The sequence below is a fragment of the Ornithorhynchus anatinus genome, chromosome 19 (genome assembly GCF_004115215.2).
Source record: "Ornithorhynchus anatinus isolate Pmale09 chromosome 19, mOrnAna1.pri.v4, whole genome shotgun sequence".
Taxonomy (NCBI): domain Eukaryota; kingdom Metazoa; phylum Chordata; class Mammalia; order Monotremata; family Ornithorhynchidae; genus Ornithorhynchus; species Ornithorhynchus anatinus.
In genome coordinates, this window is record NC_041746.1 from 737,983 (window position 1) to 849,356 (window position 111,374).

Sequence of the window (111,374 nt, forward strand, 5' to 3'; positions counted from 1 at the left end):
GGTCTCTCCCGTTCTGTGAGCCCGCCGCGGGGCGGGGACGGTCTCCGTGGCCCAACCGCCCGTCCCGAGCGCCTCGTCCAGTGCTCTGCACACAGTTAGGCGCTCGCTACTACTGAATGAGTGCATTTACCCTGATGATGCTGTCTTGCTTCGCTCTGCTGCCTGTCTCTCCCGTTCTGTGAGCCTGTTGCATGGCGGGGACGGTCTCCGTGGCCCAACCGCCCGTCCCGAGCGCCTCGTCCAGTGCTCTGCACCCAGCAGGCGCTCCCTGCTACCGAACGAGCGCCTTCATCTCGACGGTGCCGTCTCGCTTCGCTCTGCCGTCTCCCTCGTTCTGACCGTGTGCCCGCCGCGGGGCGGGGACGGTCTCCGTCACCCGGCGGCCCGTCCCGAGCGCCTCGTCCAGTGCTCTGCACCCAGCAGGCGCTCCCTACTACCGAACGAGCGCCTTCATCTCGACGGTGCCGTCTCGCTTGGCTCCGCCGTCTCCCCCGTTCCGTAAGTCCGTCGCGGGGCGGGGACGGTCTCCGTCGCCCGACCGCCCGTCCCGCGCAATTGGTGCAGTGCTCTGCACCCGGTCGGCGCTCAACGCTCCCCCTGAACGAAGCGCCTTCATCTCGCCGCCGCCGCCGCCGCCTCGCCGGGCGCGACTCACTTTGGTCCGTCCGTTGATCTTGTAGCTCCCCAGCCGGCCGTTGCAGTGTCGGATGAGGTCGTCCATGCTGCTCATGAGGCGTCCGATGGCGCGGCAGCCGGGCTCCTTGCCCTCGATCCAGGTGATCTGGTCCCCGCGGATGTCCTTGGACGAGTCGCTCTTCTGGCTGACCAGCTGCCCGTCGGTGAACCTGCCGGTGTCGTGGAGGGCGCGGACCTCGTCGCCGATGCGCTGCCCGGTCTCCCGGCCCAGGAAGTCGTCGACCACGCAGATGCCGTGCTTGTTGAGGCAGGGCACGATGTACTCCAGCGCCAGCCTCCCGGCCGGCAGCGGCTTGGTCTGGCCGTTGGGCCGCGGCCCCCCCGGGCTCCCTCTTGGCCTCCCCGCCGGCGTCGCCGTGGCAGACGAGCTTGTGTTTCTTCCAGTCCTGGCGCTGGTGCTCCTTGCTGCAGTAGAAGGAGCTGCGGCAGCGGGCGCAGCGCAGGAGGTTCTCCATCTTCCCGCACAGCTCGCAGTACTGGCGGTCCCGCTCGCCGGGGCTGAGGCGGCCGGGCCCGCCGCTGTCGTCGGCCATGGCGGCGGGGAGGCCGAGGCGCCCGCCGCCGCCGCCTCACCGCCGCCGCCGCCGCATCGTCGCCGCCCCGGACGCGGGACCGCGCCCGTCTCGCGCCGGCGACGCCTCGCCGCGCCTCGCCGCGGACCGGGGACCGGGGACCGGGGACCGGGGACCGGACCCTGCCGCTCCTTCCCCCGCCTCGTCGTCGCCTCTCTCCTCCTCCCCGTCTCCTCCTCTCACACACACACACACACACGCCCGCGAGGCCGCGCACGCACGCACGTCCTCCCCGCCGCCGCGCACGCACGCCCGCCCCCCGGCCGCGCACTGACCACGCCTCCCCCCGCGGGCGCGCACGCACGTCCCCCCCCTCCACGCGGCCGCGCACGTCCCCCCTCCGCGGCCGCGCACGTCCCACACCCCCCGTGGGCGCGCACGCACGTCCCCCCCCCCGCGGCCGCGCGCACGCCCGCCCCCCTCCTCCCGACGCGGGCCTCCCCCTCCAGTCCTCAGTAATACGTCAATCACACTAGTCACGGTGGCGTTCGTTGAGCGCGGAGCACTGTTAATAATAATAATGTTGGTATTTGTTAAGCGCTTACTATGTGCCGAGCACTGTCGTAAGCGCTGGGGGAGACCCAGGGGAATCAGGTTGTCCCACGTGGGGCTCACAGTCTTCATCCCCATTTTACAGAGGAGGGAACTGAGGCACAGAGAAGTGAAGTGACTCGCCCACAGTCACACAGCTGACAAGGGGCAGAGCTGGGATTCGAACTCATGAGCCCTGACTCCAAAGCCCGTGCTCTTTCCACTGCGCCACACTGCTTCCAGGGAAGTGAAGTGACCTGCCCACAGTCACCCAGCTGGCAAGGGGCAGAGCTGGTATAATAATAATAATAATGTTGGTATTTGTTAAGCGCTTACTATGTGCCGAGCACCGTTCTAAGCCCTGGGGGAGACCCAGGGGAATCAAGTTGTCCCACATGGGGCTCACAGTCTTCATCCCCATTTTACAGAGGAGGGAACTGAGGCCCAGGGAAGTGAAGTGACCTGCCCACAGTCACCCAGCTGGCAAGGGGCAGAGCTGGGATAATAATAATAATAATGTTAGTATTTGTTAAGCGCTTACTATGTGCCGAGCACTGTTCTAAGCCCTGGGGGAGACCCAGGGGAATCAGGTTGTCCCACGTGGGGCTCACAGTCTTCATCCCCATTTTACAGAGGAGGGAACTGAGGCCCAGGGAAGTGAAGTGACCTGCCCACAGTCACCCAGCTGGCAAGGGGCAGAGCTGGGATTCAAACCCATGACCTCTGACTTTCAAACCTGTGCTCTTTCCACCGAGCCATGCTGCTAATAATGTTGGTATTTGTTAAGCGCTTACTATGTGCCGAGCACTGTTCTAAGCGCTGGGGTAGACACGGGAATCAGATTGTCCCATGTGGGGCTCCCAGTCTTCATCCCCATTTTACAGATGAGGGAACTGAGGCACAGAGAAGTGAAGTGACTTGCCCACAGTCGCACTGCTGACAAGGGGCAGAGCTGATTTCTAAGCGCTGGGGGAGATACAGGGGAATCAGGGGGTCCCACATGAGGCTCACAGTCTTCACCCCCGTTTTAATAATAATAATAATAATGTTGGTATCTGTTAAGCGCTTACTACTACTACTCATAATGTTGGTATCTGTTAAGCGCTTACTACTACTACTCATAATGTTGGTATCTGTTAAGCACTTACTACTACTACTACTAATAATAATGTTGGTATCTGTTAAGCGCTTACTACTACTACTCATAATGTTGGCATCCGTTAAGCGCTTACTACTACTCATAATGTTGGTATCCGTTAAGCGCTTACTACTACTCATAATGTTGGTATCCGTTAAGCGCTCACTACTACTCATAATGTTGGTATCTGTTAAGCGCCTACTACTACTACTACTAATAATGTTGGTATCTGTTAAGCGCTTACTACTACTACTAATAATAATAATAATGTTGATCTTTGTTAAGCACTTACTCTGGGCAGAGCACTGTTCTAAACGCTGGGGGAGATACAGGGGAATCAGGGGGTCCCACATGAGGCTCGCAATCTTCACCCCCGTTTTAATAATAATAATAATAATAATAATGTTGGTATCTGTTAAGCGCTTACTACTACTCATAATGTTGGTATCTGTTAAGCGCCTACTACTACTACTACTATAATGTTGGTATCTGTTAAGCGCTTACTACTACTAATAATAATAATGTTGGTATCTGTTAAGCGCTTACTACTACTACTAATAATAATGTTGGTATCTGTTAAGCGCTTACTACTAGTAGTAATAATAATGTTGGTATCTGTGAATAATAATAATGTTGGTATTTGTTAAGCGCTTACTATATGCAGAGCACTGTTCTAAGCGCTGGGGGAGATACAGAGTGATCAGGTTGTCCCACGTGGGACTCACCGTTTTAATCCCCATTTTACAGATGAGGGAACTGAGGCCCAGAGAAGTGAAGTGACTCGCCCACAGTCACACAGCTGACAAGGGGCAGAGCCGGGAGTCGAACCCATGACCTACGACTCCCAAGCCCGGGCTCTTTCCACTGAACGCTGGGGTGGATTCGAGCAAATCGGGTTGGACGCAGCCTCTCGGGGGGTGGGGGCTCACGCTCTTATCCCCATTTGACAGATGAGGGAAGTGAGGGCCAGAGAAGTGAGGTGACTTGCCCAAGGTCACGCTGCAGACAGGTACAGTGCGACAGCGTGGATAATGGGGATCATAATTGTGTTAGTCATTAAGCATTTACTCTGTGCCAAGGGCCGGGGTGGATGGAAGATAATCTGGGTGGACACAGTTCCCGTCCCGCGTGGGGCTCACAGTCTTAATCCCCATTTTACAGATGAGAGAACGGAGGCCCAGAGAAGTGAAGTGACTTGCCCAAGGTCACACAAGACGAGTGGCGGCAGAGCCGGGATTAGGAGCCAGGTCCTTCTGACTCCCGGGCCCGCGCTCTATCCACTAGGCCGTACTGCTTCTCGTGGTAGGCTCAGCTCCCTGCCCACCTGGAGCTTACAGTCTAGAGGGGAAGATGGACATTAAAATACATTATCCATATAAGAAGCGGCAGAGCCCAAGCGCTTGTACAGTGCTTTGCCCACAGTAAGCGCTCAATAAGTACAAATTGAATAATAGGTGCAGTGCAGCAGTGGCTTCGATCAGCAGTTTGGATGGTGAGGAAAGGGCGGATTCTAGAGATGGGAAGGTTGAACCGACAGCGTTGGGCGACAGATTGAATGCGTGGATCGAACGAGATGACTCGAGGACCACGCCGAGGTTACGGGGTCTTGAGACGGGGAGGGTGGTGGTGTTGCCTACAGTGTTAGGGAGAGGTCAGGGTGGGGAGGATGACTCGTGCTTTGAAGGCGGGAAGTTTGACTTGTCGTCCGGACATCCAAGGAGGGAAGTCCTGAAGGCAGGAGAAAATGTGAGATTGCAGAGGAGAGAGGTCAGGGCTGGAGAGGTAGATTTATTGAGTACTAACTGTGTGCCTGAGTACTGAGTATTTGGGAGAATACTATGCAGGTAAAACAGGGTTCCTGCCCTCGGGGCATTTACAGTCTAATCTTTCCCTTTTGCCCCTTTCTTGCTCTCCTTTTCCTCTGTTTTCTCCTCTCCTGCTCCCCCTCCTGCCCCCAGTCCCTCTGAACCCCTCCCTGGGGATGGGGACGGTGACCCGGAAAAGCCCCGCCCCTTTTCACTCCCCTATCCCGAATGAAAAGTTGGCATCTGTAAGTCATTACACACCCACACTTACGGCCGACGGTATTTCTTAGGCCCTTACTGTGTGCCGAGCACTGCGGTAATTACAAGATGTCCTCAAGTTCGGGAAAAAACCTCTGTCCCACATGGATCTCACCGTCAAAGAGGGACGGGATGTCCCCATTTTACAGTGGAGAATATCGAGGCCCAGAGCGGTGAAGTGACTTCCCCAAGGTCACCCAGCAGGTCAGGAGCAGAACTGGGACTAGGACCTTGGTCTTCTGCCTCTGGCTCTCTCCGCTAGACCACCCCGCCTCCGCTTGGCAGGACTGCATTAAAATACGCGGCGTTAACATTCACAAGCGGGGAAGGTTTCTCAGCCATCATCAATTCCAGACTCACCCTTCCCCTTAAAACCTCCCAAAGTCCTGGAAATTCCTCACCCCGCAGTTTAACGAGAGGCTATAAAGAACAAAGGGAGTCTGTTTTGACCGGTGGGTTTTTTTTTAAGGGCCAATTTTAGAAGTGCGTGTACAACTGTGTTTTTAACGGAGGTGATGTCGACACTTGAGTTCAGCAAGAACATCGCTTATTTCTCTGCGGGGGGAGCACGACCCTTTGGGAAAGCCCCGTGGACACCTGAGGGAGCGCTCACCTCAGAGAGTCCGTGGACAGCGATGAACTCCCTGATCCTGGGTTTCCAACTGTAGGAACGTAGCTCGGACTTCCATTCATTCATTCAATAGTATTTATTGAGCGCCTACTATGTGCAGAGCACTGAGCTAAGCGCTTGGAATGTACAGTTCGGCAACAGATTTGCCTCTTTCACCCCAGCTCTGCTTCTGAGAACAGCTGAAAAGTGATCCAAGCTTCCGGGTGGGGATGGAAGACCCGAAAGTTGGCCCCCATGAATATTGGCTGAGCACCACGACCCATCCCACGACCTGGACTCCATTTTGTCTGGCCAAGCCTCCTTCTTGAGCTCGAAACAGGCATGGCATGTACACCACGAGTCTTCCCCAAGGCCACTCCGACTGTAGCTGCCGACCCTGAGGGGCCAGATAAGAGAGTGGCATTTGTCCACTCCCCTGAGCTTCTGGGAAAAACAAGGCAGGGCCAAGCAGCTATCCTAAGTGGAAAATTACTGAATTCAGCCAGGTTCCCCTATAGAAATTGGCATTGAGGAGCAGCCCTCGGTAGCAGGGCGAGACCCGTTAGTCGGTCTAACGCCGTCCTCTGCGATGGCACCGTCAGGAAGTCGGGGAGTCTGGTCAGCTGTCTTTTTGCGAGCGGACCTGATCCTACCGGAAGCTTCGTCAGTTAACTCTGTGAGAGAAGGATTCGCCGGTATACTTGAGGACCTAGGTGAGGCTGGTTGCTTGGCCCTGTTTTGGGGAGTATTTTTTATTCTTCTTTCCATTTCTACTGACCCTTCTGGTGTGTGTTTGAGAGGGACCAGATGAAGAAATCAAGGTTTTCATTTTAAACGTGTCTCGGCTCCTTCCATCTAGCTCCCCGCTCAAAACGGCGGGTGAAAGTGGGATTCCGAAACCCAGGTCTGATGGACCGGTGACGGACGCCCACCCTCATGATGCAGAGTGGACCATCCAACCTTCCCACTCACCTCAGAGACCCAGCATGGACCATTCAACACCCCAAACTCTCCCCTCTCTATCCTCTGACTCTTCCCCTCAGTGACTCAGGATTGGCCATCCAAAACCCCAGACTCTCCCCTCTCCATCCTGGATGGAGGATATCAAAACACAGAGCGCAAGGTCCTTGCCCACGGGGCTCCTGTCTCCTACCTCTGTGGGATTCGCCCAAGCTCTCAGTACAGTGCTTTGCACACAATAGACTGTAAGCCCCTCGCAGGCAGGAATTGGGTCTATTAACTCTCCTTGTCCACTCCCAAGTGTTTAGTTAAAGTGTTCTGCACACAGTAGATTGTAAAGTCCTGGTATTAATCAATCAATCGATATTTACCGAGTGTTAATTGTGTGTGAGCAGGACAGATGCCTACTAACTCTTCTGTACTGTCCCAAGTGCTCAGTACAGGGCTTTGCACAAAGAAGGCCCTCAGTGAATACTACCGATCGGCTACTTGAGAGAGCGAAGACTTGCTCTTGTTACTGGCTCCATAAAATCCTTTTCCACGACGGGGGTGGCAAGTATCGTCTTAAACCCGGGCTCAGCCTGCTACAGTGCTGCTCAGAGAAGACAAGTTAAGGGTGCCTACGTGCTCTGCACATAATAATAATAGTCACTGTGGCATTTGTTAAGGGCTTACTATGTGCCAGGCACTGTACTAAACTCTGGGGTAATAATAATAATAATGGTGGTACTTGCTAAGCACTTACTATGTGCAAAGCACCGTTCTAAGCGCTGGGGGGATACAAGGCGAGCAGGTTGTGCCACGTGGGGCTCACAGCCTTAATCCCCGTTTTACAGATGAGGTCACTGAGGCCCAGGGAAGTGAAGTGATTTGCCCAAAGTCGCACAGCTGACAAGCAGTGGAGCTGAGACTTGAACCCATGACCTCGGACTCCCCAGCCCCGACTCTTTCCACGCTGCTTCTCAAGAAACAAGATGATCGGGTAGGACACAGTCCCTGTCCCACATTAAGATTCACGGTTTTAATCTCCAAGGGGAAATTGAGGAACAGAGAAGTGAAGTGACTCGCTCCAGATCACACAGCAGACAAGCGGAGGAGCCTGGATTAGAACCCAGGTCCTCCGACTGACATGCCCGTGTTTCTTCTACAAGGCCACGCTGCTGCCATGAGCCCACTTAGGGGCTCTGCATGCCTACGTGCCCTGCACGCCTAGCGTGCTCTGCACACTCAGGTACTCTGCATGCCTACGTGTTCCACACACCCAAGGGCTCTGCACAGGCTCCAGCAAGTAGACAAGGGAGAAGAAAGAGGAAAGGTCTGAAAGACTCATCTTCGCCCCAGGCACCTTTCCTATCTGCTCGTCCCTTCGCAGGGGATCAGGGACAGACAAGTCCTGCCAAAATGATAAATGTCTTTTCCGGGCAACAGTTTTGGCTTTGCATCCCCCAAGCTCTTAACCCTGCTAGTTCCCAGCTGGAGGCTTGGCTAATTAGGGTGCTGAGGTGCTTTAAGATTTTAAGATAGGAGGGTCCGGTTGGAAGAGGGGAAAGCAATTTTAAAGCAATTACCGCCTGATTTGTCCGACTGCCCAGACGGAGGCCAAGCATCCAGGTCAGGGAGGAGAGGTCAGGCAGGACCAAGGACAGCAAGAACCCCAAACTCAGCCTGGGGAACGGGAGCTTTTCTGGGTGCAGTTCCAGCACCTCTCTACCCATCTGCCCCAACGACGAGAGAGAGAAAGAAACTTGGGGGAGCAGGCAGCACCCCAGGAGAAACACTTTCAGGAAGCTGCATGATCTCACTTTCACGGCAATCAACTGTGGTGCTAACTTTGTGTCAAGCGCTGGGCTCAATGAAACAGTCGAATGCAAGCAGTTCCGTCACAGTCCCTGGCCCTCCTGGGTCCCCACTTTAAGGAACAGGAAGGACAGGTGCCTCATCCCCCTTTCCCAGACGAGGGAACTGAGGCCCAGAGAAGTGAAGGGACGTGAGCAAGACCACCCAGCGGGCAAACGGCGGAGCCGGGCGTAGAACTCAGGTCTTCTGACTCCCAGGCCTGAGCTCTTCCCACCAGGTACTTTCCCAAGCGCTCAGCACAGTGCTCTGCACATGGTAAGCACTCAATAAACACCATTGATTGATTGACAGAGCTCTGATAGAGCACGATGGTTATTATAACAATAATGATTGTGGTGTTGGTTAAATGATTACTGGGTGCCAGGCGCTGTCACGGTGGATACAAGCAAATCAGGTCGGACACGATTCCAGTCCCACGTGGAGCTCACAGTCTCACTCCCCATTTTACAGGTGAGGGAACTGAGAGAAGTAACGATAATAATAATAATGATGGTATTTGTTAAGCGCTTACTCTGTGCCAGGCCCTGTACTAAGCGCTGGGGTGGATACAAGCAAACGGGGTTGTACACGGTCCCTGTCCCACGTGGGGCTCACGGTCTCCATCCCCGTTTTACAGATGAGGGAACTGAGGCCCAGAGAAGTGAGGTGACTTGCCCAAGGTCACACAGCGGACAAGGGGCGGAGAACCCGCGACCTTCTGACTCCCAGGCCCGTGCTCCCTCCTCTACGCCGTGCTGCTCCTCCAGGGTGTTATCGATGTTCTTTCTGAGGCGTCGCTTCGTGCCAGGTGTCGAACTCTGAGCCGGTCAGGGCGGACGGCCCGTGCGTTGCGGCACGTAGGGCCCGGCGCCGGGGGTGGGGTGGGCGGCGGGCGGTGGCCGATGGCCGGTTGGGGCCGATGCGGGCGTCTCCTCCACGGGCGGGGCCGCGGGTAGTCCCGGCGTTGGAGCCAGACAAGTCGGAGGAATTCGTTGGGCCCGAGCGGGATGAGTCAGTTTGCGAGTTCCACCCGTCGGCTCGAGGGAAACGAGGGGGATGGATCGTGGGCAGAGACAGGCAGAGGCCGACAGCGACAGAGAACAGGGCTGTTGCGCAGGAGACACCTGACAGGTGCATGCACGCACACACTCTCTACCACCAGTGACACCTGCCCAACACACACACGACAGAGAAGTCACTTAACTTCTCTGTGCCTCATCTGTCAAATGGGGATGAAGACTGTGAGCCCCACCTGGGACAACCTGATTACCTTGAATCTCCCCCAGCGCTTAGAACAGTACTTGGCGCATAGTAAGTGCTTAACAAATACCCTATTGTAGACACCCTCACGCATGCCGACCAACACGCCCACCCGCAAAACACCCCACAACATAAACGCCGCCCAAACCCATCCGTACCCATGCAAAAACACGCAAACGCACCCCAACACATTAACCCGAGCCCCCCGCCCCCGACCTACAAGCATCCCCACCGAAACCGCCACACAGACAGACCCTGCCCAGCTGCTCCCACCCACCCAGACACCCCGAACCCTCTCTCTGGCTCAGGCCACCCCGAGGCTCGGAGGCTTCTAGCCCAGCTCACCGTGGCTAAGGGTCGGGCCGGGCCCCCTCCCAGGAGATGGCCCAGAACCCAGGGCACAAAGTTGCCACGTCGGGGGCTCGGAGCTCGGTGGCGTTCGCCGTCGCAGAAGTGCTTTCTGTCCAGCAGCCCCAGCCCCGTCCTTCAAAACCGGCCGGCCGCGTCCACCATCGCCACGGCCTAGATTTCTGGTCTCGGGCTGGCCTTCCGGACGCCGATACCTTTCGGGTGTTTTAATCCCAAACGGAGCGGGGGTGGAGCGGACGGGGGCAGGAGTTACTCCGGCTCCTCTCACCTCCCTCTGGGCCCGCCTAGCGGATAGAGCACGGGCCCGGGAGTGGGAAGGACCTGGGTTCTAATCCCAGCTCCACCATCTGTCTGCTGTGTGCGCCTGGGCCGGTCATTTAATTTCTCTGTGCCTCAGTTACCTTATCTGCAAAATGGGGATTAATGGGGGAGCTCCAGGTGGGACGGGGAGTGGGTCCAACCTGATTAGCTCGTATCTACCCCGACACTTAGAACGGTGCTTGGCGCATCACAAATACCGTCATCAGTAGGGAAGGAAGGATGGGGCTGGGGGGGGTGGTGGGTGGGTGGCAGACTGTGAGAGCCAAGGGGTCAAACGGCCCTAATATGGGGGCTCTTTAGCCTCATTCGGACACGGTCAGATCTGGTGTGAGCCCCGGGGACAGCGAGGCCCAGCCCAGACAGCTGTAAGGGAACTGTGGCTCCACCCCCACAGCTGGAACCCGGGGACACGGTCCCAGAGCGCCAGCCCCCCGCCCACACCCGGATGCCCACTCCGCCTGTCGCTCGGGCCTAGCGAACTTCTCCGCACTTGGAACCGTTGGGTGGAGAAAGGTTGTGGGCCCCTCTATGCAAATAAGTTCTGGGAAACGATGTGGGGAATTCACCCCGCAGTGGACTTGTTGGATAAGTGTCATCGCAGCCACCGCCGCTTGCGAAACGGAGGACGGCCTCAGAGTGGCACTTCTGGGAAGGGGTGGGGCTGGGAGAGGGGACTAGGGGAGGGAGGGAAGAGGGAAAAGGGGGCTTGGAGAGGGATGGGAGAGGCGGAGAGGATGGGAGGGCAGGGGGAGAAGGGAGGGGAGGAGGTGGGATGCCTGGGTGGAAGACGGAAGCAGAACTCAGAGCTGGGAGCCGTGCTCATTCATTCACTCTCATTCGATCGTATCGATCCTTGCCGAAGGTCATGGGTTCTCATCCCGGGTCCGCCGCTTGTCTGCTGTGTGACCTTGGGCAAATGGCTTAACTTCTCTGTGCCTCAGTTACCTCATCTGTAGAATGAGGATTAAGACTGCGAACCTCACGTGGGACAACCTGCCTACCTTGGCAGTGCTCGATATATAGTAAGCGCTTAACGAATACCAAAAGTATTATTATTATTGTTACTTTCCCAAGGACTTAATACACTGTTCTGCACACGGTAACTGCTCACTAACTACAATGGATTTGTCGGCCAGTGAGTCTGTCGTATTTATCAGCGTATTTATTGCTCAGAGAAGCAGCGTGGCTCAGTGGAAAGAGCCCGGGCTTGGAAGTCAAAGGTCATGGGTTCGAATCCCAACTCTGCCCCTTGTCAGCTGTGTGACTGTGGGCAAGTCACTGCATTTCTCTGGGCTTCAGTTGCCTCATCTGTAAAATGGGGATGAAGTCTGTGAGCCTCACGTGGGACCTCATTCCCCTGTATCTACCCCAGCGCTTAGAACAGTGCTGTGCACGTAGTAAGCGCTTAACCAATACCAACATTATTATTATCCAGCACAGAGGAGTGTACTAAATGCTTTCGTATTTATTGAGCGCAGTTTGCAGAGGAGTGTACTTAATGCTTAGGAGAGTACAAAATAAGACACATTCCCTTCCCACAACGAACTTATAGGCCCGAGGGGGAGACGGATATGAATATTAATGAATAAAATCACACAGAGGTTGATGAAGGGGTGGCCGACACAAGGTACTTGATGGGCAAGGCCACTGCGCATGGGCAGTGGGGTTCGACTGCTCGAGCCCCCCCCCCGAGAACTACACTACCCACAAGCCACCGCGAGAGGGCCGGGGAACCTGACCCAGGGGACCTGACCGCAGGAAGTATAGGTGGCCCGGGAGAAAGCCTGCTGGAAAATATAATTCCTTTAAAACTCCTTTCACCCGCTGTACATTCGCCTGCTTCACTCGCACTTCCTTAAAAAGATCGGGAGAGGGACCGACCCGAGGACCCGTCGGAGGGCAAGGGGGCCGCGCAAGAGGCAGACGCGCGCATGCGCTGTCGCGGACGGGGCCGTCGTCCCCCTCCCTGAGTGCGCACGCGCCCCGGCGGCCGACCCCCCCCCCCGTGCGCGCGCGCGCGCGCGCGGCGCGAGACCTCGTGAGGCCCGGGGCGCGCGCTGGAGCGCGCGCGAGGCCCGAGCGGAGGCGCCATGAGCAGCAAAGAAGGTGGAGGGAGCTGGGAACCGACCCCTGCAACGCCCCCTCCTCATCCCTTCTCCCTCCTTTGCAGCTGGAAGAGCAGAGGGCATTGGGCGGGAAAGGCGTGCCCACCTGCCATGGCACCCTCAGCCCAGGCCTTCGAGGCCTTGCCTTTTGCTGAGCCCAATGGAGGCCGGGGCGCCCAGGAGGACACCATCCTCCCTCAAGGGGTCCCTTGGGACAGAGGCGCGATGAGGTGGCCTCCCCAGCCTTGGGGGACCCATGGCTCCTGGCTGGGATGTGCCCCATTCTGCATTCCCAGCTGTTGGGGGGATGCATTTCCAGTGGCAAAGCCATCGTCACTGGGTCCTCCAACCCCGCGCCACTCCAGGCCTCCAATTAACGGAGCCGAAAAGACCCCCGAATCGAGGCTCCTTCGCCTTCAGGGGGTCTGAATCCCCCCAATCCACTTGGTCCCTGGTGCCCAGAGGACACCCCCCCCCCCCATCAACCCCTCCACTCCTCCCCAGCTGGAGTTTCTGCTTCTCTGGTCGCTTCTCAACTGGACCTAGCAAGAGGCGTCGGGCAAAGCTGGGGCTTATAGGATGGAGGTGGGGAGGGAGAGAGGCGAGACCTTCTTCCCCGGGACAGGAGGGAGCCCAGCCTCTGGGGTAGCGAGCAAATCCCAGCCTAAATCTTGTCTTCTCCCCCTAGGGCCGGGCGGATTCCGCAAAAGGAAACACGACAATTTCCCACATGGGCCGAGAAGAGAGGGGAAAGACGACGAGGGTTCGTCCTCGCCGGTGCTGGTCTCGTTTAAGCGTAAGTGTCCTTTCTCTTGGGGTCCAGGGACGGATCCGCACTCGGGGCCGGATTCGAACAAGTGGCGGAGGCCTCCGGGGGAGCGCGATCCGAAGAGCTGTCGAGTCAGGAAGCCTCCTGCTTGAGTCCTTTCACCGTCGGAAGCGCCCGGGTTCCGTCGAGGGCCGGGGTGAGCTGGAGAGGCGGCATTTTAGAAGTCCAGCCGGCACCACCGGGTTGGCACCCGTGGGGCTCTTGGTGGAGAGAAATGAGCGGTTTTAGAAACGAGGACGAGTGGTGTGCGGACTCGACCGAGCCTGGCTTCCCCGGGGGCCCCGGGGCGGCTACCGGACCGTGCCCGCGGCCCCGTGGAAATTAGGTTATTGATCCCTGGATGTTTATCTTTCCTCCGTAAAGTCGAAGGCGTTCCGTTTGGCGAGGGCGACCGCATTTTGAGGCGTTGCTTTTGTTTCTTGTCGAACCGTTCCAGACTCGTCAGGCCCGTCTCCAAACAGGTCGGGTACGTGGGTTTCGTGACAGGGAAGAGGAGTCGTGGAGCAGTCAGGCCTCCTCCCAGCTCAGCCGGTGCCATTTGGCCTGAAGACACCCACGTAGAAAATATTTTCGGCGGCTGGCTTTTGAAGTCAGGATTCTGTTTGCGACAGAGTCAGGTTCCACGGCCTGGGTGGTTGAGAAAGTGGCAGTGGCGAGTGCGTGAGGGAACCGGACCGAGGCGAGGACCGGAAAACTCGGAGCGGGGCTAGGGCTGGGTGACGGCAGTGGGCACCGTCTCCACGCTGGGCGCCAGAAGGAGAACTCTACCCAGTTCGATGCACGGTCTTCCACGGGCCACAGTGTGCCTAGGTTCCAGGAGCTGAACGATAGTTGTAGCGTCTCACCCACTGAGGAAGGCCGCCAGCCGAGGCCCTACTTCACTGTCCCTTCTCCTCCTCTCCTCTTCCTCCTCTTCTCCTCTCCTTGTCTCCTCATCTCCTCCTCTTCCACTCCCTCCTCCTTTCAGGACCGAATCCAGGGTCGGAACTAGCCGAAGGACACACTCTCTTTCTTCTTCTAAGTAGCAAGATTGGGCACAATGGACCATTCTGTTTTCATGGCAGATTGTACTTAGTGTTTTCTTCAATTCGTTCCTTCCTCCTCTCCCCACCTCGTGTGCTCATTTCAGGCTGTGCAGAGTTTGGAGCCTTTGCATTGTAGAGGGGAATTTCTTTCATCTCCGAAATAGGCTCCAGGAGAGGGAAGGACAGACTCCGATCGAGACTATAGAATTTAGGGAGGTAGGCTGTAGTAGTTGATTCAAGTGAAACTTGGTTCAAAATACTGTCGTTTACCCCCCCGCCCCTCCCAAACTCCCGTGCGTCCCCTGAGCACTGGTGATCTCCTAGCCCTCTGTGGCTGTTCTGCTCAACACCATACTAAACTCCAGGAAAGAGTTCACCCCAGAGACACGGTCCCTGGCCGACAATCTGCTAAAAGGCTCCTCCGTCCTCCAAGGCCAACTTCAGAAAAGCTAAGCCGGACCCCCCAGAAGGCTGCCACGGCTGAAGCACTCGGTTGAGCCCATTCCTCAACCAACCCCCCAGCCCGCGTTTTGATGAGTTCTTTTTTAAGTGTTTCAACAGGAACTTGATACCAGGCACGACAAATACGAGAGGCTCGTGAAACTTAGTCGAGATATAACAGTCGAAAGCAAAAGGACCATCTTCCTTCTCCATCGGATTACCAGGTAAGGTTTCCTTCACCTGTTCTCCCCGCACCTCTTCGCTCTTTCCCTCTCTCCCCCTCTCTCAGCATAGGTAACGTCAACAGTGGGCATCACATGTCTGTCGTGGGCAGGGCACAGTCTTAGACGCTGGGGAGCAAAACCAAAAAGACAGGGTCCTTGCCCCGGAGGAACTTACAGTCTAATGGGGAAGGCAAGCAGACGCACATTGATGAAGTCAAAGTTAAAGGAGTGAGAGGGTAGATACAAAACTCCACACCTTGTCTGTACGTGTCTCTGTTCCATCAAACACTTAGCATCCTCTCATCCACCCTTTCTACATTCAGTTGGTCAATCCTGCTGTATTACTTGGTATAGAAATATAAGCTTATAGGGTGCAGCAGTTGGGTTTGAAGGCCCTGGTGGTGATAGATTTTCCCATTGGCATTTTAAGCTTTCAGTGCAAAAATGTGACTTTTTACGAGTACCAGAGAACAATTCCTGGGTCTCATTTCCCCGTTGCGTTTCGGAGCTTCAGTTTTGTCCCGAAATAGCAGGGACTCTAGAACCCTATGTGGAACCCGACTCTGTCACAGACAGAATCCTGCGCCCTTTTCAGCCACAGAAACATTTCCTACGTACTCTGTGTGCTCTAGAACCCCTTCCCCAAGTCTGCAGTGTGCTTGCGGTAGGAACCGGAGCCTAGAAAACCCCACGGTGGGAAGACCGAACGTCAGGAGCCTTGTCCCTTTGTCCCTGCAGCGCTCCAGACGCCGAGGAGATACTGACCGAGTCGGAGAGTAAGCTGGAGGCCGTCAGGCAGAAAATGAAGCAGGTGGCCCAGGAGCTGCTGGGAGAAGACCTGCACCAGTTTCACCGGGCCATCACTCCAGGTCAGGCTCCACCAGGGCACCCACCCAGGGCTTGAGCAGGAGAATCGTCCCGCTGGCCTAGCTTGCCGTGTCTGAACGTGGGTAGAATCAGAGCGCCTGAGTCAAGCAGTCCTGGGTGACTTCAGAATGGGCGGTAGGATTCACTTTTTAACAGTTGTCCTGCAAAGAGAAGCAGTTCAGGCAATATAGATGCTATTTCCTGGGAGTTGCGATTAAAATCGCGGTCCAGTGGGTTCTGGCTTCCCTCCCCGGTCCTCGATGGCAATCTCCTGGTCCCTGAGGGCTCTGGAGCAGTGGTGGTCTGGGTGTGTTCCCCCCCCCCCCCGCCCCCGTGGAACTGGGAGCACGGGTGTCCCCGCTCTCCTGGGGACCCCGTGGGTCGCCACGGCAACCCCAAGGCAGGACTTGTAAGGCCAGGTGCCGGCCAGAAGGACACAAACGATGGAGCCCACGGAGGGGGAGCGGGGTCGGGGGTGAGTCTGGGAGAGAGAGGGAAGCCCGGCCGTCGCACGCAACAGGAACAGCTGGAGAATCGGCAGTGCGACCCTTGGCTTACCTTCCACTTAGGGGCAGCTGGGGGACAGTAGGAGCACTGGCCGATGGCCTAAATGGGGTCCCACCTTCCATAAGCAGGGGTAGAAATGGGGAGAGAGAGCACCAGGAAGGACAACGGACTGGAAGACAGGTCCTTCTCAGGGGAAAGCTTTAAGGCCGAGGTCTCGCCTCGGGAGAGACGTCTAAAAGGTGACGTGAGAATGATTTTCAAGCATCGGAAGTGGTTTTCAGGGATGTCTGGTGACTGTTTTTCTCCATGTAGATGATAAGCTGCTAGAGGGCTGGGTTTGCTTTAGTTGCAGTAGCCGGGCCAGGGCTCTCTGATCATCCTGTTGCCCGAAACAGAGAAAATGGGGCTTTAAATTGGCGGCAGGGGAGGGTCGCGATGGGGCCCTGGGTGGTCACAGCGTGGACAGGGCCCCGCGGGCAGCTCCGGTCCCCAGTCCGGCCGCCCCAGGGGCACAGCGTGCGTGTACGTGTGCCAGCCTACCTGCCTGGGACGATTCCAGTCCAGTTGTGAACCAGACCCACTTGGACTCTGGGGGAGAATGTTGGGGTTTCTTCCTCTGAAGGCTTAGGTCTCCCCTAGGTGAACAGTTAAATACCCCTGAAGGTAGTGGGATCCTCTACCGAGAGCAGATGTTCCCCGTTACTTCGATTAAAAAAAGAAAATGAGCCCTCTCTTTTTCTGACGGCGAGGCTTTTGCTTCCCGGGAAGAGTTAGTTTCCCTCTCCAAGAGAAACCATCTTTTCGAGGAGGGGGCCCTTAGGGCCGGAGAGGCGGCCACCCTTCCAACGGGCTCGGAATGGGCTAGAAAGGTTTGGGTCTGACGGCAGCGGACGGCACAGAGTGGGAGGAAAGGAGGGAGGGAGAGAGGGAGGGCCGCTAAGGAACACTTCCTGCGAATTGGGGATGTTTCTCCGAAGGGAAGGAAGGGCTGTCCCCTTGAGGACTAGGAAGTGAACCGAATCAAGGCTCCCACCTTCCTTCCCTAAGAAAAGCCTCTCTCGGGACTCGTCGGGGAAGCGCCCACGCCTATTTCTCTCCTCCTCCTGCTCAGCCCTCTGCCGCCTCACACGCCTTCAGCCCTCAAAGCCAACCTAGGTCTCTCTTTGCAGTCTCTCAGGCTGGGGAGTTGTCCTCCTCAAGGTTGACAGGAACCCGGGGGTCCTCTCCCGTCAACCTGCAGAGAACGAAAGCTCGCGGTATCCGATCCAGACTCGCCGGGCCCCCCCCCCCCCGCCCGGCTGCCGACAGACGTTCCGCTGGACGTCATCGTTGGGCCAGAATCGGAACCGTCCCGTGATGGCGGGACTCTGGGGGGGCGGGGGGGATCGTTTGCGGCTTGGAATCGTTCCTCCCTTAGAAAGATGAAACAGTTCTTTCGGGGGCCCAGCGGGGCTCGTGCTGTTACTTGTTAAGGGGGGGGCCGGGGGCAGGCGGAGCCTTGCCCCCCCACCCCTCCTAATGGAGCCCCAACGGAAGGCCAGGCCCTGTGTCCTTTACATCCTTATCAGGGCGTCCGGCAGGCGGATTGGCCGGGGGCGGGGGTGTTAGTTAAGCAAACAAGCTAATAATTGGACTCGGGAAGTGGATCTCTGTTTTTGACACTTTCGTGTGCTCCGTCCCAGATCTTCCTCTCTGTTAATATGCCAGAAGCCAAGAACGTCTGGCAAATCCCGCTTCTCTCAGGACCCTCTTGCCTTCCTCCGCCCTAGGAAAGGAAAACGGAACGTGTTGTTGACGGGAAGGCCCACGGGGCAGGAACTCGAGCTTCTCGAGGCTGGGATGCAGCTAGACGAGCTGCGGAAGCACCGGTTTTCGTCTCGGTGGGGCTTTTCCGCTGCCCGTGGGCTCTCTCCGGATGGTTTTGGCGCTTCCCTTGGGGTCGGGAGGGAGCGGGGAGGGACGAGACATTCTTCCCATTTTCCAGATGCAGAAACAGAGGCCCAGAGGAACTCGGTGCCGGTGGTGGTTCCCCCCCCGTGCCGTTGGTGGGCGGGGGTGCCCGGCCAGGCCGGCAGCTGGATCTGACCGGCGAGAGGTGGGAGGGCAGGGGCTGACGTGCCCGGCCCTGTTGTTGGTGTCGAGGTGACTGCGGGGTGCCCGTTGGTTCGGAAACCCCTCTCTACTCTGGCACCCTGGATGGAGGGAAGCGGGGCAGGGGGGCATCTCTTCCCCCCCCCCCCCCCCCCCCGGGAACAGCAGCGCCCTGCCTCTTTCCTGCTGAGTGACCGCAGCCTCGGCACCTACCCTCTCTGGGTCTCGGGATCCTCGTCTGGAAAATGGGGATGAAACGCCTATTCTCCTTCCCACTTGGGCTTTGAACATATGTGGGTTAGGGATTGCGTCGGGTTTGACGATCCTGGATCGACCCCAGTGCTAAGCACAGTACTCGGCTTGTAGTAAACGCTTAATGTACATTGTTATTAGGGCAGGGCAAAGATTGGCTCTAGACTTTTAAAAACACCGCAAACCAGCCCTTGATGGCTTTTCCGCTTTTGCATTTTCTTGGGCAATAGCATGGCCTAGTGGAATGAGCACAGACTTGTGTTCTAATCCCAGCTCTGCCACTTACCTGCAGTGGGACCTCGGGCAACTCACTTCTCTGGGCCTCAGTTTTCCTCTGTAAAATGGGGGTAAGATACCCCTTTTCCTTCCTGCTTAGGCTAGGAGCCCCATGCAGGACAGGGACTGTGGACTGTGTCCAACCAGATTATCTTTTGTATCCGCACCAGAACCTAGGATGGTCCTCAGCACAGAGTGAGCGCTTAACAAATGCAAGTATTAATGTTCGTAGCATTCCGGGACTTTCTCACCTCTTTGTTTGATCATGTTCTTTTCCCGGTGGGCTGCACGTGCCAGAACGCACATCTCCGTCATCCTTCTTAGTTTTTCCTCCAAGGAAAACCTCCTTCAATCTCGGGAATTGAGCGTGCTGTTCAGAAATAATAATGGCGATGAGGATGACGAAGAGGAAGAAACGTTAAGGGACTGAGAGGGAGATTGATGTGGACCACTCAGGAAGTTATAAAACTCAGATTAGCGCAGGAGGGTGAAGAAGAAGATTCATTCATTCATTCAATAGTATTTATTGAGCGCTTACTGTGTGCAGAGCACTGTACTAAACGCTTGGGATGAACAAGTCGGCAACAGATAGAGACAGTCCCTGCCGTTTGACGGGCTTACAGTCTAATCGATGGAGTCACAGGTTCAGCAGAATAGGCTCGATTCCGGTTCAGGGGCCTCTGCGCAGTACTGGGATTTGTTAAGCGGCTCTGTGTGTGGAGAACACTGTGCTGAGCACTGGAGAAGAATAACCAGGTGGGAAATAGACATGCCCCCCTCCCACTCCCTCCTGGGTCTCCTGATCAAAGAAGAAAGTGGCGAGAGCGGACTGGGGATGGACACCAAGACAGAGGGGACCAAAACAATGCTAAAAAAAAAATGGAGGGGAGGCAGCGTGGCCTAGTGGCTAGAGCGCGGGCCTGGGAGTCCACGGACTTGGGTTCTGTTCCCAGCTCCGCACTGGTCTGCCGTGTGACCTTGGGCAAGTCACTTTGCTTCTCTGAGCCTCAGTTTCCTCAACTGTAAGATGGGGGTGCAGTGCCCGCTCTCCCACCGACTTAAATTACGAGCCCCCTGTGAGATGGGGACTGTGTCCAACCTGATTGATTTGTAGGTATCCCGGTGCGTAGAACAGTGCTCATCACAGAGTAAGCGCTTAACAAATACCATAAACCCTCCCCCCAAACTAAAGCAGTGGGGTACCAAAGCTAGAGGAGCAGGGCAGTGGGGGTCCCGTTTCCGGCAGTCTGCCCCCCCCGTGGATCCCCCGGCTTAGCCAAACGTCGGGAACGGTGACCCCGAGACCCTGTTCCGAGAGGGTCAGGCCAGAGGCATCTGGGGGCCACTCTCCCTCCCCAACTCTTTGCCGCGGGGCCAGTCAGCCAGTCGTATTTACTGAGCGCTTACTGTGTGCAGAGCACTGTAGTAAGCGCTCCAGAGAGTACAACAGAACACAACAACAGACACATTCCCTGCCCACAAGGAAGACGGGGGCAGACCCCGGAGCTCCCGCGAACGTTCGGTCGTGAACGCGCCCAACTACGTGACCAAAATAGCCCGGCCGGAGGAAGTTTATTCCGGTAACCCCTTCCTGCCTGCAGGGGCCGGTTCCCGCCGGAGGCTCCGCTTCCCGGAACTCCTTGGGGATTCGGGGTCTTCTGGGAGGAAGCGGGTTCTGACTAACAGGAGACCTGGAGGTTAGCCAAGCAGGGCATGCTGCAGCGCTGGCCCACGCAGCCCCCACTCCTCCCCTCTCCCCGGGCCCCCCCGGGACTCCCCCTCACGCACCCACCTGCTTTTTACATCACGCGTCCGTCTTGAAACGATGAGCCCCCGCCCAGTGCCCCAGCACGCCCACGCGAGCACTCGCACCGGTGAGCTCATCTGTGGGGCAACGAGACCGGGCCTTTCGGCTCGTTGGACGGTTGGGCCGGGTTCGATTTTCTTGCCCCGAGCTGTTCTTGGCGTGAGCCCGAGTCAACAGAAACTTTGGAATTTTGGACGGAGAAAAGATTTGGATGTTTTGGAGAAATCCAACAGAGCGAGACAGTAGCAAGATTTCAGCGTCTTGATCAAAAGACACTTGAAACCTCAGGGTGATGGAAGACGCTTTTTTTTAAAGTTATTTGCTAAGCGCTCAACTATGTACAGCGTGGAGGCACTGTACACCCCAAAACCCAACCCGGCCTGCCCCCCGAGAACTCCCGCCTCCGCACACGCACTCCACGCAGGAGAAATCGGGTTTTCTTCATCATGGCTTTTTGTCTTGCTAAAGAGGAAGATGGCAGCGTTTTCCCAGTGAGACGTTAATGGCTTTTCTTGCGGTGAGAAGCGCCTGCCACGTGTCCTTCCATGCGGTAATCAAACACCATAATGGTGCCGTTTGAGTACCTACTACGTGCTCACCCCTGTACTCGGCACTAAAGTAGAGAACGCTGATAGTGGAGAGTTCAGGGGAAAGGTGACAGACTCAAAGGATGTCGAGGGAAGGTTCCGGCGGGGCAGTTCTTCCATCCCGGATCGTGTACCTAATTGAGTGATTGGGACGGTGGCACGGAAAGATTTTTCTCTCACTCTGCCGCTGTTCTCGCCCATTCCGTCATTGGACTTCTTTCCTTAGTGGGTCCCAGCAAGTGGCCGGAGCCGGTGGGGATTGACCCCTCCGCGAGGGATTGTCCCCGGGTCGAGGGAGCGCAAGAAACCTGTCCGATCTTAGGCGAGCCCGGGATCCGAGGGAGGGAGCGGCCAAGGAAGCCAAGGAAGGCCGGTTCGGCTGAAGGCGCTGGGGTTGGAGCTGAGAGCTGAAAGAGAGGAGGACTGGGTAAGGGGACGGGGGAGGGATCCAGCGGCGGGTGGGGGCGGCGGAGGGAACGAGCAAGCGGGGCCCGCCTTGATCGGCCTCCCAGACCGAGGGATCGCCCATTTGGTATCTCTCCTCTGAGAAATGTCTGTTTTGGCGGGTTCCGTGAGCCCCCCGGCCCCGTGCTGCTGGGTGGGAGCGAGAGGTTGGCAGGGACGGTCTCACCGGCTCGCTGCTGCTTCTTCCCCTGACTGACCCGTTGCGTCGGGCCCACCCGGCAGGTCTCCAGGAATACGTCGAGGCGGTGTCTTTCCAACACTTCATCAAAACGCGATCGCTCATCAGCGTGGAGGAGATCAATCGTCAGCTGGTGTTCGCGATCGAAGACCCCGGGGAGGAGGAGCGGTCGGTAAGCATTTTGGATCCCGGGGTTCGAGCCTCCCAAAGATGGGATGTTTGGGGTTGCCGGGGCAGCGGGATGAGGTACGGCCAGCGCTCTGAGGAGCGGAGGGCATCCTGGCGGAGGCGGGGTTCCAGGCTTCCGCCCAAGCCGCGGGGGCCGCTGTCCTGCCGGCGAGTCCCGGGGAGTCGGGGGGACTGAGACCCTGGCTCGTCATCTCCCGATGCGCGGCGGCCTGCCGAGGGAACCGGTCTCCTTGGTTTACTGAGTCCGGCCAGGTCTCTTCCTCGGTTTTCTCTCTGGGGAAGCGTCAAGAGAGTTAGGGCAAGCATTAGGTTTTTGGGGAATGGGGGCTTTCTGAACCCTGAGGCCGGGGACCGTCCCATCGGGGTGATGGGGGCCGGGCCCCTGCAGCTTGGAAGGCTGGACTCCCGGCCCCCTGCGTTCCCATCTCTCCGTGACACAGACAGAGAAGGTCCCATCAGCCCCTGGGCGGCCCACCTGGTGGCCTTCTGGCCCGTTGGCTCTTTCATTCCGTCCTTGTCCCCCGACCCGTGTGCTCCGTGGGTGGAACTGGGCCTGGGACGCTCGGCGCGCACGGAGGGAGCGCTGCAGGCGTCCTTTCCGGTCGAGGCGGATGACTCATTTTTCCCGCATCTTGAGTCGTTCCCGGGACAAAATCCAGTGATGCGTGAGGACTGTTTCTCCCGTTCCCTCTTGGGGGTGGTGGGGGTCAGGCTCCCCAGGCTGGACGGTCCCCCCAGACGATCCTCCTGGGATTGGTGAGAGCGGGTAAGACGGGAAAGGGGAGGCAGGCGATGGGGATCTGACCCCTGCAAGTGGAACTCGGGTTCCAAAAGCAGTTTTCTCACCGCCCCCTTCCCCGTGAGCCGGTTCAGAAGGAACCGGGTGGGTCGAGGGGGAGAGGAGCGATGGGGAGGGGGGTGACTCTCGTCCCGGCCTCCCGCCCCGCCCCGTCTCACGCTGCCGTGCCGGGCGCTCTCCTCGGCAGCTCCCTCCTGCGACCCAGAGCGGGCCGCCCGGCCCCTGCAGCCTGCAGGTGACCCCAGTGGACTACCTCCTGGGGGTGGCCGACCTGACCGGGGAGCTGATGAGGCTGTGCATCAGCAGCGTGGGCAACGGGGACATGGACACCCCCTTCGAGGTGAGCCGCTTCCTGCGGCAGGTGTACGACGGCTTCTCTTTCATCGGCAACACCGGCCCCTACGAGGTGTCCAAGAAGCTGTACGTGCTGAAGCAGAGCCTGGGCAAAGTGGAGAACGCCTGCTACGCCCTGAAGGTGCGGGGCTCCGAGATCCCCAAGCACATGCTGGCGGATGTGTTTGCCGCCAAAGCCGACCCCATCGACCGGGAGGAGGGCATCGCGTAGCGGTCGTCGCCTCCTGCCTCGGGGCGGGGAGGGGGCCGGCCGCCGCGGGGACGACCCATCTCTTGCCCCGCGCGTTGTCGTACTGAACTTTCCGTGTTTCCGAGCGAAGGGCCTCTCGCGCTCCCATCAGTAGACGGCCCCGTGCGGCTTGCGGGTGTCCGAGCGGCCCGCCGGCCCGCTGCGGTGACGTCGGATCCCCCGGCCCCCGGCCCCTTCCCCTTCCACCCCCACTGCGGCAGCTCCTGGGCTCTGGTGTGTGGCTTGCAGAAGGCTCCGGTGCATCCTTGACTCTCTCACCTGATCAGAGCCGCCCGTCGGGCCCCACGCTCCGAAACAGTGGCCTACCTGGTCCGGCCTCCCGCCTCCCGCCCCGTCAGCCGGCGTTCCTGTTTCCGACCGGATGCCAAGCCGAGGTGCCACGGAGAGAGGTGGGGCCCGAGCTGGCCGGTTGGCAGGTGGGCCGGGGGAGGCGGTTCCCCAAACTAGGGACCCCTCAGGTGAGTGATTTCCGGGAGAACGGTCTGAATGGCAAACTCCGGATGCCGTTAGCTGTCCTTTTCTCGGCTTGGGTCTCTGTCGACTGTGGCCCCCCCCACACCCCCCGGCCCTCCCGGTCGTCCGGCGGCAGTCAGAGCTCGGAGCCGACCGGACTACCCCCCGTTGCGAGCAAATGAACGCCAAGTAGGATCCGTACGTGGGAAATCTCACCCTTGCTGGTGTCCCCTTTTCGGTGTTAGGGCCCTCTCCCTGGGCTTCTTGCTTCTTTGGCATTTCTCTGTAGAAGGTGGGAGGGAAAACTTCCAAGTGAGCCAGCTGACCCTAAAACTGCCCACCCGGTGATTTCTGCTACCCGAGGGCGCTCAGGAAACGGGATCCGAGCAGTTGGCCCTTCCCGACTCCATGGTCCAGCCGACCGACGGCACGGTTTCGGGAACCCCCTCCACCCCAGGCCCACCTCAGCAACCAGGGGCAGCTTGCCACGGTGGCACCTGTACTCACCCGCGCGGGCCACGGTGGCTCCCGAGCCCTCGGGGCCAGGCAGCCAGGAGGTCTACGCTGTGGGGACCAAGGCTCGGATGTGGCGGGAGTTTGAACAACTCCTCCCCTCTGTGCCTTTTCGAAGCGGATTTCTGGGTCACACTCACGTTCCCCGCCCGGCGCTCGCCATCATCCGGCCCCGGTGGCGTTTCCTACCGTTGACGCGGTTGTCCTGGCCACCGTTCTGCCGTTCGGCCTCGGTTCGTCAGACTTAAGGCACCTGTTTTCCCCAAAACGTTTTGAATAAATCTGTTTTAAAACTACCAGTCTCAGGGAGGCGCTGCCGGTGTATTCATTTGATCGCCAGTGGAGCGGGGAAGGCCACAGAGACCCAGGGGAGGACATTCGCGTTTGGGAAAGGGAACCGTGACAAAATGGAGAACTGACACCGGGAAACCAAAAGCCATGAGGGCAGAGGAAGCGTTTTAAGGACACGGTGAGACGAAGCCACAGACGGTGCTGCGTCCGGTTGGAAACTGGAAAACGGTTGCTTTGGAAGGAGCTGCGTGTCCCACCCCCAGCAAGAAGGGAGGGGCTCTCTCTGAGGAGAAGCTTCGTGAGGGACGAGAGACTACGGAGGCAAAAGGAAACAGCAACAAACATCCAACGCGGCCACGTGATCGGGGACAACCATTTTGTGGGGACACTGCGGCGGGGCCGTGGATCCCACGTTGGCCTTTCCGGCCCTTTCTTAGGGAGACCTCACCGTCTCGACTGTCGTCTTTGAGTTCGGAGGACAGCTGTAGACACGGCGCTCTGCGCAAAGGAAGTGCCTAATGGATGCCGTTACTATTGCAACAGATGGTGTTCGTTAAGCACTCATTAGGTGCTGCGTGCTGTACTCGTCACGGGGGTAGTTTCCGGGTAATCCGGTCGGATGCGGTCCCCGTCCCACCCGGGGCTTGCAGTCTAAGAGGGAAAGCGAGCCCCGTTCGGGGAGACTCAGGCTCAGAGAGGTGAAGTCATTTGCCCGAGGCCCCCCCACAGCCACCCCTCTCCCGGGGAGACCTTTTAGGAATGACCGTAATTGGCGAGGGGAGCCAGGGGCCTTTAATTCTCCTACGGCTCCGTCCGAGTGGCCCGTGCGGCCCGGCGAAATCAACGCGCCGCCCGGACCGGTTGGGGAATCCAAGGAAACTTTCTAGGCCTGGTTCGCCCCTGGCCAAAAATTCAAGACTGCAAAGAATCTGGAGCTGGAGGAAAGCACGTAGGACCCTTAAAGCGCTCGAGCAGATGGCAAGTCGGCGGGGAATGACCTGAAAACTGTTTTGCTCAAGGAAACGGCTCTCCCCTGGCCTTCCCCCAAGACAGTCGCCCTTGACTGGTCAAAAAGCAAAGGATCCGGCCAAACCGGTTTCTCCGCGAGGCGCTGCTGGGTGTCCGTCCCGTCGCCCCGTCCCCGTCCCCCCGCGCCCTCCCCGTCCTCCTCGTCCTCCTCCGTCCCCTCCCCTCCTCCTCCGTTTCTCCCGTTGTCCCCGCGGGAGCCGTGGGGCTGCCTGGGGCGCGGCCAGCTGGGGTGAGGTCATAGCAGATGTGTTCTGGGAGGCTGCAGAGTGGGCTAAAACCGTCTGCCTTTTGTCTCAACCAAGACTCGGTCTTTCTTTTCTGGGCCGGTTGGAGCTCGGAACCTTATAAGGAAATAGTCCCTCCGAGCTCCGAGGTCCCGAGCCCCAGACCCGGGGCGCCCCCCTCCGCCGCAAGCGCGGCGCTTAGCAAATACCACTATGAGAGCGCGTGCCGCCGGTGCCGTCCCAAAACCTGGGGGGGCGGCCGGCGGCCCGAGGGAGCCGGCCGTCACCGGGAGGCCCACCGGCTTCGCCGCTGACCGAGGGGGGCGGCCGGCTCCCTCCCCGGGGACCCGGGAAGCCGTCTCGGGGAGCTGGGTGCCCGCCAGGTTGGAGGCGGGGGACTGGGCTGAATGACCTCGAGGAGGGCCTTGTACTTGGGCTAGAGTTGGGGAGCCCAGCTGGCTCAGTCGGGGCTCAGCCAGCATCGAAACCTCGGGTCTTAAAGGAGGATAAGTGACTGATAATTGTGGTATTTAAGCACTTGCTGCGTGCCAGACACTGTGTTAAGCGCTGGGGTAGATATGCAAGGTAGGTTGGACACAGTCCCCGGCGAGGACAGGTATTGAATCCCCATTTTGCAGTCAAGGAAGCGGAGGCACGGGGAAGTGAAGTGACCTGCCCAGGGTCACAGCCGGCGGTCGGTGGAGCTGAGATTGGAACCCAGGTCTCCAGGTCTCCAGACTCCCAGGCCCGTGGGTCTTTGCACGAGGCCCCGCTGGCCTGGCGGGATGTGCCCGTGTGGGAGGGCCAGCGTGTAAAAGGCGGCACCGGCCCTTCCGTGACTTCCGCGGGGGAGGTCGAGGTGGCGAGGCAGCGGCGGGCTCGTCTCGGCGGATCTCCAGTTCCGCCGGTCAATCCACAAGTAGTCAACCGGTGGTATTTCCCGAGTGCCTACTACCCAGTGCGCTGGATCGAGCGCTCGGAAGAGAGCCCCTCAGCTGGAGCCAGACACACGTTCCCTTTTGCCTTCGAAGAGCTGGTGCTGTAGTGGACACCGAACAGAGGTGATCCTTTGCACATTCGGGGAGCCAGTGAGGAAGACATTCACTGTTCCAAGAGGGAGGAGCAGAAGAAATGAAAAAGCAGCGTGGCCTAGTGGATAGAGCGCAGGCCGGGCAGTCAGAAGGACTCCGCCCCTTGTCTGCTGGGTGACCTTGGGCCCGTCACTTCACTTCTCTGAGCCTCAGTTACCTTATCTGTAGAGTAGGGAATAAGACCGTGAGCCCCACGCGGGACCCGGACCGTGTCCATCCCGATTAGCTTGTATCCATCCCAACGCTTAGTAGGGTACTTGGCACAGAGTAAGCGCTTAGCAAACACCGTAAAAAAAATCCAAAGAAACCCGCTGACTCCGGTTTCGCTCTGGAGAGCGGGCGAACCTTCAGGCCTCCGGGCTCCTCTCCGCCCTTCGCTGGTTCTCACGCTTCGGTTTTAAGTTCCAGAAAGAACAGAAGTCTCCCCGCCGACGTTATTCCGGGCTCGGCCCCTCGGCCCGCCGGTCCAGAACTCTGCCTCCGACAACGGCGCGGGGAAGGCTCGTACGTGCCGGTCGCCCTCCTGGACACCCGCCCTCTGTATTTTATTTTTGTGGTATTGGTGCTTACCGTTTGCCTTGTACCGTACCAAGTGCCGGGCTAGATACAAGGTAATCAGTAATAATAAGAACGATGGTGGTATTTATTAAGTGCTTACTATGTCCCAGGCACTGTATTAAGTACGGGGGTGGAGACTGTAAGCTCGTGGTGGGCAGGGAATGTGCCTGTTGATTGTTATAGCCGTAGTCCCCCGAGCGCCAAGTACAGGGCTCTGCACACAGTGAGCGCTCAATAAATACAGTTGGATGAATGAATGCAAGCAAATCGGGCTGGTTACGGTCCCTGTCCCACACGGGGCTCACGGTCTCAACCCCAATCTTACGGATGAGGTAACCTAGGCACAGAGAGATTAAGCGACTCGCCCGAGGTCACACAGCAGACAAGTGGCAGAGCCGGGATAATGACCCAGGTCCTTCCGGCTCCCAGACCCGGGCCGTGTTCACTAGGCCACGCTGCTTCTCTGGCCTGTCCAGACCAAGGCATTCTGACTTCTTTTAATGGTATTTTTTTAAGCGCTTACTGTGCGCCAGGCACCGTTCTAAATCCTGGGGTAGATACAAGTTGATGAGGTTGGACACGGTCCCTGTCCCACTTAGGGCCCATTTTACAGATGAGGCAACTGAGGCCTAGAGTAGTTAAGCGACTGGCCCGAGGTCACAGAGCAGACGAGCGTCAAAGCCCGGACTTTCCGCCGTCCCTCCCCGTGTGGAACCCGCTTCGTCCTCCCGATTCTCCCGGTTGTCCTCGTCGGTGGTGGCGGCCTTCCCTTCCCCTTCCCTCCCGAAATGTGAGCGTAGCTAGGACGGGGCGGGTCTCGGGGGGAAGACTGTACTGAGCTGCCTTCGTGGGCGTGTGTACCTTTACCCTCCCGTCCTCCGTGGACCAGGGCTTGGGTAAATCAGCCCAACGCCGACGCCTCGGGGTGAGAAGACTCCTCCCGCGTGGCGCGCGCCCAGTATGCGCCAAGCACTGTGTCGAGCCGGTCGGGAAGAAAGCGGAAAACTGTGACGGGGCCAGCCAGAGTCCACTCACTGGGTCACAGCTGTGGCACGATGTCTCGGCAGTGGCCCCGGGGCCCTGTCAGACCGCCCCCCGCCCGGCGCCCAGCCCCCGGCCCGGACAGGACGACACGCGCTCTCACACGCACGCACCGTCACCCGGTAGGCGCCGACATCTGGTTTTCACTTTAAATGGTTCCCTTTGTCTTGTCACCATGGAAGAAAAAAACAGAAAAGCCACCCGGAAAAGCCTTGGAAGCTAATCAGCTCCAAATGAACTTTTGGACAGAAGGGCCCGAAACTCGGGATGAAAAGTTTTTCCTCTGTGGCTGCTGCCAAGCCCGTCTCTGACCCAGAGCTCAGCGAGGGTTAGCCGTCGGTCTCTGGGCGAGTCCTCGGCCTTGACCACGCAAACCCCGCTCTCGGACGAGAGCCCCGGCGACCGACCGACAAAGGGAAAGGCCACCTCAGCCCAGCCCCGCGGCCGGAGAGCCGGGACGTTAGCGTCGACCGCTCGTTCTCTAGAGAGAAGGGATTTCCGTATCGACCCCTTGTAGGAGTCAAGTCCCCCAGCTTCTGCACGATTCTGGGAAGGGCCGCCCGGTCCGACTGGGGATGGGACAAAGGACACCCCGGAGCCAAGGCGGGGGCAGAAAGACTCCTCGTCCCCCCACCCCTGCCCGTCCCCTCTTCCCCGACCCTCTGCCGCAGCCCAGGTGAGACGAAGGAGGGAGATTTGCCGGAATCCCTTTCCGAGAAGGGAAAGAGAAGAGGGAAAAAGTCGAGGGGGAAGAGAAGGGAGGAAAGGGGAGGCGAAAAGACAGAAGATTGGTCTTGGGAGCCACTGGGCGTGACCCGTGCCAACCGCAGAAAAGTAGCAAGACCCCGGCCCCGAGGTTGCCCCCATCCAGGGCAGACCATCGGCTCATCTCTGGAGCCCCTCAAGGAGAAGGGTCACGCCTACCGGCGTCGACGCAGGACTCTCTCAGGGAAAGCGTTCCCACATGGAAAGGGCAGAGGATTCGGCGCCGTTTATGTCGTCCTAACCGTATTTCCTTGAAGAAGAGATTCCCGCCTACTCTCATCCGAGGGTGGAGGACTCACTGCCCTCCACTTCTTCAGAAGAGGAATTTTCATGGAGAACGGGGAACTGAGAGAAGCAGCACGGCTCATGGAAAGAGCCCGGGCCCGGGAGCCAGAGGACCTGGGTTCTAATCCCAGCTCCGCCCCTCGTCTGCTCGGTGACCTTGGGCAAGTCACTTAACTTCTCTGGGCCTCGGCTCCCCTCCAGACCGTAAGCTCGTCGTGGGCAGGGGATGCCTCTGGTGGTGTGTCGTACTCTCCCAGGCGCTTAGTAAAGCATTCTGCACACAGTAGGAGCTCAATAAATACGATCGAATGAATGAATATTGTACTCTCCTAAGAGTTTAGTACAGAGCTGTGTACATAGTAAGTGCTCAATATGATTGACTGACCTCAGTTACCCCGTGTATAAAATGGGGATCGAGATTGGGAGCACCCTGCGGGACGTGGACTTCTTCCAACCTGATCGCCATCTATCCCAGCGTACAGTGCAGTGCTTGGGACACCGGAGGCGCTTAACAAGTACCGTTAAAAAAACCCCAAGCAAACAACTAGGGGGAGGAGTCAGGGAAGCATTTCAGTATTTGGATTCTTCTCGGCTATGAGAGACACAGGATTCTGCGGCGAGGGTGTGCGTCTACTTGATGGCGCGGGGATGATGCCCCCTGGCATGTGGGACCAGTGGCTGGCTCTAATAAAGGGGGGGTCTGCCAATCAATCAGTCATACTTACTGAGCGCCTGCCGCGGGCAGAGCACTGTACTAAGTGTTTAGACTGTCATAAGCCGCGAGCTGGGGCGGGGGCCCCTTGATAACGGTCACCTAGCGAGCCGGGCCTTGTTACTCGGGCCGGAGGGTCGTGGGAATGGGATGGGGCGGAAGGTAGGGGAAGAGGGAGGGAAATGAGGAGAAGCCCCCGGAAAGGATTTTCTCCTCATCTCTATCACTCGTGAATCGTATTTCTCGTCTGTCCGTCTCCCCCGATCAGACCGTAAGCCCGTCAAACGGCAGGGACCGTCTCTCTCTGTTGCCGACTTCTTCGTTCCAAGCGCTTAGTACAGTGTTCTGCACATAGTAAGCGCTCAATAAAGACTATTGAATGAATGAATAGGTGGGCGGCACAGCGCTCTGCGCACAGCAGGTGCCCGGCACGGCCCTGCACACACCCTAAAGACCCAGCATAGGTGTCTGAATTCAGAAGGCGTTCAGAAAGTACTACCGCGAGACCGGCTGCGGCGGACACGCAGGGCCGCGGGCCGGCAGAGGATAAGGGGAAGGGAGCCCGAGGGACTGACCGGGAGGACGGCGCGGAGGAGCTGCTGCTCCCTCGTGATTTTCCCCCCAAATCCCGGAGGACGGCGCGGAGGAGGTGCTGCCCCCTCGTGGTGGCCCCGCCCTCCGGGCGCCCAGCGAAGGGCGGTGCTGCCCCCTCGTGGTCGCCGCCACCTACCGCCCCGGGGGCCATCGGAGAGCGGTGCTGCCCCCTCGTGGTCGCTTCCCTAGCTGCGCGGCGAGGGCTGTGGGTCGGCTGGAAATAATAATAATAATTAATAATAATAATAATAATAATAATAATAATAATAATGTTTTAAGCACTAACTAGGTGCCAAGCACTGTTCTAAGCGCCGGGATAGAGGCAAGGTCACCAGAGTGGACCCAATCCCTGTCCCACATGGGGCTCCAAGCAGCGTGGCTCAGTGGCAGGAGCCCCGGTTTAGGAGTCAGAGGTCACGGGTTCTAATCCCGACTCTGCCACTTGTCTGCTGTGTGACCTTGGGCAAGTCACTTCACTTCTCTGTGCCTCGGTTACCTCATCTGTAAAAGGGGGATTCAAAAACCTGAGCCCCACGGGGGACGATCTGGTTACTCTGTATCTCCCCCGGCGCTTAGAATAGTGCTCTGCACATAGTAAGCGCTTAACAAACAAATACCGTAATTATTATTTTCCAGATGAGGGGGCTGAAGCCCAGAGAAGTGACTTACCCAAGATCCCACAGCAGACACGTGACGGAGGCGGGATTAGAACCCACGACCGCCGACTCCCAAGCCCTTGCTCTCGCCACTAGGCCATGCCGGGCATCGGTCACCGGGCCCCGGGGTCCGGCCGGCCGTCTGCGAGAGGGGAGGGGGTCTCAGCCCCACTGACCACTGGGGTGCGAAGAGGGAGGGACGAGTGGGGGTCAGCGAGACCACCCCGCCCGAGCCTGGAAGCCAGAAACGGAGAGGCCTCCGGGTCCCTGACCTGAAGGCCGAGGGGATTCCCCCCCCCCCACCCCTCCACCTTTCACATAAAAAATAAATAAATGATGGTCTTTGTTAATAATAATAATGTTGGTATTTGTTAAGCGCTTACTATGTGCAGAGCACTGTTCTAAGCGCAGGGGGGAGATACAGAAGCAGCGTGGCTCAGTGGAAGGAGCCCGGGCTTGGGAGTCAGAGGTCATGAGTTCGAATCCCGACTCCGCCCCTTGTCAGCTGGGTGACTGTGGGCAAGTCACTTGACTTCTCTGTGCCTCAGTGACCTCATCTGTAAAATGGGGATTAACTGTGAGCCTCACGTGAGACAACCTGATGACCCTGTATCTACCCCAGCGCTTAGAACAGTGCTCTGCACATAGTAAGCGCTTAACAAATACCAACATTTTTATTATTATTACAGGGTAATCAGGTTGTCCCACGTGAGGCTCACAGTCTTCATCCCCATTTTACAGATGAGGTCACTGAGGCACCGAGAAGTGAAGTGACTTGCCCACCGTCACACAGCTGACAAGTGGCAGAGCCGGGATCGTTAATAATAATGTTGGTATTTGTTAAGCGCTTACTATGTGCAGAGCACCGTTCTAAGCGCTGGGGTAAACACAGGGGAATCAGGCTGTCCCACGTGGGGCTCACAGTCTTAATCTCCATTTTACAGATGAGGGAACTGAGGCACAGAGAAGTTAAATGACTCGCCCACAGTCACACAGCTGACAAGTGGCAGAGCTAGGATTCGAACTCGTGAGCCCTGACTCCAAAGCCCGTGCTGTTTCCACTGAGCCACGCTGCTTCTCTAAGCGCTGAACTCTGTGCCAGGCTCCGTACTGAGCGCCGAGGTGAATACAAGCAGATCGGGTCGCACCCAATCCCCGTCCCTGGTGGGGTTCACAGTTTCAACCCCCATTTTCCAGATGAGGGAACTGAGGCCCAGAGAAGCGAAGCGACTCACCCAAGGTCTTCGCCGGGGTCCCAGGTGAGTCCCCGAGTCTCCTTCCCCTTTCTGTGGAAGCGAAGGTCTCTCTGGTGGCAAGAGGCCGGGTTTGGGAGTCGGAGGCTGTGGGTTCTAATCTCGACTCCGCCCCTTGCCTGCCGCGTGGCCTTGGGCGGGCCCCTTCACTTCCTTGGGCCTCAATCACCTCATCTGGAAAATGGGGATGGAGACTGAGGCGCCCAGGCGGGCCGGGGATTACGTCCAACCCGATTAGCTCGGATCTCCACGAGCGCTTAGTACAGTGCCTGGTAATATAGTAGGTGCTTAAGTGATGCCGTCGTCGTTATTATTATGCCCGCTTCCCCCCCCCCCCCCCAACCCAGCGTGGGTCACTGGAAAGAGCACGGGCTTTGGAGTCAGAGGTCATGGGTTCGAACCCCAGCTCTGCCACTTGCCAGCTGTGTGACTTTGGGCAAGTCACTTCACTTCTCGGTGCCTCAGTTCCCTCATCTGTAAAATGGGGATTAAGACTGTGAGCCCCACGTGGGACAACCTGATTCCCCTGTGTCTACCCCAGCGCTTAGAACGGTGCTCGGCACATAGTAAGCGCTTAACAAATACCAACATTATTATTATTATTATTATTACCCCGGTCTCTCCTTCTCCCTTCTCCATCGCGAGGCCGAAGCCGGGGGGGGGGGGGGGAGAGACAGAGAGTGAGAGAAAAAAACAAGAAAGCAGCACGGCCTAATGGCAAGAGCCCGGGCTGGGGAGTCAGAGGACCTGGGTTCTAATTCCGCCTCCGCCACTTGTCAGCTGTGTGACGCCGGGCCGATCGCTTCACTCCTCCGGGGCCTCAGCGGCCTCATCTGCCAAATGGGGATGAAGAGCGTCAGCCCCACGTGGGGCACCCCGATCACCTCGCCTCTACCCCCCAGCGCTTAGAACAGCGCCGGGCGCTTAGCAGAGGCTTCGCACGCACCATGGGCGTTATCATTAGGAGGGGGATGGGAGAGGAAGGGGAGGGGAGGGGGGGAAGAAATCCGCTCGGAAATCTGGGGCCGCCGCGGAGGGCGAAAGAAGGAAGTCCAGGCTCCCCTTCCCCCCAGCGGGGAGGGGGCGGGGGGCGGAGCAGGAACAGGAATAGGAGGAGGAGGAGGAGGAGGAGGAGGAGGAGCGGAGCCCCTGGCTCCCCGACCCCCTCCCCGACCCCCTCCCCCTGGGCCGGAGTCGGCGGCGGAGCCGGGCGCGGGGGCGATGGTGGGCGGGGGGCGCAGCAGCGAGCTCACGCCAGGTAAGATGGGCGGGAGAGGGCCGCGGGGGGAAACTGAGGCACGGGGGAGCCGGGAGGGGGGACTCGTGAACCCGGCCGTCCGGCGGGCCGGTCCCCCCCCAGTCCTCCCCGGCCCCTCCGGCCCCCGGAGCGGGGTCCGAGGCGGGACCAGGGCCCCGGACACCACCCGGGGAGTGAGAGTGAGACGAGCCCCCTCCCCCTGCGCCGGCCCAACCCTCCGGCCCGGTCCCGTCCCCTCGCCATCTCGGCCTCGCCCCCGTCGCCCAACAGGGACCATCCGACACCCCCGCCTCTCCCTCAGTCGCCCACCACCGACCGCCCCTCACCTCCGACTCTCTCCCGGCGACCCACCCTGGCCCATCCCACCCCCTCGCCTCTCCCCTCTCCATCTCTGACTCTCCCCCAGTGACCCACCACTGACCACCCGACAGCCCCGACTCTCCCCTCGGTGACCCACCACCGACCGTCCCTCACCTCTGACTCTCTCCCGGCGACCCAGCCTGGACCATCCCAGCCCCTCGACTCTCCCCTCGCCATCCGGCGCGGCTCAGTGGAAAGGGCCCGGGTTTAGGAGTCAGAGGTCACGGGTTCTGATCCCGGCTCCGCCACCTGTCAGCCGTGTGACTGGGGGCGAGTCACTTCACTTCTCCGACCCTCTGTCGCCTCATCCGTAAAATGGGGATGAAGACTGGGAGCCTCACGTGGGACGGCCTGATTCCCCTGTATCTCCCCCAGCGCTCGGAACGGTGCTCCGCACACAGTAGGCGCTTAACGGATACCGACGTTATTATCGTTATTATTATTATCCCCGATTCTCCCCCAGGGACCCAACATGGCCCATCCCCCCCCCCCGACTCTCTCCTCTCCATCCCTGACCGTTGTCCCTCCAGACTGCAAGCCCGTGGTGGGCAGTGAATGTGTCTATTCTAACCGTTCCGTCTGTGCTCTCCCAAGCGCTCGGTACGGTGCTCGATAAATAGGACCGAGCGATCGCGGTCTCCTCCCCGGTGTCCCGCACCCCGGTTCGTGCCGATAAAGGATCGGGGAATCCCGCCTAGAAACGGGAAGATCTGGGCCCGGTGTCGCCCCGTCCCCGTGCGCGCTGGGCCGCGTCCGGGCCGGAGGCGGCGGGGGTGGAGGCGGTTGGGACTCCCGGCCCGGCCCGGCCCGGCCCGGCCCGGCCCGGCCCGTGCGGCTCTGAGCCGCAGAGGGCACTCCAACCCTGCCGATCCGCTCCGTTGGACGCCGTCCTGCCCGGATCCTTTCCGTCGCGCTCTCCCCCTGACCACCCCCCCCCTCCTCCTGACATCCCCCCCTCCCCCGATCATCTTCTCTCCCCCGCCCATCTCCTCTCCACCCGCCCGTCTCCTCTCCCCCTGCTCATCTCCTCTCCCCCCGTCCGTCTCCTCTCCCCCTGCTCATCTCCTCTCCCCCCGTCCGTCTCCTCTCCCCCCGCTCATCTCCTCTCCCCCCGCTCATCTCCTCTCCCCCACCCTCTCCTCTCCCCCTGACCGTCTCCTCTGCCCCACCATCTCTCCCCTTGACCGTCCCCTCTCCCCCGACCATCCCCTCTCCTCCCGACCACCCCCCGACTTCCCCGATGACTCCCCTCTCCGGCCACCTCTGCTCCTCCTGACCATCCTCCCACTCCCGTTTACCCCTGTCCCCGACCGACGCCTCTCCCCTGACGACTCCCCTCCCCCCGTCCACCTCTTCTCCGTCCGACTATCCTTCCTCCCCTGACGACCCCCCCGACCATCCTCCCTCCCCGACCACCTTCGCTCCCCTCCTCCCGACGATTCCCCCTTTCCCTGCTGCCCTCTCCCACGGATCGATCCGCCCGGCCCCGCCCTCTGACCCTTTCCCGCCGAGGAACGGATGCCCGGAGCTCTGGGCGGCCTCCCTTCCTCCCCTCCCCGGGAGGGCCCTCTCACTCGCTGTCGGGGGGGTCGTCCCCAGGAGAATGCCGCCTTGTCCTGCCCGGACTCGATGGGCCATTTGTTCTGCTAGAAGATCCCTCTTGATATGCCCGGCCGCTGCCCGGAGCTAGGAGAGAATCCGGGACCGCTCTTCCTGCCACAGAACAGGAAATCTGACCCTGTGGGAATTCCCGGGGATCGGGGAATGAGGGTGTTGGGGGAGCCGGGCCGGAGATCCCTCGGGGGCCGATACGGATCCCCGCACTACTGCTCTGTCCACCGCAAGCAGAACTCCCTGCCTGTGTCATGCACTGCCTCTGCGCTCTGCAGTGCAGCATGCAGAGACACACACACACACACACACACACACACACAAATTCCGTCCACACAGTGCTCCGATTACTCTGTCCAACCCTCATTCGGTGTTCTTGGTCTCTCTGCAGTCAGTCCCCCCACCCGCCACGCTGTTGCCGAATCATTTCTGCACACCTGCTGGACTGCAAATCTCCCAAAGGCAGGGTTTGTCCGTTTGGCTTCTGTGGCACTCTCCCGGGTGCTCACTTCGGTGCTCTGTACGCTGCAGGCAGCTATGGATGTGCTCGATACGTGCTTTGATTGGGCTATTGATTGAGCAAACACTGAAGCATCGGACTCGTGGAAAGAACCGGTCTACCCGTCGGTGGTATCTGAAAGGGAGGTCGGTAAAGAAGCCCGGAGCATCCTCGGTATCATTAGTGACCGAACACCTATTTTTTGCAGAGCAGTGTGCCGGTCGCCCACTGTGTGCAGAGTGCTGTACTGGGTGCCCGCTGGGGGCTTCTCTCCCTCTTTGTCTCCCCAGATGTCCGGGGCTGGGCCCCGGCGGCCGCCCCCGCACGGCGGAGGAAGAAGCTCACCAGGAGACCCGGTTACATGAGAGCGGATTTCCAGCCCCCATCGGAGAGCCGACTTCCCGCCTCCCGGACCCCCTCCTCCTCCAGTTCCCCCGAGCGCGGCTGCCCTTTGCGGCCGGAGCCGGTGCCCCGGACTGGGCCCTGCCCCTGGGACTCGGGATCCGGGCGCCGGACCTTACCCGAGGCCGACGGCCCCGACGGCCCCCCGCCCCCTAGCCCGGGGGGCGCCCGCTGGGCGCTGCAACTGGAACCGGAAGCCCGGCCGGAGGCCGGAGGCCCTGGGGCTGTGCGGCCCGGGGAGACCTCCTCCACCGGCCCCTGGGACGCCCCTGAGCCCCCACCCGCCACGCTGGGAGCCTCGGACTCCAGCTTCAGCTTCATCCGCCAGGCGCTCCTGGCCGCGGAGGAGCGCGGGGAGGTGGAGGGCCGTGCATCCCCCGGGGCCCGTGGGCCTAGCTTGGAGCGGGCCCGGCCGGGACTCCCGGGGCCCGCCCGTGGGCCCGAGCGGGGCGGGGACCCGGCCGGCCCACCCGCGGAGCCGGGTGGCGCGGCCCCACCCCGGCCTACCGACCCTGGGACTGCGGCCCCGGCCCCGGACGGAGGTGTCCGCCCGCCCCTGGGGCCCCTCCGTCTGGACTCCACAGCTCCGGGGCCCGCCAGGCCCCCAGAGACCCCGGGCCGGGGGAGCAGCGGCGAGTTGGCCGCCGAAGGCCGGGACCCGCTGACGCAGAAGGACGAGCCGGCCCCGCAGACCTGCCAGCACAGCAAGCGCGCTGCCCTGTGGGTGAGCGCGCTGCCCTGCGGGACGGGGGGTGCCTCCCGGGCTCCATTCCCCCGGCTCTCCCAGTTCAGCCCGTGGGAGCAGGGCCTGAGACCGGCTGTCCCGCTTCTGACTGCCACGGGTGGAGACGCACCTGGGAGTGCTGCGCGGGCGGGAGATGCCCCAGTTCTCCCGGCTCAGCCCCGTGGGCGGCCTGGCCGGGCTGCCCTCCTTGGACGCTGGGTGGGACCCAGGCCTGAGACAGACCGTCCCTCCCTCTGCCACAGGTGGGGACGCTCCTGGGGGCCCTGTGGGGGCGGCTGCGGGGGCGGCTGGAGGACGGCGCCGCTGCGAAGGACGACGGCTCCGCCACAGGTAACGGTACCACCTGTGCCACCCCTCTCCTCGCGCTCCCTGGCCTCCGGCACGGCCCATTCTCCCCCTGCCCCCCGCTCGGCCTCCTTTCCCCTGACCCTCCCCCCTCTGCCTTCTGACTCCCCTAGCCTGACTCACTTCCTCCAATAGGGACCAGCGGCTTTCTTTGCCGCCTGAATTACGAGGCTCAGATTCTCTTCCCGTGCGTGTTTTGCGGAGGGTTGTAGAAGCCAGCTCTGTGGGGGGGGTGACGGGGTTGGGATCCCCTCATTCAGCTGTGGGGGACTTGGGGCTGGGGGCCCCGGGTCCAGATGAGCGACCGTGGCGACGTGGAAGGAACAGGGTGGAACCCGAGGCCCACCCATTTTGAGTCCCTGGCCTCACAGGAGAACCCCCCGCCCCTGCCCCGTCCCCCCCCAGCTAGTGGGTCTCAGCTCTTCCTGCTCTATGGCCTTAATGGCTGCCAGCACGACCGGGGAGGACGGAGGGGGCCAGGAAACCCTCTGTTCTGGAAACAAAAGGGCCTTCCCGGTCCGGCGTCCCAGAGCCCAACAAAGCGGCTCTCAGTGCCGGCAGAGCTCGGGCGGGAGGCCACGCGATGGCACGGCCCGCGTGCGACGTGCCAGCTCGCTTGGGACGGCGAGCGTGTTGCTTTGGACAACACGCCTGGAGGGGCCGGGGCCGGGGAGAGGCTCGGGTCGTGGAAGCGGGTGCCTCAGGGAGCCCGTGGCCGGGTGGGCGGGCGTTACTTCCGCAGCGCTCCCGGGGGGCAGGCGGGACGCTTGGGGAGACGCCAAGATAAGTAGATGGCGCTTATTAAGCATCTCTGCTGGGCTCTGTGCTGGGGTGGATTACAGATCGTCAGCTTCTGGAGGGCAGAGATCGTGTCTACAAGCTGGACTGCCTGTAATCAATTGATCAATGGTACCAGATGCTTGGGAGAGTATGAGACGACGGAGTTGGCAGACAAGATCCCTGCCCACAAGGAGCTTATAATCTACCCCAAAGTGCTGAATACAGTACGGTGCTCTGCACACAGTGGACGCTTAATAAACGATAATAGTAACTGTGGCATTTGTTAAGCGCTTACTATCTGCCAGGCACTGATCTCAACACTGGGGTGGAGACCAGCAAATTAAGTTGGACACGGTCCCTGTCCTACGCGGGACCCACGGTCTCCACCCCCATGATGCAGATGAGGTAACTGAGGCCCGGGGAAGTGAAGTGACTCGCTCAAGGTCATCCAGCAGACAAGCGGCGGAGCTGGGATCGGAACCCGGATCCTTCTGACTCCCAGGCCTGTGCTCTATCCGCTAGGCCACGCTGCTTCGATCGAATTGATCGGACACGTCTCTCCCTTCCCACTCTCTCTATGCTTTCCTGCTCTCTGCCCCCCTCCATCTCATCCCGTCTCTGTCTCTTTCCGCCCATCCCTCCATCTCCGTCTCTGTCTTGGGCACACGGCCGTACCGAAGAGACACTGCGACAGGAGGCAGAAGAGGAAGAGGCAGAGGCCCTGCAGCTCCAGCCGGGAGCCAGAGTCTTCCCGGAGCCGGTTGGAGGCCAGCTGCGGGGTGTGACGTCCGGGGACGCTCACCTGTAAGTGCTCACTGCCATGGAGACCCCTGCTCCAGGGGCCTCCGGGAGCACATTTCCCTCCCTAATAATTATGGTACTGTTAAAGCGCTTACTATGTGGTGAGCACTGTTCTAAGCGCTGGGGTAGATACAAGTCAGTCAGGTTGGACACAGTCCCTGTCCCGCATGGGGCTCCCAATCTTAATCCCCGTTTTAAAGATGAGGGAACTGAGGCCCAGAGAAGTGAAGTGACTTACCCAAGGTCACAGAGCAGATGTGTAACGGAGCCGTGATTAGAATCCAGGTCCTTCTGACTCCCGGGCCCAGGCTCTATCCACTAGGCCACGCGTGCTTCTCGGGCTGCCCTCCCAGGTCGGACAGGGCTCCTCCATGGGGTGGGGGCCCTGCTGGGGACCCGCCATCGTTGTAAGGAGGACGAAGCAATCAGATCCGCCCTGCCTGGGCCTCCTCTGTCACAGGGAGAAAGGCTGGGAGATTGGTTGGTGCAAAGACCGTTTCGCGATTCCTCCCTCCGCCCCGTCCCTGACGTTTCCCCCTCCCGCTGCTCTCCTCCCCTCCCCACTGTTTCCTCCTCGCCCCCCGGCCTCCCCCTCCTCCCTCTGTCCCCCCGGCCCCCAGTTGCTGACAGGCCCCTCCACCTGTGCCCCTCCAGGGTGGACGGCGGCGGGCTCCGGCCTCTGCCCGGCAAGGGCTCCGGCCCCGGGTCTCCTGCCCCGGCCCAGCTCTCGGCCGCTGGCCTCTCCCGGCTCCTCCACCAAAGGCAGCGGGTGCAGGTAACCAACGGGCCGAGCGGCACCAAGCTCCGTCGCAAGGCGGGCTTCCGGCCGTGGGAGTGGAACAGCGGGAACGGCTCGGGGCTGGGGGACGATGGGGGCTGGGGGCTCGTAACCTCGCCGCTGTCTCCTCCCCGCCTTCCCTCCTTCCCAGCAGGAGATGGTTGGTCTCCAGGCCAGGCTGCGCGTGTTGGAAGCCCAAGAGCAGCGACTGAGGCGAGCCATCGCCGACCTCGGCTGGGATCCGCAGCCGGGGCTCGGCCGGGCCGCGGGGGAGGTGCCGGTCCCGACTCGGGTGGCCCCATTCGGCCCGGAGCCCCCAGGAATCAAGGGGTACGGCCAGTCCTCGCTGTCCCGCCGGGCTGGGTCGGTCGGTCCGTCGATCGTGTGCCAATCACTCGCTGGGCGCTGAGCGCTGGACTGGGTGTCTACAGTGTGCTGACCCTGTGGGCCCAGCTCTGCCTCTGAAGTGCCGTGTGACCTCAGTGGGGCTGGGACTGGGCTGGGGTAGGGCTGACTATCCGCTGGGTATTTGTTAGGGCATTTCAGTGGAGAAGAAAAGTGATCTCTCTCCAGCATCTGCCGACCCGGAATTATCCTGAGGGTTTTGAGAGGGTTTGGGGGGCAGCATTTCAGATGTCCCCGAGGTAGTCCTGATAAGCGGGGGGTGGGACGAAGCAGGAGGGGGTGAGACGTGCTTTCGGGAGTCAGTGGGCTGGGAAGATTTTCCCTCAGGGGACCCCATCCTGTCCTGATCGGAGATGGAAGGGGATGATGTAAAGCTCCGCTCGACAATTGAGCACTGAGTGGGGAGCAAGGAGCCAGAAGCAGCGACCAGACAGCCATCCAGAGGTGGGGACTGGGGAAAGCCCAGAGCCTCCGGAAGCACCTAAACAAGAAGCGGGTTCCCCGCCACTGGAGAAGTCAAGCAGCTGATTGCTCTGTGGAAAGGCAGGCGCTGGCTCTGATCAACAGCTCTATCTTTCCAAAGTGATTTCACATCAGTTCCCTCGGCGTGTCCTCGTAACATCCCTGGGAAGCAGGGACTATCGCCCCCAATCTACAGTGGAAGAAACAGGCCCAGAGACATTGAGCGACTTGCCCGAGGTCACACAGAGGGCCTGGGATAGAGCCAGGACTAGAACCCAGGCCTCGTGATTCCCAGCCCTTGCAGGAAGCACGGTCTGGGAAGGAGAGGCGGGGAGTTGGGATGGAGACGGGGATGGCAGAGAGAGAGAGTGGGAGTCTTCCTCACTTTATTGTATAAAGGGTAAGGTTAAATGGTTGTGTCCACCGCTCCAGCCCCCGCGAAAGAGACCAGACCGTCCACAGGCCCACCAGAGGGACGACCGCCAAGGTAAGTACGGGGACTGAATCTCCTTCTAGGTCCGTGGAGATGGCCGAGGGTGAGCTTCCTTTAAGAAAGGAAGCAGATGGTCATGCGGGAAGGTCATCGTCGCCCTTGGCTCCTACTGTGTGTGTTCGTGTATGCGCACACTTGCGCTCGCTGTCAGAGGGTCCCCGCTGGATGGGAGAGGCCAGTTGAGCCAAGGGGGGCGGGGGAGGCGGTGTTTGTGTACGGAAGAGATGGGGTGCGGCAGGTAGGGCCTGGCTGGGGTGCGGGGCTGGACTGCAACCCCGCTACTGTCTGTCCTGTCCAGGTCCTCACCCACCAGGAGCTCTGCCGGGCAGCGAGGGATGGCGAGGCAGCCCACCCAGGCCTGCGGGGTTACCAGGCGGAGGCCACGGCAGGTGAGGGGGCCGGCTCAGCTTCCCCGTCTAGGAGGCCGGGTCCACCTTTTCACTTCTGCTCTGCGATGGCCGGGGTCGAATGAGTAGTGGAGTGGGGTGCGTGTGTGTGTGTGTGTGTCCATCCATCCCCGTCCGTCCTGGGATTCAGATTCTGCTCCGGCAGGGCAGCGCGGGGCAACTGGGAGAGAGTGGACGGGTGGGAGTGGAGCCCGGCAGTCCCGGGGGCCGGAGGCCGGGGCAGAGACGGGGAGACAGATGGGAGCGGGTCAAAAGCAGCAGCGGCAACGGCCGGCTGCCACAGCCGCCCACCCACCCAGCGCCCCGGCCTCTTCCGAGGTCCCGGCAGGTGCCTGGCAGCCCGCGGCCGACCGGGAGCTGGTCCTGGAAGTCATCCGGGCCATTCGCCGTGAAATATGGACAAATCCAGGAGGGGCCGGAGTAGGACGGGGCCTCTCCCGGTCCGGATGGGGCTGGGCCTCTCTCGGTCCGGGTGGCCAGCAGAGGACGGGGCCTCTCTGGTCCGGGCGGGGAGGAGGGCGTGGGGCTAGGCCTCTCCCTTCGGAAGGCTCGCCTCTGCACCGACCCCAGATAATGGTTCAATGCAGAAATTAAGACAAGTACACTCACCCACACCTGCCGCGGGCTGTGCCGTACCGTGCTGGGCGCCTATCGAGGGCAGGGCGCTGTGCTGTTCTGGACGCCTCCTGTGGACAGGACGCTGTGCTGTGACAGATGCCTCCCGCGGGCAGGGCGCCGTGCTGGGCGTCCAACAGAGCAGCGCTCGGTGGCCATCACTTGCACAGTGTAGACGACGAAAACCCTGATTAAAGCTGGACTGTGGTCTGTTTCCCAAACCAAAGCGAAGTTTGGATAGGAAGGAGCCCGCCTAATTACATTATTTTTAAATTTCATTTGACCTTGCTTTAAAAATAGCCGTGGCCGTTGGCACGTGAGGGCGGGCGGGAGGAAGGGAGGGAGGCCACTTGTGTGACCGGAGCTGAGCTGAGCTGGAAAGATGCAGATCTCTAACACTCCAGCCTCCGTGGGTGGGTGGGTGACGGTATGGTTGCTATGGAAACAGACCCGGCACGGCATAGCCGAGATCCAGCCCGAGACCCCGATCCCCGCCCCCTTCCGTCCCGTTGAGGGGGGTCACCTTGGGTCTCACCCCTGGCCCGGGGCTTCGGCACGTCCGACCCCTCTCTGCCCACCTGTGGGGTCAAAGATGGGCCGTAAGAGATGGGGAGGCCCCTTTCTGCATGGATGAGGGCAGCCGGACAGATGGACGGGGGACAACGCTGGTTGCCCGGGAGGATGGAGTCCTCACCACGCCACGGTCCGGGCCCACCCAGACCCTATCTGTCCAAGCAGTCTCAGGACAAGGTCATGGGACAGAGTTGTGTGTACTTGTTGGATACACACGCGCACACACACCCAGACCCACCTTCACCCACCCATCCCAGAACCGGGGATTGAGTTCACGCCTGAGTGGTCAGATGCTGCAGGAGCAGGACCATCCCTCAGGCCCCTGCTCCAAACAACCCAGACCGGGGGGCCTCAGCTCCCCTGAGACCCAGCTCCGTCCCCCGCTCGGGTGTCCTAACACCTCGGGGCCCAACCCCGCTCTCCATCTACCCCAGAGGAAACCGAGGTGCTAGAAGGGTGGTCCTGAGACAGAGGCAGGACTGCCCCCTCCAACTCCTCGCTTCTGGCCCCATGATTCAGATGGCACCGGTTCTCCGAGTCGCCGGTGATGAATCCATCTTGTTTTCTGTGTGTCAGAAACCGGCGGGCAGGACAATGCTGTGAAATGCATGAAGAAACCGGAGGATAGCCTACAAAGGTGAGGTGAGGCGAGCGGCCGGCTCCAGGCTTGGGGACGGGGGAGGTCCTGTCCGAGCCAGGGGGACCCTCCTGTTGCCCGAGGGATTTGTCATTGGAAGAATGCGCGGCTCCAGTGAACGCTTTCATTCAATCACTCCATCGTTGCTGTGTACTGAGCACCTCCTGGGTGTGGAGTGCTGTACTGAATGCTGGAGAGAAAGCGATAGAGTAGGTAGACGTGATCTCTTCCTTTGAGGTGCTCCCTCAGTCTCTGGGGCTGCAGTGTGGCGGTACTTCTGGCCTGAACCCCGGGGATGGCAGAGACACGGGTAGGTCTCTCTCCTCCTGGGTTTTGGGCCAGGCGGCCTGGGGCCGATTCGGTAGCCCGGGCACCGTGGTAGGAGCGATTAGACATGGAAACCGGGCTTCTGTGTCCAAAATCCACTCCGTTTTCCTCGAATCGGGGTTAGTTTGCTGCATTGGATTCCGTTGATCTCGTTTGGAGTGACCGGGCAGCAGAGCACCCATCTTGCCGGAGAGGGAAGGGACGCTAGCCCCGAGCCACATGATGGTGGTGGTCCGGGAGGGGGAAAACCCACCCGACCCTTCCTCTCCCTCCCCGAGGGGTCTTATAGATCCCCTACTATGGGGAAGGCAGCGGGGAGGCCCCCACCCCTTTCTTCCAGGAACCATCCTGCTCAAATCAAGTGGTTGGTTGGCCAGAGCAAACTGGAGGCCCCGTCAAGAAGAACAGTTGTATTATTTGGACTCTGTCCATCACGAAATGAAGTTTGTCATGGAGGGAGAGAGGGGACAGGGAGAGCTGGAGGAACAGAGAGATTGAGAGATGGGGGAGGAAGGGAGAGACAGATGAGGATTGGAGAGACTGAGAGTTGGGGGGGGGTTGGGGGGGAGGGAATGACACAGGACCACCCGAATTGACCCAATCGCTGGCCCACCCAGGACTCTGGGTAAGAGCGAGGGACGGCAGGGATCTGAGCCCCACTTCCCACATGAGAAGACTGCAGCACAGAGAGGTTTCTATCCCTTCCCAGGAGGGATAGAAAAGATGAGGTAGGCCCTCCCGCCGAGGAGCCGCCCGTCCACCTCCCCTCTTCCCCACGGGCGAGGCGTGTGGGGTGCGGCGCAGCCCGGCCCCCGATGCTCTCCCGACCCCTTCCTGCCTAGAATTCTTGTGGAGCTCTTCCCCTATCCGTTCGTGATCGAATGGGTTCCAACAAGCGTCGACTCTTGGCCGGGGCGTGGGAGGAGGTGCTGGGTACCCATCTGGGGCCGGGCTGGGCTCTGGGTGGAAGACACCTGATGCCCTGGTTGGGGGTTCCAGAAAGGGAACCTTTTCCCGGGGGTGACTTTCAACGTCCTTGGGCGAGGAAGGGCTGGGAAAAGCACGACTCGTATCCTACGAGGAATGAGGGTGCTCTCGGTCCCACGAAAGCTCTAGGGATCGATTTATGAGACAGATGTGGTTGTCTTCATCACTGGGAAGTTGGGGACTCTGATTCCGGGTGGGGGGGGTCTCTCTATTACCCTCTGCTCCCTTGTGTGGGGCGTGTGGTGCGTGTTTGTGCGTCTATCCCGTTGGCTTGGTTTCAGCCTGGGAAGGCAGGTGCTACAGACGGTGCGGGAAGCCGATCTGGAAGCCAGCCAGCTATTGATCCGGGAATTCCAGCTGGCCGAGGGTTGCGCCGGCAACGCTGGGAGAGAGGAACGGGAAGAGGAGGAGGAGCAGGTGACCGCAGCTGCTCCATTGAGGGCAGGTGGCAATCTGCCTGAGGTAAAAGTGCTTCCCGGTTAGTCCGATGCCTCGAGGTGCATGAAAATCTGGAAACGAGCTGGGATTTTCATGGGCTATTTTTAACGCTCCAGTTTTTAAACACCACCACGGGGCAGCGTTAGCTACGGAAGCTCAGCCCGGAGTCTGAATTTCAATGTCCTGCTTCCGTTAGTGTGAGAAAATGCTTCAAGGCCCTGGGAAATGTAAGATCGGTGGTGAGAAGTCCCGGGGGATGGTGTCCGCATCCATGTGTGCATGTCTTGGTGCGCGGAAAGGGGCAGGCGATAGCTGCCCGGGTGAGGTGTCCGACTGCGGGGCAGGACCCCCCGTCACGGTGGACAGGATCACCGGGCTCGGTCCGGGGGAGCGGGGGGCGGGTGGGGGATTTCGGAGGGGGGACTCGGGTGTGCTTTCCCGGGCTCTGGGCTCGGCCTGTCGGCCCCGAGCTGCTCCGTGATCTCGGGGTGACCGGCAGGACCTCCCCCTGAGCGCCGAGGAGCTGGGAGGCAGATGCGGAGCCATCCGGGAGAAGCTGGGGCTCTTGGAAGAGGAGCTCCATGAGGCCATGGGCACTGGCGACCACAGCCTCGTCCATATCCTTCAGCTGGGGGGCTTTACCTTTGGAGCCCGGGCGGCAGCTTGGGGGCCCGTGTCGGGAACGGCGTGGGCCGAAAATACCTCTGGTAGCTATTGGGTGAGGAGCACCGTCCTGGGTTCTACGCTGGGTTCTGGCTGCGGGCAGAGCACTGGATTGGGTACCTCCTATGCTCAAAGTGCTGTGCTAAGCCCTTGGGAGAGAATCACTTGGCTTCTCTATGCCTCGGTTCTCTCATCTGTAAAATGGGGATTAAGACCGTGAGCCTCATGTGGGACATCGAGTGATTAGCTGTATCTACCCCAGTGCTTAGTACAGTGCCCGGCACATAGTAAAAAATGGTATTTGTTAAGCGCTTACTATGTGCCGGGCACTGTACTAAGCACCGGGGTGGATACATGCTTATCAGGTTTGACGGAATCTATGTCCCACATATTCATTTCAGTATTATTCGGAATTAATTTCAGCTCACGGTCTTAATCCCCATAAAACAGATGCGGCAAATGAGGCACAGAGAAGTGGCAGAGCCAGGATTAGAACCCAGGTCCTCCCGACTTCAGGCCAGTGCTCTACCCAGTAGGCCACTCGATTTCCCAAATTAATTAGAAAACTTGCCCGGCAAGCACAGGCTTACGGACACGGAGACAGGCTGACAGATGGCATTGAATACCCAGAGACAGACACAGAGACAGACTGGTACAGACTCACGGATCGAGACAGACCAAGACGACCAAGGGGAGGCGGAGGGGAGGAATGGACAGAGAAGTGGGAGGCGGGGAGGTCCTCCTGGAGGCTTTGGCTGGGGGTGGGGGAAGCGCAGTCTTCGGTGGGGAGCAAGGGGGTGAGGAGTGAAGAGGGGCAGCCGGGGACGAGCCCAGGTGAGGCAAGGGGCGGTGTGAGGCGGCCATCCCCTCGAGATCGATTCCTTAACCGGGGGCACCCGTTCTGGGCAGGGAGGTCCAGGCCGTCAAAGCGACGCTGCTGGCCCTGGTGGTCTGGCTCCAGCCGGGGGCCGAGGCGGGACGAGAAGAGGCCGTTGGACACTTGTGCCGGAACGGCTGGGACTCGAGCAACGCGGGCTGGACGGGGTGAGGGGTGGGGGGCCCGCCGCGGGGGCCTGAGAGGGGTCGGACCGACCGGCCGCCCCCGAGAACTACAGCCGGCTCTGCCCTCGTTCCCCCAGGACCCTGGGGTTCCTTAATCTTGTAATTAGAAATCCTTGTTAATAAAACCATTTTACGAAGAAGCCGTGAACTCCTCGCTTTATGATTCTATCAGAACAAAGGACGAGCCCTAGGGGCTCAGGCCCACAGTCCGGCCAACCCAGGAAAGTGTATCTGATTGTCATCAGGACGCGGGGAGGTGCCGGGTGCCGGATGCCCTCCTGGCTACCCATTCTCATGCCATCCCTGCCTCTTCCCCCGCGGTGGTCCACGACTGACCATCCAACACACCTGACTCTCTCCCAGTGACCCAGTACGGGCTGTCCAACACCCATTCCTCTTCCCCGACAGTGACCCGGCCTGGACCATCTTATCCCTTAGCACGGAGGCTGTGCGGAGGAAACGGTGATGGAGCCGGGGGCTGCGTGGCATCCCAACCTGTTGTGTCCCCGCGGGGGCCTGAGTGAAGCCAGCAACTTGTGCGGGGAACTCGTGGCACAGGGCACACGGAGGTGAGCCATATGGGGCCCGTGGCGGTGGCTGGAGGTGACCCTTGGTGGCCCCGTAGCCACCTTCCACGCCTCCCACAGAGGCCAAAACTAAGGCAGGTCTGAAGCGGTTACACCTACTTCACTTAGACCTCCAGGGACAGCGCCTTCTCCCCTCTCCCCCAGGAGCAGCACGGGGGACCCGGGGTGGCCGAGGTGATTTCTCGGGTCCATACTCCACGAGACTGAGGCGTGCCGGGGGGAGCCTGGCGCCGGGCTGGCAGTCGAACCCGGCACGGGACAATTACTCTCAATCAACTGAAAGCACGTGGATGGAGCACGAGCTCGGGAGTCAGAAGGTCGTGGGTTCTGATCCCATCTGTGCCACTTGTCTGCTGTGTCATCTCGGGCAAGTCACTTCAGTGGGCCTCGGTTCCCTCATCTGTAAAATATAGATTGAGACAGGGACTGTGTCCAACCCAACTGGCTTTTATCCATTCCAGCGCTTCGTACGGTGCCTGGCACACAGTGAGCGCTTAACCAATACTCATTATTATTATTTTTTCTTCAAGAGGTCTTCCTTACGCCCCTTTTTCCTCTTCTCCCAGTCCCTTCTGCATCGCCCTGACTTGTTTCCTTTATTCAGCCCCTATCCCAGCTCCATGGCACTTATGACCGTATCTGTGATTTTATTTATTTATTCTAATGACTGTCTCCCCCTCTAGACTGTAAGCTTATTGTGGGCACAGTATGTGTCCGTTATATTGTTATAATATATAATATACATAATATAATAATAGATAATAATATAATATATTCCCCCCAAGTGCTCTGCACACAGTAAGCACTTAAATATAATTGACTGACTGACTGGACCCTCCAGTCCTTGTTTTCTCCCCTTGTCCCCCCGGGGCCCAGACCAGCCTCTCCCCATTCTCTAGCGGGAGCAGCCTGCTGGCCTCCGGGTGATGGGAAACGGATGAACCGCATGGAGGATTCATGAGCTATTAAGGACCGCGGGTTCGGTCGAGAAGAGCCATCTCGAGGGTCTGCCGAAGCTATTACGTAACCTTTCTCTGCCCACATTGACCGGATTTATTAAGGAGAAAACTCAAGCATTCCACCTTGACTCCTTTGTCTTCTTGACACTGAAATTTCCCCCAGAGGGCGGCCCCGTGATTCCTACCAAGCATCAGCCTGCCGGGCTCAGCATCCTCCCGTTTCCTTTCTGCGGGCCCCGGCCCCATCTCCTCTGGAATCCATCCTTTCCCTCTCCTCAATTCTCTCCGCTTCCCTCCTTTTCCCCTGTCTCTCTAGCCTCTCCTATATTCCTAAAATAGTGCTGATCCGCTAAGCCCCGGTCTGTGGTTCTCCAGTGAACGTGGAGGCTGGCTACGGCAGCCGCATCTCTGTGGGAGATGGGGCTGTGGGAGATATCTCTCTCTCTCTCTCTCTCTCTCTCTCTCTAAGTCTGGACCCCCGAGAGCCCCCTAGCCTGCCCCGCTCCAGCGCACTCCCCACCGGGGCTGGGTTTCACCCCTTGCCGACTGTTTTTCCTTCACCTTTTCGCTCCCCTTGCTGAGGCCGGATTTGAAGAATGGGTTTAATATCTTGGCCGTTCTGGGCTGTGGTAGATTTCACGGCTGTCCTGATTCATTAGGGGACCTGTTATCGCTCCCCAACCCGCCCCTTCCCCACTTCCACCCCCTTCCGGGGTCACCTTGGCCCTCTTTCCCTGCTGGGGCTCAGGCAAGCAATCCATCAATCGCTACTATTTACTGAGCAACCACTGTGAGCAGTGTGCTGTACTAAGTGCTTGGGAGAGTGCGACAGATGTAGGAAACACAATCCCTTTCCCCATGGACCTTCCAGTCTGGCAGGCAGGCAGATCCAGATGCTTTGTCCAGCCCTGTGCTAAGCTCTGGGGTAGATACAAGATTACGAAATCCGACGCTGTTCCTGACCCACCCAACACTCATGGACTAATAATAATAATGTTGGCATTTGTTAAGCGCTTACTATGTGCAGAGCACTGTTCTAAGCGCTGGGGTAGACACAGGGGACTCAGGTCGTCCCACGTGGGGCTCACAGTCTTCATCCCCATTTTACAGATGAGGGAACTGAGGCACAGAGAAGTTAAGTGACTTGCCCACAGTCACACAGCTGACAAGTGGCAGAACCGGAATTCGAACCCATGACCTCTGACTCCAAAGCCCATGCTCTTCTCACCGAGCCACGCTGCTTCTCTATAAGTGGGATCGTATGCCAGTTTTACAGAGGAGGGAACTGAGGCCCGGAGAGGTCCAGTGACTTACCCAAGGTCACCCGGGAGGTCCGGGGCAGAACCGGGACCAGAACCCGGGTCTCCTGACTCCCGGCTCTGGGCTCTCCCCACCAGACCGGGTCTTCCTCCAGAGTGGCCAGCCCAGGTCCCCCACCAGCCACGCTGACCCTCCCGTCGGCCGCACAGAACAAGCACCGAGGGCAGCCCCGCCGGAGACACTGACCTCTCACCTCGGCTCAGTCCCCACTGGTCTTCCTTCCTTGCGGGGTAGGAGGCTTTCCTCTCTGACTTGGAAATCCGTTTCTGGCCACGCCGAAACGCTTGAAAGGACGAGGTTGGCTCCATTTTGCTGTCGGCCTTCGGTAAAAAAACGTTGGGCAGAAAGGCCTGCCGGCGAGGGTTGGCTGGTGGGCCTGGGATCTGGATAGCCCCAGGGGGTAGAGCGTGGGAAGAGGGTAAGGGTCGAAGGGGCAGACTGGCTACCGTGGTCCGATCTGCGGCATCCTTACACCCTGAGGTCCAGAGGTCCAACGGGGCTCACTTGGAATCCACTAGATCGAAGACGGGGACCCTGCCGTTTACTTCGGTGTACTCCGCACAGCACTGGGTACCCGGCAAGGGCCCGGTACGGTGTTCGGCACACAGGAGGGGCCCAGCACGGTGTTTTGCACACACCACGCATCCTACTCTGCACACAACTGGCACCCAGTACTGCTCTCTGCATACAGTAGCTGCTCAATAAATTCTGTCCAGGGACTGATCGACTGACCTAAACCCACTCTGATGTAAATAAGGGAATCCGACAGACTCCTAGACTGCCTCTGGAGGTTAAAAATCCATCCCCTCTCCTCCCCTCTCCACTGGCCACAGCCCCTTCCCACCCTGGGAACAGCCGAGGATGAAATATTCAAGCCGCTGCAAATTGTACCGATTACACGCGTTTCCAGCTTAAGTGGGCTCTGATGGCTCGTCTGCGTTTGACCTAGAGGGTCATCTTATAGTCGATGTGCTTTCTTAATTAAAAAGTGTCCACGGGAAGGGGAGGATGGGTAATTGCAGACGGTGATGTTTTTAAAAGCGGAAAGAGGCCGAGGAGGAATTTTTCATTCTACACAACCTGGCCATCCAGGAACAGGTACCTTTTCTACATAGGTACCTTTTTCCATAATGGCATCAGAGTTCGTGGACGAAAATCTGTGCCCGTGTTGGCCCCGGTTGACTGCCTCCGAGAAAGGCCGACCACTGGCTACCCAGAAACCCCTCCGGGGTGGGTGAGTGCGCCAGAGCGGGGATGGGGTTGTTCCTTCTGTCTTCTCCCTGATCCACCTCTTAGTTCTACCCTAAGGCAAGGCACACAGTGAGCACGTAACCACCACCACCACCACCGTCGGCAGCATCGGCATCATCCCTCGCTCGGCCATCCCGGGGCTGGGATCTGAGGACCTGCGCCCATTCCAGAACCGAGCCCCGGGCCCGTTGCCGGGAACCATTCTCATTCTCTGTGGCCAGGCCGCACGGGTCCGCCACTGCCCTCCCCCAAAACACCCTGCCCTGGAAATACGCTTCCGTCCTGACCGGCTGAGCTGCCGGTGGCTGATCCCCGCTCGGGCCTCGAGGGACCTTAAGTCCAATTCCCCCCGGACGTCTCTCCCCACCTCCCCACTTTACAACCCATCCATAAATCTCCCCCAGACCCCGGCAAAAATCCCCTTTCCCTTCTTCCCGGGTCTCTAACTCATTCTCGCATCTGCCTCCCCAGCAAGACTGTCAGCCACTCGAGGGCGAGGGGCACGTCCCTGAACTCTCCTGGACTGTTGTCCCCGGGGCTCAGTGCAGCATCATCCTACAGGAGGTACTCAAGTACACATCGGCGGATGGAGGGATGGGTGGATGGATGGAGGGGTGGATCGCACTGCACTCCCGGGTCTTTCATCCCGTGGCTTGGGGCTTACCTTGCTGAAACGTGGGACTTTTTCCATGTGAATGTCTCTCTTCCACTCCCCTGCTTCTCAAGGAACCCTGCTGCTGTGTACCTCGTTCTGGTCGTCGTGTGCCTGGCGTCTTGTCACCGCCGTGGGCAGACCGGCCTAGCAGGCAGCGGGCAGGCGAGGAGCCGCTCTCCTCCCTCGGAGGCTCCGCGAGGATCGGGAGAGCTCGGACAGAGATCGGACTCGGGAGGGATTCCGTCCCCGAGGGCACGTGGGGCGGGCAGGAGCGTGGCCCGTGGCCGGCCGGCCGGCCACGCTCACTCGCGCGGACACGGTCTCCCGGTCCGGCCAGGGCCGTCACGGAGGGTGAGCTATTCTCCCTTTGCCGGGTTGGCAGCAGCCCGGCCTGGCGCCGCGAACACCACCGACACAACAAGGCTGGGTGCCACTGCTTGAGGGATTTTTAGACATTTATTAAAAAAAGCAAACGTCCGTTCCTCTCAAATAAAACGGTGAAAACTGGAAAAGTGAATCCAAACGAAGTGTGCTAGCAGCATTGACGACCGGGTGACTTCTCTCCCATTCCTCCGGATGGGAGTCGGGGGCTGGATTCGCGGCCTCCTCCTCCCCCTCTCTCCTCTTCCCTCCCTGCCTTCCCCTTCTCTCCCTCCCCACCCCCCCTTTCCCTTCCCCTTCTCTCCCTTCCCCCCCCCTTCCCCTTCTCTCCCCTCCCTCCTCCTCTCCCCTCCCCCCTCCCTTCCCCTCCTTTCTCCTTGTCTCCCCTCCCCTTTCCCCCACCGCCCCCTTCCCCCCTTCCTCCCCTCCCCCTCATAGTGCAGAAAAAATCAAACTCTATAAAATTAACAATTTCAGGTTAAATAGGCTTAAATAAAGATGTTAAATACAAGACACTTGGTCAAAGCTTCTGTGGGGGGCGGGGGGCGGGGGGAGGGGCGGGGGTTTGGCCTGGTCCCGGGGTCTGGTGGACACAGGGGAGTCTTGGCCTGGTCCCGGGGTCTAGTGGGCAGAGGGGGTTTTGACCCAGTGGTCCCGGTGTGTGTTGGGGGGGGGGGTGTCTCGGCCTGATCCCAGGGAGTGACAGCCCAGGGGGGCTCGGCCTGGCCCCGGGATCTGCTGACTCCCCACCTTGGGTCTGGGCCGCGACACAGTAGGACCGATTTGTCGGCGGCGCGGGTCCCGGCCCAGAGCCACCCCAGGGTTGGAGGGGCAGGCCCCTCGCGCGTGGCAGCGCCCCGTGCCCAACCCCCCACCCCTCCGGCTTCCTGCCTCAGACTCAAACCCTCCCACTTTTCCGGCCGGGGCGGCGCCACGGCACCGACTCCTCAGCGCTCGCTACCTGGGAGCCCGGGCCTCGGGGTGGGTCGCCTGACCGGCCACCGGGCCGCCGACTCTTATTGCTATGTCAGTGGGGCTGGGGGAGTCTACTACTGTCCGTACAAAAAAATAGAGCACCTTTCCCACTTCAGGGTCTGTCTCTGTCTGTCCGGCTGGCTTCTCTTTCACCTCATCTGACAGCACGGCGGCGGCTCCGGCTCCCTCCCGGGGCTTGCCGACGCCGCGGGCGTGAGCTGCGGGCGGCCCTCCTGCCGGGGAGCGGCCCCCGTGGGTGCCCCGACCCCCGGAGCCCCGCCGGCCCGGCCGGTGGGCCGGGGCGGACCGCCGGCCCCGGGAGGACACGGGCTCGCGGTCGGAAGGCGGGGAAGTTGGGGGCTTCGGGGCGGGCAGGGGGGCGGGCGGGGATGTCGCTCAGGGCTTCCTGTCGACGGTGTTGAAAAACCAGTCGGTGAACTTCCTCAGCTGGGCCGTGGCGGCCTGAGATTCCTCCTGCAGGCGCTGGTTGTCTCGCCGCAGGTGCTGGACCTCCGCCTGCAGCGCAGCCTTGTCCTGCTTCTCCTGGGGCCGGCGGGACGGACACGAGGGCCAGTGGAGCGGCGCGTTCCCCCCCCCATCCGTCCCCGGCCTCGCCCACCTTGCTATCACAACCCCCGGTGCGGCCCGGGTGAGAGGAGGAGGACCCTCGGGGGTCTGGGAGCAGGAGATCTAAGTTCCAGTTCCAGCTCCACCCCTCCCTGGCTGGATGACCACCCCTGCCCCATCCCCGCACCCTCCAGAGGTTTATCGTGATACCGTCCCCCGCCAAGCGCTCGGTACAGTGCTCTGCACACAGTAAGCGCTCGATAGATACGACCGACTGACTGACCTTCCGGAGATCGGTCTGGAGCTGCCGCAGAATCAGTTCCAGTTGGTTCACCTTCCCGGTCAGCGTGGACGACACAGCCTCCCTGTCCAATCAGTTCAGAGCGTCGGCCGCCGGCTGCCGGGGCCGGACCCGGAGCGGGCGGCCGGTCGCGGCCCCCGCAGGCCCCGCCGAGGGGTCGGGGCAGGGCGGGCGGTGGCCCGCTGCCGGTGCGATCGTTGTGCCCAGCGGCCGCAGGCGGGGGCGAGGGTGGTGTGACCGGGGACGGTCTGCCCTTCGTCCTCCCCTGCCGCGGCTCCAGAGGCGACAGCCTTCACACCTGCTGCCCCTGGGGACCCCGTCCGGGGGGGCGGGGGAACGGGGCCGGTGGATGGGGTGGGGGGGACGTACCCGGGGCCGTCCACGAAGTGCGCCTCGTCGGCCGGATCCTCGCCCAGCACACACTCCTGAGGCTCATCCGGGTCCTGGCCCGCCTCCAAGTCTGTCAGCGAACAGAACGACGCCGCCCGCCGGTCTGCGGAGGGAAAGCCCAGGGTCACTCCGGCGGCCGGGACGGGGGTATGGTCAAGGGGGCCCAGTCGATCCCTCTCCCGCTCCAGACGGGGGAACCGGACGCTGAGGTCCCCCCATCTCCCTCCCCACCCACCGTCTCCCCAGGCCCCACCCCCGGCCCGGGCACAGATGTGGCCATGCCCACACGCGGACGAAGGAGGCGGGCGGGACCGGGGATCGGCCCCTGACTATCACCTAGGCAGGACGTGTGCGGACAGTCCAGTCTGAGCTCCTCGTCCGAGTCGAGGCCTGGGAAGATCGACAGTTTTCCGGTCCACGGCTGCCCGGTGGTGACTGCCTGATCTCTTGGTGGCTCGGGACCCCTTCCTACCGCACTTGGATCCTTCTGCCTGCCCCTCTCCACCCACAGTTTGCCCGTGGGATGACGCGGTGCCGGGCATAAGGCAGCACTGGTGGCACGGGGTGGCAGAGCGGCCCAGACTGGGGTTCAATCTCCCTGCCCCCAGGAACGGTGGCTCTCGGCCCCCTGAAGAAAAAATCACCCCAGCCCGGGTGGCGGGTGAATCCACTAACGAAGGCCGCCCCGGGGACCGACCGGCCGGGGTGCGAACGCCGTCGGCCCGAGGTCACCGGGAACACCGGACGAGGGCAGCGGGGGAGGGGAAGAGAGGCCGTGCCCCAGGGCCTGCCTCGGCCCCGGGACCTAGGTCGACCCTCAGTTTCCCCCTTCATCCTATGAAGACGAAAATGGCCACTTTCTATCCGGCCTCGGGATGGCGGCAGGAGACTGGAGAAATGCTCCCATCCACGGACCCGAACCCGCCCCTCCGGATGGCGCGAGGCAAGGGGCGGTTGTTAACGGGGGCGGTCTGGCGAGGTCGAGCAGGGGCAGGGGGTTACCTTCAAATGCCCGGGCCGCATCCACCAGGTGTGACCAGTCCAGCCCCGAGGCAGCATCGGGCAGGGGCATCAGCCTCGGATCGGTGAATCCGGATGTGTCCGATAACCAGAATTCACCTAGGCGCGAGCCAGAGTGCGACGTGGGTTCAGTTTCTGCATCATTCAGGCATTCAATCGTATTTATTGAGCGCTCACTGTGTGCAGAGCACCGTACTAAGCGTTTACTAAATGCATCCTCCCGCCTTCCCTGCTCCCCTCCAACGATGCCAATCCCCGAATCGAGACGCCGGGATCTGTGCAGAGCCCAGGAAACCGGGGAGACATTCGAGGCCCCCGCAGGGCAGGACAGACACTCTCGGGGCCCTTCCGCGGAGACCCAGGGTGGGGCCGTTTTTGGCCCCGCGACAGAAAAATCCAGCAACCGGAGAGCCGGTCTTTAAGGAGCCATTCTCTCTCCGAGGAGAGACTTGGCGATTTAAATAAACGTCCGTTCTTTCTGCCTCCGATGTAGCCGACTCAACTCCCCGGTTGTTTTTGGTTAGAGGGGCCGCTGGGCTGGCTCACCGCGGCTAGGGGACAGAGGAAGCACGGTCAGGATGGACAGCGCTGGCCCAGCCCCAGCCCGCCGGGGGACCAGCCCGGAAAAGAGAAACACCCCCACGACGGTGTTAAAGGGCTCCATCGGCGCTCTCCGATTTATTTCATCTCACTGATCTCCCACTACCACCCAACCCGGGCTCTTCATTCTTCTCCCGCCAACCCACTCTCTGTACTCGCTCTTGTCTATCCTTGCACCGATGCCTTCCCCATGGCTCGCTACTCCCTCCCCCCTTTCAGATGTGACGGATCACCACTCTCCCCATCTTCAAAGCCCGACCCAAATCCGATCTGCTCCGGGAAGTCTTCCCGGACGAACCTCTCATCTTCCCACTCTATCGCCCTCCCTCTGTTGCCCTCCCTTCCGGTTGGTCGACACCCTTGGGACTGTGGCCCTTAAACCCTTTAATTCCCACCTCCCCCCAGGCTCCGCAGCACTTACGCATATGTCCTTCCACTCTACTATTTCCCTTCCTGTAACTGATTGATTAGCATCCACCTCCCCCCATAGACCGTAAGCTCTTCGAGGGCAGGATCACGTCTATCTACCGCACATATAAGCGCTCGATCCAGTACTCTGCCCACAGAAAACACTCAATAAATACCACCGACCGATCGATTACCGATCGAGGAGCGGCGTTTGCCGAGCAGGGGCCCCCAAAACAACGGGAGGCAAAGAGGGAGAGGCGAAGACGGTACCGGGCGCGGCGGGCAGCAAACCCACCGGCCCCACGGGGGGCGGCCGGTGCACCCTTGCGCACGGCGCGGCCGGGACCGGCCCGTCCGGCCCCGAGGGCGAGCGCCTCGCGGATGAGGAAGAACGGCCCGGTGAGCCCCGACCATCGGCTTGTTCTCTGCAGCCTCGGCCGTTCTCCGGCGGAACCACGCCGGAGCGCAGAAGCCTCCGAGACCACCCACTGGATTCTCAGGGCCCGAGCCTCGGCACGATGGGGAAGCCGGCGGCCCCGCCCGGCCCGGCCCCGCGTCCTCACTTACCGGCCAGGCCGGGCGGGGGAGGCGCGGAGCGGGGCGGCAGCGTGCTGAGGTAGGGCGGGGTCGTGCTGAACAGGATGTCGTTGGGCAGGGCCTGGTCCAGGACGGAGCTCCGCGAGTCCCTCCGGACGCTGCTCACGCTCTCGTCGGACAGGGTGCGGTACAGCGACCGCCGCGGCGACGGGCTCCCGGAGACGGAGAACTGTGCGGGGCGGGGAGGGGGAGGGGAAGGGGTGTCAGCCACAGCACCGATCGCAGGGGATGGGTTCCCGGCGACGGGGAACTGAGGGGGTGGGGAAGATCGGGGGTCGGGGAGGAGAAGGGGCTCGGGCTACGGCGACCCCCTGGAGGGCCGGAACCGGGGGGTCGGGGAGTGCTATAACGGACGCTGGGGCCGGGGGGTCACACGGGCTCACCTTCCTCCATCCTTCCTCCCGGCCGGGGCTGCCGGGGAACAGGAGCTTCAACAGGTCGTCCTTCGCCAGGCCGCGCTGACCGTCCGGGGGGCCGTGGTCCTCCTCCACCTCCGGCACGCTGGGCACGCACAGCCCGTCCATGCCGCCACACAGACTGCGGGGACGAGCCGGGGCAGCGTCACGGAGAGGGGACGACCCACCCCGGGGGGCCTAGTGACCTCAGAGAGGGGCTGTTGTCCGAGCAGGGGTTCCCGCTTCCTTCGGCGGGGCTCTCCCGTTCGGGAGGGCAGGCTTCTCCTCGCTGGGGTGCCGGGAAGATCGGGGCCCTCTCTGCCGGGGAGTCGGGGCTGGGGGAGGGGGAGGAGGCTCCTCTCACCCCTGGCACTCGACAGCTTCCACTTCTTCGGGGGTCGGGCTGCTCTCCGACCTCTTCCAGCCGATGACGTAGGCGCCGCCGGCCCCTAGCCGGTGGAACGGCCGGGCCGCGGACCCAGCCGCCTGCTGGCCGCCGCCGTGAGACACGATGTAGACTTTGGAGGTGTCCAAGGAGCCCCCGCTCTTGGGGCAGCGGGCGGCTGGACTTCCGGAGCGCTGCGATCCGCTGCGGGGACGGTGGCCCGAGAGTTGCAGGCCCGGGGCCGGAGCGCCCCCGGCACTCACCCATCGCTTCGGAATCTCCCCGGCCCCCACCCCCCCGCCGGCTCGGCCCCAGCAGACGTCCCCGCAAGTGCGGCCGGTACGAGGACCCGGACGGGGGTCCCGGACCCTCGGCCCGAGGAAGGAGGGGTCCCGTCCTCCCGCCTCAGACGCTGAGGCCCGCGAGCCCCGCCGCGTACCTGGAGAGGGAAGACGCTGGGCTGAAATCGCCGTCGCTGGCCCCGGGGCCGGGCGAGCCGGGCGTCGGCTCCCGCTCCAGCCCCGGCCCCGCCGCCGGCTCGGCCCACGGCTCCACCCGGGCGGGGAGGTGGACGGGTCCCAGGAGGGCGCTGGGCGGGCGGGGGGCCGGGTCCGCCTCCCCGCCGTCGGAGGGGGCCCCTTTGCCGTAGCTCGGCTGCCCCCGCGGGTCGGCGTCCAGCAGGTCGGCGGCGTCCAGCGCCCGGTCCTCGCTGTGGCCGGATGCGGTGCTGCCGTCGCTGCTGCTGCTGCCGGCGCAACTGGAGCAGGCTCGCTCCCCGATCTGCTGCGGGAGAGACCGGCGCGGGCCGCTGTCCACCACACCCCGGCCCCGCTCGGCGGCTGGAGGGCCGGCGAGGCCCGGGGATGGCGCGAGGACCCCCCGCCCTCCCCGCGGTGGGGTCGGCTGGGAGGCTCAGGACCGTCGGCTCTACGTCCCCGAGCGTTAAGCACAGTGCATACCCCGGGGTGTGGGGGGGATGGCCAGTGATCTGTAATTATTATTCCTTCTGCTCTGCTCCCCGGGGAATGCCCATCCCCCTCTGTAGCAGGGCCCCCGGCTCGGGGGCTCGGATCGCACTCTGCTGTGTGAGGCCTCAGACGGCTCCACAGGCTCTTGGGGCAGGGGAGGAGCCCGGCCAGAGGCAACCATCCAAACGGCTCCGCCCCAGGAGCCCCCCTCCCCCCCCGCGCTGGGTGCCGCAGGCCGGGGTGGGGCAGGCTCACGAGAGAGAGCTTGTGGGGGCAGTCGTGGACGCTGCCCTCCTTCTGCAGGGTTGGCTCGCTGTAGGAACTCAGGACCGCAGGGGGCAGCCCGGGCCACTTGATCTCTGCCACGGACGGAAAGGAAATGTCACAGGAGAAAAGTCGAGAACTAAGCCAAGAGGAGGGCACCCCTCGCCGAAAGGGCAGATCTCGGCCCCCTCCGAAGGAGCTCGCACGGAGCGGAGCCCCTAAATGCCGAACCAAAAATGTCACCTCCCCCACAGAAGAAACCGAAGAGGAATCCCCACAGAACCGACAAGGGAAAAGGGCCGGCACCCTTACAGAGCCGACACACACAGAGAAAAGGGCAAGGATCTCCCCAGCTCCCCCGGAATGACCACCGTCACCACCAAATCCGTAAATATAGAAGGTCCTCCTGTCTCCAGATGAGTGACAGACCCAGGGGTGGCTCTCGGGACCACCCACCCACTCACACCCACTGGCGCCAGGTGACCGAACGACACGGCTGTCAGGTCTCGGGGTGAATCAACTCCACCCCCCCCACCCTGAAAGGGGACCCAGGTTTCCAGCCTGGCGGTCTGGGCCATTACCGGGGTGTCGCGTTCCGTCCAAAATCTCCTCTTGCTCCCTGGCTCCTTCACACTCGGGCGGGCCTTGGAGCTCCTGAAGCAGGGGAGACTGGCACCTTCCAAGAGAGCGCATTCCGGCCCGTCTCTCACCGGCCCGAGCTTTGCTTCCCGACCCCTCCCCTTGGCGGGCAGGCCGGAAGCCCCCCTCCCCACCCAGGAGGTGTCGCAGAATTCCCTGTCGAGCAACGGGCGGCGAGGAGCTGCGGGCGAGCCTCCGGTGCCGGGGGGGGGGGGGGGGCGTTCCCGGCCTCGGGCAGAGAGGGGTCGCTCCCGGGAGGCGGCGGTCAGAACCGCCTCGACCGGTCCTCCGCTCCCCACCGTACCCGCGGAGAGGGGTCCAAGAGGACAGCCTGGCTCAGGGACGTGGGGACATTCCTGCTCTGCCTGAGCTTCCGGAGCGTGGGCCTGTCCCCGCCCTGCACTGGACTCTCGGCAGGGACCACCCCGCGCTCCCGACTCCCCGGCTCCCATCCCGACTGGGTCTCTGGCTCGGCACAGTGGACCTTCAGTCCGGGGAACACGTCCGCCTATCGGGGTGGGGGGGGCTGCCCAGACCCCAGGAGAGTCCCCGAGGGACCGCAGGAGACAGATACCCGTCGTAGCCGATCGGCTGCCTCCAGTGGCTGCTGCCGCTGGGTCCCGGGTCGCTGGACGACGACTGGTTGCTTGGTGAACTCCTGCAACGCGGGGAGCCACGGTCAGCTGGAGGGGTGGCGCTGGCCTGGCGGGCGGCTCGACCGGTAAATCGACCGGATCGTGAAGGCCAGGGAGTGGGACGCCAAAGGCCCGGGGAGGAGAGAGGGAGACGCCCGACCAGAGGCCCCAGGCCCCGCCGGACTGGGGCAAGGACAGCCGGAGGCGGCGCAGACCGCGGTCAAGGGTCCTCCCGCCGAGCCCCAGTCCGGCGGGCTCCCGAGGTCAACGCGGCCCGGGCTCTGTCGGCCGCCCTCCTCCCCATCCTGGGCTCAGCTCCCGGGCTTCCCGGGGCAGGTGTCGGGCCCGGGGCCAACGACCCCGGCTCCCCAGCGCAGATTCCTCGACTCCCCCAGTGCCTCACGGGAGCCCAAGTCCCCGGTGGGCGGCCCCGATTCGGCCGACTGCTTCGGTCTGACCGCTTGGAGGGCAGGACGGAGGAGAGGAGAGGGGATGGGGCAGGGAGGGAGGGAAGTTGGGTGCCCGCAGGGAAAGAAAGTCGACTATTTTGCTGGATCACGGTTCGGTATAATTTTCAGAGCGGCCTTGGGGGACGGGACGGAGACAGTGTGATTGCCCTCTACTTCGGTCTAACCTCCCAAGTGCCCAGCCCGGGGCTCCGACGCCCCGTCTGGGATTTCTCCCTGACCCTCCACCTCTGGGGGAAATCACCGTCGGGGAACCGCCTGGAAACAATCGGGAGCCTCGAGGGTGCTCGTGGGGGGCCGGCGGCATTAGCCCGGGGCACGGTTACCTGGCACCGTCGGGCAGCTTTCGGTCGAAAGAGGTGCTGCGTGGCAGGGCGGCCCGCGAGTGGCGCTGGAGCTGCTGGGCGGGGATCCCGTCGGGCGGCCCGAGACCCGGGGAGACGCGGGCCGGGGGCTGCCCGGCTGGGGCTGGCGTGGGCACTCGGTGCCAGGTGGTGTTCCGCCGGAACGGGGTCTTGTACTCGCACGGGGCGCCCTCGCTGTCCAGCTTGTACTCCACCAGGGGCACGCGGCACAGCTCCGAGCAGCCCCTGCGGGGCGACCCGTCCTCGTGGGGGTGAATGATGACCACCTTGACGGTGACGGAGGTGCGGAGGAGGTCGATCATCTGCTCGTGGGTCAGGGTGGAGACGGCCACCTTGCAGATCTCCACCAGCCGGCTGCCCTGCCGCAGGCCGGCCTTCCAGGCGAAGCCGAAGGGCTCCACGTCCGCCACGATGCCTTCGAAGTTCACGTGGAAGCCCAGCTGGCCCAGCCCGTTCCTCCTCAGGGTCATCTCCACCGTCTCGCACCCTCGGGTCACGATCTGCGCGGGAGGGGGCGGACCGGCCGTCGGGCCGCGGCCTCACGGGCTCGGAACCCGCTCCCCCTTCTGCCGGCCCACCCCCACCCCCGGCCGTCCTCAGCGCCTCTGCAGGCCGCCCCCGCCGCCCCCGCCCAACCACCCCATCCTCCGGGCCCTCACGTTCCCGCGGGCCTTCGCCGAGCCCTCCCTGCCTCGACCCCCCCGCACCTCCAGCCGCCGCACCACCTCCCGGACGTCGTCCCCGCGGCGATCGGCGGCCGACAGGAGGACGCACTGGCCGCGCTCGTAGAACACCTTGACGCTGGTCCAGCCCGACGTCCAGCCGATGACGTCCCGGCAGGAGCAGTTGAAGACCACGTCCTTGGACTCTCTCTCGACGAGCACGAAGAACTCGCCAGAGACGCCGAGGAGGCAGGCGATGTCGGCCGACCGGCCGTAGTCGCGCGCGACCACGCTCCACGTGACGGCCCCGGCGCTGGCCAGGTGCGCGTCCGGCCGCGGCCGCGCCTTCTCCCTCCGCTTGGCCCCGAGCGTGATGAAACTGAACTTGGCCGAGGAGGCGTCCAGCGTGGCGGCGGTGACGGAGTTCTCGGCCAGGTCCCGGAGGTACTCCAGCCGCGTCCTGGTGGCCATGGCGCGGAACTTCTCCGACTTGTGGGCGGCGTTCTCGGCGTTGATCACCTTGGCCAGGAGGAAGTCCCGGAACACGGCCGACTTGGGGAAGGTCACGCCCTTGGGGATGGGGGGCCCGAACGGCGGGACGTCTCTCGACCGGGACACGCCGATACTAGCGGGAAAAGACACGCGCGCACGCACGCAGAGAAAGGTCCGTGGCCAACGGGCTACGTGCCGGCCAGCTCCGAGAAAGTCAGGTCGGACACGGCCCCCTTCCCGCACGGGGCTCACAGGCCGAGGCAGGGACGGGGTGGGAGGGGGGAAGAAGCACAGGTATTGAATCCTCATTTTTACGGCAGAGGAAACTGACGCCCAAAAAGGTGAAGTGACTCGCCCAAAAGTCACACAGAAGGCAGGTGGCGGAAACTGGATCGGAACCCAGGTCCTCTGACGCCCGGGCCCGGGCTCTTTCCACTGGGCCCCGCCACTTCTCCGAAGCGCCTCAGGATGCCAGCTCCTCCGCGACAGAACCACCTGAGGTGGCAGGCCGGGAGGGAGAGGAAAGTCCCACGGCCGCCGAGGCACAACGGTGGGAGAGCTGGAGCCGGGAAGGCCGGGGAGGGGGCGGCAACTCTTGGGGCTGCTCCGCTAGCCCGGGGGCCCCCCGCTCCTGGCAGATATGCCGACGCGCCCAACTCCCCTTTCGTTTCAACTCCCAGGGAAGCAGTCTGGCCTGCCGGAAAGCGCCCGGGCGTCAGGGCACCTGGTTTCTAAGCGCAGCTACGCCGTCCACCTATTAGGTGACCTTGGGCAAGTCACTTCACTTTCCTGGGACTCAGTTTCCTCCTCTATAAAAATGGGATAAAACACCCATTCTCCCTTCCCCTCAGACAACGAACCCCGTGAGGTAACAATAATAATAACGTTGGTATTCGTTAAGCGCTTACTATGTGCGGAGCACCGTTCTAAGCGCTGAGGGAGATGCGGGGTAATCAGGTTGGCCCACATGAGGCTCACAGTCTTCCTCCCCATTTTCCAGATGAGGTAACTGAGGCACAGAGAAGTCAAGTGACTCGCCCACAGTCACACAGCTGACAAGTGGCAGAGCTGGGATTCGAACCCATGACCTCTGACTCCCACGCCCGGGCTCCTTCCACTGAGCTACGCCGCTTCTCCAGGTACAGGGTCTGCGTCTAACTCGGCTATCTTGTATCCACCCTTACGCTTAGCACGGTACGTGGTAGAGTATTGTAATGGTATAATATCATTATTATAGGAATTATCATCTTCCCTTACATGATCGTAGCTAACCGCCTCTTTCCCCCAAAGCTAAGGTGGCGAGCCCCCACGTTGGCCCTCCCCCTAGAGTTTGGCACAGGGCTCCGCACCGGGCAGACGCCCGGTGAGGCCGTGGATCGGTTGGTCTGCAAGTGGAGTCCACACACTCTCCACGGGCGGGCTGCCGGCCGGGCCGGGATTGGGATTGGGAAGGAAGGCGGTGGATCGGTCGATCGACCGACCCCACCCCGGGACCCCCGTGGCGGGGGACCGGGCCCCTCACCTGTAGCACACGTTCTCGGTGCAGGGATGGTGAACCCTGACGATGACAAACACGTGCTGGAAGTGGGAGCGGACGGTCTGGGGCGTGAAGGGCAGGGCCCCCGGCTCCTGGAACACGATGGTGACGATGTCGTTGCCGATGTGACGTTTCCGCAGCAGCTGCGGGCGAAGAGACGAGGGTGGCGGTGGGGTCGGGGGAGGGGCCGGGGCACGGGGAGGAGGGTTCGGCACATAGGAGGGCCTGTCAGAGGACGGCGGGGGCGTCGGGAGACAGGAAGGGGGACTCAAAGTGTGGGGGAGGAAGGTCAGAGTGCTGGAAAAAGGGGCCGGAGCACAGAAAAGAGAGGGTCAGGGCACGGTCCGGGCAATTCCGTGACGGGCGGACCCCTTCGGCCCCCGGACGGCTCGAAGGGCCGGGGCCACGTTCCCCCTGGTCTGACTTCCCACGGGCCTCGGCCACGGCGGGACCCCGCCGGCCAGTTCTGGGGGACCGAGACGGTGCGGCTGAGGAGTCCGAGAACGGTGGGGATGGGCGGCGGTACCTGCTGCCGGTTGTTGGGCATGAAGGGCAGCATGGTGCACACGTGGAACATGAGCTCGTAGTCCTTGTAGGTGGTGTACAGGGAGTGCGTCCCCGTCGAGTCGGCTGGAAGGAGAGGCCCTCCGTTACCGGGCAAAGCTGGGAAGAGGCAGCCTCCGCCGCCCGGGGGCCGCCGTCCTCTCCGGACACCGCTCGAATTGAGGCGGAGACGGGCTCTGACCACTCTACTGGACTCTCCCCGGTGCTCAGGACGGAGGGTGCTCAGCTCCCAGTTAACTGCAAGCCCCTCCAGGGAAGGGACTGTGTCTACTTTACTGGACTCTCCCAAGGGCTCAGTACGGGGCTCTGCACCTGGTAGATGCTCGATAAATACCACCGATGGATCGACTGGAATGAAGAGGGCATGCCGTCTTGCAGAAAGCTCGAGTCACAGGAGCTTGTGCGTATGGATTCCCCCGTCATAGGTGCGTACGTGCAGATGCTTGCGGGTGGTACACGGTACTCGCGGGCAGCACTGCCCAGGTCTGGCCCCGGGGCCTTGATCCCCGGCTGGCAGGCCGCCCGGGCCGCCTCACCTCTTCCTGCCTGCGTCCTCCCCGTCCACGCCTGCCCCCGCCGGCGTGTCGCTGGCCCCCTCTCCTCCCCGCCAAACCTCGCGGCCGGTCTGGGACCGGCTGGTCACCACGTTGGCCACCCGGGGAAGGACTGGGGGGTCCAAACTGCCAGGGGGTGGGGTTTGGGGAGGGTTGTGCACGTGTGTGTGTGTGTGTGTGTGCGTGTACGCGGTATCCCCCTCCTCGTGCCAACTCTCCCTCCCACCTGGCTCTGTGTGGGATGGGGGCCCGTTGGAGCAGGAGAGTCTCGTGCAGCGGCCGTGAGAAGTCAGTCCCCGGTACGCCCCGTCCGTCTCCTCGGACCCCTCCCGCACCCCCGGGCGGCTCACTCTTGGTGTCCAGCTGGGCGCGGTACTTGGTGAAGCCCCGGAGTCGCACACGCTGGCCCAGGAGGTCCAGGAACTGGTCGAAGGCCGGCCCGGCCGCCTCGTTGTTATACATCTCCTCCTCGCTGCCCTGGCCGGCCCGGCAGTACAGGATCCCCACCTTGTGCTGGAAGCTCAGCTGTAACGGGACCCGGCCCCGCCCCGCGCCCGGGTCAGGCTCCTGGGCTCACAGCCCCGGAGGCCCACCCACCCATCCGCGGGGGGGGGCAGTCCACGGGTGCCAGGATCTAGGGGGATCATGATGGGAGGAGCGGGCCGGCAGCGGGCAGGAGCGGGCCCACTTTACTGATGAGGGAACTGAGGCCCAGAGAAGTGAAGTGACTCGCCCCAGGTGACCCAGCAGACGAGCGGCGGGACGGCCATTAGGACCCAGGTCCTTCCGACTCCCGGGCCCACGGCCAGTCAGGGGTCACTGAGAGCCTTCCAGCCGTCCCGTCCCTGGGGTGGAGGAGCGGGGGCGGGGGACCGGGGACGGGGGCGAGGCCAGGGGCACTGACCCCTTGCTCGTCGAGCCTGAGCAGCTGTTCGGAGACGGAGGGGGAGCCGACGGCCAGGCGCAGGCAGTGCAGGCCCAGCTCCGGGACGAGACATTCCAGCACCTCCCGGGCCGGTAGCCCCCGCGCCGGGCCGGGCCTCCCGCTGCACGGCACCGCGTCCTCCAGGATGGCCCCCCGGAGCGTCGTCAGCTGCGGGGACCCACACCGAGACACGTTGTTGGCGGCCGGCCCCGCGCACAACACACGGACGCGCGCATACGCACACACGACCCACGGTGCACACCGCCAGGGCCCACGCAACACGCAGCTGACATCGCGCCCAATCACACCGCCGTCAGACCAACCCCGCCACACCGAGGACATCTGACACGAGTGATTATCGCACCGCTACAAAATCCCATTTTTAGGCTTTGGAAAGAGGTGGAGGATGGAAGAAGGGAGGGAGGGGGAGAAGGTGAAAGAAGGCCCGGCAGGCTTTATAAAGCTAAAACTAATTTTCAGATATTGTGTGAAATGAAAAAAATGGCAGCTAAAGCAGGGTCCAGAATTGATCGGGAATGGGTTTGGGCCAATTTGGACCTGATTCTCCACCAGCTGAATTCACAATGCAAACTCAGACCGAATCTCCCCTTCAGCCCCCTTTTCCTCCGCTCCTCCCCTCCCTCCCCATTGCCCCGACTCGCTCCCCCTGCTCTACCCCACCACCCCGCCCCGCGGCACTCGTGTATATATGTACATATTTACTATTCTACTTATTTTATTAATGATGTGTATATATCTATAATTCTATCTATTCACATTGATGCTACTGATGCCCGTTTACTCGTTTTGAAGTCTGTCTCCCCTCTTCTAGACCGTGAGCCCGTTCTCGGGCAGGGATTGTCTCTACCTGATGCTGAATCGTCTTTCCAAGAGCTTAGTACAGCGCTCTGCACACAGTCAGCGCTCAATAAATACCGTTCTGGCCAGGGTGGTTGCCGTCCGGGTCCCAACTTCCCCCTAGCAGCCCCCGGGAGGGACCGACCACTGAGGACGCCCAGCTGAGCTTCGGTGGGGTCGGCCACGGGCAAGGTTCAGCGTGAGACCCTTTACCCACCGCCCCCTCGGCCCGCCCCCCGCACAGATCCCGCCGGGCCCCACCTCGCTCGTCCGGAACACGACCCGGTAGTGAAACTGGGACCCTTCTTTGTCCTTCGCGTCGTCCACTTTCTCCCTGCGGATGCTCACGGCCACCGGCCCCAGGTTCTCGTCCGTCCCAAAGTAGTTCTGATGCTCTGAGGGGGGAGGAGGGAGGGTGGAAACGGCGTGAGGTCCTGCTGACACCAGCCCGACCCCCTGCGGCCCCGACCCGGAGACCCCGCCGGCTGGCGGCTCCTCATCGGATGACCCCACCCACCCTCCCAGACTCAACCCCGCACTGGGCGCTGCCCTCCTCAAAACACGAACACACACGTACACACAACCAGAGACAGTCTCTGAGTGCGCACGGGAGGTGTGCCCATACAGACCACTGTTCTAAGCGCTTGGGAGCGGATTGTAGAGGTGAAGAGGCCCGGCTCCTTCCCATCCCGGAGAGCTGCCAGTCTCAAGGGGGGATTGGGACAGGGACAGGGCCGGGGAGGGGGTCAGGGTCAGACCCAGCAGATAAAGTCCAGCTAGTGGGGCAGGAGGAGAGGCCAAGATCCAGTCTCCTGACACAGCAGGGGGAGGAAGGGGGCGGGAAGGAGGAAGGGGGGCCGGGGGAGGGACGGTGGCTTAAGAATGAGACCACAACCCGGGGCGTCCAGTGGTGAATGTCGGCCAACCCCAGAGGGGCAGATGGGCGGGTGGTGGCCGGCCTCACCTTCCCCGTTGCGCCGGGGGGAGCGATGGGACTTGGCGACGGGAAAGGGAAGGATGAGCGGGATCTTGGGGAGATGGGGTAGCTTCCCAACGGGATGGGCGGGAAGGGTCGGGGCTCTCCAGGGTGAAGGGACAAAGACCCAGAGAGAGGACAGGTGGGGGCTTACGGACCGGGGCGGGGCGAACTCAGAATGGCTGTTCTCCAAATCACCGCCCAACGGGACGGGGGCCCCCGGCTACAGCTGGGGTGGGCGGCAGGCCTAAAGCCAAATTTCAGGAATCGTTTCTTCCCCCAGCGGGTGTGAGCACGGGAATCCGTTCCCACGGGGAGCCGTGCAGCCGGAAACCCCGGCGCCTCCGGAGGGGTCCGGACGGATCCGTGGGCGAGCGTCCGCGCCGGGTCGCCGAGGGAAGGGGGAGGATGGCGAGGGGAGAGTGGGGGGGATGGACGGGCTGCGCTGGGACACTGGGGGAGGCGGGGACGGAGCGGGGAGGATCAGGGTCGGTGGGTGTCCGGGAGGGCAGCCGGGCCACGGTCTCCCCAAGGGTCAGGGGCCAGGCCGTCTCAGAGAGGTGACCGGAACCGTGAGACGCCCGCGGAGGCAGAAGACGAGCAACTCGCTTCTCCGGCCCCTCCCGGGCGCGGAATACACCGCTCTGCCCCGAGAAGGTGCTGGGCACACAGCACTGACGGCGGCGCCGACGGAAAACGCCGCCCGCCACCCAACCCCACCCGCCCGCCGCGCTCACCTTTCCCGTAGAAGAACTTGCGGTAGTAGTAGGCGCCCAGATCCACGTGCTCGATGATGTAGCGCTTGACCTTCTCGCGGGGCAGCAGCTGGCTCTCCCGCGGCACCTCCAGCACCGACACGCCCGCGTTGGTGCAGTGCGAGCTCAGGGACGACTCGAAGGAGCCGCCCTCCCCCGCCGCCCGGGGCGCCGCGCTGGCCCGCGACAGCCCGATGCGCCGCTCGCCCTCGCCGCCGGTCTCGTTGCGGAAGTGCGGGCAGCTGAGCAGCAGCTCGTTGCTCTTGCCGTCCCCGGGGTCGGCCTCGGGGCTCTCCCGGGAGTTCAGGTCCTCCCTGCTGCCCAGAGGCGAGCCCCCGCCCCCGCCGGTCGCCCCGGCCTGGGACGCGGCCGACGCCCCCGTGGCCAGGTTCTTGCGCTTGCCCGCGTTGGCGCGGGCGATCACGGCCTGGTCGATGTCGAACAGGATGCTCTGGACGTCGTAGTGGGCGAAGCAGCGGTGGCGGGAGCAGGGCCGGGCTACGCCGCCGCCGTCCGGGGGCTTGCCGGGCGCCTCCGGCTCGCTCCTGGCCGCCCGCAGCCGCCGGAAGAGCGAGGGCTCGGCCGGCTCGGCCCGGGGCCGGCGGGGCCCGGAGGGGCCCCGCTCCCCGGGCGCCGGAGGGGCCCCGGTGTCCGGGCGGTCCAGGCCCGCCAGGCGCGCCAGCTCGCCCCGCGAGATCCGGGCCGCCGCGTGCAGGCTCGGGGAGACCAGGGGGGCGGGGCCCCGGACGGGGCGGGGGAAGAGGTCCGGCGGGCCGCGGGGACCCTCGGCCCGCCCTCCCCGAAGCCCGGCCAGGAAGCACTCGGCGGCCGCCAGGCCCTGCCGGTCGATGGAGGACGTGCTGCCGTACTCCCGGCGCAGCGGGGCTCCCGGCCCGGGCTTGGCGGCCCGCGGGCCCAGGGCCTCGTCCGCATCCAGGTCGCTGAGGGTCACGTCGCTGTTGCTCCGCTGGCGCACGGGGTGCAGTCCCCGGGGCGGCGCGGGGCCGAAGGCGTCCCCGAGCGGGGGCCCGGCCGCCCGCGGAGCCACATCCGGCGGGGCCGCCTCCGCGCCGCCGTAGCCGGCCGCCGCCTCGCGGCTCTCCCGCGGGGCCCGGCCGCCCGGCTCCTTGGCCCCGTCCTTCCGCGGGGGCCACTCGGACACACGGGCGCGGACCCCCATTTTGGGCACGGCAGGGGTGCCGTTGGCCGGGCTCCCGCTCTCCCCCCGGGGGGCGGCCGCCAGCGGCGCGGGGGGGCCCGGCCCGCCATTCGGGGCTCGGAACTTCCGGGCGAAGTAGTCGTCGGCCGGCGCGGCCCGGGGCCCCGGGTCCTGGAAGCCGGGCGGGGCGCGGCCGGGGCGGGGCGGGTCGCTCATGGCCGCTCAGGGGCGCGGGGCCGCCGGGCCGTCCGCGGGCATGGCCTCCGCCCGAGCCGGGGGCAGGCGCGGGGTTCCGGCCCGAAGCCGGGGCTGGGGGCGGGGGCTAGGGTTCCATCTGGGGGCGGCGGAGGGGGCCCCTGCCCGCGGCCGATCTCCTCACAGGCGTCCGGAAGGCCGCATGGCCGCCGCTTCCCTCCGCTGCCGTCCGGGGCCGCCCCGGGCCCCGCGCCGTCTCCTTCCTCCTGCGAACGCGGCAGAAATCACGGTCAGTCCTCGCCCCGGCCGCGGCCGGGAACGCCACCGGCTCATCCCGGCCCTGGCCGCTGTGGGAAACACCACCCGCCCCGCCGCAGCCGCCCAACTCCAGCCGCGCGGTGCCGTGGACCTCCGTTTCCCCCCGGGGTCCCCACTCGCCGGGCCCGGGGCTGGCCGCCGGAGGCTCGGACAGGTTCCCTCCCGGTGAGGGGGCGGTCAGCGAGTGGGGCCGGGCGGGGACGGAGCGCGGGGGAAGAGAACGAGGAGGGGAGGAGGGGGCGACCGGCCAGCAGAGCCCTCTTTCAACAAGGCCCAGCTGTTTCCATCGTCACCCCGCCGGGAACACAAGCATTCCGTTGCGCCGGGGCCGCCCGCCCACCCCCCTGCCCGCCCCGGGGAGGAGCTGGAGCTGAGAACCCAGGGTCCGGGAACCGGGCCCAAAGCGTCGTGTCCCCGCGCCCGCCCGCCCGCGGCTCCCCCGGCCCCTAGCTCCGGCTAGCGGGCGGCCTGCCGGCACCGAAGCTGTTTCTGCCACCTCTGCCTTCCCCGCCCAAAGTGAGAAGATCTTTCTCCTCTCCCCCGTCGCCAAGGCCCGGCTGATACTATTCCCGACAGTCTCGCGATTCTCCGTCCGGGCCGCCGCCTGCCGCGCAAGAGAAGGACGAGGACGAGGAGATTCTTGGGGCCACCAATGAGTTTCACGTCCCCCGAGAAGACCGTACGCTCCCCTCCGGGGCAGGGACCGCCCTTGCCTTCCACCCTTCCCAGATGCTCCCGAGAGCTCAGCGCCCCGCTCCGCCCTCAGGAAGTGCTCTGCGCCTAGCAGGGGTCCGGCCCAGCCCTCCAGCCCCAGCAGGTGCACAGCCCGGTGCTCCGCACCCAGCAGGGAGCCCAGCACCGCGCTCGGCCCCGAGCAGGGAAGCGACGCGGGCGCGACGTAGGGGGCACCGGAGAGGTCCTGCGGTTCGGAGACGACGGTGTCGACGGGGAGACCGGGCCCGCCGGGTGAGGGCTGACGGCCAAGAATTCCATACGTGCGGAAGCTGACGGGTGACCGCATCCTCTGGCGAAGGTGGGGGGACGGGGGCCGCACGGCTTCCCCCGCTCAGAGGCCCAGCGGCAGACGCCCAGGAGCGACCCGGGGCCCGGAACTATTACCCGTCCCGAACGGCGGCTGCCTCGGTCGTCCGGGGTCTGCCCCAGAACCCACTCACGGTGACACCACGGCACGGTCCCGACCCTCCCGCCCCAGGCTCCCGGTACAGAGCCCCGCCCACAGCGAACTGGCCCCGGGGTGGCCCTCGGCTGACGGACGCTCGACGGCAGTACGTTCTCATTGCGAGGCTCTGCACTGGGCACTTACCGTGTGCAGGGCCCCGTACTGGATGCCCGCTGCGTGCAGGGCCCCGGACTGGGTACCCACTGTGTGCGGAGCCCTGTGTTCGGCACTTGAGAAAGTACAGCGGAAGTAAAAGACACGATCGCCGCTCCTGAGGAGCTCACAGTCGAGCGGGGGAGACAGATCTGGGATCATTCCGGGCAGGAAGGAGGACGGCCCCGGGTCTCCGCCCCCGGGGAGTTCTCCCCGATGGACTGACGAATTCCCAGCCTCCCACCCGGTGCTGAACTGGAGACCCCCCCCGCTCACACCCCATCCCCGTGGGGCATCGGGAAGACGCGTGGCAGCTCGGTGGTCCAAATAATGATGACAGGTACGGCGTTTTCTGGGCGCTTACTATACGCCAAGCGGCGTACTGAGCGCTGGGATGGATGCACGATAATCAGGCGGGACACACGTCCCGCCCCGATGGGGCTCCCAATCAAAGATGGGGGCGGGGGGAAGAGCCCCGCCGTTGATGAGCCCGGGAAGCTTCCTCTATTTCCCTCTCGGCGAAGAACCGAGTCTCCAAGAGACCATCTGTTACCCAGCTAATGGGCAGATTTGCATACAAGCAGGCGCCTACGCCATTCTCGAGGATTTAAGAATGTGAAATTATTCCGATCAAATATTTATATTCTCCTAGGTTTCCAAAAAAGAAACCGGCTCGTACTCAGCCGCCTAAAAGAAGCGTGTTTTGGTTGGTTTCTACTGATCGTATTTGACGTTTTTTCCAACAATAGAGTTAATGCCTCTTCAGTGGCCAAGGCCGTTTCCTTCAGTTTTATAGTCTGTTGGGAAGGGCCCGGTGCGGGGCCCTGCACGCCGCAGGCATCCGGCACCACGCTCTGCACACGGCGGGCGTCCAGCCCAGTGCTCTAAGCACATCAGGTGTCCGGCACAGCCCCCTACACACATCGGGCATTCGTCGCAGAGCTCTGAACGTGGCAGGCGTTCAGTACAGTGCTCTACCTGTGACAAGCATGCAGTACCGAGCTCTGTACGTGCCAGGCATCCAGTCTCCCGAACGACGACCGCCCCGGCCCCGGGCGCCGGGGCCGCTCACTGCCCGAGTAGGGGATCTGTCGAAGCCGGGGAGGGCGAGCCTTTCCCGGAGCTGGACGATCCAGGCGCGCTGCGCTCTGTACCGAACGTGAGCTGGGTCCGGGGGACGGGAGCAGCGCCAGAGACACACTCGCCTGGGGCTCGGGGGCAGTGCTGGAGTCCCGGGTTTGGTGCTCGGGAGCGGGGCCGGGATCATAGGTTTGGTGGTCGGGGGCACGGAACGGGGGTCAGCGCTGGGGCCTCGGGTGCTCGCTCGAGAACGCTGAGCCTCACGGGGACACGCGGGGGATTAAAGCATACGACGAGAACCCTGTGTGTCACTCGGCCACCCGCAGACGACACGACGCTAGAGAAATCCGGGATGGACCCTGCCCGCTGCCGCGGGGTCAGCTGCCAGGGACCGCTGACGCCCGCTCGTGACCAAGCGGCCAGAACCTCGAGGTTCACCCGCCACGTGACCCTCGTGACGGTGACGGTGCTGTCATGGGTAGTGTCTGGCTCCAGGCCTCTCGGGTGCCACGGCGCAATTAAGGAATCGCCAAGGTGTTCCGCGGGGCCGGGGGGACGGGGAGGTCAGGAGGATCCGATCAGCCCCACGGCTGGTCCGACGCGGGACCAGCAGTCTGGGACGGAGGGGGGAGCAGAGGACCGTCTCCCCATTTCACGGAGGAGGAACCCGAGGACCAGAGAAATGAAGTGAAACTTACACCAAAAAATACCAACAGAGTTAAGAGGGGTTTGGCTAGATCCATAAATGAATGGTCACCGGGGGAGAGTCAGGGGTTTGGGACAGTCCATGCTGGGCTACTGGGGAAAGTCGGGGGGGTGAGCTGATCTGTGCCGAGTCACCGAGGCAGAATCAGGGTGTGGGATGGTCTGTTCCGGGTCACTGGAGTCAGGGATGGAGAGGAGAGAGTCCATGCTGGGTCACTGGAGGGGTCAAGAATAGAAGAGGAGAGTCACGGGTGTTGGATGGTCTATGCTGGATCACGGCCGGAAGAGTAAAGGGTGTCGGATGGTCCGTACGGCAAAGGAGCGGGGTCAGGGATGAGGTGGGGGGGCCAGGGATGGAGAAGGGAGAGTCAGGGGTGTCAGAATATATACGCTGGGGTAGTTGGGGAGAGTCAGAGATGAAGAGGGGAGAGTCAGGGGTGTCGGATGGTCCACGCTGGCTCACCATGGAGGGGAGTCAGAGGGGTTGGATGGCCCGAGCTGGGGCAATGGGGGAGCCAGGGGGGTTGGATGGTCCGTGCTGGCCCACTGGGGGAGAGTCGGGGGGGGGGGGGTTGGACGGTCCATCCCCGACCCGAGGGTATGTATCCAGGAGAACAACCAGCCCACGGTTTCCCCCAGAGTCCCGGGGCTGCCGGTCAGAGACAGAGTCCCGGGCCGGCCGGGCCGCCTCACCGAGCCAGCCGTGACGTTTCTTCTGCTCTTATTCCTCATCTGCACAGCTCGGGATGATTCCTGCAAGATTTAATTTGCACAAACCTGCCCGAGGCCAATACGGTTTTAAAAAAATGGAATCGAGTTGATGTGTTAATTTTCCCCTCTGGAGTCCTCGCGCAGCATGACGCAGGATGTGTGTGCTTAATTATGCAAAGCAGAACCCCCCAGCCCACAAAGCCCCCCTCATCCCTCTCCCTCCAGGTTGGGGAAGGGACCACGGATACAACGCCCGGCAGAGGGGACCGCTGGGGACCGGGTCCTTCCTCCTGCCCATCCGATAACGAGGCACCACCGCAGCAAACACGTGGCCCCGCCGCAGCCCACACGTGGCCCCACTGCACCCAAAACACGGCCACATCACAGCCAACACCCGGCCCGGCCATAGCTAACGTGTGGCCCCACTGCGGCGAACACCGGCCGCACCGTATCTTCACTTAATAGCCTCCCCTGACCCCCAAAATGAACCCCGCCGCGCTCCGGGGAACCGAGCAGACCGGGGGAGGAGGCGGGGAGAGAAGGGGGAGTCATCGGCAAGAATTTGCTTCCCCGTTCTCACCGTTTCCCCGGTCCGTACCCACAATGAATATTTTAACACTTCTCAAAGGAGAAAGAGAAATAGAGAGTAGTGAGCTCCTCTTCTCGCCGTCCCCCGCCCTGCTCTCCCAACCCCAGACACACTGCTCTCTCCTAGACACTCCCCTCCCCGCTCTCTGGCACCAGACTTGCCGCCGGCCTCAACTCGAGGGCGCTTATTAATGATAACAATCGGGGTATTTGTTAAGCGCTTAGGTGCCAGACACTATACTAAGCGCTGGGGTGGATACGAGCAAATCGGGTTGGACACAGTCCCTGGCCCACGCGGGGTTCATAGCCTCCATCTCCATTTTACAGATGAGGGAACTGAGGCACAGTTCCCTAGGCCACACAGCAGACGAGTGGCAGAGCCGGGATTAGAACCCACGACCTCCTGCCTTGCCCTCGCTCTCAGTCCGGAGCCCGGCAGTCGACTTTCTGCTCTAAACCCTTCCTGGCCGGAGGGGGTCTGGCTGGTCCGCTCACCCCCTCAGTGCCCCGGGGCAAGTTGGGGAAGGAAGCCCTCGGGGCCTGGGCTTCCTTCCCTGTACCAGGGTGACGGGTTCCCTGCTCTCCGTTCCCTTTCTCCGCCGGGGAGCTGCGCTTGGCGCTCAACGGGCCCCCGGAGGAGCCGGCCCCATCGCTTGGCGGTTCTGCAGAGTGGCACTCTCTACCGGTGGCCGGGCCGGAGCCTTGGGCTCGGGGGAGGGTGCCGCCGGAGACTCCGGTCCCCGCGCCGCCTCACGTCCGTCCGCTGGCTGTTTAAACGAATTCCAAAGTGCCAAGAACTATTTTTAGCCACAGATAAAAACAACAGTCAGGATTATTTTCGGTTCCTGTCTCCACTCCTAAAGGCGTGCCCCTCCGCCCCCCCAACACACACACACACACACACCTCTCTCTCCCTAGGCCGGCTCCCTAGTCAGTCAGTCGGCCCCTCGGGGGCCCGCCGCATCTCCCGATCCGCCAGGGACCTCGTCCCTCAGCGTCACAGTTCTCTTCCTGCTGGGGTTATTTTGCCAGTCGATGGTCTTCCCTTTGTCTCCCACCGCTTGCAGACCCCCCCGCCCAATCTCCCGGGGGCTACGGACACAGCAGAAGGAAGTGAGGAATTGAAACCAGAGCAGGTTGTGTGCAGAATGCTGTGCTGGACGTCTGCTGGGGGCACAGAGCTGTACTGGCTCGGGGTACTGACTCTCCCAAGTGTTTAGTACAGGGCACGCACTACGCGCTCAAAAACTACCACTGACTGTCTACCGGGTGCGGAGCACTGTGCCGGGTGCCCGCTGTGCGGAGCGCCGTCTGCCGAGTTCTTTGCTGGGTGCCTGGGAGGATTCTCCAGAAGTAGGAAACCCATGCCCTGCCTTCTAGGGGTTTACAGTCTCAGGTTGCGGGGGGCAGGTGGAGACAGAGAGGAATTAATAAGGAAGAAGAGGAGGTGAAGGGGGGCGGTGGGGAGGAGGAGGTGAAGGAGAGGGAGGGGAGAAGAGGAGGAAAAGGGGGAGGGGGACCGGGTGGTTTCTCTAAAACCTTAATGGTTCTTGAAGGGCCGGCTGGCCGGCCCTACCCACCACCCCGGCACCACCTCCGGCCCTCTGTCCCCCAGGGGCTCCACACGCCCTTTGTCGGCTAGCGTGGCCACCGGCTCACGCAGCCGTCCGTCCGGCTGGTGCAGGCTGTCGGCCGCCCCCGCTCCAGTGGCCGGTGTGGGGGAGCCCGTGGCTCTACACAATGGCCTGAGGCCGCCCCCCCCCCCCCGGAGGCCCCCGGGTGAGGGCCTATTCCTTCCTCCGCCCCGGCAAACATCCTGCCGCCCGTCGCCCAGATCCCCGCTCTCCCTCCCACTCAGGCCGGGAGCCCCGAAGGGGATGGGGGACGGGGACCGGGGCCGACTTGACCACCGTCAATTCTCGGTACAAGGTCGGGGCAGACACGCACGCTTCCGTCGTGACCGTCACGGCGGGTGGGGGAGCCTCTCTCCCTCCCACCGGCCCGACCTCGGCTGCTCAGATCCCCTTCCCTGACCGCCTTCCACCAAGACCACACCAGCCCCAGCGGCCGGCAGCCCCACCGGATGGGACGCGGATCGCATCCGACGACCTGCTTATCTCTTATTGACCACAGTGCTGACCACATACCAGATGCTTACCACAGACCACCATTACTATGACTGTAATTATCATCTTGCAACCCGAAGGCTGGGCCTTGAGGCACTGACCAAGTGGGAAGTGGCAGGTCCCTAACTAAAGGTAGATGAGGCGGCACGGTCCCGATCCCAGAATCCTGAGCCACAGCCGACCGACCGTTCCCACGTTCGGAAGGGGAACGTGGAGCCCTGGGTCAGAGCCGTCCGACCCGGGGAAGAAACAGGAGCGAGAGAGAGAGAGGCCGCAGGGTCACGGAGGAGAGAGCGGAAGGCAGCTTCCTGGACAAACACGATGAGTCCGACACGACCAGAGAGGTGCTCGGGGGCCGGGAAGGGCACGCGGCAGAGATGACCTGCCGTCCGACTGGTTGCCGCAGCCCCCCCGGCTAACTGCCGTAGTCAGTCGGATCCGTTATTTCTAGACCACGTACATTTCTGGGGTGAGACTTTCTAACGCAGGACTGCGACAAGATAATGGAAGGAGAAAAACCGGATTGATAATCCTTCTTTGCAGAATCAGAGACGGGCGGGGGAGAGGAGCGAAAGAGACAGAGATGGCAGAGAGAGAGTGTGAGGGAGAAACTGGGCCTGAGAGGGGCGAGAGAGCGGAGGCCGGCAGCCCCCCAGGGCCACTTCCTGGACCGGGCCAAGCGGAGGGACTGCCTACACCGGAGTCGTCACCAGCCACGATCTTACTCCGCCACCGGCTAAATTCAATTCCAGCGCGTTCGTTGCATCTGTGGAGGCGAAATGCACCTAAACCGGCCTAAGTCGGAACAGGGGTGGCGTGTGCGGTCATTGCTGCGCTAATGCGGCGGGGGAAGGGAGGGGGGCTGTTCTTGAAGAACCTGAGGCTTCGGGGCTGCTGCAGTACCACCATCGATTGACCGGGAATTCCCGGGATGCGGAGTAGTTGGCCCGAGACCCCCTCCGTGACCGGTGTAGAATTCCCATCCTGCCGCTCTATCGACCACGAGCAGGACGCTCTGCTCAGACCACACTCAGGCTCACACACCCTCCGCTGGCATAATGGGAACACCCGGTGGGGGAGGAGGAAGAAGGGGAAGGACGGGAGAGGATGGGAGCGGGGGTCACGCAGACTCCGGGGGAGCCCGGCTGTCACTGCTGCTGCTACAGAGCCGACACGGACTCCCGTCAGCTGTCGCTCCCGATAGGAGCGAGCGAAGGCCGGGGAGCGGGAGAGCATCCTGTCCGCCCGCCCTCCCGTCCATCACCCTCGTCGGGGCCGGGATCCTGCCAGCTCCCACACCGGGCTGCTGCCCGCAAGGCTGCTGTGAGAACCCAAGATTCCGGAAACGGCCAAAGCTAACTCTCGAGAAAAGAGCGCGAAATGGACAGCCGGTAGGCCCGGCACACGGCCAGCATCCGGCCCGGCCCCCGTCGCCCTGCTGGCACAGTGATCCGCACAGGGCGGACGCCCGGCGCACGGCCAGCGCTCGCCCGAGTGGCCGATGATCCTGGATGCCTCCCCTCCCCGCGTCCTCCCGGCAACATCACGCTCCGCGACAGGGGACCGATGGCGAAGCGAACAGTCCGGGCGGCCAGCGGTGACTTCCACGAGTCCCCCGTCCGCCCGAGTCTCACCTGACCCCTGTGGGCAGCCCCGATGCCCGGATCCCCCGAGGCCTTCTCCTGTCCACCGGCTCCCCATCATCTACCCGGAGCCGGGAACCCAGGCACCTAACGTGGACCCGTCCCGCCGATATTGGAGATTTCCAGCTCCGAGTGAAGTTTCGATTAAAGGTGAGGGTGAGGAAAGCCTAAGCGCCGCTTCTCACGCTTCCCCAGCCGGGGCGGGGGGACAGACTCCATCACTCATTCCGGCTCCGATCACAATGACACGTTTGGGGGAAAATTGGACTTCCAAGTTGCCTCTGGGCCACGAGTGGCTCAAGACCATGCCTTGATGAATCACGGTGCCACTTCCCGTTGGAGGCGATTAGCCGACGACAGGTCATTCGATGGAATAAGCCGCCGTCATCTCCGTGGGAGGGCTAGCCCGTGGCTCCCGGCTCCACACGGACGCGCCGGCTGCCGCGTTCCAATGCCTCCGGGTCAACGGCAGAGAAGGCTCGGCTTGCGCGCCGCCGGAGGGGGACTCGGGAGCTCCGGGTCTCCCGGCAGTGTCCTGACTCCCTACCTACAGTGCAAACTTGTCGCTCCGGGACACCTCCCTCAACCCCCCATAGGGCCATGTTTCCCAGCACTAGAATTACCCTATGGCACCTATGGCCCCCTGGGGATGTTATCAAAGGAAAATCCCAGGAGTACGGCTACAGGCCTCCCTCCGGCCTAGGGACGGACACAAACAGGCCCCGGGGAAATCCGGACAGCTACCCGTCTCTACGTCATTCTGTTCTTCCAAGCGCCCGGTACAGTGCCCCGCCCCAAGTGAGCGCTCAGTCGGTACCGCTACAGCGACCACCAAGCCAACAATAATGACAGTATTTCTACGAGTTTACTATGAGCCAAGCGCTGGGGGAGATGCACGATTATTAGATCGGACACAGTCCCTGACCCACACTAAGCTCATCGCCTAAGGGAGAATGGGAACTTAATCCCCATTTTCTAGATGAGGACAGTGAGGTCCAGGGAAGGTAAGTGACTGGTCCAAGGTCACCCAGCAGGTCAGCGGTGGAGGAACATCAGGTTCAGGCCAAGGAGATCTCTTCCTCTGCCAGCCAACTGTCATCATCATCATCAATGGTATTTATTGAGCGCTACGTACACAACAGTGCACTAAGTGCTCGGGAGGAGACAACAGAATTGGCGGACATGTTCCCAGCTCACAGGGAGCTTCCCGTGTAGAGGGGGAGACGGACGCTAATAAAATTACTTATACTATATCATTTTGAGCCCCGTCCTCTGGACGGGGACTGTGTGCAGAGCACCGTACTAAGCGGCCCGCACGAAAGGGCCCCCGTCAGCCCGCCCTGACTCTCCTTTATCCAGAAGCTCCGTATCACCGGCTCCTGCTCCCCGGGCAGGCCGGAAAACCAAGCCGTCGCGCTTCCCGGCTCCAACCTAACACACGGATCCCTCCAGCCGGACAGGAAGCCCCCAGGACCCAACCCGGGGAGGGTCTATGGCCCAGTGACCCTCCGGAACCTCCAGGTTCCAGACGGGCTTCGGGAGACGGACCCCTCCGGGGCTATAAACGGAGGCCTTGAGAGACAGCGGCCGGGCCAGGTGGGCATTTGGGAATTCTTCTCTAACTCACCCCGCGCAGACCCGCCGGGAGAAGGGGACCACGGGGAAGCTGTGGACAAAACATCCCTCGGGCGGCCAGGCAGCCGGGGGCCGAGAGCTTTCGGATTGCCTCGGGGTGAGGGGCGGCCCCCGAGAGGTCGCAAGAAACAGAGGCACCGGCTACCTCCAAACACTCTGGGCGCAAGCTGAGGTTGGGCGAGGGCGAGCCTCCGATTCGAGCTTCCGGGGACCGTCCACCCTGTGCAGGCATGAACGACACGGCGAGGCCTCACTCGGGCAACCCAGTCCTCCCTCCGGCCCCCAGGGCCGAGGACACTCGGAGCGATAAATAAATAAAATGGGCGGGAAAACAGTCGATGATCAAAAGAGGCGAAGAGTTCATCTGTTTCTCAGCGTGAGGGTCGGGGAGGAAGAGAACAACTTCTGTGGTAGAGGTTGAAAATAATAATAATAATAATAACGATGATGGTATCTGTTAAGCGCTTACTATGTGCCAAGCACAGCTCTAAGCGCTGGGGTAGTTGCAAGGTGATCAGGTTGTCTCACGCGGGGCTCACAGTCTTAATCCCCATTTGACAGATGAGGCGACTGAGGCACAGAGAAGTTAAGTGACTTGCCCAAAGTCACACAGCTGACAAGTGGAGGAGGTGAGATTAGATCCCAGGACCGCCCGGCCTCGTGGAAAGAGCCCGGGGCCTGGAAGTTGGGAGACCTGGGTTCTAATCTCAGCTCCAACATTGCCAGCTGTGTGAACTTGGGCATGTCATTTCACTTGTCTGGGGCTCAGTTTCCTCACCTGTCAAACGGGGATTAGTCAATCGTTCTCCCTTCCCCTTAGACTGTAAGTCCCAACGGGGAGAGGGACTCTGTCCTATCTGATTCATCCGTAACTACCCCAGGGCTTAGCACATAGTGAGCCCCTAACGAGTACCTCAGATGTTATTATTCCCTCAACCCTGGCGGGCGGCTCCTGGGTGAGCGGCTGGGGGCGGACGGGTTATCTGGGGGAGGAGCCCCAGCCTGCACCCGCGGCACAACCGTTGGGTGGAACAGCTCCGAGCCTCGAGGCCGACAGGGCGGGGCCTCCGGCCCTTCGCTGTGAAGAACTTCGGGGTTGAATTCGGGGTGACCGGATGACCTCTGGTGGGCCTGCCCTCCGCCCACTTTCCAAGTAACCCGGATGCTTCTCCGGCCAGCTTCAAGCTGGGCCCGGAGCCAGCCCGGGCATCCCCGCTGCAGGTTGGCCAGAGACGTGGGCTCGGGAACCGTCTGCTCGCTGCCAGATTGGTGGCCCGGCCCGGCCCTCCTCCACCCCTCAGTCAGTCAGCCACTGAGTCAGTCAGTCAGTCAACGGTCCTTACGGAGCACTTCCCGTGCGCGGAGCCCCAGGGCAGCAGCGTGAGCGGCCCGGCCCTGACGGAGTCTGGCGCCGTGGCGCGTCATGGGGGTGGGGGATGCCTGTGAACAGACACACAGAATCGAGTCTCCCGCCACCCCCGGCCAAGACGATTCAACCCCGCTCAGTCCCCTTCTTCGGCGGGGACACAAAGAGCAGGAAAGCTCTGGAACGTTGCCCCGCCGCGGCGGGGGGGGGGAGGCGACATCCGAGACGGCACCTAAATCAAACACAAAGCAGCCGGACCCCTGACCCCCCCAACCCATCTCCAAGTTGACCCGCTGCCGGCTGCGGGACGGGTGGCGGGAAGACCTTACCGGCTCCCGGATCCTGGCCCGGGACCGGGAGGGGACGAGCACGATCGGCAGCTCCGTCCGCGGAGCACGCGGGCAGAGCGCGCCTTCCCGCTGTGCCGTGAAGACCACCCAGGCTTGGAGAAGCAGCGTTGCCCAGGCACCTCCCCCCGTCCCCGGCCAGCGTGGGCCGCCCCACCGTCCGACGACAAGGTTCGCGGGAGGGGCCGCGGTCGGCGACGCTCTCTGCCTCAGCCAGAGTGGGGAAAAAGTGGGTGGGACGCTGGGACGCTGGGTGGGGGGGCGGGATTCGTACTTCTCCACGGCTGACCTGTCACCCGAGGGGCGGACAGAGAGCAGGCCTGAGACCGCGCTGAGGGACTCAGGGTCAAATCAGATAACCTGTGGGCCTCTCCCCTCCCCCCGCCCTATTGAGAGAGAGAAGTCTTTGTGATCCTTCCAAAGCCAGTATGTCGCACCAAACCAGGCAGGGCTGCCACGAGGAGCGCTCACGCCGGGGTCTGGCCATCGCACCGGCTACCTGACGTGGCTTGGGGAAGCCGGGAAGGCGGCCGCTGCCTGGAGAGCCTCGTCGGAGCCCTTCCGACAGAAGACGGTTCCGGCCCCGCTCACGCCGGGGGTACAGAGCCGTGGCGAGCACACCGCGGGGCTGACGTGGCCCGGTCCCCCGCAACCATCTCCGCCCTCGCCAGGATCCCGCCGAGAGCCAACGCTACCGTGGCCCGAGCCCCCAGGGAAATCCCGCTCGGCCTCGCGGCTTCACGAAGCGGAGGCCGGACCCCGGTTTTATTCTTCCCAAGTTGGGGGCCCCGTAGAAGCTCGGGGCGAAACGGAAGTCTGAGGGAAAGACGGCGTTTCCCGTCTCCGTACCGACCGGGCCAAGGTTCCCCTCGGTGCCTCTCCCCGCCTCGGCATTCCCCGGAGGACGGTCAGATCTGGCCGGCACTTTCCCGTCAGCAGCCTCGGTGTCCCTGGGAACGGGGAGAGGCTGGGATCTCATCCTCGTCTCACCGGGGAGGAAACGGAGGCACAGAGACCGGCTCAGTGACTGGTCGAGGAAACCCGGGAGCCCGGGGATCGTGGGGAGACTAGGGGGGTACTCTCTGCCTCGTACTTTTCTCTCCCCTGGATCTTTCCTTTCCTCCCGGCAGGGGCTGCAACCCCCGCACTGGGTTTTGCTTTGTTCCCGCTGCTCCTCCTCCCTGGGACTGCCGGTTCTGCCCCGCTGCCGCTGGGATGGAACGGGCAGTCCGAGACAGAGGCCCCGACACCACGCACCCGGAGGGGGCAGCCGCCGATCGATCCATCCCTCCTTCCCTAGCCTAGCCTTTAGTGGCAGCTGCGGCCCCCGGCCCCCGGCAGCGGCTCTCCTCCGGAGGGGGCCGCGCTGCCCCGAGAGCTCCGGCTGGGCCGCTGTCGGTCACCATCTGCCCAGGAAGCGATCCGGCCACCGGTCACGTGTGAGCACGCTGCCCTGGGCTCGTCTCCTGCCCTCTGGGGGCTTACGGTCTCGGCGGGGAGAGGAGGATGGGACGAGGGCCCAAATTCCCGGCGGGCCCACGGGTGGGGGGACCCTCGGGCAGGTGGGCACGAGGCATCCCGCGGCGAGGTCCGGCTGGCCCCACGCCGGTCTCCAACAAGTCGCCCCGCGCCCGTGCCAGCGAGGCCGGGTGGGCGGGGGGCGGGGCGGGTAGGTGCTCGGGGCTCGACGGCCGCCTGCGATGCCGACCGAACCCGACCGTGGTGGGGGAGGGGGTCCCCTGGGCGGGGTCCCCTGGGCCGGCGTCCCCTCGGCGGGGCCGGCGAGGCTGCGGAGGGACCCTGTGTGGCGGATGTGCAGTGAGTGTGTGAGCTCCGTGGGCAACGGCCTCAAACAAAGATTATGCAAATGGGACCAACCGTGAACTGCCAAACAAAAGCTGGTCCCCCCCTCTTCCCCCTTCCCCCTTCTCCCCTCCCCCCCTCCGCTACCGCTTCTGGGCTTGGCAGCGTCTCCCGAGCCGAAGAAAATGGTTTCTGTCGGAGAACGGGGTTCGGAGGAGCTTCCCCCGCCGCCGTCAGCCCATCCGCTCCGTCCCCACAAACAACCGGATCCCCAGCCCGCGATTGAGCGGCCCGAAGGGGCCTCGGTGAACCGGGGCTCGGGCCCGAAGCAGTCCCCCGTCCCCGTCCCGGGCGAGGGGGACGGCCCGGCATTGGCAGGGAGGCCTGGGAGGATCAGGGTGCAGGGTCGAGTGTCCCCCCCCCCCCCCATTCTCTTTCCCACCCGCCACGGAGAGGCCCATTTTCAGGGAGGCGCTCTCCAAGGCCGACCGGCCACCCCGGGGAGTCCTAGGCCGGCCGTGGGGCCCGGGCGAGAGAGCCCACGGTGTGGAGGTGAGGGGACGCGCCTCCCGGCTCTGTCCACGGCCTTCTGGGTGACCTCGGGCGAGCCACCTGACCTCTCTGAGCCTCAGTTTCCTCCTCTGTGCAACGGGGATAGAAGATGCGTCTCTCCCGGCTGGAAAGGGCGGGAGAGCCCTCTGGAGAGCCAGAGCGCTCGACCAACAGCCCAGGGCAGGGTGAGGGGTGTTGCCGGAGGGGAGGGGTGGCCGCGGCGGCCTGCAGCTGGGGAGACGTCGGCCCCTGACATGGCCGTGGGACATCGGGCCCCGGCGGTCTAGTCCGGGCCCAATCGCAGGCCAGGAAAACCAAACCCCTCCGGTCTCCAACTCTCTACCCCGGCGGGCCGGCCGGGGCCCGTCGGTGAGCACGCATTCCCGAACGTTCCCTGGTCTCCAGGAAGACCTCGACACTCGAGGAAACGAGGCGTTTCCCAGACGGAACGGCCGGCCCCCGCGGGAGAGGCCTGGGAACTCGGGCGTCGGGAGAGCCAGCCCCGCCACCACCTTCGGGCAAAACTCGGGCCAACCCAGTTTTCGGGCCCCCGGACGAGTTTTGATGACCAAACGCCGGGCTCTGGGACCAGTTTGGGTTTCCTGACAGGCCCCGGGCATTTCCTCCACCGTCACGAAGGGACGGGTTTTCCCGGTGAATCACCCGACTCTCCCACCCGCCCCGGGCCAAACGATCTCCACGGTGACCGGCGTCGCTCGGCTCTGGGCGGACCCCGCGTGGACCGCAGGTGAAGACCGCCCGCCCGGGACGACTCCGGTCTGCCCCTGCAGAGGGATGCCCCTTCCCAAATGGGAGCTCCTGCCTCCATCCTGACAACGGCTTCAATAGCCACCCGCTACGGCACCACCCGCCCGATGGGATCTGACCGTCGGAGAGAAAAGGCCCTCGGGCCCCAGTGACCCTCTGCCGGCAAACTCGGCAGATCGGGTGCCTCCCGACCGTGCTCCTCAAAGCCCTCCTCAAATCCCATCTCCTCCTGGAAGCCCTCCCCGATTTCTCCCTCACCTCCCCCGATGCCTTGAGTGTCCCCTAGTGCCGGGCACCACCTCCCCCACCCTGTCGCCACCACCCTCACCCACACAACGCCCAGACCCCATCGCTTAGGCACCAACTCAGGTTCAGCTCCCGCCTTCCTGCTTCTCCCTGTCCATAAATGACCTTAATGCCCATCTCCCCAGTTAAATTGGCCGGGACGAGATCCCGCCTCCGCCACTGCTGTGTGACCTTGGGAGAGTCGCCTAACTTTTCCGACCCTCCGTCCGCTCACCCGTAAAATGACCGGTTCCCGCTCCCGTCGACTGGGAGCCCTTCGTGGGATGAGAGGGGTCGTCTCCCACCTAATCATCTCGCCCATTTCTAGGCAACGAGCAAGCACTTGACCGCCACCTCGGTCATGATTAATCCCAGAATACGGCGGTAGACGAGATTCCCGCGCCCGAGGAAGTGGCCCTACATCTGGAGGCAAGCCGGCCGGAGGACTGTTCAAAGCTGTTCTCTCCCTGGCTGAATTTCACTCCCTGCCACTTCTCATCCCCAGTTGCTTTTCCTCAAGGAAGATGGAATCAAAGCGCCAGGGCTTAGGTTTGCCTCCACTCAAGCAGACGGTCTTGCGAGCGGCAGCTAAGTGTCCCGTGACCTGTAAAGTTTCAGCGAGGCAGCAGGAGAGGGGAGGCGAGAGCGAGGGGGGCAGCCTGGGGCTCGGCCGAGGCCTCTCGGCCCCTCGCCCTGGTGGGGGAGGGCCGGGGGTGAGGAAGGGGGGGTCCGCTCGGACCCCGGGCCACGGGAACCGGTCCGTGGGCTGGCGGAGGCTATTTATATGCAAAACTGGGGTGGGCGGTGGAGGGGGGAGAAGAGATTGCAGCTTCTCCGCCGACCAACCACGGCGAGGCCGACCGACCCCTCCGACCGACCAGCGACGCTCCCCCGCTCTCCCGCCCGTCCGTTTGGTTCGCAGCAAAGCGGGGGCTGGCCGTCCCCGCCGTCCCCCGCTGTCCGGGACCCCAAGTGCGGTTTTGAAAACCGGGGACCGGGACACCAGAAAGGACCCGGGTCCTCTTGAAGAAGGCGGTGTCTGCGGGCCGTGGGTGGGCTTCCGCTCTTCCTTCGCCGGGCAGCGGCTGCTGCTCTCCAGGCGGCCGAGAACCCGAAGCACCTCGCGGCGAAGCCCAGGAAGGAAGGGAGCTGGGAAGATAAATGCCCAGGTGGGCGCAGGGGGCACGGCCCACTCTCGTGGGATCTCTCCCCGTTCCAATCCGGCTCCGGGCTGAAGCCACGGGGAACCCGGGCCGGTGGTCCCGGTTGTCGGCCCTCCCACCGGCGCAGGCCGACCCCGGGACGGGGCCAGGCTCGGAGCGGACCCCCGAGGCACGAAGTGGGGGGAAACATCACTGCTAGGGCGGACTACAAACACCTGGGGTTGGCTGGGGCGAGGGGGACACGGGCAAGGTCACTCGGGGGCGGGGGACGGGGCCGTGGGCTGACCATTCCCACCCCCACCCACGGGGAATGGGTGTGGGAGGGCGTCTCCGGCACAACCCCTGTTGGATCTCAGCGGGAGCCGTGGGCCCGGTCCATCTGGCTCCAGTCCACGGCAGGGGTTGGGGGCGGGGGATGCCGGACCCCCAAATCCATGGCCGACGGGACGCCGCGGATCGGGGGCCCCAATCTGCCTTCCCTCCCCTACTTTCACTCCGGAGCAACGATGTCTGTCTCCCCAGGGGTCTGCTGCAGAACCACTCCAACTGCATCGTACCGGACCCGCTCCCCGCACCTCTCCGCGGCCACCCCTCCCCTCGGGGGACACCCCCATCCCGCCTCTCCCTCCGGTCCCCGGACGGGGCGAGTTTCAGCCCCAAATGCCAGCCTTCTAGCGCTTAGAACAGTGCTTGGCACATAGTAAGCGCTTAAGAAGTACCATCGTGATTTTCCCACGGGGCTCGCCGTCCCAATCGGGCCCTGCCCCCCTTCCCGGTGGACTAGTCCCTCCCGAAACACCGGGGAGCCTCCTGCACCCCGCTCCCTCTCCGATGCCGAACGGGTGCCCTCGCCTCCCGAGAGCGGCGGGCACTGTCCTCCCCACACTAAGTCGCGCCCCAGGAGCGACCAAGGGCGTTGCGCTCCCCCAAGAGAAGTCGAGGGCAGGGCCCCCCACCAAAGTGAGCGGTGGGCACTGCCCACCCCAAAGAGTGAGCAACGGGCACCGCCTCCCCATAGAGTGATCGGTGGGCACGGCCCCCCCAGACAATGAGCGGTGGGCACAGCCCCCCCCCAAAGAGTGATCGGTGGGCACGGCTCCCCCCGAAAGAGTGAGCGACGGGCACTGACCCCCCCCCGAAAGAGTGACCGGTGGGCACAGTCCTCCCCACAAAAGAGTGACGGGTGGGCACAGTCCCTCCCCCAAAAGAGTGACCGGTGGGGCCTGCCCCCATCAAAGAGTGACCGGTAGGCACAGTCCCTCCCCCAAAAGAGTGAGCGACGGGCACTGCGCCCCCCCCAAAAGAGTGACCGGTGGGCACAGCCCCCCCAAAAGAGTGACGGGTGGGTACAGTCCCTCCCCCCAAAGAGTGATCGGTGGGCACATTTCCCCCCCCAAAGGGTGGGCACAGTCCCCCACACAAAAGAGTGATCGGTGGGCACAGTCCCCCCCAAAAAGAGTGACGGGTGGGCACAGTCCCCCCCCAAAAGAGTGATCGGTAGGCACAGTCCCTCCCCCAAAAGAGTGAGCGACGGGCACTGCGCCGCCCCCCCAAAGAGTGACCGGTGGGCACAGTCCCTTCCCCAAAAGAGTGAGCGACGGGCACTGCCCCCCCCCCAAAGAGTGACCGGTGGGCACAGTCCCTTCCCCAAAAGAGTGATGGGTGGGCACAGTCGTCCCCCCAAAGACTGATCGGTGGGCACATTTCCCCCCCCAAAAGAGTGATCGGTGGGCACTGCCCCCCCCAAAGGGTGGGCACAGTCCCCCCCCACAAAAGACTGATCGGTGGGCACAGTCCCCCCCGAAAAAGAGTGACGGGTGGGCACAGTCCCCCCCCCAAAAGAGTGACGGGTGGGCACTGCGCCCCCCAAAAGAGTGACGGGTGGGCACAGCCCCCCCCCCCCAAAAGAGTGAGCGACGGACCCTGCCCCCCCCCAAGAGCGGCGGCCGGGCAGCGCCCCCCTCCCCGGGGGTGAGCGTCGGGCCCCGCCCCCGCCTCCTCGCCGGTACCTACTACAGTGCTGGAGGCGGGCGAGGCTCCTCCGGCCGGCGCTGCGGCTCTCCATGCCCCCGGGGCCGCTGCGGGGCTCCCGGCGCGGGGCGCGCGGCGCTGCACTGCACTGTGCGCGCTGCACTGCGCTGCGCTGCGCGGGGCTGCGCGAGGCGGCGCGCGGCCGGGGGAGGGGCGGGGGACGGCACGGGGGAGGGGGGGGCGGGGCCTGCGCGCGCGCGCCCACGGGGAGGGGGCGGGGCCCGGCGCGAGGAGGGGGGCGGGGCCGACGCGTCGGGGGAGGGGGCGGGGCCCTCGGCGGAGCCCCGCCCCCTCCCGGCGCCCCTTCCCTCCCATTGGTCGCGGCGCCCCCCTCCCCGCCCTGCGATTGGCCGGCGGGGCCGTCCGTCTCGGCGGCGCCCCCCCCAGGGACGCGCAAGTTGCTAGGTGGGGGAGGGGGGCGGTTGCTAAGCAAAATCGGGGACCCCTCCCCCCCTCCAGTCCCCCTTCTGCGGAGGTGGGGGGGGGGGGGTCTCCCGCTCGCCCCCTCCCCCGCTGCCCTTTTTGCAACCGGTCGCCGGGAGAGGACGGGATAGCCGCCCCCGGCCTGTCCCAAACGCTGTGCTGAGCGCCGGGAGGGCTGATCGAGAATCAGACGGGGGGGCAGTTGTTGGGGTGAGGGGGGTGGTCCCTGTTTGGGAGGACGCCAGGACCGGCGGCCCCCTTTTGGGGATGAGCGCGGGGAAGCTGACTGGCCCAAGGTCACCCAAGGACGAAGCAGCAGGGGGGCCCGGTGCAAAGAGCCCCGGAGTCGGAAGGTCATGAGTTCTAATCCCCGCTCTGCCGCTCTCGTCGGCTGGGTGACCTTGGGAAAGTCGCTTCGCTTCTCTGGGCCCCAGTTCCCTTCCTCTGGAAAACGTTCAATAGGACTCATCGAGCGCTCGCTCTAATAATAGTAATAATGTTGGTATTTGTTAAGCGCTTACTATGTGCAGAGCGCCGTTCTAAGCGCTGGGGGAGACACAGGGGGATCAGGTGGTCCCACGTGGGGCTCACAGTCTTCATCCCCATTTGACAGATGAGGGAACTGAGGCACAGAGAAGTGAAGTGGCTCGCCCTCAGTCAGACCGCTGAGAAGTGGCGGAGCCGGGATTCGAACCCATGACCTCTGACTCCAAAGCCAGTGCTCTTTCCACCGAGCCGCGCTGCTCCTCACTCTGTGCAGAACACTGGACTAACCGCTTGGAATGGATAGTTGGGCAACAGAGAGGGCCCATCCCCGCCCCATGACGGGCTCGCGGTCTAAACGATGAAGACTGTGGGACGGGGATAGTGTCCGCCCCGATTATCTTGGACCCATCCCGGCGCTTAGAACGGAGCCTGGCAGATAGAAAGCATGTAACCAATACCATCATTATTATCATTATTACTACTTCAGTGCTCGGCCCATAGTGTACAAACACAAACCACCCGGCTGAGGGCCGTCCCCCCGGCAGGGAAGTGAGAGGGGAGGGATTGGAACCCAGGTCCTCCGACTCCTCGGCCCGAGGTTCTCCCCAGGGGGCCGAGCTGTCCTTCGCGGGGTCCGGGGCAAAAAATAACAAACGTTAGGCCCCCGTCCCGAGCCTCCCCGTGCCCACTCTGGGCTTCCCTGAATTCCCAACCGGGGTCACCCTGGGCACTCCCTTCCTCCCCCGCCCCACGCACGGGGGCCGGGCTGCCGTGAGCAACGTGGCCTGAGTGGAGACCCCAGTTTAGCCCTCAAAAATGGCTCCACTCCCCCTCCTCCCCACAACAGCCCCCCGCAGTGGGAACCCCTTGGGGTAACTGGCCTCCCCCCGGGCCCGACGCCGTGCACCAATTATATCTGTGATTTATTTATTTACATTAATGTCCGTCTCCTCCTCTAGACCGTAAGCTCGTCGTGGGCAGGAAATACGTACGGCGCTCTGCGTACGGTAAGCGCTCAATAAATATGACCGACTGACTGATCGCGAGGCCGTGGCTGTGGCGGGCGATTTGGTCGCTTCCCCGACAGTCATGAGGCCTCAGTGGGCCCGTTCGTAAATCCTCACGGGCCGCCAAGCACCGGGTATAGCGCTCAAAGGTGTCCAGCACAGCGCTCTGCCGAAATCTGTCCTTCCGTCTCTTCCACCAGCTCCGTGTTCCTGTTTCCCGGGTCCCTCGCGTCCCCCTCCTCCTCCCAACACAATCCCAGATCATTGCAGTTTGAGCGGATGACTGCAGTCGCGGCGCCGTTCCCGGCTCGGGGACACCGCTGTCGGCGGACGGTGAGATGGCGTCCCCGAGAGGGAGTGTCCTCGACAGACGCCCTCGCCCGCTGGCCCCCTCGCACCTGCTCCGGCCCCAACGCCCGGTGAGGGGGAGGGACGACGCTCAGATGGTCGAGTGCCCCCCACCCCGGGTAGGGGGGTCCCGGAGAAAGCCGCTGCTCTTCGACCTGGCTGTTTCAGCCCCGTCTGCTCCGCTCCGGACGGGGAAGCGCGGTGAAGCCCACCAGGTCGCCGCCTCCTGGGCTCATCCCAGCCCCCCGAGTTGGGCTGCCCCCTTCCCCGGGCCGTCAGACGGTTCACAAGGAAAGCCACGTCCCCGCCGTTGCCCCAGACCAAGCTGCGGGCCGGTGGCGGCGGCGTTCAGGCTGACCGGATCGCGCCGGCTGCCAGGCCCGCTGTCCGCGGTGGGCACCCGGCGCAGCTCTGCACGCGGCAGACGACCGGCACCGGGCTCCACACGCGGTGCCGTGCACACACAGGCTCCCGACGCAACACTCTGCACACAGCAAGCGCTCTGCCCACAGCAGGCGCCCGGCACAGCACTCTACACACACAGGCGCCCAGCACAGCAATCTGCACCCAGCAGGCGCCCAGCACAGCGCTCTGCACCCGGCAGGTGCCCAGCACGGCACTCTGCACATAGCAGGTGCCCAGCCCGGCACTCTGCGCATAGCAGGTGCCCGGCACAGTGTCTGTACACAGCTGACTCCCAGCACAGCACTCTGCACACAGCGGGGGCCTGGCAGAGCGCTCCGCAAACAGCGGGCGCCCGGCACAGTGCTTTACACACAGCGGGCGCCTGGCGCAACACGCCGCACCCAACGGGGGCCCGGAATGGCACTCTGCACACTGTAGGTGTCCAGTACATCAAACCCCGACTAGTGAGGGAAGTCCAGCACGATGTCTACACGGCCCTTCCGAAGGTCGGGGCTTGAGGGAATTGGGCTGCTCGAGGTACCCCCGCGTGCCGGCGGTCTCCCTGGAGGTATCGCCTTGGGTCAGTTGTGGCCGGCGGCCGTGGGGACCGGAAGGAGTCCTTCCAGACTTCCGAGGGTGGGATGGAGGGGGGTCCCGGGTGGGCCACGACCCTGCTCTTCCCAGCACCGGCCCCCGACTTGGCCGAAGACAGCCTCTCTCCCGGCTGGTGCCCGAGGGCACTGGGTTATGCCGGCCAGGAGCCGGGGGCTCAACTCAGTTCATTCATTCATTCAGTAGTATTTATTGAGCGCTTACTATGTGCAGAGCACTGGACTAAGCGCTTGGAATGTACGATTCGGCAACAGATAGACCATCCCCGTCCATTGACGGGCTTACAGTCTGGTCGGGGGAGACAGACGGAAGCAAGTTCCGTTGAACGCTTACTATGTGCAAAGCACTGTACTAGGCCTTGCTGTGGGCACAAGATAATCAGGCCAGAGGGGACAGTCGATGCAGGATCTCTCAGCAAATAAAAAGGTTTGATGCGTTACAGCAACAATGGGAGGAGGATCCAAAAGGAGGAAGATCAGTGCTCAGTACAGTGCCTGGCACATAGTAAGCGCTTAACAAATACCATCGTTATTATTATGAGAAGCAGCGTGGCTTAGCGGAAAGAGGACGGGCTTGGGAGTCGGAGGTCGTGGGTTCTAATCCCGGCTCGGCCACTTGTCAGCTGGGTGACTCTGGGCAAGTCACTTTACTTCTCTATGCCTCAGTTACCGCCTCTGTCAAATGGGGATGAAGACTGTGAGCCCGACGTGGGACAACCCTATGACCTTGTATCTCCCCCAGTGCTTAGAACAGTGCTCGACACATAGTAAGCGCTTAACAAATACCACCATCATTATTGTTATTATTATCAGGGACTGGTTCCACTTTCCTGTTCCCGCAGACCACCATCAATCAATGGTATTTATTGAGGGCTTACTGAATCTAGAGCACTGTACTAAGCACTCGAGAGGGTACAAGACAATAGAGTTGGTAGATGTGATCCCTGCCCTCAGGGAACTTCCAGTCTAGAGAGGAGACAGGCATTAAAATCAATTTTCAGTAGGGGTAATGTCAGAGTATAAGGATATGGGCATCGTTATTAATGGTCCCGGGGGCCGCAGGGGCCATGGCCCGTGCCTGCCGCGCGATCCGCACCCCGAGCCTGCCCCTGACCAGGGAGGACAATCCTCCGCTCGGCTCTGGAATGGCTCAAGAAGTCTCACGCCTACCAAGGTCAACACAAGGCTCTCTCAAGGAAAGCACTGTCGTCAAAAGGCAGGGGACTGGGGACTGTTTACATCATCGCAACAGGAATTTCCTTTGAGAGGGGGACCCGCCCGTGCTATGATCTAAAGGAGGGGAGGAATTTGATCATCACGCAGGACTCTCTGATGGGCAGGGAAATAAGGAGGGGGAGTCTGGAAAGCATTTGGCTGTTGGGATTTCTTCATTCAGTCAAACAATCATATTTACTGAACGCTTACTGTGTGCGTAGGACTGTGCTAAGCGCTCGGGAGAGTATAACAGAACAATAAACAGACACATTCCCTGCCCACAACGTGACTGTTAAAAGGCACAAGGGTTTGCTGCCAGGGTGTAGGTCTACCAGATTCTACTGGGATGGTGGCCCCCGGCATGGGAGTGGGGGACGACGACAAGCGGGGGTGCTTCGAGGCTCTGTCCGTCCTAAGACAGGATCCTGGTGTATGGTCCCTTTGGTGACGATGACCCGGCGGGACAGTCCCGATACCTTAGCGGGTCAGTGCTAACGGGCAAAAGTGCTGTGGGGTGGAGGGGGTGGGTCAACAGCGAAACGTTTAAGAGGCACAGATCAAATCAATCATCAGTTGGACTTGTTGAGTGCTTACTGCGTGCAGAGCGCTGTACTAAGCGTTTGGGAGAGTAGAATATGACCATACAAAGGACGCATTCCCTTCCCACAGTGAGAGCGATGTGCCCTGAGAGCCCCCCACCAGGAACCCCGTACCAATCTTCCTTTCGTCCCCATCTGACCAGCCACTGAACCACCTGGCCCAGGCAGCTGAGACCCGGGGGTGGGGGGCGGTGTGGAAAGGAAGGAGTGGATGTGTGCAGGGTTACTGAGGAAGCGGGCAGAAGGTCCAGGGGGTCGGGTGGAGGGCAACAGAGGTCATTTCCCAGGCTCGGAGCCCTGCCTTGGAGGCAGAGGCAGGAAGAAGACTGTTGTCTGCAGGAACAATGGGGAGGCTGGAAAGGGTCTGCCGGGAGGGCGGTCCTCCCCAGTCCTCCCCAGTCCGCCGGGCCCTCTGACAGCCAGTGACCTGCAGGAAATGGACAAGGAGGCCCCGGGGGTCAACCGCGGGAAGGAGTCCCGGCCTAAGGGCCTACGCCAAGTACCTAGACCAAAAGGATGGCTGTGATGGCCAGGGTGGGTGGGCTGGGGGAGGAGGGGGGACTCTCCCTACTCACCAGAGTGTCAGTAAAGTGTTCTGCACACAGTCGTTACTCAATAACTACTACCCATCGGCAGATTTGGAGGGAGATCCCACGGAGACTTGTGAGGGGGACTTGTGAGGGGTCCGTGGGAAGGGTTGGAGCAGCGCAGCGAAGGGGGAGCCGTGACAACCGGAGCTTCCGGGGAACGGAGAGTCAGGACCGGCTGGCGGGGAGGCTTTGCTAGGCACAGCGCTTAGTGCGGTGCTCTGCACAAGGTACTTGGTCAATCCCGGGAACTGAATTAAACGCCTGGGAAAATGCAGAAGGCCCGAGACCCACTTCGGCTTACAGTCTACTCATATCTGGCTGTCGCTCAGACACTGGTGCTCACATTCCCTCTTCTGTTCACGTGTGTCTGCATGCATGCGTGTGTCACGCATTCACACGCACAAAGAGGTGCTGTTTCCTATTTTTGCCTCTTTTTCAGAGTTCCCAAGATCAATCAGTGGTATTTATTGAGTGCTTACCGTATGCAGAGCTCTACACTAAGCGCTTGGGAGAGGGCGATACCAGAGAATTAGCAGACACATTCCCTACCCATAATGAGCTTACAGTCTAGAGGGGGAGACAGACATGACTGAATAATTTATAATATAGAATTTAAAGGAGAAGCGGTGGATGCCACACTGGAACCTTAAGGTAATTTCTTAGCCGATAACGAGTTTGCCGACGGCTTTCAGACAGAGACCAAAAGTCTGTGTCCTGGGTGCCCGGGGCGCGGGCCGACGAGGGGGAAGGGTTCTGGCTGGCAGGGCGTGAGGAACAGGTTCTGCCCCACCCCCTCCGCCACGGGAGAGGTGTGGGGAGCCCCAGCTGCGGAGGGAGCCACAACTGGGGCCGTCGGCCAGGCGGAGAGGGGCGGGTGAGAGGCGAGCCGGAGTCGGTCGGACGGACGGGGAGGGGCAGGGCCGGGCCTCTGGATGAGCTCAGATTCCCCAGGCCGCTGGGGGCGTGGGGACGCTGGGGCCTCCAGCCTCACAGCTGGGGAAGAGGGACCCAGGCTGCCTCTCCTCCTCTCTCCCCTTTCCTCCAGCTCCACCCCTGGCTCTCCCAGCAGTAGCAGTTGTCCTGCTTTACGCGGACGGCCGCCTGGGAAGGCGCAGGAGAGGGGTCTGACCGGGTGTCAAGGCCTCCCCAGTGGGGAGGCAGGTGGGCGGGCTGCGTGGTCTCCCCAGGGCCGGGGGGTTCGGCGATGGAGGAAGAGGATCGGGCCGACACTGTGGCCCGGCCTCCCGCCCTCTCTCGATGAGGTGCGGCGCTCAGAGCCAGCGGGTGGGCCGGGGCGCAACTCTGAGCGAGACTCACGCGGAGGCACCGTCCGCACAGGTCCCATGGCCGGCTGACGCTGTGCCCGAGCACCTGGGACCCGGGGGGAGGTCACCTTGATACCACTGGGGTCTCCCTGTCCACGCTGGCCGGATTGGGCCGGTCCCGCCTCGTGGGCCGCCCTGGACGTTCTCCGGTCGGAAACCTCCCGCCGTGGGCCGCGGCCGCATTTCCAGCCAAGCCGCTTCAGCTTCTCGCTTGAGCGGTTCCCACCCCAGGCTGGACTTCCCGACTCCCCCATTGTATTGTACTTTAGTTGCCTTTTGCCAATCGATCAATAGTACTACTGACTGAGTGCCTATGGGGATGGAGTACTGTACTAAGTGCTTGGGCGAATACACTCAATCCATTAGTAGCATTAACTGTGTGCCTTCATATTGTACCCTCAGGTGAGAGAACAGGTAGAAGACACTGGCCCTGGCCTCATGGAGTTTACAGTTTAGAAGGGAAAGAAGGAAGGAAGGGAGGGAGGGAAGGAGGGAGAGATGAAGTAAGGGAGAGAAAGAAAGGGAAGGGAAGGGAAGGGAAGGGAAGGGAAGGGAAGGGAAGGGAAGGGAAGGGAAGGGAAGGGAAGGGAAGGGAAGGGAAGGGAAGGGAAGGGAAGGGAAGGGAAGGGAAGGGAAGGGAAGGGAAGGGAAGGGAAGGGAAGGGAAGGGAAGGGAAGGGAAGGGAAGGGAAGGAAAGGGATGGAAGAAGAATACATGCATGAGGAAGGGCTTAAACAGGAAGGGCTTAAAGAGGAGGGTGGCCCCTTGCTCTGGGCAGAAGTGCCAGGGGGGCGTGTGAGCACACAAGTGCAGAGGAGGGACGCGGGAGCACCGAGACGATCACTGGGACTCGAGGAGGAGAAAAATCAATCGGCCGAGGCCCTCTGGAAAGGGAAGGAGAGAGCTAGCAAAGGGTAGGGCAGAGGGTCTGAAGAGTCAGAACCCACCTGCTCCCCACAACCCAGCCCAGCACACAACGCCGTGCCCTGCACATAGCAGGGCAACCAATACTGCGCTCTGCCCCTGGCCTGGGAGCAAACGGGGCCATTTTGGGTGTGGCTGTCAGACGCTCCCTCAAAACGCTTCTTCCGTCCCCTTGCTGTGCTTGATCCCACCCTACTGGACTGGTGGGGAGAATCGGAACCAAGTGGAGGGCCGGGATGGGCAGCTCCGTGGGCAGGTGGGCACGTTTCCCCGGATCTCCTGCCGCAGCGTCAGCCCACCTCACTCGATACAAGCCCAGCAAGTGAGCATGAGTCACCCAATAAGCGGATATGCAAACCCTGCCCTTATGTGTAGCAATTAACAAATTAATTGAGAGTTGGCGTAAACAGACCAGCCTGACCCATGAGCCATTAACTGCAGTGAAGCTCATAGCGACAGGGGCTGGGGAGGGACGGAGGAAGGGGAGGAAGGGAAGGGAAAGGGAAAGGAGGAAGGGAAAGAAGGGAGGGAAGGGAAGGAAGGAGCCCGCCGTGGGACGCCGAGCTGTTCTGGGCCCCTCAAAGACAGATTCTGAGCCCGGGGGTCATAATCACCATGAATATGTGTGACCTTGGGCGAGTTACTTTGCTTTTCTGGGCCTCAGTTTCCTCAACTTTCAAATGGGGATTCGATACCCGTTTGCCCTCCCAGTAAGCCCAGGAGCCCCGCGTGGTACAGGGGCTGTTTCAGATGTGTTTAGTATTGACCCCGCGATGAGCACAGTGCTTGGTACACAGTGAGTGTTTTTCATTATTTAAACGATCAGTGCTCAGATCCAGTTTTGTCCAACCCCCGGGAGGGGAGCAAAGGGAGAAATGAGAACTGAAGACTCATCCGGCCCCAGGGATGCAGGCTTCGGTCCACACCCAGCTACCACAAACACCTGGCTCTCAGAGCCGCACAGGTTGGTACTCACAGTCACCAGGTGGCACAGGGGAGGGCTGCCAGGGTGTGACTCAGCCGGCAGGGAGAGGGAGAGAGAGAAGAAGGGAGGGAAATTGGGAAAGAGGGAGAGAGAGGGAAGGAAGTAGGGGAGAGAAAGGGAAGGGAGAGAGAGCAAGTTTTCCCTCACCTAAGTTTAAAGGCACTGCCCAACTTGATTTGGCCTCATTCCCTAAGGATTCTGGAAAATGGAGTTCCCAAAGATCAGGTGCAGCCCAAATCGATTTCCTACTTCCCCTTCGGGCTCCTGGCCTGAATAATCCAACACTACCGGCTCCCGAACACTTCTCCAGCCAGGTTCTTGCCCTTGACCACCTCTCTCCCGTGTTCCAGTCGGACAACCCGACGATGCTCTTCCTGCTCTGACCAGCTGTAGCCCATAACTTCACCTCCAAGACCCTCATGCCCTCCTAGCCCGGCCTTCCCGGTCGAGACAGAAAGGGGATCTGGGACCCTGCTCACCTGCTGGAAGGCCCGTTCCGCTAGCACGCTGGGGAGTCCGCGGAGGTCCTGGACTGAGGACGGCGGGCCTGGAGGGGAGAGGAGTCTGAGACCCCCGGCCCTGCTCCCCGACCCCAGGAAAATTCACTGACTCATCGGATGCTGGTTCTCTGCGTCTGTGGCCTCTGCTACTTGTTGCTCTTGGCAATTCACTGCCCTCAGTCGAACAATCAGTGGTATTTACTGAGCGCTCAGTTTGTGCAGAGCTCGGGACCAAGTGCTTGGGTAGTCCCGATCCCTGCCCACGAGGAGCTTACGGTCTCCAGGCTACTGTCCTCTCCCCTTGGGCCCGCCTGTTCCTCTAGATGTAAGATCCTTGTGGGCAGGGAACGGGTCTGTTAAACTGCTCAGTACAGTCCTCCGCACACAGTAAGCACTCAATAAATACAACTGACTGACTGCCCCCCCCCCCCCCCAGGATTGGGAGCCCCGTGTGGGACCGAGCCGACTGATCAGTCTGTACCTACCCCAGCACTCAGCAAAGAACTTGGCACCCAGGAAGTGCTTAACGGACACTGTACTAACCGACGTCCCCAGGCGCTCTGCCCTTCTTCAGACTTGGTCCCCTCGCCTGCTTCCCCTCGCTCTCCCAGAAACCTGAACCCCCGGTCTCTTTTCATTAAGCTTGGTCTGACCCTCCTCACCCCTTCCCCTTTCCAGTTCTGCTCCAGCCATCCCCGTCCCAAAGCTTCCGAACAGAGGGAAAGAGAAGGAGTCTGCCAGGACTCACAGTCTTCCCTACGGCCCCCTACTCCGTCGCGGTGCTGGACGCGAGGCCCTCCTGGATCTCGAGGCCGTTGATTCGGCCTCCCGGCTGGCGTGGACCCCCATCCACCCTCCACGAGGCGTCCGCTCCAGTGTTCCGCCGCCACCGGCCCTCGGCACACGAGAGTCCCGCCCAGTGGAGCTGGGTTTGTTTGTTTGATGGTATTTAAGTGCCTACTATGTGACAAACACCGTTCTAAGCACTGGGGTGAGTAGAAGTTAACTAGGTTGGAAACCGTCCCTGTCCCACATGGTGCTCACGGACTGAAGTAGAAGGGAGAGCAGGTATCGAATCCCCATTTATCGTGGAATCCGAGGTCACATGGCAAATACTTGGCAGAGCCGGAATTAGAACCCAGGCCCTGGGACTGGCTTTCCGGGTTCCGTGGGGTTAAGCCTGGCTACCGCCCGGTGAGCACGGTGCCTTCGGAGAGCAGCTACCCTGTGCAAGGCAGGAGAACCATCGCCTTGATGGTGCTACAGCAGATTGACGACCAATTTGCAAGATGTTCTTTGTATTGTTCTCGACAACAATTACTGTGATCCATTTGTCTGTAAACTGGCCTTCTGCTGTTGTTAGATCGTTAACCTCCGCACGCCCTGGGCACCCTGCCAGCCAGAGCTCCAGAGCCCGGTGCGGGGCGGCCCAGCCCGCACACTGCGCTCCTCTAACGCCGACCTCCTCACTGGACCTCCATCTCGCCTACCCGGACGCCGACCTCGCACTCACGTCCTGCCTCTGGCCAGTCCGACAGACGATTCCTCTCCTCCCCTTCAAAGCCTTACTGAAGGCATATTTCCTCCAAGAGGCCTTCCCTAAGCCTTCTTTTCCTTTTTTTTCCCACTCCCTTCCGCATTGCCCTGACCGGCTCCCTTTATTCATCCCTGCATCCAGCCCCACAGCACTTATGCACATATCTCATGCATTATGCACGAGAAGTAGCGTGGCTAAGTGGAAAGAGCGGGGGTTTGGGAATCAGAGGACGTGGGTTCTAATTCCGCCTCCGCCATTGTCTGCTGTTCGACCTTGGGCAAGCCACTTAACTTCTCTGTGCCCCAGTTACCTCAGCTGGAAAATGGGGATTAAGACTGTGAGCCCCATGCGGGACAACCTGATTACCCTGTACCTACTCCAAAGCTTAGAATGGCGCTTGGCACCTAGCAAGCGCTTAACAGATACCATAATAATAATTTTTACTTTTATTACTTCAGGGTTTAGAACAGTGCCTGGCACATAGTAAGCGCTTAACAAATACCATCATTATTATTATTCTTTCTGAAATTTATGTATTTATATTCATGTCTGTCTCCCCCCTAGACTGTATGTTCGTCGTGGGCTGGCGATGTGTCCGTTATATTGTTATATTGTACTCTCCCAAATGCTAAATACAGTGCTGTGCACACTATAGGTGCTCAATAATACAGCCACTTGTCTGCTGAGTGACCTCAGGCAAGTCATTTCAATTCCCTGAGCCTCAGTTACGTCATCTGTAATGGGGTTTACGATGGTGAGCGCCATATGGGGCAGAGACTGTGTCCCCCCTGATTAGCTTGTATTTACCCCAGCAGATACTTACTTACAGTGCCTGGCACACAGATAGTGCTTAACAAATACCATGAAAACGAAACAGAACAAAAAGACGGACTTAACGATCACTCCAACTAGGCGCGGCAAGGCTGGTGGCCCGGTGAGCGTGGAAGAGGTGGCTGGTTTGGTTTCGGTGTTTTCGGGTCTTCCCCGGCGTGAGGAGACCCCCCTGCCAGATACAACTTTCACAGCTGGTGGGGGGAGGGAGGGCAGGGGGCAAGGGGATTCCTTGGGGAGAGCCAGTGTTCATAAAGACATCTTTCAGGGAACTACGCACCGCCGAGGCCCTGACGAAGCATTTCCCTTTTCATTTCCCACGGTTTCTGGCTAGAGCTGGGAAGGTTGGGGGCGGTGGCGGGGCAGGCTGCTCGGGGCCCGGGGGGTCTCAGGGGGCTTCGGTGACCCGATGGGCCATTTGGCCCTCGGTGAAACAGCCAAATAACCAAGCTATCAATCAATCAGTCCCCACCGTGGCCATGGGCTGAAACGCCGCCTCGCCAGAGTGGGCCGAAGGCCCATCGATAGGTAGCCGGGGGTCCCGCCCAAACGCACCATCAGTGGCCATTCTGGCGTTCCACGCCGAGAACGTGCTCAGGATAACGTCTGCACACCACAGGTGCCCCGGACAGTGCTCTATACGGAGGAGATACTGAGGAATAAATGAATGTAAAGAGATACCACTCACTGCAGAGCGCTGCACTGGGTGCCAGCTGTGGGCAGAGTGCTGTATTAGGCACCCATTGTGTATAGGGTATTGTGTACAGCGTGTTACACCAGCCCATTGGAAGTGCACAAAAAACACAAAGAGACATGACTCCTGACCTCGACGAGCTTACCGTCCACTGGGGTTTGGTAGCGGTAATGGTATTTACTGGGCACCCGCCGGGGGCAGAGCACTGTACTAAGCGCTTGGAAAGTACAAAATGGAGATCCCAGCCCCCAAAGAGCTGCCACTCCAGAGCGGGGAGGCAGATGACGAAACCCTTCTAAACCCAGGTACTCGGACTAGAAGCTGCGTGGCTTAGTGGCAAGAACACGAGCCTGGGAGTCAGAAGGACCTGGGTTCTAATCCTGGCTCTGCCACTTGCCTGCTGTGTGACCCTGGGCAAGTCACTTCACTTCTCTATGCCTTAGTTCCCTCAACTGTCAAACGGGGATTAAGACTGTGAACCCTGTGTGGGACAGGAGCTGTGTCCTCACCCCCAATTCCCTTGTATCTCCCCCAGTGCTTAGTACAGCGCTTGACACCTTGTAAGTGCTAAACAAGATGATGATGACGAGTGTCATTATTATTACCGGAATCAGGCCTGGCAACTTGGCCTCCAGTGCCCTCTGCCCCCCCCCCAACCCCGCGACGGTGGAGCAATGGGTCGGGGATGACAGCTATTTTTCCATCTCCTAGATGAGAAAACCAAGGCCCCAGAAACCGTTTCGTGGGTCGCCGGGACGGAACTCACCCGGCAGAATGACCACCCCCGTCCTCTCTCCCCCTCTCCCCCTCTTCCCCTTCTCTCAGCTGCAGGAGGCATCTGATGATCTAATTACAAGTGCTGAAATGCTTTACTTGATTAAAACCTAAATTGGAATCGTGCTTCTCTTGAACACTCTTAAATTTGCGGAGGTTTCCAAATGAACCAGCCCAGCGCTCTGCGCAGAGTACTCGCCCGGCACGGGGTCTGGCATTCGAGACATCCCACAGAGCGCTCCGCCACGGTAGATACCCATAGCAGCCCTCTGCCCACAGCAGATGCCCAGCGTAACGCTCTGCCCGGAGTAGAGACCCAGAGCAGGGCTCTGCCCACAGCAGATGTCCAGCCCAGCGCTCTGCCTAAAGTGGCTGCCCAGCCCACGCTCTGCACACATCACGCACCCAGAGGATGGTCAGCACAGCACTCTGCGCACACAGGAAGCTTTCGATGAATACCGACGAGGATGCACAACTGTAGTTTGTATCAATGAAAGCACCTGGAATTTTTCTTTAGCCATTCCGATGTCAGTTAGCGTGAATCAATATCCCAACCTTTAGAAAAGGTTACCTCCGTTTCCAGATAGAGCGAGCTGTCAGAAGGAATTCTCGTTGACTGGTCTATTTTCTGCGGTCTCCCTGTCGGAGTTCCTCGTTAACAGGCATTTATCTAGAGAACCAGCGAAGGGGGTCTCAATTATTTAGTCGAGTCTAAAGGACGGCTTAATCACGCTGCCAACTTTTCACTTGTTTTGCGGCCTCGTCCGCCCGGCTCCACGATCCTCTTCTGGGGCTTTTGCTTCGGGGAAAAGCCCGGACCCTCGGCTGGAAGGAGAGGGAAGAGACCACCGGCCTCAGAGGTCCAGGTGGCCTCAGCGTGTGGCCGCGGGTGGGGAAAAAAGCTGCCGGTGGCTTTGATACTCATGGCGTGGTAGATAGGCCCCGTCGCCTCTCCCTCCCCCTCTTCCCTTCCCTCCTCCCTTCCCCCTCTCTCTTTTCTTTCTCCCCCTCCCTCTTCTCTCTCCCTCCCTCCCTGGCTCCACCAGATGTTTCTTGAAATAGGAGCAGCTCCCGAATTCGGCAACAGAAGGACAGAGGAGCGTTACCCAGAATTCTTCTAGCCATGTGCTCTTTTAGATCAAAGCAGGAATACCGCTTGAACCTTGTTTCCTACAGGAATCAGGTTCGCGCTCTGCCTCGCCACGTTTTTACCGCCGGTCTGGGAAGTATTAATAATCCAAGCTGGGATATTGGCGGAGCGCTTCCTCTGGGTCCGAGCACTGTGTCCGGCGCTGGGGTAGAGAGGGGGTAATCGGTCCCTTTCCCTCACAGGGCTCACAGCCTACGGGGCCAGCCTAGGAGCCCCAAAGGCTCGGCCAGTCCACCAGAACGGGGGGAGAAGTAGGGCCGGGATGGGTCCATCCTGAGGGATGGGAGCCGGCAGGTCGGCCCGCTCGGTCTAGATCGGGAGCTGCGGGGCCAAAGGTCCGGCAGGGCCCGGAAAGCTATAATAATGTTGGTATTTGTTAAGCGCTTACTATGTGCAGAGCACTGTTCTAAGCGCCGGGGTAGATAGAGGGTAATCAGGTTGTCCCACGTGAGGCTCACAGTTAATCCCCATTTTACAGATGAGGTAACTGAGGCACCGAGAAGTTAAGTGACTTGCCCACAGTCACACAGCTGACAAGTGGCAGAGCTATCTCTGTCTCCCTATGACAGCGGATGCTCCTTGAGGGCAGGGACTGTATCCTGGGCCTCGGTGTCAGCGCCCAACTGCTTCGCCCAGAATACAGCTATCCGGTCAGTCAGTCGGTCAATAGTATGGCCTGAGCGCTTACTATGTGCAGAGGACTGTCCTTAGCACTTGGGAGTGTACCATATGACAGGCACATCCCCTGTCCACAGTGAGCTTACAGTCTACAGTTTAGTCACCCCCATCTCAGCTGGGCCCAAGCCTGGGGGAGCATTAGTGCAAAAATTCATCCGGCTTGCCCGGCACAATCCCCGGTAATATTAGGAAAATTTTCTATAGGACAAATTTCTACAGGAAAATACCTTTGCAAGGAGTGGGGAGAGTGGAAACTTCCCTCCAGGAACTGTTTGTTTACTCACTGTAACGATTGTTATTGTTACACTGGTTTGTTCATTGAAAGAAATTGGTAACTTAGCTTACTGGAGTAATTGTTACCTTGGTTTGTTCCCTCTAACAATGGTCTGTTTAATTCGTAACATCTCGCTGTTTTTCAGTTTTGTTCTCATTGTTCTCCGGAGCTCTCTACTGGCACTTAGACTGTGAGCAGGGCTCGTGGGGGACAGGAAGCGGGCCTGATCTGATTATGGTTATTATTATCATTATGGTCTTTATTAAGGGCTGACTATATTGTGGCAAACACTGCCCTAGGCGCTGGGGTCGATGCCAGTTAATCGGACCCTGCATGGGGTTCCCAGTCTAAGTAGGGGGGCGAATTAAAAAAAAAATTGCGGTATTTGTCAAGAACTTACTATTTCAAACACTATGTCCTAATCCTGATTTGCAGAGCCGGCATTAGAACCCAGGTCCTCTGACTCCCAGGCTGCTTCTCGATTGGATTAGATTGTACCTACAGCAGTGCTTAGCCCAGTGCTTGACGCGGGGTAAGCACTTTATGCACACCGTTACTGCTACGACTGCTAAAAGAAAAGCAGCCCCCTTCATAAAAACTCGGCGATTTGCTATATCTCTTTTTCCAAGGAGTTAAATGCTCTCTGGCCTGTAACACATTACCGTCCATGGTATTTCCCCGAGGTAGAGTGAGGGCAAACCTAACTTCCACCCTTCTTTAGCCACGAGAAGCAGTGTGGCTTAAGGGAAAGAGCCCGGGCTAGGGAGTCAGAGGTCATGGGTTCTAATCCCGGCTCTGCCACTTGTTAGCTGTGTGAATTTGGGCAAGTCACTTAACTCTTCTGTGCCTCGGTTCCCTCATCTGTAAAATGGAGATGAAGATTGTGAGCCCCACGTGGGACAACCTGATTACTTTGTATCTACTCCGGTGCTTAGAACAGTGCTTGACACACAGTGAGCGCTCAACAAATACCCTTATTATTAAAGCAGCGTGGCCTAATGGGACTCAGAAGGACCTGGGGTCTAATCCCACTCCTCCACTTGTCTGCTTGGTGACCTTGGGCCAGTCACTTAACTTCTCTGTGCCTCAGGTACCCTATCTGTAAAATGGGGATTAAGACTGCGAACCCCGGGAGGGACATGGACTGCGTCCAATCTGATTAGCTTGTTTCTACCCCATGTCTGGCACATAGTAAGTGCTTAACAAATACCATAAAAATAAAAAAACAGGCAGCAGGGAAGGGGAAGACAGCATTTACCGCAAGTGGGCTCACAGTGCTTGCAGACAGGAGTTTCAGAACCCATAGCTCCCCAGCTTGGCAATGGCTATCATGTCAGGGGGGAGAATCATATTTGAAGTGTAATAATAATAATAATACTTGTGGTATTTGTTAAGCGCTTCCTTGGTGCCTTTCCAAGGGGCAACAAAAGGCAAAGGACGAGGAGGAGAAGGAGGAGGAGAAGAAGGAAGAGGAGGAGGAGAATGAGAAGGAAACAGGATGAGATGGCCCTCTTCCTGACTTCCCAACTGTTTTCTATCGGCCAGATGCTTTAGGAGAGGAAATTCCACCTTCAGAGACCCTGGGTTTCCCTGGAGAGTTCTCTGCCTCGGTTTCTCCTGTCCTCCTGCTGAAATACTTACTTCGACTTTTCCTTTTTAAAAGGGGGAGAAAAAGGATGCCGTTGGGAAGTCATTAAAAGCGTTCTTCTCGGCCTCCACCTGAACGGATGTCAGCTCGGAGCTTTCCCAGGGCACTCGAGAGAGGCAGATTTGTTGCCTGTCGTCCAGACAGACCTGAGCCTGGCCTTTTCGTAATTCACCGCTCGTGGGAAAATACTCTCCCCCGCTGAAGATAAAACCCGTGAGGCTCGGGGAGGGGAGAGAGGGGGCAGCCACATCAATTTGTGGGTGTCTTTCATTCCCTTGGTGGGAAGAGGAAGAAATCGAAAGAGACGTCTTGGGGTTTCTTTTCAACTGCGGTCTTCCAAGGACTGGAATTATTAATGATAATGTCTATTTGAACAGATGGGCTCTGACCTGGTTCTAAATAAAAATGTTGTCAGGCTGAATGATTGCCTGGGCTCTGCTGGCGAGAGCCATCCAGTGTGTGTCTGCTCAGGAGGAGATATGGCATCGAGGAGACAGGAGCCTGAAACCAAGGGGGAGGCGAGAGGGTGGGGAACTTCAAAAGCTCAGTCTGCAGACAGCTCAGGACCAGAGACTCCGCTGGATCCATCTTGCGCCAGGACGGCTGGTCTCAGACGGCTTAAATTCCTGTCCTCGGCCGGAGCCAGAAATAGACGTAGTTTTACTGCAGTCGTTCCTTCCTGTGGGCAGGGATTGTGTTTACCGGCTCTACTGTACTGAACTAGCCCAGGTGCTTAGAAGGGTTCTCTGCCCCCGCAAGCGCTCAATAAATACCTCTGACTGATGGAGGAGTTCACTCAGTTAATATGACAGAAGGCCCTCAGGTGCCTGACACGTTCCGGTGACAGAAGGCGAAGGCCGGAGCCCCTTCGGTCCCTACGGACCGGCACGGGAGCCTTACGGATCGATTCAGAGGCGGAACTCCATTATGGGGCAGACTTGCTCTTTTCCTCCTGCTACAGTTTTCCGGGTCAGAGTTTCTTCAGGAGGAATTCAGGAGGGAATCCGCCGCTGACGCCACTGAGGCTTGAGGAGGCAGCGGGGAAGGGGAAGACAGCGTTTTCCGCAAGTGCCCTTGCAGTGCTTGCAGATAAGAGTTTCAGAGCCCGTAGCTCCCTTGCTTGGCAATGGCTTTCATGTCGGGGGTATTTGATAAGCGCTTACTTGGTGCAGAGCACTGTACTAAGCGCTGGGGCAGATCCAGGATAATTGGGCTGGACACAATCTCTGTCCCTGTTCCACAACCAATCAATACTCGTAAAGCGCTTACAGTGTATCAAGCACTGTTCTAAGCGCTAGGGTAGATTCAAATTAATCAGGCCGGACACAGTCCCTGCCCCACATGGGACTCTCAGTCTTAATCCCCATTTAACAGATGAAGTACCCGAGGCACAGGGAAGTTGAGTGACCTGCCCAAGGTCACGCAGCGGACAAATGAGAAGCAGCGTGGCTCAGTGGGAAGAGCCCGGGCTTGGGAGTCAGAGATCATGGGTTCGAATCACAGCTCTGCCACTTGTCAGCTGTGTGACTGTGGGCAAGTCACTTAACTTCTCTGTGCCTCAGTTACCTCATCGGTAAAATGGGGATGAAGACTGTGAGCCTCACGTGAGACAACCTGATGACCCTGTATCTAATCCAGCGCTTAGAACAGTGCTCTGCACATAGTAAGCGCTTAACAAATACCAACATTATTTATTAGTCTGGTTTAGGCTTAGTATTCACTCCAGCGTTTAGTACAGTGCCTCGCACATAGTAAGCACTTAACAAATACCATAATCATTAATATTAGTAGTATTTACTACTAGTTCTCCATAAACTCGACAGACATTATGCCCCGCCTGGGTGGAGTTCCACCATGGATATCACTGTTCTGTCTCTGTTTATTGCTATTAAAAATGTTTTTTTGTAAGCACTTACTGTATGCTAGTCGATTTAGACCTAATCTCCGTCCCACAGAGGGCTGCCAGCCTAAGACGGTGGGAAAACTGGCGTCATCTCCCTAGTTTACAGCCAGAGACAGTGAGGCCCTGAGAGATTATTTGACTCGTCCGAGAGCAACCAGAGGCCGAACAGAGTTTAGAACCTGGGTCTCCTGACTCCTAGCTCTGCGTTCTTTCCACTAGGCCCCACTGCCTTGCCCGCTGCTTTCTCTTGCCTTAGGAATACAGCTCTACAACACTGAAGAGCCCTACCAGGAACAGCAGCAGCAAACCCCCGGAGACTCATGTTTGCGTGGGGGTGCGGCGGTCACGTGCCCTGCCGTCCGGCGGGGACCCGAAACGTCTCCGTAGGATGCTCGGATCCAGCACTTTCCCAAACGGAGCCGGGTGAGTCCCGGTTTTCGGAGAGGCTGCCCGGCCTAAAATTAAGTGGGTGAAAAGAGAGCGGCCTGTTTCCTGTTGCCTGGACACCCAGGGGCTTGGAATTTTAAACTCTAAGGGAAAAAAGACTCCTTCTGGGCCTTGGAAATCAATCCACTGGGAGTCTCTACTGGGTGTCTACTGTATGCAGAGCACTATCCTAAGTGCTTGGGAGTTGACCACACCCTAGAGAAAGTAGACTAGTTTCCTGCTTTCAAGGAGCCCACAGTCGAGTGGGAGAGAGACCAGCAGCACACCGGAGGCATTTCCAGCTTCCTAGAAACCCAGTTAAAAATGGGAATGAGGACAGTCCAGATCAGGGTCTCTCAGGTCCCTTTTCTTGGCTAGCTGCAGGCAGGAACTTCCTGGTTATCTACGGGCAGACAAAACCCGGTAGCCCTGGGCAGGTCGGGAAAACTAGGCGGCTGCGTGACCCCAGTCGCCCCTCATGACCCCACCGTCAGAACGGGCAAATTTCGGCCTCATGAACAAATCCCAAGGAGCCTTTTCCAGCAAGTGAGGAGCGAATGGGATGGTTTGGCAGGCTCCAGCCTGGGAGGGTCGTCAAGCTGGACTCCGCTCCCAGGGAATCGACTCGAATCACCACGGAGATGACGAGGTCAGGGAAGAGGAGGGAACATGCCCGAAAAGGTCCGGTGGGAATACTAGGGTCCTCTCGGCAGGTGGGAAGGAGTCGCCAGGGACGAGGCAACTACCTGGCTCCTGAAGCCCCTCCACATTACCTCCCCCCACGCCCCACAGTGACCCCTTCCTTGGGCAGGAAACTACTCTGCTGTTCTGGGGAGCACCAACATAGCCCCAGGTGATAATTGGCCTGCAATCTGACAGCATAATTCTAGTTGGGCATCTCTGTACCCCCTACAGGACCGATTACATCAAGCTCACTGCGGGCAGGGAATGTGTCTATTTATTGTTGTATTCTCCCAAGCGCTTAGTACCGAACTCTGCGCAGAGTAAGTGCTCGATAAATAAAAACCGAATGAATTTCATGAGCACTGTGAGCCAAGTGCTGGGCAAAATACAAGAGAACCACATCCCCAACCCATTCCGGGATCACGATCTGAAGGAGGGAGAGCAGGGATCTTAACCCCACTTTAGAGATGAGGAAAGTGAGACCCAGAGAGGACCAGTGACCTGTCTGAGGTCACACGGCTGGCCAAGGGCAGAGTTGGGACAGAACCGGGGTCTCCCGCCTCCCAGTTCCTTGCCCTTTCCACCAGGATGCAGTCAGCTCCCCTACTCTTTTGTGCCCTTCCCGCCCTCCCCACCCCTCTCCAGTCTGCCCCAGTTAATCCTTCCTGGCTCACCTCACTGGGAAGAAGGGGTGATATTGGGGTGAAGGGCTGGTGGGGGGCTTACACCCAGTGAGGATGACTTGGGCCCTACCTCTGTTTTTGAACTTTTTGTTTGCATCCCATATGCGTTTCCCCTCCCCCGTCTCCCCTTCTCGGATCCTGGCCGCCGCCCCAGCTCCCAGCTGGCCAGCTAAACAGGGAGGCGGGAGGGGGGCAGCATCAACCACCTCCTGGCTTCTTGGCATGGCTACGGGGCTGGATCTTCAATCTGCTGATACTCCACTCTATGAAATTCGAGGGTTTTGGTTCGGCTCCCAGATTCGCACAGATACTTGCCTCGGTGCCGACGAAACCCGTGGGGGGTTGATCCTGGAGGAGGCCAAGGAGACAGAGAGGTGGGCTGGTTGAATCGGGGCTTACAGTCATATGCGAATTAAAACTGAACCAGGCCCAACAGGGTTCAAAGAGTTTAGGTCCCTAAAAATAGAAAACATAAGCCACAGCTCTAATAGAGCACTTCATTCATGCATTCAATAGTATTTATTGAGTGCTTACTATGTGCAGGGCACCGTACTAAGTGCTTGGAATGTACAATTCGGGAACAGATAGAGACAATCCCTGCCCATTGACGGGCTTACAATCTAAATTTCAGTGGCTGACTTCTCCCTGTTGCTCTGTGAAGCATTGGTGGCCATCACCAGGAGTGTTCAAGGTAAGGTTGCCAAGGTAGTAATCTCTACAGGGATTTAGAGTGTGGAAAAGTCACACCTCCTGGCATCCGGGACCTTAAAACCTATAAAGACAAAACAAACATTAAGGAAGCGACATGGTCTAGCAGAAAATGCACGGGGCGGGGAGCTGGTTAGGAGACATGCGTTCGAATCCCCGTTCTGCCCTTAGACCTCTATGTGGTCTCGGACAAGTCACTCAACCTCTCTGAGCCTCAGTTTCTTCATCTGTAAATTGGGGATAATAATCCCTGCCTCTCCCTTCCTCAGATGGATCAACCAGTGGTATTTACTGAGCGCTTACAGAGTGCAGAGCACTGTACTAAGTACTTAGGAGGGTACAATATAACAGAGTCGGTAGACACATTCCCTGTCCAGAAGGAGCTTACAGTCTAGCGGGGGGGCAGACAGACATTACTAGAAGTAAATAAATTATGGATACAATTGTAAGTGCTGTGGGGCTGAAGGCTAAATGGTAAGGATGAAAGGAGATAACGTGAAAGTGCTTTGGGAAAATAAAAGTGCTCTACGAAATAACCTCAAGGCATATGGAGTGTTCGTCAAGTTCATTCATCCCATCGATAGCATGAATGATTTCTCTTGTTCCAGGAAACAAAAATAGGGACTTCCTGTGAGGGAATCACTGGTGGCGGCCAGAAAGAAGATAGATAGGGTTTAAATATCTGTACTGAGTGCAGTGAGGGAGGAGACTGGCGGGGGTGAAGTTCGTGAAGAAGGGCACATGAAGGTCTCCCACATGCAGGACACGTGGCGGGCCGCAGTGACCGCAGAACAAGGCCGACGCGGGCCGCGGAGTCCTGATTCGGCTGGCGTGGTCTCGGTGGTCTTCGCCACCCTTCTTAGCCGGCTATTTTTCGGGACTGGGCCCGTCCCCTTCATGGGCTGCCCTGCCCCGGGCGTTTTTTCGGTCAGAAACCTTCCCGGCCGATGGCGCCGTCCCAGCAGTCGCTCACTGCCCTCCTCCGGAGAAG

The 111,374-nt window shown here is 61.2% G+C and overlaps 4 protein-coding genes and 1 long non-coding RNA gene across 13 annotated transcripts in view; 2 read left to right on the forward strand and 3 right to left on the reverse strand.

Moving 5' to 3' along the window:
* The window catches only part of EGLN1 (egl-9 family hypoxia inducible factor 1), a 27,557-nt gene extending 26,313 nt beyond the window's left edge, over nt 1-1,244 (reverse strand). Inside the window, 2 exon segments of the mRNA XM_029047142.2 lie at nt 656-1,060; nt 1,062-1,244. Coding sequence (XP_028902975.2) covers nt 656-1,060; nt 1,062-1,229 — 573 coding nt within the window. The 5' untranslated portion in view covers nt 1,230-1,244.
* An 11,129-nt stretch (nt 1,245-12,373) lies between these two features.
* TSNAX (translin associated factor X) lies at nt 12,374-24,861 on the forward strand. 4 transcript variants are annotated; one of them, XM_001513963.3, is made up of 6 exons: nt 12,374-12,462; nt 13,150-13,257; nt 14,866-14,980; nt 15,719-15,849; nt 22,055-22,182; nt 23,186-24,861. In XM_001513963.3, the coding sequence occupies exons 1-6, from the start codon at nt 12,447-12,449 to the stop codon at nt 23,561-23,563; spliced, it is 876 nt and encodes a 291-aa protein (XP_001514013.1). In that variant the 5' UTR covers nt 12,374-12,446; the 3' UTR covers nt 23,564-24,861. The 4 variants fall into 4 exon arrangements, with proteins under 4 accessions (XP_001514013.1, XP_007662921.1, XP_028903436.1 ...); XM_007664731.2 differs by having other exon boundaries at nt 14,877-14,980; XM_029047603.1 differs by lacking the exon at nt 12,374-12,462 and having other exon boundaries at nt 13,026-13,257.
* LOC103169393 lies at nt 15,236-23,186 on the reverse strand. Of its 2 annotated transcripts, XR_003753752.2 has the most exons (5): nt 22,675-23,186; nt 21,999-22,472; nt 20,766-21,774; nt 19,225-19,343; nt 15,236-16,008 (listed from the first exon to the last, which is right to left on the reverse strand). It is a non-coding gene; the product is annotated as an uncharacterized LOC103169393 (long non-coding RNA). The 2 variants fall into 2 exon arrangements; XR_485709.4 differs by having other exon boundaries at nt 20,766-22,472.
* Nucleotides 24,862-34,261: 9,400 nt separating the features above from the next.
* Nucleotides 34,262-47,855, forward strand: DISC1 (DISC1 scaffold protein). Of its 3 annotated transcripts, none has more exons than XM_029047605.2 (12): nt 34,262-34,325; nt 37,086-37,921; nt 38,185-38,272; nt 39,748-39,871; nt 40,523-40,643; nt 40,798-40,976; nt 41,946-42,000; nt 42,305-42,395; nt 44,178-44,238; nt 45,834-46,014; nt 46,490-46,607; nt 47,550-47,855. In XM_029047605.2, exons 1-12 carry the CDS (start codon nt 34,289-34,291, stop codon nt 47,699-47,701), a joined length of 2,043 nt encoding a protein of 680 aa, XP_028903438.1. In that variant the 5' UTR covers nt 34,262-34,288; the 3' UTR covers nt 47,702-47,855. The 3 variants fall into 3 exon arrangements, with proteins under 3 accessions (XP_028903438.1, XP_028903440.1, XP_028903441.1); XM_029047607.2 differs by having other exon boundaries at nt 40,801-40,976; XM_029047608.1 differs by lacking the exon at nt 34,262-34,325 and adding an exon at nt 35,890-36,941.
* A 5,682-nt stretch (nt 47,856-53,537) lies between these two features.
* On the reverse strand, nt 53,538-89,060 carry SIPA1L2 (signal induced proliferation associated 1 like 2). Of its 3 annotated transcripts, none has more exons than XM_029047381.2 (21): nt 88,958-89,060; nt 69,150-70,787; nt 67,698-67,831; nt 66,558-66,746; nt 66,004-66,178; nt 65,062-65,165; nt 64,521-64,678; nt 62,552-63,131; nt 61,806-62,344; nt 60,952-61,035; nt 60,320-60,414; nt 59,730-59,833; nt 58,946-59,286; nt 58,486-58,710; nt 58,110-58,263; nt 57,697-57,895; nt 56,104-56,220; nt 55,438-55,491; nt 55,081-55,204; nt 54,694-54,775; nt 53,538-54,386 (listed from the first exon to the last, which is right to left on the reverse strand). In XM_029047381.2, exons 2-21 carry the CDS (start codon nt 70,540-70,542, stop codon nt 54,240-54,242), a joined length of 4,998 nt encoding a protein of 1,665 aa, XP_028903214.1. In that variant the 5' UTR covers nt 70,543-70,787; nt 88,958-89,060; the 3' UTR covers nt 53,538-54,239. The 3 variants fall into 3 exon arrangements, with proteins under 3 accessions (XP_028903214.1, XP_028903212.1, XP_028903215.1); XM_029047379.2 differs by having other exon boundaries at nt 58,946-59,289; XM_029047382.2 differs by lacking the exon at nt 55,438-55,491 and having other exon boundaries at nt 58,946-59,289.
* Between the last annotated feature and the right edge of the window lie 22,314 nt (nt 89,061-111,374).

Coding starts and splice junctions, on each gene's coding strand:
- DISC1 (XM_029047605.2), top strand. CDS start 34,289: ATGGTGGGCGGGGGGCGCAGCAGCGAGCTCACGCCAG. Junction 39,872..40,522: donor ACGTCCGGGGACGCTCACCT/GTAAGTGCTCAC, acceptor GTGCCCCTCCAG/GGTGGACGGCGGCGGGCTCC. Junction 46,015..46,489: donor CAGGTGGCAATCTGCCTGAG/GTAAAAGTGCTT, acceptor GGTGACCGGCAG/GACCTCCCCCTGAGCGCCGA.
- TSNAX (XM_029047603.1), top strand. CDS start 13,041: ATGGAGGTGGGGAGGGAGAGAGGCGAGACCTTCTTCCCCGGGACAGGA. Junction 14,981..15,718: donor CTTCTCCATCGGATTACCAG/GTAAGGTTTCCT, acceptor TTGTCCCTGCAG/CGCTCCAGACGCCGAGGAGA. Junction 15,850..22,054: donor TCACCGGGCCATCACTCCAG/GTCAGGCTCCAC, acceptor CCCACCCGGCAG/GTCTCCAGGAATACGTCGAG.
- SIPA1L2 (XM_029047379.2), bottom strand. CDS start 70,542: ATGAGCGACCCGCCCCGCCCCGGCCGCGCCCCGCCCGGCTTCCAGGAC. Junction 67,832..69,149: donor CAAGTTCTTCTACGGGAAAG/GTGAGCGCGGCG, acceptor CTCCCCCCTCAG/AGCATCAGAACTACTTTGGG. Junction 57,896..58,109: donor GGGAGGAAGGATGGAGGAAG/GTGAGCCCGTGT, acceptor CGCCCCGCACAG/TTCTCCGTCTCCGGGAGCCC.